Source organism: Oncorhynchus masou, unplaced genomic scaffold (assembly GCF_036934945.1).
Source record: "Oncorhynchus masou masou isolate Uvic2021 unplaced genomic scaffold, UVic_Omas_1.1 unplaced_scaffold_2___fragment_2___debris, whole genome shotgun sequence".
Taxonomy (NCBI): Eukaryota; Metazoa; Chordata; class Actinopteri; order Salmoniformes; family Salmonidae; genus Oncorhynchus; species Oncorhynchus masou.
In genome coordinates, this window is record NW_027016544.1 from 93,214 (window position 1) to 213,088 (window position 119,875).

The 119,875-nt window shown below is 41.7% G+C and overlaps 4 protein-coding genes across 7 annotated transcripts; all 4 read right to left on the reverse strand.

Annotated features, from left to right (window-relative positions):
- Window positions 1–4,178: 4,178 nt before the first annotated feature.
- LOC135538711 (ADP-ribosyl cyclase/cyclic ADP-ribose hydrolase 1-like) lies at window positions 4,179–28,100 on the reverse strand. Its single transcript, XM_064964618.1, has 8 exons — window positions 27,720–28,100; window positions 27,301–27,430; window positions 27,031–27,166; window positions 21,775–21,857; window positions 21,073–21,146; window positions 15,590–15,676; window positions 15,212–15,295; window positions 4,179–7,924 (listed from the first exon to the last, which is right to left on the reverse strand). The coding sequence occupies exons 1-8, from the start codon at window positions 27,941–27,943 to the stop codon at window positions 7,867–7,869; spliced, it is 876 nt and encodes a 291-aa protein (XP_064820690.1). The 5' UTR covers window positions 27,944–28,100; the 3' UTR covers window positions 4,179–7,866.
- An 11,265-nt stretch (window positions 28,101–39,365) lies between these two features.
- Window positions 39,366–54,423, reverse strand: LOC135538707 (ADP-ribosyl cyclase/cyclic ADP-ribose hydrolase 1). The gene is made up of 10 exons (XM_064964612.1): window positions 54,214–54,423; window positions 52,779–52,909; window positions 52,547–52,670; window positions 44,462–44,588; window positions 44,095–44,233; window positions 43,482–43,564; window positions 43,230–43,303; window positions 43,046–43,138; window positions 40,865–40,951; window positions 39,366–39,725 (listed from the first exon to the last, which is right to left on the reverse strand). The coding sequence occupies exons 2-10, from the start codon at window positions 52,831–52,833 to the stop codon at window positions 39,629–39,631; spliced, it is 879 nt and encodes a 292-aa protein (XP_064820684.1). The 5' UTR covers window positions 52,834–52,909; window positions 54,214–54,423; the 3' UTR covers window positions 39,366–39,628.
- A 1,975-nt stretch (window positions 54,424–56,398) lies between these two features.
- LOC135538705 (E3 ubiquitin/ISG15 ligase TRIM25-like) lies at window positions 56,399–60,666 on the reverse strand. 2 transcript variants are annotated; one of them, XM_064964608.1, is made up of 10 exons: window positions 60,040–60,666; window positions 59,825–59,920; window positions 59,131–59,364; window positions 58,886–59,045; window positions 58,565–58,611; window positions 58,236–58,475; window positions 57,969–58,109; window positions 57,413–57,661; window positions 57,152–57,256; window positions 56,399–56,941 (listed from the first exon to the last, which is right to left on the reverse strand). In XM_064964608.1, the coding sequence occupies exons 1-10, from the start codon at window positions 60,625–60,627 to the stop codon at window positions 56,930–56,932; spliced, it is 1,872 nt and encodes a 623-aa protein (XP_064820680.1). In that variant the 5' UTR covers window positions 60,628–60,666; the 3' UTR covers window positions 56,399–56,929. The 2 variants fall into 2 exon arrangements, with proteins under 2 accessions (XP_064820680.1, XP_064820681.1); XM_064964609.1 differs by having other exon boundaries at window positions 56,400–56,941; window positions 57,413–57,634.
- Window positions 60,667–69,579: 8,913 nt separating this feature from the next.
- LOC135538708 (eukaryotic translation initiation factor 4 gamma 3-like) lies at window positions 69,580–90,652 on the reverse strand. Of its 3 annotated transcripts, none has more exons than XM_064964615.1 (17): window positions 89,748–90,652; window positions 89,397–89,489; window positions 88,990–89,223; window positions 88,675–88,824; window positions 86,577–86,813; window positions 86,281–86,385; window positions 85,801–86,052; window positions 85,303–85,398; window positions 82,994–83,218; window positions 80,187–80,298; window positions 79,926–79,949; window positions 78,512–78,561; window positions 78,134–78,364; window positions 73,288–73,413; window positions 72,792–73,028; window positions 72,602–72,706; window positions 69,580–72,450 (listed from the first exon to the last, which is right to left on the reverse strand). In XM_064964615.1, exons 1-17 carry the CDS (start codon window positions 89,781–89,783, stop codon window positions 72,415–72,417), a joined length of 2,349 nt encoding a protein of 782 aa, XP_064820687.1. In that variant the 5' UTR covers window positions 89,784–90,652; the 3' UTR covers window positions 69,580–72,414. The 3 variants fall into 3 exon arrangements, with proteins under 3 accessions (XP_064820687.1, XP_064820686.1, XP_064820685.1); XM_064964614.1 differs by having other exon boundaries at window positions 78,134–78,367; window positions 89,397–89,486; window positions 89,748–90,651; XM_064964613.1 differs by having other exon boundaries at window positions 78,134–78,367; window positions 89,748–90,651.
- Between the last annotated feature and the right edge of the window lie 29,223 nt (window positions 90,653–119,875).

The following is a 119,875-nucleotide window of genomic DNA, read 5'->3' on the forward strand; positions in this document are numbered from 1 at the left end:
CTCAAAGAAGGGTTTTTAACTATAAAGTGCTTTTTTTGAGCTTTCCTAGCTGTGCAGTTGAGGAACTAGAGCAAGCACACTTGACGTTGTTTTGTTTGGTGGGCATCATTTGAAGCTTGTTCTATTGCCGACATGAGCTAGCTAAGTTTTAAAATAAGATCCTATAGTGTTAGGCTTTCACAAGGCAATGCAGAGAAACAGATCATCATTTTGGTGGACATAGAAAGTGGTTCTGCGGCAAATTGTGTTACAATAGGCAAACGTCTCATTCTGTTCAGAACAACCCACGGTATAACGCCATGTCATCTTGTAACTGAACATCAAACACAGTGATCATAAACATTGACACCGTATATGACATGAGTTTTATGAAATGTATTATAATCCTCATTGAATACATTGAGTCCTCTTAATTTACAGCATTTCCCTCATTTCCTTCACTGAGTCAACAAAAAAATAGCAAAAGTACCCCAATTAGAGGGAGGGACGGGGGCAACTTCTTGTCACTTGTCACTTGTCATCTGTCATTTTCAACCCGTATACGGGTACAAGTGTAAAGGGATACACCAATAGTTCATTCCACTGGTTGTTAGATTGCAATAGGTGGACAAAAAGTCAACATTTTATAGCTAGAATCCTTCATTGCTACATACGTTTTTGGAATTATAAATGAATGATATACTGCATACCCATTGATTCTTGAAGAATGTAGCCTATAAATTCCTATTGAGTTTAGTTGAACTGTTCCACCCCATCAGAACCCAAAATATAAGCTTGTTTTACTACAATGTTTGTAAACAATGTAAATGTATAGCCTCAAAACATGGTTAAAACTAGGGTCAGTCCTTGCATCCATAGCCGTCTATGAATTTGAGAGTGGTTACCGATATCCACCGCCTCTGTTTTTTACCAAAACAGAGGCGGTGTTACACTTTGTTATTATTTCAATTAAGGATTATAGCTTTAAAGGATGCAATCTTATCAGTTTGAAATCATGACATCTGGTCTTAATGGGCTTATTGTAGAGGAATACCTCCAGCATGCGAAAAACCCAGAGGACAAACAGGATGCATTCAGTGCAGCCTCAGTCTCACCATGTAACTTACAACATCCCTGTGTCATCACTGTGTTAACTCTCCATCCAGAGATTATATACATACTATATGTGTCTCCTGATGGACTGATCAGTGAAGAGGACAAAGAGTTAAGCAGGATAGCGATGGCATACATGGTCAACTTCGCACGCACTGGGTGTAATCTTTCATTACCTTTCATGGCTTTTTTGCCCATTCCATAAGAGTATCATGAGATATTTCTTAAATGTCTCTTTCTCTCAGGTCTCCCAATGGGCTGGGGTTGGTGGAGTGGACTCCCCTTTGACCACACCGAGAGTTAACTGAACTTGGGACTGAAGCAGAACAGGTCCCACTTCCTGAATGTAGTCCTGCCCCAGAAACTCTCAATCCACCAGACAGCCAATGAGGAGCTCTAAATCTCTGGGCTTTGCCATATATGGACCCTTCAATTAACACATGATCAACAATTAATTTGGTAACACTTTGGCTACAGTACATTCTGAAATCCATTGGAATATTGAATACATTATGTTGTATGAACATGCTTTTTAAATACTGTGGCTGGAAATGTATGTTGTACAATGGATTAATAAAGATGTAAATTACACTCCTGGTAAATGATGTTGAATAAATGTGTTATGACGGTTGCTATGATTGATACTGCAACACTCATATAAGTGTTGCATTTTAAGGCCCCCTGGTGTTGACACTGAAGAGTTCACTTCCGTTAATAAAAGTCTTCTCCAGTATTTGTTCATTTACAAAACACACAAATATGTAGGTAAGACAGGATAACTCCACACAGGCAGAAAGCACCATTAAAACCAGCGGAGTGAGAAAGACATTCCAAACACCCACGTCTAGTGCATTTTAGGAAAGCAGATTCATACATAAAGCAAACAGTAGGCTACAAATCTCGTGAACACAAAAGTGCTTCTCCACTTGCACCTTTTGATGGTTCAAATTTCTGTCGCTACAAAATAAAGTGGATTCAGATTATGATAACTTCTTATGGGTTGAGAAATACATTTCAGATTGCCAGCTACATAACTAACCAATAAAACCCCAATAGAAATAAATCATCAACATTGCAGGTCCACTTTAGAATATGTTAGCTGTATTAGCTGTAACATGGCGAAATATAACCCCCATATTCCATTTACAAAAGGTATAGCATTGACAAAGTTTGATATGACTGACACATTTAATTCACAAGGTTATTTATGTAATTTAAATAGGCTGTCCATTTGTAGGGTAATACAAACCCTAGTTAAATTTTCAACCTCATTTTTGTTATCTCCAGTACTGTACCAGAGTCTACATATGTGAAAACATTTTCTATGACATTTAAAAACATTTTTTTTTAACTAGGCAAGTCAGTTAAGAACAAATTCTTATTTACAATAACAGCCTAGGAACAGTAGGTTAACTGCCTTGTTCAGGGGTAGAATGACAGATTCTTACCATGTCAGCTCGGGGATTTGATCTATCAACCTTTCGGTTACGAGCCCAACGCTCTAGCCACTAGGCTACCTAAGAAGAAAGGTCCTAAAAATTGCTTGTCTGTTACACCAGGGTAAGATTAAAAGTACACTGAAAGAAAGAAATGTTCTTAAATGGTTCTTCCTCAGCTCTTAAGGTTCCTTGGAGAATGCTTGCCCGACAAAGAACATTTGGGTTAAGTATGGGATAATTGACGTGACCTCTACGGTTCTTCAGAATTCAAAAAGGTATTTAAGCCTGCAGATGTGTCCCTTACATAGCACACAGAAAATTGACCAGTGTTAACTAGTGTTGATTTTCCAGTGTAACATTTCTAGTGTTGATTCAAGAGTTAAATTAATCATGAAAAGTGTTAAATTAACATAGAAAAGAACCCCAGTGTTGGTGTTAATAACCAGAGTTGAAACAAAATCACACCCATCATTATCATATTTCCTAGCATTCTCTATTGCAGGTAGATTTTTTTAATTTTCTTGTAACAACCTCTATGTTTTTTCATTTACATTGATCGATTAATTAATCTTTTGCTACTCAAATATAAATAATATTTTTTTTCTAAACTATTCCAGTCTGTTACTTGGAATTTGGTTGTTCCACTTTACAGTAGATGTAAAAGGTAGTCTCATATCTTAGTCTTTCCAAACCTGGCAGTCAATCTGAATGCAGGTTGAAGGTGAATGATAAAAAAAGGTTGGATATTTCCACTGGAATCCAATAGGAATTAAATATCACTTTGCAAGCCAGCATAATGTGAGGCCTAATGTGGCCTGTAAACTATGCGTTTCAGACCACTGAATTAGGGTAAAACTAGGCTCTCAAAAAAGGCACTATGAAATACGTATTGTCTTAAAGAATAAAACATGTATTTAACATATTGACTTTGGACAGTGGTCACCTACCTTTTCTGAGTCAAGAACACTTTGAGTCAAAATGCAAGCTGAGATCTACCGCTCAGATTTTTTTGAACATGACTTAAAAAACATAAGCCTATGCAACATTAACCTATTAAAAATAGTATTGGAGCAATGAGGTTTGTGCAATATATATATTTTTTTAATCAGAAGAGTGAAAATAACTAATAATTCTCCCTTCAGTGTTGGGGTAGCTACACTAAAATAGTTTACCAAGTTGCCAATTGCTTTGCACTGGAAGAAAATAAGCTACACTTATAGCTTACTTAACTAAAGTTATTATGAAAAATGTGTTCACTACATCCAGACTACTATGTGAAAAATTCTTATATCTGAAATGGCCCAATACATTATCAATACATAATACATTACCAATACATTATTTTTATATTTCAACATTTTATGTAGGATATTTGATCACACCGGTAATAGATCAGTTGTAAATTTTTGAATAAGTATTTTACCCCCCCTTTCTCCCCAATTTCGTCCTATCCAAGTACGATCTTCTCATAGCTGCAACTACCAAAAAGGCTCGGGAGAGGCGACGGTCGAGTCATGCGTCCTCCAAAACATGACCAGCCTCATGCACAAATTCATGCTGTTACTCCTACAAACAGAGAAAGTGAAATATTCCTCAATATTAAAAAAGACCCAAGCCGCTAATAATAACGACGCAAGCCTGTCGATACACTTTCCTACTCATTTATTACAGCTGCAGTGCTGGTTGTAGCACGAGTGGAAGTAAGAAGAACAAGCATTTTATAGCTTATATAGCCAAAGTGTTGAATAAAAAGTGTTGACAGTGGGGAGTGAGAACTTAAACATGAACTACAGTAGTTTACCTACATGAAAGTCAGAAGTTTACATACACCAATTACATTTAAACTCAGTTTTTCACAATTCCTGACATTTAATCCTACTAAAAAATTCCCTGTCTTAGGTCAGTTAGGATCACAAATGTATTTTAAGAATGTGAAATGTCAGAATAATAGAGAATTATTTATTTGAGCTTTTTATTTCTTTCCTCACATTCACAGTGGGTCAGAAGTTTACATACACTCAATTAGGATTTGGTAGCATTGCCTTTAAATTGTTTAACTTGGGTCAAACTTTTCAGGTAGTCTTCCAAAAGCTTCCCACAATAAGTTGGGTGAATTTTGGCCCATTCCTCCTGACAGAGCTGCTGTAACTGAGTCAGGTTTGTAGGCCTCCTTGCTCGCACACACTTTTTCTGTTCTGCCCACAAATTTTTCATAGGATTGAGGTCAGGGCGTTGTGATGGCCACTCCAATACCTTGACTTTGTTGTCCTTAAGCCATTTGTCACAACTTTGGAAATATGCTTGGGGTCATTGTCCATTTGGAAGACCCATTTGCGACCAAGCATTAACTTAACTGATTAACATTAACTGATGTCTTGAGATGTTGCTTCAATATATCCACATCATTTTCCAGCCTCATGATGCCATCTATTTTGTGAAGTGCACCAGTCCCCCCTGCAGCAAAGCACCCCCACAACATGATGCTGCCACCCATGTGTTACTCGGTTGGGATGGTGTTCTTTGGCTTGCAAGCCTCCCCCTTTCACCTCCAAACATAACGATGGTCATTATGGCTAACATTTAAATTTTAGTTCATCAGACCAGAGAACATTTCTCCAAAAAGTACGATATTTGTCCCCATGTGCAGTTGCAAGCCGTAGTCTAGCGTTTTATGGCGGTTTTGGAGCAGTGGCTTCTTCCTTGCTGAGCGGCCTTTCAGGTTATGTCGATATAGGACTCGTTTTACTGTGGATATAGATACTTTTGTACCTGTTTCCTCCAGCATCTTCATAAGGTCCCTTGCTGTTGTTCTGGGATTGATTTGCACTTTTCACACCAAATTACGCTCATCTCTAGGAGACAGAACCCATCTCCTTCCTGAGCGGTATGACGGCTGCGTGGTCCCATGGTGTATATACTTGCGTACTATTGTTTGTACAGATGAGCATAGTACCTTCAGGCATTAGGAAATTGCTCCCAAGGATGAAGCAGACTTGTGGAGGTCTACAATAAAAAAAGGTCTTGGCTGATATCTTTTGATTTTCCCATGATGTCAAGCAAAGAGGCACTGAGTATGAAGGTTGGCCTTGAAATACATCCACAGGTACACCTCCAATTGACTCAAATGATGTCAATTAGCCTATCAGAAGCTTCTAAAGCCATAACATAATTTTCTGGAATTTTCCAAGCTGTTTAAAGGCACATTCAACTTATTGTATGTACACTTCTGACACACTGGAATTGTGATACAGTGAATTATAAGTGAAATAATATGTCTGTAAAGAATTGGTGGAAAAATCACTTGTGTCATGCACAAAGTAGATGTCCTAACCGACTGCCAAAACTATAGATTGTTAACAAGAAATTTGTGGAGTGGTTGAAAAACGAGTTTTAAAATGACTCCAACCTGCTGTATTCGATGACAGTCTCTCTCTAGTCATGGTTTTAAAAGTTTTGAAATCTCAGTATCAACTTCGCTGTAGTATTTATTATTATTATTATAATTTTTTTTTTACACCTGCTATGAGAAATCCGATTGGCCAGCGTTAGGCTTATAGTGCACTTCATTTGCTCTCTGGGCCCGCCGGGAAGGGGGATTTGTACCTTTGGACACATTAAATGGTGATAAATTGGAACACTGCCTACCCGGCACACTTGGGATTTTTTTTTAAATGTGAAAGGCACCTTCGGAAATATGCAAATAAGGCTTAAAAACCTACAGCAGGGCTTTTAAATTCTGGTCTTGGAGTGCCGAAACATTTTTGGATTTTAATTTCTGTATGGTTCTTCAAAGAACCATCCCATGAAAATGGTTCCCCTATGGTATCGCTCTCAAGAACCATATTTGGTTCCAACTTGCACCTTTATTTTTTAATGTGTAAGAAAAACTGTGATTTTCAAAACCTGCAATGAGGGTGTTTTCTTTCTCTCCGCGTCACCACAAATCTCATCAACAATACATTTTTGATGTTTCATTGTGCTGGAGATAATGAAAATTAGGTTGCTAAAGGGTGCAATTGTCATTTAAGATAAAAGGAGGTACTATGGAAATGATTCAATTGCAGTGGTGGGCCGTCAGGGCCAGCAAGGCCTTCTCTGCTGGCCTAAACATCATCAGAATATATATATTGTTTTAAATATATTTTCCCACAAATATGTATTAAATTATTCCCCAGAGTAAGAGTTACACTCTTCATTTCATAGCGTTCCTCTTGGTTGCACTGCTTCCAGCCCCAGGTTGAGATTTGGAGGGCTGGTCTTTATGTTAGATATTTTATCATATTCAGCCGTCATGTGTTGCCAGGGGTCTAAAATCTGCCCTCAGGCCTTCAGAAACAACAGTGCGGGCGCTTGTAGCTTAAAGTGAATGGAAATTAAAATTTAGTGTCAACCAATCAGCTTTAGAGTTGGCTATTGTACACCTGCTGGCTGGCTCCAGTGTTGCACAGGAGCCAGCTAGCAGGCGTAGTGCCTGCACGTCTTTTGATTGGATTACCAATATTGAGAGGCAGGTCCTATATGGGCAGGTCTCAGAACTAGGAAACTGAAATTGATCAACGAATTACTACTAAGCTGTTTTTTCAACCCACAATGGCGGAAGGGGAAGATATCGATTTGGTCGAGGATATAATTATAACGCCATTCTCAAGACAAACTTTTCAAGAAAAGTTAGACATTGTCAGGAGAGGTAGACGCCGACGCTACAAAGCCGACGCTACAAAGACAGGCTCTGAGAAGCACTGCAAACTGTACTGCTGGGAATGCCTATTATTTGCAAGTGATTGATTTGGTGTTTAGGAGCCACACTGGCTTTGCAAACCTGAGTTGTCTAACCAAGGCAGCAACGAGACACCAAAGTACGGCTGGGCACTTACAAACAATGGTGCTTTTTAAAACTTTTGGGGACACCCGAGTGGATCTACAGCTCAACGAACAAGCGCGCAGGGCAACGAAGCTGCACAATGAAAAGGTATTGTACTCTTCCCCTGCAATTCTCTGAATAAAAATGTCAATTTCAAGGTGACGCAACGCCTGGTTATACTGCGTTTCTGTCTAAATGTATAGTGTCTAGAGCCATGGCATCATAATGATGGTAATAAGAGGTGGATTAATTCGGGTGGGACTGTGTAGGACGTCACTGAAGGCCCAGGCCCCAGAACCACGGCACGCTACTGTTCAATTGTAAGAACTTCTGTAAAGAATGGAAGCTATGCCGATCAGGGTAGGCCCGGGTCTGCTTGATGACAGCTCAAATATTAGTTCATGGTTCCATGATGGAATAATATCCATTTATACTCTTGACGACCACGTCTTGTTCACTGCTGATTGGACAATATTACCAGCAGGCGCCACAAGCTGTGTCTGGGTGGGAAATGCAGTCCTGGATCTTAGACCTAAGGAGAGTGAGAGGTGTCTTTAATGTTGCTTCTCATCAGCATACATAAACACACACGTATGCACACACACAGAAAATGCTCCAGTGTTAACAAAAACTAAATTAACACTGAGTCTGTGGACCCCTATAGACAACGGAACAGTGTTAAATGAACACACTGCTTAGTGTAAAGTCGTATTCAAATAATTCCAAGAGTGCTTTGCATTTAAGTAATTTGTAGAGTTACCACCCATGGCTGCTTCATTCATCCATTTTCTGTCCTATGGAGTTCACCAAGTGAGACCTAAAGAAATATGTTTTCATCTTTTACATTTTTTTTTAATGATCACCATACGGCTTGATTTTGAGAGCCTAGTTTTCCTCTAATACAGGGGCCTGAAACTCATACACATCACTTTGTGGTAAAAAGGATGACCTTAAAGGGTATAACTATAGTAACAAGTGTTTGTACACCTTTAGGAACAAATCAAAACCTTTTTTTCTTGAGTAATATAATGGTTTTCTGGCCTGGAAGTTTTGTTGTACTGTCTTGCAAGGTGATGTGTAACTCCTGTTGGAATCCAACCAGTGTGGGGATATCCAACTTTGGAAATATTTTATCACCCGCAACCTGTATTCAGAATGACTACCAGGATTGGGAAAACTAAGCTATGAGTACCTAAAGCACCTAAACTACACAGAACAAAAATATAAACGCAACATGTAAAGTGTTGGTGCCATGTTTCATGAGCTGAAAACTAATTTTCCAGATGCACAAAAAGCGTATTTCTCTCAATTGTTTTGCACAGATTTGTTTACATCACTGTTAGTGAGCATTTCTCCTTTGCCAGGGAAATCCATTGACCTGACAGGTGTGGAATATCAAGAAGCTGATCAAACAAAATATCATTACACATTACACTGGGGACAATAAAAGGCCACTCTAAATGTGCAGTTTTGTCACAACACATGGCTACAGATGTCAGAAGTTGAGGGAGCGTGCAATTGGCATGCTGACTGCAGGAATGTCCACCAGAGCTGTTGCTAAAGAAATACATGCTAATTTCTCTACCATAAGCCGCCTTCAACGTCGTTTTAGAGAATTTGGCAGTACATCCAACCAGGCTCACAACCGCAGACCACATGTATGGCTTCGTGTGGGCGAGCAGTTTGCTGATGTCAATGTTGTGAACAGAGTGTCCCGTGGTGGCTGTGGGGTTATGGTATGGGCAGGCATAAGCTTCAGACAATGAACACAATTGCATTTTATTGACGGCAATTTGAATGCAGAGGTACTGTGACGAGATCCTGAAGCCCATTGTCTGGCCATTCATCCACTGCCATCACCATGTTTCAGCATGATAATGCACGTCCCCATGTCGCAAGGATCAGTACACAACTCCTGGAAGCAGAAAATGTCCCAGATCTTCAATGGCCTGCGTACTCACCATACATGTAACCCATTTGCACAGCCGTTGAAGAGGAATAAGCCACAATCAACATTCTGATCAACTCTATGGGAAGGAGATGTGTTGCACTGCTTGGAGTACTTTGTGGTCACACCAGATACTGACTGGTTTTCCCAATTCATGCCCCTACCTTTGTTTAAGGTATCTGTGAACAACAGGTGCATATCTGTATTCCCAGTCATGTGAAATCCATAGATTTGTAACGGTTTTCTTTAGTTGAAGGAGAGGTGGACCAAAACGCAGCGTGGTGGTTATTCATGGTACTTTAATAAAGACTCTACACATGAACAGACTAACAAAACAATAAACGTGAAAACCTAAAACAGTCCTATCTGGTGCAGGTACAAAGACAGGAACAATCACCCACAAACACACAGTGAAACCCAGGCTACCTAAGTATGATTCTCAATCAGAGACAACTAATGACACCTGCCTCTGATTGAGAACCATACTCGGCCGAAACATAGAAATACCCAAATCATAGAAAAACAAACATAGACTGCCCACCCCAACTCACACCCTGACCATACTAAATAATGACAAAACAAAGGAAATAAAGGTCAGAACGTGACAAGATTATGGCCTAAAGAATGTATTTCAATTGACTGATTTTCTTATATGAACTGTAACTCAATAAAATCTTGGAAATTGTTGCATGTTGCACTTATATTTCTGTTCAGTATAGAACGACTATTTCAGTAACCGGTGCAATAAATACAAGAAACATATTGGATTCGTTTAGAAAATGTTAGTAATTTGGTTCAAGTTGATGTGTATGAGTTTCAGGCCCTTGAATTAGGGTAAAACTAGGACTTCAAAATAAGGCCTTATGAAATACTCATGTACGTACACCCATAAAAAAATAAACTACCGGAAATCTGAAATCAGAATGTTTCAGATTAAAATAACGTACTAACAATATGTGTTATTAAATGTACTAACTATAAGCTTCTGCTGCTCTGTACTACAATTGTGCAGATTCTAGTTTCTATATTAACAGTATTGCAAACAATTTTGGTTCCTAATGTTAACAAAACCTGTCTGTGTCATGTTTTTTGTTTAATGCTTTATTATACATAACTCCACATTTGGTGACTTATTTTTTTAAATATGGTATTGTAGTCCGTTTTAATTTAGAAATTACCAATGATCCATGTTTCAGATTAAATCATTTATTACCAATTATTATAAACAAGGCTAACCCTCTTTTGCCCTATGCATCATTTCTAAATATATGCCTAAATAACATACCCCACATTAAAAAATGTTCCTGAACTATGTGGTACCTACAGAGAACAAGCATCTATGAAACTACAACTGTAGCGTCAAGACATTATGTGGATATTCCTGAGTAAATTCAACAGGAGATTAACCCTAGCAAAAAATACTCTGAAACAGTATTTTGACCATCCCCAGGCAGGCTTGGGTAGAACAGGTTAAGGTATTTGTCCTTGTGTTTGTTCCCTGTAAACAAAACTCAGAGGTTATACTGCACCAAGAGCCCCAGCGTCAAGCCTTCTTGTGGGCAAACTCATTTATAATGTCTTTAAAGTTTCATTTTCTAGCTAACTGGTTTTCAATTGAAAGGATGGCAAGGCTGTTCAACCTGTCTTGGCACTTTGTAGAGCTTTATAAGTTTCAGCTTACTGAAGGCACGTTCACCTCAAGCAACTGTTACAGGTCATTGTACAAAAGATTCACAGTACAACGCACACCTCTCCAAAAATCCTCTGTAGCTGCATCTTGTGGATGGCATTTAGGAGCTTTACAGGAGAAGGACCATCTGAAAAAGTAGCACCATATCCTCTTTAGATGTCGCACTTGTTTCTCAATTTGTGGCAAGATAAACAAATGTGGTTTTCGGTCATTTTCCTAAATGTAAGTATTAGTGGAAACTCCTCGCATATAGCTGCAATCGTGTGCAATCGTGTCCAAATGACTGATTATATTTCCAGAGCCACATAAAACATTGTGTTGCGAAATCCAGTGTCTGACTTCTTTTCATTTGCTATGTCATCTTCAGTCTCATCAGGGAAACGTTTTCTTTTTTTCTGTTGGCTCCTCTGTTCACTGTGAAACTGAGTAGTTCCACCCATTTCATTTGCCACCATGGAGGCTTCTGCCAGAGGAGTGTCCCATTGTTTACGTAGAGCCTCTATTTCTTCCTGTAGTGCCTTAATGTGAGCTGATTCAGTGTCCAGAGAAATACTTCCTGACTGAAGAATTAGGCTTCTATTCTCAATAAACCCAGAAAGTAAGCAAGAAGATTGCCTTGAAAGACATGAAGTAGCTTTTCAGACCTTTTGCCTCAGATTTGGCTTCGTTTGTCAGGCTGCAGGTAGCAAGAAGCATGTCTAGGGGCCTTGATGATAGAAGGTAAATGAGTTGCCACTGGTTGGACAGCAGCAATATGCGCGCACCACTGTGTGTCTGAAAGGCAGTTCAGACAGCAGACAGTCTTTTCCTTGAGAATGGCCCATCGCTCTGGGCTGGAACTGAACAGATTGTAAAGACGATTCACACAGCCAAAAAAGGTTCATACTACTGGGCACGGCTGAGCTGCATGTACACCCACAAGATTAATAGTATGGGAGGCACATGGTGAGTATGGGAGGCACATGGTGAGTATGGGAGGTACAAGGTGAGTATGGGAGGCACAAGGTGAGTATGTGTCCAGTGGATTCTTTTGCAGTATGTGTGCTTGAACTCCCTTCACTTCCCCTGACATATTTGCACCATTATAATAGCCTTGACCGTGGCAATCTGCGGTGTCAATACCATGCTCTTCCAATGCACTCAAAATCATTTCAGAAATTTCACTGCCTGTCTTTCTAGCAGTCCTTAAATTCAATAGAATGTTCAATTATTTCCCATTCAACTGATCCTTGGACTTTTAGATTTGTGTACATATCTCACCAATAATACATTTTGGTCAGTATGGGAAATGTTTGGAGTTGCTTCACATTTCATCGAGGAATAGATTGCATCTTCTCTTTCATAAAGTATTGTATTCAAAAACCCTTTGACCACATATTCCTATGAACTTGTTTTGGCTCTCAGCGCTGAGGTAAAGAGTCAGTCGTGCTCCTTTCTTTTTGTCCCTGACTTTCTGTAAGTGCTCATGTAATAGCGGGTCATAATTTGATAACAGTTCAAGTAAGCCGAGGCAATGTCCAGTATGCACATCATCAAGATTGCTTGTTCAATCTCTTCTATCACAACAATAGCCCCGGAATGGCTGATTCCTAGATGCTAAGTAGTGTCACATCCAAATTCCTTTCTAGAAGTGCTCTGTTTTTATACATTTCTGACTGAATTTGTTTCTGCCGCTGACTGTCTATACATGTAGGTGTTGTAATGGTATGCGGCAGATTTTTCCATTTCCAGTAACAGTTCTTGTGATACACACCATCCTTATGCTCTAGTAGTGTGTCATACATTCTCCACCATTTCACGGATGATATCTTATAGCCATCCTTACTATTCAGAGAACTGGGTGATGGTTTACTTTGCTCATGAGAAAAAAAGAACACATGAAATGCAATATGCCTTTACACTCTTACTATAAATAAGCCAGTCTCTCTGCACCCTTTCTCTTCCGTTTGCTGACTTACTGTACATTAAATAACTGGGGGATCTTCCTCACTTTGAATCTGTCCATACATATATTTCCCTTATTACTTGCTGGTTCAATCTCTTCAGTCAATCCTTCACTGGCACTACTGCTACTCTGTAACTCCTCTTCCTCCTCCCTGCTCTCCTCTGCATCAGAGTCTGTCTGACAGCTTTCTGCTGAGATCCTGCCTACCTGGGGTCCTGTAGGCACTAGGAAGTGAGTAAACAAAGGGAGTTTTAGGTTGAATGTTCACTCCTACAAAAGGTTAGCATCCTAAAAATCAACTACTGAAAGAAAAAACATTTTAATAGTATTCATATCAAATAGAGTAAGTATTTAATTGTGTCCAAGTCTACAGTGGTAGTAGTATCTACCGTATGGCTAGGTAGGCTACATATTAGGTTTTAATTTGAGCAAATATTGGGGAATACAGTTAAATAATAGCTAAATAATAGCTAATTAGCTAGCCGTTAGTGGTAGCTCATCATCCTCATGTTAATAATTATTGCTCTGACCGAGCCGAAATGAGTACATGGTAGGCAGCTGCCTGTAGCTAGCAAGCTATCTAGCTAGCTACTGTACACTACTGTTCAAAAGTTTGGGGTCACTTAGAAATGTCCTTGTTTTTGAAAGAAAAGCAAATTGTTTGTCCATTAAAATAACATCAAGCTAGCCCTATTTGGTAAAAGACCAAGTCCATATTATGGAAGAGACAGCTCAAATAAGCAAAGACAAACGACAGTCCATCTTTAATTTAAGACATGAAGGTCAGTCAATATGGAAAATGTAAAGACCTTTGAAAGTTTCTTCAAGTGCAGTCACAAAAACCATCAAGCGCTATGATGAATGGCTCTCATGAGGACCGTCACAGGAATGGAAGACCCAGAGTTACCTCTGCTGCAGAGGACACGTTCATTAGAGTTACCAGCCTCAGGAAAAGCAGCCCAAATAAATGCTTTACAGAGTTTAAGTAACAGACACATCTCAACATCAACTGTTCAGAGGAGACTGAATCAGGCCTTCATGGTCGAATTGCTGCAAAGAAACCACTACTAAAGGACAACAATAATAATAAGATACTTGCAAGGGCAAAGAACCATGAGCAATGGACATTAGACCGGTGGAAAATTGTCCTTGGTCTGTAGTCCAAATTGGAGATTATTGGTTCCAACCGCTGTGTCTTTGTGAGATGCAGTGTGGGTGAACGGATGATCTCCGCATGTGTATTTCCCACCGTAACGCATGGAGGAGGAGGTGTTATGGTGTGGGGGTGCTTTTCTGGTGACACTGTCAGTGATTTATTTAGAATTCAAGGCACACTTAACCAGCATGGCTACCACAGCATTCTGCAGTGATACGCCATCTCATCAGGCTTGGGCTTAGTGGGACTATGATTTGTTTTTCAACAGGACAATGACCCAACACACCTTCAGGCTGTGTAAGGGATATTTGACCAAGAAGGAGAGGGATGGAGTGCTGCATTAGATGACCTGGCCTTCACAATCCCCCGACCTCAACCAAATTGAGATGTTTTGGGATGAGTCGGACTGCAGAGTGAAGGACAAGCAGCCAACAAGTGCTCAGCATATGTGGGAACTCCTTCAAGACTGTTGGAAAAGCATTCCAGGTGAAGCTGGTTGAGAGAATGCCAAGAGTGTGCAAAGCTGCCATCAAGCCAAAGGGTGGCTATTTGAAGAATCTAAAGTCTAAAATATATTTTGATTTGTTTAACAATTTTTTGGTTACTACATGATTCCATGTGTTATTTCATAGTTTTGATGTCTTTACTATTATTCTATATTGTAGAAAATAGTAAAAATAAAGAAAAACCCTTGAATGAGGAGGTCTTTTAAAACTTACGACCGGTAGTGTATGGTATTTTGTAAAAAAATAATAATAATTACAATAACATAGGATAGAAAATGGATGAATGCAACAACCATGTCTCTGTCACTAACACATACAGCCATGGGTGTTAACTACAATTTATTCGAAAGGCACTCTATGGAATATCTGAATAAGGCGTTACACTAATCAGTGTGTTCATTTAACACTGTTACAGTGTATATATGGGTCCACAGACAATACTTTCAGTGTTGATTTAACACTCTGTGTTCATTTCACATTTTTTAACACTGGAGAAATTTCTGTGTACACACTCACACAATATCAGACGGATTTGTTGTAATCAATAGAGTTATATTGTAACCTCCTCACTTACTCAGGAACCACCTTGCAATTATACTTGAGTTTTGGCTCTATCTCTTTCTGTAGGTCTTGTAAGGAGGGATCATCACAGGTTGTCCTTTAGCAGAGAAAGACATGAAACAATTATAATATGTCATAATATCCCATGAAACATAAAGCCTACATATATCCTATATATAAACAGACATTTGTTCTACTCTCTTTACATAATCCCATACTAGGCACAATGCAGGTGTAGTGATTATGAAATACATACAAATCAACTATGACAGACACACACACACACACACACACACACACACACACACACACACACACACACACACACACACACACACACACACACACACACACACACACACACGTCAGTTTGTCTGGACAAAAAGCTTACCCCTTATTCTCCTTGGTCACCAGGACAACACTCAGGCTCTTCACTTTGGCAGCTTTGAACCTTTTCACCTCGATGGTGGCAAAAATACTTCACATAAAAGACAAACATAGAAATGTGTAAAGATCAGAATTGACATGAAATCAATCAACTACGCAGGTGCACTATTGCTTAAGCAAACAAAAATATAACAGTCTACTAATAACATGCGTAGTGTTGTGGCAATAGAGGGGTTCTACATTTTGGTGGAAATGGCAGCTGTGGTAAAATGATGTTTTGGCTTGGTTGTCTGTGAGTAGGGCTGTTAGGGTGACGGTATTCCTGCTCCACAGGTTCACAAGCCATGAAGGCAGTCAAATTCCACGTGACCGTTTAATCATGGTGTTTAAGCTTCTCCAAGCTCTGATGCTGCTGATGGTCATTAGTAGCCTACCAAACGTGCTTTACAGCGGGTTACAGCATAACTGGCATACATATGCAGCGCGTGAGTTTCAAGTTTGGGCAAGATCGTTTTCACCATAAAAAATGCACCTTTATAATAAAAGCGTTACATGCATAATTTGCAGTCACTTTTGAGAATGGTGTTTTCGTGCTAATGGAACATTCGCGCTTATAGCCTACTGCCGTGTGTGTGCATTGCTGTGCTTATACTGTGCTATAAATAGCATAATAGTTCATCAACATTTTTAGCTAAACGTGATGATCTGTTGCGACATTACTTAAAACATGTTTTTTGATGCCAGTGGTTGTATTAATTTGGGATCTATCGAATCCCACAACTGTCCCAGACTATGTTTGGAATATTTATTTCTCACACAGAATAGAATAGGATAACTTTTGTACCATGGGCGATAGTAGATTGACATAGGCTAGTGCTTTTGCTGTTCTTTAGGCCTACTCATCCTGCTGGCTGGCGAAAAGTAAATGTGAACAGTTCTTCCAATATCTTCAATACGTGCCTCGGAATAGGATAAGGACTCGCGCAATTGCGTCCCCGATGTGTCTGTCTTCACTTGTCGCCTGTGAGAATGACCTGATCAAGTGACGGAGAGTCATGTGAGTGCGAGATACTTTGGTGCGCCCAGCCGGGAGAAGGGAATTATAATTATTATATTCAGCCGAATGGCACAACGGCCACCGTCCGCAAAAGGCATGATTTAACGGCCACACAAAGGGGATGCCGCAGGGAAATTCAAGACATTATCAAGCGCTTGTCAAATTGTGAATGAGAGACTGATGAAGTACATTAAAAAACTAAGCAAAAGCCTTTCATGCAACTTTTTTCAAATCATCATTAGTCTCATCTGTAGATGTAGTTTCTGTAGATGGGGCCAGAGGGGATGGCTGCCGTTTCATGGGTTCTTAACCAACCGTACAATTTTTTTTTTTTTTTTTTTTTTGTAACTTATCTTGTACATAATGTTCCTGCTACTGGCTCTTATGACCGAAAAGAGCTTCTGGAAATCAGAACAACGATTACTCACCTTGAACTGGATGAAGAATTTCTCTTTAATGAGTTGGACGAGAGGGATTTACTCCAGACACCCGAACAGGCCCTCATCCCCATCATTCGCAGGAGTAAAAGACAGAAGAGGTATCACGGAAAGAGATCGAGGTGCCTTGTGAGGATCCGCAGACGATCTGCCTTTGCCATCCGTACTATTGGCCAACGTACAATCATTGGATAATAAATTGGACAAACTAAAAGCACGTATATCCTACCAATGGGACATTAAAAATTGTAATATTGTCAGACTTCCGTCGAAGCCGGTCCCGCTCCTTGTTTCGGGCGGCGTTCGGCGTCACTGGTCTTCTAGCCATTGCCGATCCACCTTTCATTTTCCATTTGTTTTGTCTTGTTTTCCTGCACACATGGTTTGCTTTCCCTCATTACTCGTCTTGCATATAAACCTCTGTTTCCCCACATGTCTGTGTGTGGAATTGTTATGTGTAAATGTATGTGTACTCCAGGCTGGTTTGCGCCGGGTTATTGTAAACTGTGTGTGTTTAGTTTTCTGAGTGCCGTGTATTGTTCGCCTCAATCAAGGGCTCCGTTTGCTACGCATTTCTGCTCTCCTAGCCTGACTTCCCTGCAGCCAGATACACACTCCTTTACAAATATCTTATGTTTCACCGAGTCGTGGCTAAACGAAGACATGAATAACATACAGCTGGCGGGTTATACACTGTATCGACAGGATAGAACAGCAGCATCTGGTAAGACAAGGGGTGGCGGGCCTATGTATATTTGTAAACAACATTTGGTGCACAATATCTAAGGAAGTCTTGAGGTTTTGCTCGCCTGAGGTAGAGTATCTCATGATAAGCTGGAGACCACAGTATCTACCTAGAGAGGTTTCATCTGTATTTTTCGTAGCTGTCTACATACCACCACAGACCAAGGCTGGCACTAAAACCGCACTCAATGAGCTGTATACCGCCATGAGCAAACAGGAAAATGTGCATCCAGAGGTGGCGCTCCGAGTGGCCGGGGACTTTAATGCAGGGAAACTTAAATCTGTTTTACCTACTTTCTACCAGCATGTTAAATGTGCAAACTCTAGACCACTTTTACTCCACACACAGAGACGCGTACAAAGCTCTCCCTCGCCCTCCATTTGGCAAATCTGACCCCAATTCTATCCTCCTGATTCCTGCTTACAAGCAGAAATTAAAGCAGACAGCACCCATGACTCAGTAAATAAAGAAGTGGCCAGATGAAGCAGATCCTAAGCTATAGAACTATTTTGCTAGCACAGACTGGAACATGTTCCGGGATTCCTCTGATGGCATTGAAGAGTACACCACATCAGTCACTGGCTTCATCAATAAGTGCATCGATGACGTCGTCGCCACAGTGATTGTACGTACATACCCCAACCAGAAGCCATGGATTACAGGCAACATCTGCACTGAGCTAAAGGCTAGAGCTGCCTCTTTCAAGGTGCGGGACTCTAACCCGGAAGCTTATAAGAAATCCAGCTATGCCCTCTGACAAACCATCAAACAGGCAAAGCATCAATACAGGACTAAGATCGAATCGTACTACACCGGCTCCGACGTTCGTTGGATGTGGCAGGGCTTGCAAACTATTACAGACTACAAAGGGAAGCACAGCCGAGAGCTGCCCAGTGACACAAGCCTACCAGACGAGCTAAATTACTTCCATGCTCGCTGCGAGGCAAGTAACACTGAAGCATGCATGAGAGCATCAGCTGTTCTGGATGACTGTGTGATCACGCTCTCCGTAGCCGATGTGAGTAGGTCAACATTCACAAGACGCAGGGCCAGATGGATTACCAGGACATGTACTGCGAGCACGCGCTGATCAACTGGCAAGTGTCTTCACTGACATTTTCAACCTCTCCCTGTCTGAGTCTGTAATACCAACATGTGTCAAGCAGACCACCATAGTTCCTGTGCCCAAGAACACTAAGGTAACCTGCCTAAATGACTACCGACCATGAAGTGGTTTGAAAGGCTGGTCATGCCTCACATCAACACCATTATCCCAGAAACCCTAAACCCACTCCAATTTGCATACCGCCCCAACAGATCCACAGATGATGCAATCTCTATTGCACTCCACACTGCCATTTCAAACCTGGACAAAAGGAACACCTAGGTGAGAATGCTATTCACGGACTAGAGCTCAGCATTCAACACCATAGTGCCATCAGAGCTCATCACTAAGCTAAGGACCCAGGAACTAAACACCTCCCTCTGCAACTGAATCCTGGACTTCCTTACAGGCTGTCCCCAGGTGGTAGGTAGGTAACAACACATCCGCCACGCTGATCCTACACACGGGGGGGCCCTCAGGGGTGCATGCTCAGTCCCCTCCTGTACACCCTGTTCACTCATGACTGCACTGCCAGGCACAACTACAACACCATCATTAAATTTGCCGATGACACAACAGTGGTAGGTCTGATCACCGACAACAATGAGACAGCATATAGGGAGGAGGTCAGAGACCTGGCAGTGTGGTGCCAGGACAACAACCTCTCCCTCAACGTGATCAAGTCTAAGGAGATGATTGTGGACTACAGGAAAAGGAGGACCGAGCATGCCCCCATTCTCATCAATGGGGCTGTAGTGGAGCAGGTTGAGAGCTTCAAGTTTTTTGGTGTCCATATCAGGCACACCAAGACAGTCATGAAGCGGGCATGACAAAACCTATTCCCCCTCAGGAGACTGAAAAGATTTGGCATGGGTCCTCAGATCCTCAAAATGTTCTTCAGCTGCACCATCGAGAGCATTCTGACTGGTTGCATCACTGCCTGGTATGGCAACTGCTCGGCCTCCGACCGCAAGGCACTATAGAGGGTAGTGTGTTCAGCCCAGTACGTCACTGGGGCCAAGCTTCCTGCCATCCAGGACCTCTATACCAGGTGGTGTCAGAGGAAGGCCCTAAAAATTGTTAAAGACTCCAGCCACCCTAGTCATAGACTGTTCTCTCTGCTACCTGCACGGCAAGCGGTACCGGAGCGCCAAGTTTAGGTCCAAGAGGCTTCTAAACAGCTTCTACCCCCAAGCCATAAGACAACTGAACATCTATTCAAATGGCTACCCAGACTATTTGCATTACGCCCCCCCCCCCTTCTTACGCTGCTGCTACTCTCTGTTATTATCAATGCATAAGTCACTTTAATTACTCTATATATTACCTCAATTACCCTGACTAACCGGTGCCCCTGCACATTGACTCTGTACCGGTTCCCCTTGTATATAGCCACTGTATTGTTATTTTACTGCTGCAGTGAAATTATTTGTTACTTTTATATTTTTGAAATTGTATTTTTCTTAAAACTGCATTGTTGGTTAAGGGCTGTAAGTAAGCATTTCACTGTAAGGTACACCTGTTGTATTCGGTGCATGTGACAAATACAATTTGATTTGATCATGCAGCCTTAAAATGTATTAAAAATGTAAACATATAACCCAAAGTTTGTATCACAGCTAAAGTTACATAAATACCTCTAAATTAAGCATATATGAGTACCTTTTTTTTTGTTAACCGCTCAAAAAACATTAACCGGATGTACGCACTCCCTCAAATACTTTGGAAAAAATATCCTTTCTATTTTATTCAGCTATGTTCAATTGTATTCTTCATACTATAAAATAATGCCACGAAATTCTAAACAAGTTATTTGCTTGACTATCACCGGCTGCCAAATTGTCATGACCGCCACAGCCCTATCTGTGAGTATTTGTATTTTTCCAGAGCAGAGAATATCACTACACTAATCAGTTGAAATAACACATTCCAGTGCACAGTGAAATTTGATAAGACTATCACATTTTTATGCTGAGGTGTTATTATTGGAGACGGGTCAGGCCAAACACATAAATGTGTCTCAAATGACACCCTATTCCCTATATAGTACACTACTTTTAGCCCATACAGTAGGTCTTTGGTCAAAAGTTGTTCACTTTATAGAGAATAGGTTGACATTTAGGACCCAGTCATTGCACTTTACCTGGTGGGGCTGAAAGGAGTGGCAATAGATCCATTCAGCATGGCTGTGACATCACCACAAGCGGCATCTGCAAACTAACAGGGAAAGACTAATACAATGTCCATACAAGGGAAGTAACACCCACAGTGAAGGAAAATAACACTTGAATTGCAAAATCAGTTTGAAACAACAAGCTTAGATTTCCAGCGAAATTCCAGTGAATCCTACTCATTTTTAACAGGTCACTCACTCCCACTGCTGACCCATATTCTGCACCCCTCATAACTCACAGATTTAGAAAAACAACGAATTCTCCCCCACACCTACACTAATCTATTCAGACATTATATTGTGAACTTCACTGTCTATGAATAGAAAATTCAACACAAACATGTGTTGTGCTGTCCTGAATTCCAAAGTGTAACTGCATGAAAGTGTGTAGCCTATATCCCATCGCCATGTAGGACATTGTCCAATCAGGGGAGAGCTAAGAAATGTGTTTCCATGGAGACAGACACAAAGGCCAATTGATGAACAGTTAGACAGTGAAACCCTTTCCTCTGCTCCCCATCACAATCACAGACTAAATTTGGATTGGTTTGTGGCTATCTAATTCATATCAGTATATTTTGATCCATGCATTTTGTATTCATGGCTGGTAGGTGTAAGATTTCAAAGCACCTTGGCCATAGCTGGCTCACTAACAATCTGAAAAGAACTTACTGCTGCTGAGGCCCGATTCCAGAATGAACGAACTGTGTTGTTGACACAGTCTGTCCAGCCTGGGCACCCTGTGGTGAACGTTTCTGAGGAAAGAAACAGACAGACAGACAGACAGACAGACAGACAGACAGACAGACAGACAGACAGAGACAAACAGAGACACACACACACAAGGAAGGAATGATGCAGGCGTTCCAAGGAAACGTTTTCTGACAGCACAAATTTCAAGAAACTTCATAATTGTTTGCTTGTTTCTCCATACTGTATTTACATAATGTAATGACGGAAGCAAACTGGATCATCCTAGGCTGTTCCATCACAATAGCCTTTGGCCAGAGGACCTGCTGAGGCCCTCTGGCTCTGACCCACATGTCATGAGCTATACTGTACTTTATCATGGTCGGATGTATAGTAAGGGCCCGTCCCAAATGGCACCATAAAAGTAGTACACTATAAACACTCCCCTTCGCATGTATTTGGACAGTGAAGCTAACATTTTCTCTCTATTCCGAACCATTTTAGAATTCAGATACAATGTTTCATATGAGACAAGAATACAGAATGTCACCAAATATTTGAAGGTATATTCATACATTTATTTTATTGTGAGTAAGAATATAATTTGTTTCTGAACACTTCCATGGTAATGTGGATGCTACCATGATTATGGATAATCATGAATGAATTGTGAATAACAATGAGTGAGAAAGTTACAGATGAACAAAGATCATACCCCCCCAAGAAATGCTAACTTCCCCTGTTATTGGTAATGGCGAGAGGTTAGCATGTTTTGTTGTAGCTTCTGTAACTTTCTCAACAATCATAATTCATGATTCATTCATAATCATGGTATTATCAGGATACATTTAGAAGTGGTCAAAAATATCTGATCTACACACTTAAGAGGAATATTACTCCATTTATCATCCCCCACTCAGTTCATAATGGGCAAAACATAACCCAAAACACAACCAAAACAAACTGCAAATGCATTCAACGAGTTTGTAGAGTCACAAGCTTGATGGAGTCATTGCGTGGAATATATGGGACCAAATATGAAACTTTTGACTACTTTAATATCCTAAGGGAATTTGCCCAAATACTCATGACTTCTACAAATGAGGGGCCCAGGTAAAACATAAATGTATGAAAATACCCTCAAATAAAAGGTAACATTCTGTACTTTCACCTCATATGAAACATTTAATCTCAAATCCAAAAAGCTGTAGCATAGAGCCCAATTTAAAATGTTTGCTTCACTGTCCAAATACATACAGAGGGGAGTGGAGCTCTGCACTATATATGGAAGAGATTGCCATTTGGGATGCATTCTAAAAACAACCAGTACATTAGTGGTTTATACTGTACATGTATGGTCTATTAGCTGTCATTTTTTAGATTAGACATAGATCTGACATAGCACACTGTACTTGATGTTTATGGCTATCACTGTGTTATGTGGGTGTGACACCTACTCCAGTTGCCTGCTGCACTGCTGCTTGGATTCCACCTGGCGATCTGATCACCATCTGCCCTGGCCTGTCTCCCCCTGTCTGGTACATGTACCCCCACCACTCCCCCCCCCTCTCTCCCGAGCTTTCGCTCGCCTCCAGCACACACGCACTGTTGGGGCGAGTGACTCTGAACTTACAATGGCTAGCCCCAAGTCGTTATACATTATATTTTTTTCTTGTGCATTTTGCTATTTGCGTCATGACTCCTGCATGCTTTGTTGACTATTAACCCTTCTTGTTTACCCAACCTTGGGACAGACTATGTTTGTTCCCACAATCGGGACTCTGACTCTCTATTGGTTACACAGACTTTTGGTCTCCCATCCTATTCTAACCACCTCTCGCATGCTTTTATTCATGTTACCTGATTAAATTGCTGATCATGTTGCCATCTAATGCACATTCAAATGTCATAAATCAACACTGTAGAGATCTCCCTGTCCTCTGCCGTGCCTTGATTGTATTCTTGCTGTTTATATCTGGAAATGTGCATGTACACCCTGGGCCATCTACTGTTGCTAGCCCCAATTCTGACTTGTGCTCTGATATCTGCTTCACTGATTTCTGCTCTCGTAAGAGCCTGGGTTTTCTTCACGTTAACACTAGAAGCTCATTACCTAAAATGGATAAAATGTTTTGAATACTTATGTTAACCTTTCTGGTTATAACTTTTTTTGGCAAGACAGATCTTCTAAATTTGGATGAATGGCAATCTTTACCAACGATCACCTTCAGTGCTAGGTTGTCTCCACCAAGTCTGTCCCCAAACAATTTGATTTGCTGCTTTTAAGCATTAAACTTTCAAATTGCTCTTTGTTGACTGTTGCTGGGTGATATTGTCCTCCATCAGCACCGGCCTGGCCCCTTATACTAAGTCTGAATTTGTCCTGCTAGGTGACCTAAACTGGGACATGCTTAACCACATGACCAAATCCTAAAGCAATGGGACTCCCTAAATCTCTCTCAGATTATTACCAATCCCACAAGGTATGACTCCAAACACCCAGAAAAGGCTACTCTCCTTGATGTTATCCTCACAAATTATCCTGATAGGTATCAGACTGATGGTTTCTGTAATGACCTAAGTGATCACTATATCACAGCCTGGGTTCATAATGGCTGCTCAGTGAAACGACCTGTCCTGATTTGTCGTAGACACTTGCTAAATAAATTTAATGAGAAAGCCTTCCTTCAAGAACTGGCCTCTGTAAAATGGTATAGAATCAGCTTGGTCCCCTCTGTCGTAGACGCTTGTACCTCCTTTAAAAAAATATTTTCAATGGTATTGTTAACAAACATGCCCCATAAAGAAAATTAGAATTAAAAACAGGTTCAGCCCCTGGTTTGACCATGATCTTGCAGAGTTACTCCACCTCAAGAATTGCATTTGGCTGGCAAAAGGCTCGGCACACACATACTCAGGCTGACTGACTCTCATTCAGGCAAATGAGAAATAATTGCACTCGGGCTATCCGGAAAGCCAAAGTTAATTACTTTAAGGAGCAGTTCTCTCTCTGTGGGTCTACCCCAATAAGTTATGGAAAACAGTTAAAGACCTGGAGAATAAACCCTCCTCCTCAAAGCTGCCCATGTCCCTTAATGTTGATGATCTGGTTGTTACTGACAAGAAGCACATGGCTGAGCTCTTTAATCACCACTTCATTAAGTCAGGATTCCTATCTGACTCAGCCATGCCTCCTTGCCCGTACAACATTTCCTCATCTCTCACCCCTTCTAATGTGACTAGCCCCGACACTCCTCCCTCTTTTTCGCCTGCCCTGCTACAAAGTTTCTCCCTGCAGGTGGTCACTGAGTCCGAGGTACTAAAGGAGCTCCTTAAACTTGAGCACAAAAAAACATCTGGCTCAGATGATTTAGACCCTTTCCTCTTTAAAGTTGCTACCCCTATCATTGCCAAGCCTGTCTCTCCTCTCTGGGGAGGTTCCCATTGCTTGGAAGGCAGCCACGGTTCGTCCTTTCTGGTTTAAAAGGGGAGATCAAGCTAATCCTAGGCCTATTTCTATGTTGCCCTGTTGATTAAAAGTGTTGGAAAAACTTGTCAAAAATCAACTGACTGGCTTTCTTGATGTCTATAGTATTCTCTCTGGTATACAATCTGGTTTCCACTCAGGTTATGGATGTGTCACTGCAACCTTAAAGATCCTCAATAATGTCACCCTTGCCCTTGATTCTAAGCAATGTTGTGCTGCAATTTTTATTGATTTGGCCAAAGCTTTTGATACGTTAGATCATTCCATTCTTGTGGCCCGGCTAAGGAGTATTGGTGTCTCTGAGGGGTCTTTAGCCTAGTTTGCTAACTACCTCTCTCAAAGAGTGCAGTTTATAAAGTCAGAACATCTGCTGTCTCAGCCACTGCCTGTCACCAAGGGAGTACCCCAAGGCTCAATCCTAGGCCCCACACTCTTCTCAATTTACATCAACAATATAGATCAGGCAGTAGGAATCTCTATCATCCATTTATATGGAGATGATACAGTCTTATACTCAGCTGGCCCCTCCCTGGATTTTGTGTTAAATGCTTTACAACAAAGCTTTCTTAGTGTCCAACAAGCTTTCTCTGCCCTTAACCTTGTTCTGAACACCTCCAAAACAAAGGTCATGTGGTTTGGTAAGAAGAACGCCCCTCTCCCCACAGGTGTGATTACTACCTCTGAGGGTTTAGAGTTACAAGTACTCATATGAGTACTTGGGAGTATGGCTAGATGGTACACTGCCCTTCTCTCAGCACATATCAAAGCTGCAGGCTAAAGTTAAATCTAGACTTGGTTTCCTCTATCGTAATCACTCCTCTTTCACCACAGCTGCCAAACTAACCCTGATTGAGATGACCATCCTACCCATGCTAGATTATGGAGACGTAATTTATAGATAAGCAGGTAAGGGTGCTCTCGAGCAGCTAGATGTTCTTTACCATTCGGCCATCAGATTTGCCACCTATGCGCCTTACAGGATACATCACTGCACTCTATACTCCTCTGTAAACTGGTCATCTCTGTATACCCGTCGCAAGACTCATTTGTTGATGCTTATTTATAAAACCCTTTTAGGCCTCACTCCCCCCTGTCCGACATATCTACTACAGCCCTCATCCTCTGCTTACAACACCCATTCTGCCAGTCACATTCTGTTAAAGGTTCCCAAAGCACACACATCCCTGGGTCGCTCATCTTTTCAGTTCACTGCAGCTAGCGACTGGAACGAGCTGCAACAAACACTCAAATTGGACAGTTTCATCTCAATCTCTTCATCTAAAGACTCAATCATGGACACTCTCACTGACAATTATGGCTGCTTTGCATGATATACTGTTGTCTCTACCTTCTTGCCGTTTGTGCTGTTGTCTGTGCCCAATAATGTTCGTATTATGTTTTGTGCTGCTACCATGTGCTGCTGCCAGGTTGTGTTGCTACCATGTTGTTGTCATATGTTGTGTTACTACCATGCTGTATGTGTTGCAGCCTTGCTCTGTGGTTGTCTTAGGTCTATCTTTATGTAGTGTTCTCTCTGTTGTCGTATGTGTGTTTTATTTATTATTATTATTATATTATTATTATTTTTTATCCCAGCCCCAGTCCCCGTAGGCCTTTAGCCTTTTGGTAGGCCGTCATTGTAAATCAGAATTTGTTCTTAACTGACTTGCCTAGTTAAATAAAGGTTAAATAAAAAATAAAATGAATGGAAATGTACAGACTGATGGTGTGTAGCTCCATTTGAGTCTTACCATTGCTCTCCTCCTTGCCACACCAGGTCAGTCCATTCATGATGAAGCCGACTAGTGTGTCCTCGAGGGTCAAGAAGCAATCTCGCTTCTCTGTGAAGTCATGCACTATTTTCTTTGTTTTGCTCCAAAACAACATCTGGTGGTGCAATGAAATGGAAATGTTAAAAAAAAAATATATATATATATATATATTTACTTGCAGCTGTCAATAAAACAAAACATATGAATATATTTGAGTGGTGTATGAGAGAGCGTGTGTGGGTATCTCACCCTGTTACAGACAGGATCCTGGATCACAGTATGGATAAGGGGGTCATAGGCCTCCATCGGTACATTACATGGGTCCCTCCCCACGAATGCTTGCTGAAATGCACTCCATATCTTTTGACAGTTGTTTGCACTGGAACAATCACAGGAATTATCAAGAATAGTATTGAACAAGCTAGCCACCCTGTTGTTACAAGGCAAATCCACAACCACCTGTGCCATAAAACAATGCAGGTTCACATACAGACAGGGAGGCTACATCATAAATACAATTGCGTCTACATGTAATTATATTCAACTATGGCAATGGCAATGGAATAAGCTGCTGCAAAAATGAGTTAACCTGAAGTTTGAGTTACTTTTAACAATAAGCTAAAAATGTAAATGATATGTGCAAAATAAATCTAATAAAAGCGTCTCACCTTGAAGATTTGTTGTTCTGTATAAATGCTTCACATTTGTCAATAATCGTTTTTTTTAGGCTTTCACTCGATGGGCTGTAACTAGACAGTACGTGACTGTGCACTACTCCCAGAGAAATAGCGAGGATAACGACAAGTGAAAGTACTGCACAGAGACCCATGATTAGCCAGAGGCGAGTCCTTCGCTTTTTCCTTGCAAAACGGTGCGATCCTTCATGCTCCATGGCTACTCCTTGTTAAGACTGTGAAATCGGCGCTCAAATGTGGTTTGTTTTTGTTTGTGTTGTGCCAGTGGTATAGCCTATTGCCTTCAACACCGTCGGTGCTCTGAGTTCTATTTTCGGAGTTGGCCTTGGGGACAGTATGCTACGACGTTACCACGCGAATACCTCTACTGCGACGCACCGTACTGCATCTCAGTGATTGAGGCGTCACCACAGACGCCCTGGATCAAATCCAAGCTGTATCACAACCCGCCGCACAATCGACCCAGCGTCGTCCAGGTTTGGCCGGTGTAGGCCGTCATTGTAAATGATAATTTGTTCTTAACTGACTTGCCTAGCTAAATAAATAAAATAAAAATGTGAAATAGCCTAGCCTACAATTTGACTGTGGTATAGTTAGCTTTATATTAAAGATTCATACTTTTCTCGTACCTCTTAAAAACTACAGTGGTGTACTTAAGAAAAATACTTTGAAGTACTACTTCGGTCGTTTTGGGGGGGTATCTGTAATTAACAACTTTTACTTTTACTCCTCTACATTACTAAAGAAAACATGTACTTTTTAATTTCATACAATTTCATACATTTTCCCTGACACAGAGTACTAATTTCTATCTAGTCATTTTCTATTTAGGTATCTTTACTTTTACTCAAGTCTGACAATTGAGTACTTTTCCCCACCGTTGTTAAACGGAACGTGCATGATAGAAATGACATTCTGAATCAGCCGATGATGGAGAACAAGTTACAACCCTTGCTTTGCCATTCGGTGACTGCCATACATTTGTTTTCAGTATGGATATTGGTTTGATATTCGGTGTTTGCTCGTAAATACCTATTTGATGGAAGGAAGGTCCTAGCATGATTAGAGATATATATCTAGAATCAGATGACAATAGAGAGCGAGGTAAAGCCTTCGTTTTCTTTGTTTCTTTTTGTTTTCAAAAAGTGACTTTACCTTGGTTTCAATTGTGGGATAATATGCACTTGAAGCCAAGGGACTGTCTTAAAAGTGCATTCAGCAGAATGATCCAATGTTGACCTAAATGACTAATGATGATAAATACAATCCACCTGTGTGTAATCAAGTCTCCGTATAAATGCACCTGCACTGTGTTAACAGAACATGTGTTTTTGTCTTAATTAAATTATATAGAGATCTTCAACCAATTTAGTTTTTTTTTACCCACAACAATTACATTAAAACGTGATGTTGTTAATTTCTTATGGTTTTATGTAAAACTACAAGGTCAAAAAACAGAAATAGCCAATGATCTTTCTCACACCTTTCTTACACAATCTATAATAACTTACTAACATGAGCTCGAGAGCTAAAATCACTTGTAGCAAAGTCACTGATTCATGATACACACATTAGAATTCCCATTTTAAAGTTCCCTGATCATAAATTAATATTTCCGTCATAATCATAATTTTAATAGCGTCCGATCCACACGTGCTAGAGATCTACAGATACGTGCTGTGTGTTTCCTGACCTCTATTATCAAAGCTATTTACTTTCAAAAAATCCTTCCCTTTGATTTTCTACAAATATTTATCATATTATATATATATATATATATATATATATATATATATACAGTGCCTTGCGAAAGTATTCGGCCCCCTTGAACTTTGCGACCTTTTGCCACATTTCAGGCTTCAAACATAAAGATATAAAATTATTGTATTTTTTTGTGAAGAATCAACAACAAGTGGAACACTTGGAACGACATTTATTGGATATTTCAAACTTTTTTAACCTGTTGAAACTCTGGGGGCGTTATATCATTTTTGGATAAAAAGACGTTCCCGTTTTAAGCGCAATATTTTGTCACAAAAAGATGCTCGACTATGCATATAATTGGTAGCTTTCGAAAGAAAACAGAACTGTGTCCAGAACTGCAAATATATTTTCTGTGCATGCCCTAGAACGTGAGCTTCAGGCAAAACCAAGATGAGACGGCATCCAGGAAATGAGCAGGATTTTTGAGGCTCTGTTTTCCATTGTCTCCTTATATGGCTGTGAATGCGAGAGGAGTAAGTCTGCCCTTTCTGTCGTTTCCCCAAGGTGTCTGCAGCATTGTGACGTATTTGTAGGCATATCATTGGAAGATTGACCATAAGAGACCACATTTACCAGGTGTCCTGCGCCGAAATTGGTGCGCAAAAGTCAGCTGCAAGTATTTTTCCACAGAATTCAGAGGAGAATGCAGGCTTCCACGAACGATATATCAATGAAGAGATATGTGAAAAAACACCTTGAGGATTGATTCCAAACAACGTTTGCCATGTTTCGGTCGATATAATGGAGTTAATTCGGAAAAAGTTTGACGTTGTAGGTGACTGAATTTTCGGTTCGTTTCGGTAGCCAAATGTGATGTACAAAACGGAACGATTTCTCCTACACACAGACGCTTTCAGGAAAAACTGCGCATTTGGTATGTAACTGAGAGTCTCCTCATTGAAAACATCCGAAGCTCTTCAAAGGTAAATGATTTTATTTATTTGGTTATCTGGTTTTTGTGAAAATGTTGCGTGCTAAATGCTACTCAAAATGCTAAGCTAGCTTAGCATACTCTTACACAAATTAGTCAATTGCTATGGTTCAAAAGCATATTTTGAAAATCTGAGATGACAGTGTTGTTAAGAAAAGGCTAAGCTTGAGAGCAGGTGCATTATTTTCATTTTATTTGCGATTTTCAGAAATCGTTAACGTTGCGTTATGCTAATGAGCCTGAGGCTTTAGTCACGATCCCGGATCCGGGATGGGGAGTTTCAACAGGTTAACAATTCAAAAACTGAAAAATTGAGCGTGCAAAATTATTCAGCCCCTTTTACTTTCAGTGCAGCAATCTCTCTCCAGAAGTTCAGTGAGGATCTCTGAATGATCCAATGTTGACCTAAATGACTAATGATGATAAATACAATCCACCTGTGTGTAATCAAGTCTCCGTATAAATGCACCTGCACTGTGATAGTCTCAGAGGTCCGTTAAAAGTGCAGAGAGCATCATGAAGAACAAGGAACACACCAGGCAGGTCCGAGATACTGTTGTGAAGAAGTTTAAAGCCGGATTTGGATACAAAAAGATTTCCCAAGCTTTAAACATCCCAAGGAGCACTGTGCAAGCGATAATATTGAAATGGAAGGAGTATCAGACCACTGCAAATCTACCAAGACCTGGCCGTCCCTCTAAACTTTCAGCTCATACAAGGAGAAGACTGATCAGAGATGCAGCCAAGATGCCCATGATCACTCTGGATGAACTGCAGAGATCTACAGTTGAGGTGGGAGACTGTCCATAGGACAACAATCAGTCGTATATTGCACAAATCTGGCCTTTATGGAAGAGTGGCAAGAAGAAAGCCATTTCTTAAAGATATCCATAAAAAGTGTTGTTTAAAGTTTGCCACACCCCACCTGGGAGACACACCAAACATGTGGAAGAAGGTGCTCTGGTCAGATGAAACCAAAATTGAACTTTTTGCCAACAATGCAAAGCGTTATGTTTGGCGTAAAAGCAACACAGCTCATCACTCTGAACACACCATACCCACTGTCAAACATGGTGGTGGCAGCATCATGGTTTGGGCCTGCTTTTCTTCAGCAGGGACAGGGAAGATGGTTAAAATTGATGGGAAGATGGATGGAGCCAAATACAGGACCATTCTGGAAGAAAACCTGATGGAGTCTGCAAAAGACCTGAGACTGGGACGGAGATTTGTCTTCCAGCAAGACAATGATCCAAAACATAAAGCAAAATCTACAATGGAATGGTTCAAAAATAAACATATCCAGGTGTTAGAATGGCCAAGTCAAAGTCCAGACCTGAATCCAATCGAGAATCTGTGGAAAGAACTGAAAACTGCTGTTCACAAATGCTCTCCATCCAACCTCACTGAGCTCGAGCTGTTTTGCAAGGAGGAATGGGAAAAAAATTCAGTGTCTCGATGTGCAAAACTGATAGAGACATACCCCAAGCGACTTACAGCTGTAATCGCAGCAAAAGGTGGCGCTACAAAGTATTAACTTAAGGGGGCTGAATAATTTTGCACGCCCAATTTTTCAGTTTTTGAATTGTTTAAAAAGTTTGAAATATCCAATAAATGTCGTTCCACTTCATGATTGTGTCCCACTTGTTGTTGATTCTTCACAAAAAAATACAATAATTTTATATCTTTATGTTTGAAGCCTGAAATGTGGCAAAAGGTCGCAAAGTTCAAGGGGGCCGAATACTTTCGCAAGGCACTGTATATATATATATATATATATATATATATATATATATATATATACATATGGGGGGCAAATATATTCACGTACAGTTCAAGCTTCCAGTCCAATTGACATATACATCTAAAATCACTAGATTTGAGGTCACTTACCTCCCTCCTCCATAGTACACCCATTAGAATTGCCATTTTTCATTTGAATGATTCTACATGAATATCTAAAACCACATAGGGTAATGTCACTGATGGCACGTTCATGATAGGTTGGAAACACAGTTTTACGTCACAGTGATCCTTTTTTCACTATTTCTTGCACAGACTGCAATTGAATAATACTGTACTAATAAAAATATTATAATTTTTACTTACAAACAATGTTAGTTTGAATGTGTCTACAGTAATTATTTTATGAGTAATGAACAAAGAATTGTATCAATTCTTTTTTTGCATCAATTATGCCTCTATTATCTCTTTTTGGAACAGTCAATAAAAAAATGTAAGTTTATTGAGAGTTAGAAAATGCCCATAAAATATTTTTTCAATTACACAGTGAGGAAGTGTTAAATCTATATAAAAAAAAATCTTAACAGTGAATTTAAATAATTATTTACACTTTAATATATCATTAACATTCTTGCTCCAATGAATATGCACATACAATGATTACATTTATGGGGCGGGTTTAAGTCAATCCTTCAGGGGGAGGGGTTAATAAGTATTTGCCCCAGTGAAGAATGACAATAACACAAGAGTTGTGTCACACCCTGATCTGTTTCAACGGTCTTTGTGATTGTCTCCACCCCCCTTCAGGTGTCGCCCATCAATATAAATATTTAATGTGCAATTTAAAGTTTAATAAACATATGCACAGGTTGTACAACCTTGTCTCTATAGGCTACCTTTGAATTGTCTAATTATCCATTAAGTCATCGTTTACCGAATTGTGCGGTGAGACCCCTGAGGGGGACGGGGGCGGTAACGGAACCAGATTGTAACACCTACAATAGCAAATCAACTTGATTCTTGATCACAATTAAAGCTGGTACTTTCTTTATCTTAATGCTTGAGTCGCCAGTTGTGGCTCTCGACAACATAATTGGTGGCTCCAATTATGTTGTCCTGGGTGACCCTATCGATGAGAATCTCACTCAGCAGGTGATCTTCCAGCTCTCTTCCCTTCCTCTCTCTCAATTAGCATACCTTGAAACCTGTGAGCTAACTTGTAGGCTAAGTCATCGAAGTCAATGGAGTCAATGTGAAAAGGGTATATTTATAAATGAAGCACGAATAACACTTTTACAGAAAATATATTTTTCAGTAATGGAACGTTTGTAGTGCGAAGTGTGCATGAGTACTATTTCTCAAAACGTGACAGTTCTATTCAGATGTGTTTGTGTGTATGTTTGTGATTTGAAAGACAACTTTGGCAGCATTACACACTTTCAAATCTAATTCTAGTATATTCTACAGAATTAGAGACACATCTCTGGCGATATCAGTTCAATTCTGTTTCCGACAACAGCAGCAACCTATCCTTAATGTGTAGGTCTATAGAAAACACATTTGAAGGCCAACATTGTGGAAAAAACATTGTGGAAAAAACACCAATCATGTACCTATATTCAACCTTAGAATCATAATATCCTTAGAATACTTCAAAAACCACATTTATTTTGTATTTCAACAGAAATTAGGCCACCCTTGTTATGTCATCATTGATATGGTTTTGACATTATATTATAGGCTTATGAATGAGAATAATCTATTTTTAGTGGCCAAAACAGGTTTTAGTTGCATAGGGCAGATAGAGTGGAATAAGGAGCTAATTACTTATTAAAGGAATGATTACATTTATTTTGTATTTTATTTATTTAAATTTTATTTAACTAGGCAAGTCAGTTAAGAAAAAAATCTTATTTACAATGACGGCCTACTACGGCCAAACCCTAACAACGCTGGGCCAATTGTGCGCCGCCCCATGGGACTCCCAATCACGGCCGGTTGTGATACAGCCTGGAATCGAACCAGGGTCTGTAGTGATGCCTCTAGTACTAAGATGCAGTGCCTTAGAACGCAGTGCCATTCGGGAGCCCATTATGGGTCCATATTGGGAATGAGTCTAAATTAGTCAGTACAATGGGACAAGCACCTCTTCTCTTATGAGAAGTAGGCATATCATGTTAAGCTATCTTCAATGAATAGAGAGTCAAGACACCTGTTTAAAGCCCCTTCCGAAAGACAGCATCCTCCAGAGGACAATGTCAGAACCTATTCCCTAATGTAGATCAGAAAGGATTTGATTGTACGGTGAAACTTCCACCTAGCCTATCAGAGGACAAGTTGGAGCTATTGACATATTGATTACACCTGTCAAATCCACTCAGATCTCCACACTCTAAAAATAAAAGGTTCTTAGAGTATCTTTTAGGGGTTCTTCAAATTGAAACTGTAGGGGAACAAATATAAGTTTTTCGAAGAACCCTTTAAAATGATTCTTCAAAGAACCCCTTTTAATGGATCCTCAAAGAACCTTTTGAAGAACCTTTTGGAGTGCATTTTTTAACTACCCCCCACCCCTTTTATTATTATTATTAATAATAATACTATGCATATAAATAACAACAATAACACAATATTTTAGTTGTCAGTGTTTATGATTTTAGTGGCAAAGCAGAATAAAAACATCTAAATATGAGGCAAACTCCCAGCAGAGCCCCAAGTCCAATGGGTATATCCTCTGTCGTGTTGATGTTAATGTGTTGATGTTCTCCTTATCCATAGCCATAATGATTTTGCAGTGTATGGTGATCGAACAGGTTTCCTGTTATATTCATCAGAGGTGTAGGGAGGGTGAAGTCTGTGAATCCCAAAAAATAGCAATTATACAATGTTTAATAAACCAGTATTCATACCTTGGTTTTTGTGGTGAATGTGAATTTAAAAAACTGTTTCAATAATGGTTGTCATACACGTATCTTGTCCATAATGTAGAGGCCCATGGGATTTTCATTGAAGAGGAAGGGGAGGAGGATGGTACATTTGATCTGCATAACATACCAATACCAATTGACATACCTTTGTATGCCTCCTCGTCTATATACCTGCAGACACAGACACAAAAGTGAGCAGTTCAGTCATCTGCACCTAATACAGCTAGCCTGACCTCTTTGTTGATTGATAACCATTGAATTGTGTCCATTTTCACAAATATGAAAAGGTAGATGGTATCATCATGAAACAATATCAATTTAGATCAAACAAGGGACAAACCTTACCTTAAATGTAGGAGATAAAAAAACAAAAAATGAAGTTAACTGCCTGCACCTGCTGTCCATTCATATTCAAATCCAAATGTTTCAGTTCGGCAAGAAAGGTAGGCTCCTGCAAGAAACCTCACCAACTAAGGAGGTTCCAAGATGAACTCCACCTCCTATGAGGTTCTTGGAAGAACCTTTTGTGGTTAATTTCAGAGCCAAGAACCCTGGGGTTCTTCAAAGAACTTTGAGGATCTTAGAAAGAACCCTCGTTGAACCCCGAATTTTGCATAAGGCATAGGGTCGATTTGGGATTGCGCCGTGCACCACTTCCAAGACCCAGTTCACTACATGCTGAGGCACTACACCATTTGGGGTGAAGGGATTGAATGTTGCAGAGTGGTAATAAAGTGACATTAAATTATGAAGTGATAGTATTCAAATGTAGAAAGAAGTGGAAGGTGCGCAACCAATGTGAGTCAAGGTGCAACTGAAACTTTTTACCATAACTGAAAGGAAAGGGTTAACGCCGCTCACCATTATATTTGTTTTTACTTTATTTAAACAACCTCTAAAAGCAGGGGTTGGAACCAAAATTATTTTTCAAACTTTTAGTTCTGAACAGAAGCACTCATTTTTTCGTTCGGTTGCCACTGTTCCAACCAGCAAGATAAAGTTCTGAACCAATTCGAAACAAAACAAAGTACTGGCTTATATCGTTCATTTCTTTTCCTTTTTAACCTTTCAAATCAACCATTTTTTTTTATTTTTAGCTAATTAAATTAGGATACTTAACCAATCAGTGCAGATAGAGTAGGCAAGATATTTGTTTACATGCACAATGGACAGACAAGTGTAGCCTATGGCGCCAGATGCAACTGAAATTTTGCGGGTGGGGAGAGAGTGAGAGAGGGTTGAGGAGAAGTCTTGAAGCACTAGGCATCTTGTTATGACATGCATTATCGGAATTAGGTCCACAGAATTATAGTGCATTTGGATAGTATTAAGACCGCTTCACTTTTTACACATTTTGTATTGTTACAGCCTTATTCTAAAATTGATTAAATCATTTTCCCCCTCATCAATCAACACACAATAACACAATCCCTGCCGCTGAAAAACATCCCCACAGCATGATTCTGCCACCACCATGCTTCACCGTAGGGATGGTTCCAGGTTTCCTCCAGACATGACGCTTGGCATTCAGGAAAAAGAGTTCAATCTTGGTTTTATCAGACCAGATAATCTTGTTTTTCATGGTCTGAGAGTCTTTAGGTGCCATTCGGCAAACTCGAAGGGGGCTGTCATGTGCCTTTTACTGAGGAGTGGCTTCCATCTGGCCACTCTACCATAAAGGCCTGATTGGTGGAGTGCTGCAGAGATGGTTGTCCTTCTGGAAGGTTCTCCCATCTCCACAGAGGAACTCTAGAGCTCTGTCAGAATGACAATTGGGTTCTTGGTCACCTGCCTGACCAAGGCCCTTCTCCCCCGATTGCTCAGTTTGGCCGGCAAGCATTAGGAAGAGTCTCTGTGGTTCCAAACTTCTTCCATTTAAGAATGATGGAGGCCACCGTGTTCTTGGCAACCTTCAATGCTGCAGAAAGTTTTTGGTACCCTTCCCCAAATCTGTGCCTCGACACAGTCCTGTCTCGGAGCTCTACGGATAATTCCTTCGACCTCATGACTTGTTTTTTCCTCTGACATGCACTGTCAACTGTAGGACCTTGTATAGACAAGTGTGTGCCTTCCAAATAATGTCCAATCAATTTAATTTACCACAGGTGGACTCCAATCAAGTTGTAGAAACATCTCAAGGATGATCAATGGAAACAGGATGCACCTGATCTCAATTTCGAGTCTCATAGCAAAGGGTCTGAATACTTATGTAAATAAGGTATTTCTGTTTTTATTGTAATAAATGTGTAAAAATTTCAAAAAACCTGTTCTCTCTTCGTCATAATGGGGTATTGTGGGTAGATTGCTGAGGATAAAATAAAAAAATAAATTAGAATATGGCTAACAAAATGTGGAAAAAGTCAAGGGGTCTGGATACTTTCTGAAGGCACTGTATAATAATGAATATGATCAAATCCATATCAATGATAACACAACAAGGGAGGCCTAATTTCTGTTGCAGATTTTCTGAAATTGAAATGCAAAATTATTGTGGTTCTTGAAGTATTCTTAGGATATTATGATTCTACGGTTATTAGGTTGAATATAGGTACACGATTGATGATTTTTTTCCACAATGTCTTTTTCCACAATGTTGGCCTTCAAATGTGTTTTCTATAGACCCACACAGTAATTGTCGGATTGTCGGAAACAGATTTGAACTTAAATCGCCAAAGATGTCTAATTCTGTAGCATATACTAGAAGAATATTTCAAAGTATGTAATACAGCCAAATTTGTCTATCTAATCTCAAACTTGAGCGGAATAGAACTATTACGTTTTGAGAAATAGTACTCATGCAAGAGGCGCATCTCCACACTTCGCACTAGAAACTTTTTCCATGACTAAAAACATATTTTTTCTATATCAATCTATCAAATTGACTCCACTGTTCGACTACTTAGCCTAAACGTTAGCTCACAGGTTTCAGGGTATGTCAATGGGAGAGAAGAAGGGAAGAAGGCAGGAGCAGCAGCGTGCCGCGTGAGGTGCGCATTGACAGGGTCACCAGCTACAACTCAGGAGCCGCCAATGAATTACCTCGTAACCCTGCACATCGACTCGGTACTGGTAGTACTTGTATATAGCCAAGTTATCGTTACTCATTATCGTTACTCATTATTGTATTTATTATAACTTTTATTCTGACATGTTTTACTTTTCTATAATTTCTCTATTTTCTTTCTCTCTGCATTATTGGTAAGGGAAGAGGTCCCTGAACCAATAGTTGATTGTATTAACGAAAGTAATATGGGGTGGAAGCTATTGGAGTTTTAAGGAAGAATGTTGTATTTAAAGCCCATTTGCATTCATAGAAAATAACCAAAATCATAAAATACTAACTAATTGCCGTAGATTGTACAGAGGACGCCCCTGAATCAATAACAGTTGGCAGTATTCAGGCCAAAAAGATCATCAAGGACATCAACCACCCGAGCCATGGCCTGTTCACCCCGTTATCATCCAGAAGGCGAGGTCAGTACAGGTACAACAAAGCTGGCTTCTATATCAAGGCCATCACACTGTTAAATAGCCATCACTAGCCGGCTTCCACCAAGTACCCTGACCTTATTTTTTTACGAAACTGAACAGCAAAAACAAGGGGTGTACCTTGTTCGCTATCGTCAGCTGATTTAGAATATGATATTTCGATCATCTTGGCATGTTCCTCGAAGAGGTATTGACAAGAAGTCTGAATCTTTAATATTAAGCTAGTGGTGTGTATTCATGGATGCCAAGGGAAGCCAGGCTTCCCCCAAAAATGTTTCAATAATTTAAAAAAAATCATATGTCTCTCTGTTTCATAAAAACAACACCCCTCTCTGTATGTGAAGCCCATCTATCTGATGCTGTCTGGTCAAAAATAGTATGACATTGTTGACACCTGTAGCATTGAATGCAAGGGAAGCCAGCAGCATTTGGCATTCCTTGATAAAAAAAACGTGTAATAGCCAATCAGCGTTGACCTAAACCAGAGAGTAAGAGGAAGCGAGAGGCCAAACTCGGCGGAAAATCTTTCTGTCTGTCCCTCGTTTATCAACCAACCGTACAATCTAATCCGACTGTAAAATAGCCTTGTGGTCATTTTCACGCAAAGATGTATATTTATTCAATGTGAATATGATCGTTTGGTGTGCACAAATCCCAAGTCTGCTCTGAGCTGGGTGTACACAGTTTCAGGTGAACAAGTGGTGCTGGTTTTGGAATACATGATAAAATAGAACTTGATTGTCAAAGTACATAGACTAATAACTGGGTTTGATAAGTAAACAAGATTAGGGACCAATCAGAGAGCAGGGTTATGATGATGTCATTATGAAAGGACCAATCACAGAGCAGAGTTTTGTCATTATCACATAAATATAATTCATCTGTCTTTTTTTCAGTTAAAATTAACAGACATAGTAAACAAACAGCAAGATGTGTGCATATCTAAAGACAACTTGGAGAGAGTATAATGCATTGAAAAGTGACACATAGCCTACTATGGGGATAATATTTTTAGGGTGGATGTAACCCATCTATAGATGTAGCCTCTGTCGGTGCAGTAGGCTGTTAGCACAGGGCAGGCAGGAGAACTGTTGAGGGTTCTGGATGCACTGGAGGATCATCAGAGTTCTGTGAGGAGACATGAAGTTTCAAAATAAAAATGTGCACTCTACCGTGTTTAGGGTTCTGTTCACTTTCCCAAAATTCCCAAGTTTTCCAAAAACTCTGTTAAGGCGCGGGAGCCTGTCGATCCCGCAGAGGCATGGGAGCATGGCGACCTAAAGCACTGGAGAGAGCATACGTGACATTACCCCCACCCCGGCGCGCGGCTCTAGCCGCAGGACGCCAACCACAGGGACGATCCCAGGGATCAGGAGCGGACCGGTCGCATCTTCTGAGGCTCAAGAAACCTGATGAACCGGCTGAGGCGTGAGAGCCAGATGAGCCGGCTGAGGCCTCACTGGTTGCCTTGGTCGAGGCACGGGAACCTGTTCACCGAGCTGAGGCATGGGAGCCTATCGAACCCGCTGAGGCATAGGAGTCTATCAAACCCGCTGAGGCATCACAGCCTGGTCGATCCCACTGAAATATGGAAACCGTCGAGCCAGCAAAGGCAGGGGAACCCGTGGAACCCGCCGAGTTATGGGAATCCTACAAACCAGCTGAAGCCTCCCAGGTAACGCTTGTTCTGACTCCCGGACCAGACATCACCTCCAACACAAAAAAACTATCTGATGCTTCCCTTTGGTGAGGCGTCATTCTGTGACGTGTGCGCTGGGAGTCGGAAAGCAAGTTCAGTGAGTGAACAATTTAATAAATGAACGAAACATAATACCAAACAAGAACCACAAACAACGCACAGACACGAAACAGAAACAGAAACAACGACACCTGGGGAAAGAGCCAAAGGGAGTGACATATATAGGGCAGGTAATCAGGGAGGTGATGGAGTCCAGGTGAGTGTCATTATGTGCTGATGCGCGTAACGATGGTGACAGGTGTGTCCATAATGAGCAGCCTGGTGACCTAGTGGTAGTCTGGACGTTTTAAAATTGCTTTGGTGTTGGTAGCTTTTACGGTTTTGGCGCTAGAGGTTCCAGCAGATGGCAAATAATAATAATAGTAAGTATGAACAGTTTTGCTTTCAGCAAGCATACTTAATAAGCAGGAATACTCAGGATTTATGGAAAACTAGAATGTTACCGAAATGTTCAAAAAAAATTGTGTTTTAGTGAAGGAGGAAGTGATGTATAGGTGATGTGACTTACAGGTCACTGTCTGTGCAGGTCCAGCGGAACCCTCTGGTCTGTAGGACATTGATCAAATCCACAATGGAGCCCTGAGTGCAGGATTCTCTAAAGGAAGAGAGAACGAGGATACATAAAGCACATAACATACAGTATTTCTAAAGGTTGGTGTATTGTAGACAAACCGTTTGTATCTGATGCAACTTGACAATAACATAATTTGCATGACATTTGCATAGATAAACTTATTTTGTGTTGATATTGAAAGATATGCCCAGTTCGTAACTTGGGTGTTTATCTAGGGTTCGTTCCAAATGGCACCCTATTCCCAATGTGGTGCATTACTCTTTACCAGGGCCCAACGGGCTCTATGTTTTTTTTTTCACCTTTATTTAACCAGGTAGGCTAGTTGAGAACAAGTTCTCATTTGCAACTGCGACCTGGCCAAGATAAAACATAGCAGTGTGAACAGACAACACAGAGTTACACATGGAGTAAACAATTAACAAGTCAATAACACAGTAGAAAAAAAGGGGAGTCTATATACATTGTGTGCAAAAGGCATGAGGAGGTAGGCGAATAATTACAATATTGCAGATTAACACTGGAGTGATAAATGATCAGATGGTCATGTACAGGTGGAGATATTGGTGTGCAAAAGAGCAGAAAAGTAAATAAATAAAAACAGTATGGGGATGAGGTAGGTGAAAATGGGTGGGCTATTTACCAGTAGACTATGTACAGCTGCAGCGATCGGTTAGCTGCTCAGATAGCAGATGTTTGAAGTTGGTGAGGGAGATAAAAGTCTCCAACTTCAGGGATTTTTGCAATTCGTTCTAGTCACAGGCAGCAGAGTACTGGAACGAAAGGCGGCCAAATGAGGTGTTGGCTTTAGGGATGATCAGTGAGATACACCTGCTGGAGCGCGTGCTACGGATGGGTGTTGCCATCGTGACCAGTGAACTGAGATAAGGTGGAGCTTTACCTAGCATGGACTTGTAGATGACCTGGAGCCAGTGGGTCTGGCGACAAATATGTAGCGAGGGCCAGCCGACTAGAGCATACAAGTCGCAGTGGTGGGTGGTATAAGGTGCTTTAGTGACAAAATGGATGGAACTGTGGTAAACTGCATGCAGTTTGCTGAGTAGAGTGTTGGAAGCAATTTTGTAGATGACATCGCCGAAGTCGAGGATCGGTAGGATAGTCAGATTTACTAGGGTAAGTTTGGCGGCGTGAGTAAAGGAGGCTTTGTTGCGGAGTAGAAAGCCGACTCTTGATTTGATTGTCGATTGGAGATGTTTGATATGAGTCTGGAAGGAGAGTTTACAGTCTAGCCAGACACCTAGGTACTTATAGATGTCCACATATTCAAGGTCGGAACCATCCAGGGTGGTGATGCTCGTCGGGCATGCGGGTGCAGGCAGCGATCGGTTGAAAAGCATGCATTTGGTTTTACTAGCGTTTAAGAGCAGTTGGAGGCCACGGAAGGAGTGTTGTATGGCATTGAAGCTCGTTTGGAGGTTAGATAGCACAGTGTCCAAGGACGGGCCGGAAGTATATAGAATGGTGTCGTCTGCGTAGAGGTGGATCAGGGAATCGCCCGCAGCAAGAGCAACATCATTGATATATACAGAGAAAAGAGTCGGCCCGAGAATTGAACCCTGTGGCACCCCCATAGAGACTGCCAGAGGACTGGACAGCATGCCCTCCGATTTGACACACTGAACTCTGTCTGCAAAGTAATTGGTGAACCAGGCAAGGCAGTCATCCGAAAAACTGAGGCTACTGAGTCTGCCGATAAGAATATGGTGATTGACAGAGTCGAAAGCCTTGGCAAGGTCGATGAAGACGGCTGCACAGTACTGTCTTTTATCGATGGCGGTTATGATATCGTTTAGTACCTTGAGTGTGGCTGAGGTGCACCTGTGACCGGCTCGGAAACCAGATTGCACAGCGGAGAAGGTACGGTGTGATTCGAGATGGTCAGTGACCTGTTTGTTGACTTGGCTTTCGAAGACCTTAGATAGGCAGGGCAGGATGGATATAGGTCTGTAACAGTTTGGGTCCAGGGTGTCTCCCCCTTCGAAGAGGGGGATGACTGCGGCAGCTTTCCAATCCTTGGGGATCTCAGACGATATGAAAGAGAGGTTGAACAGGCTGGTAATAGAGTGCTATTTGGGACGCATTCCCAGTCATTCTCACATGAAGGGTCCCTCCAGGTTGGCCACCACCTTGATGTTGACATGATCCACCATTCTGGGGTTCAGGCTGTCCAGCTCCACACCCCCAAACATGCTAGAACCAGATGAAAAGGACCAGAGTGAAACAATCACTACCCCAATTAGACCAATATGCACTGTAGGTGGCTGTCACATCTTCGCCTTACCTTTTCCTGTTGAAAGCATTCTCTATGGATCCATTGAGCAGCACTGTGATGTTGCCACATGCCGCTGCAGCAAACTGGCAAACATACAGAGATGAGGCCATCATAGCTAGACATAGTCCACAATATACAGTAGACATGTCATGCAGTCACCCAGTATCTCAAAATCACAAGGCATATCCCTACCACAAAAATATTGCTGTGAGATTAGTGGCATTCATGTCATTTAGGCTACCATTTTGTGAGTGAGCTTACGTTTTGTGAGGCTTGTCTCCACAAGGAATAGACAGGATGGTGAACACATGTTGACCAATCTGGGCAAGAGTTGAAATCAAAGCCTAACAAAGAGAAACACATGAAGGAGCTTCATAAGAGAGAGACAGCCATTTTTTGACATTGAAAAACCACCACAGAGACAAAGTCAATGACATCCGCTGTGAAGATTACATTATCCTTCAAAAAAAAAAGCAAAGTCATTCTCCTTGTTTGATTCGTGTGCAGAGCGGGGGGGACTCTCCGGTGCAACATTGGAAGAGTTTACCACAGAGATGGGGGTGTAACACATGGTGTTGTGATACAGCTGCACTACATAACACCCTATGTGTGCGATATCCCCCACTCTGTCTAAACTTCCTGTAAGCACTGACCCAAACATTACATATCTGTGGTCAACCACAGAGCCCCAGCCTGCCATATTGTGACCTCTCTCCAAATCAGGGGCTTTGGAGAGAACAACTGTTCCTTCAGTTCTTTTGGGAACAATGTGAAGAGGGGAATCATAAGTCTCTCTCTCTCTCTCTCTCTCTCTCTCTCTCTCTCTCTCTCTCTCTCTCTCTCTCTCTCTCTCTCAGATCATGATGAATCCTACCTCTGTCTTTCTCTTCCTGTCCGCACCAGATGAGGTCATTGAACATGTATCCCACCAGCGTGTCCTCCAGGGTCCAGAAACGACGGGTTACAGCTGCATAGCTGTGTATCAGCTCCCTGGTCTTACTCCAGAACAGCAACTACAAAAACCGCAAGGGCAACAAGCACAAACCAGATACTAGTTATCAGAGGAATCATACAGTAGATACTCAAGAAATTAAAGATACTCAAAAACACAACACAGTCAGTTACATCCTCAGAGGATTCAGGGCCCGTACTCATAAATTGTCACATGGTAGGAATGCTGATCTAGGATCAGGTCCCACCTGTCTCGGATAAGAATCCAGAGCTGCCATGGTGATACTCACCTTACCACATGTCAGAGTCTGTGGTGTGGCATGGAACATCCTTTTGTAGTCCTTAACCTTCACATTACAGCGAGACTTCCTCATTACAGCCTCCTCAAACTCCTTCCAGATCTCCTCACAGTCATAGCTACAGTAACACACACAGCACTTTTACCTACAGTACCAGTCAAAAGTTTGGACACACCTACTCATTCCCGGGTTTTCCTTTATTTGTACTATTTTCTACATTGTAGAATAATAGCGAAGACATCAAAACTATGAAATAACACATATGGAATCATGTTCCATGAAATAACACTTATGGAATTATGTAGTAACCAAAAAAGTGTTAAACAAATCAAAATATATTTAATATTTGAGAGTCTTCAAAGTAGCCACCCTTTGCCTTGATGACAACTTTGCACACTCTTGGAATTCTCTCAACCAGCTTCATGAGGTAATCACCTGGAATGCATTTCAATTAACAGATCTGCCTTGTTAAAAGTTAATTTGTGGAATTTATTTCCTTTTTAAGTTGTGTTGTGACAAGTTAGGGGTGGTATACAGAATATAGCCCTATTTGGTAAAATACCAAGTTCACATCAATCATTACTTAAGACATGAAGGTCAGTCAAGCCATAAAATTCCAGGATCTTTAAAGTTTCTTCAAGTGCAGTCACAAAAAACATCAAGCTCAATGATGAAACTGACTCGCATGAGGACCGCCACAGGTAAGGAAGACCCAGAGTTACCTCTGCTGCAGAGGATAAGTTCATTTGAGTTAACTGCACCTTAGATTGCAGCCCAAATAAATGCTTCACAGAGTTCAAGTAACAGACACCTCTCAACATCAACTGTTCAGAGGAGACTGCATCAATCAGGCCCTCGTGGTCGAATTGCTGCAAAGAAACCACTGCTAAAGGATGCCAATAATAAGAAGAGACTTGCTTGGGCCAAGAAATACGAGCAATGGACATTAGACCGGTGGAAATCTGTCCTTCGGTCTGATGAGTCCAAATTTTAGATTTTTGGTTCCAACTGACTTGTCTTTCTGAGACACGGAGTAGGTGAACAAATGATCTCTGCATGTGAGGTTCCCATCGTGAAGCATGGAATAGGAAGTGTGATGGTGTGGAGGTTCTTTGCTGGTGACACTGTTAAAGCACACAGTATTCTGCAGTGATATGCGATCCCATCTGGTTGGCGCTTAGTGGGACTATCATTTGTTTTTCAACAGGACATTGACTCAACATACCTCCAGGCTGTGTAAGGGCTAATTGACCAAGAAGGATTGCTGCATCAGATGACCTGACCTCCACAATCACCTGACCTCAACCCAATTGAGAAGGTTTGGGATGAGTTGGACCGCAGAGTGAAGGAAAAGCAGCCAACAAGTGCTCAGCATATGTGGGAACTCCTTCAAGACTATTGGGAAAGCATTCCAGGTGAAGCTGGTTGAGAAGAATCTAGGTGAAGCTGGTACTTTGAAGAATCTAAAATGGATTTGTTTGGATACTACATGATTCCATATGTGTTTTTATAGTTTTGATGTCTTCAATATTATTCTACAATGTAGAAAATAGTACAAATAAAGAAAACCCTTGAATGTGTAGGTGTGTCCAAACTTTTGACTGGTACTGTATATCTAATCATAGATAACATTTAAAAAAATATGTCATGTTGAGAGCATGTTGCATATAATGAAATAAGATCCCTTACAAAAAAAACACACGAAATTCACGTAATCACATGATCTCATGTGACTTTAATGTGACAACATGTCACAACATGATCTCATGTGAAATAAATGGACAACATGGGGATGCAAAAAACATGTGATGACATGAAACTACACATGACATTAAATTCGACACATTTTGCCATTGCTTATGACATGTTCATATGCTATCTGGGGTGACCCCGACCTCCAGCGTCCCCCTATCCAATTATACAGGTACAGCAATCCCTGGTTGTGATGGACAAAGTGGAAGAATTTGTGTTGTTGCAATAAAAAACATTTTTTTTCAATATTGATTTAAATAATAATGTGATTGAGGTAGGGGAGAGAAAAAAACATGAGATATTTATAAACGGCTCCCATTCTGCATGGAGAGCGCTCAGCTCTGTTTTTTAAGCAGTGCGCCCATGATATGCTCTTATCTATTCAGTTGGGGGGGGGGTCTAGAGTCGGACACGAGCTCTGCTGTACTATAAGGCAGCCCCCCACACCTCTCTGATTCAGACATATTTCATTTGAATACATTCAGTTGTACAACTGACTAACCTGTCAATATACAGTCATAACACTGTCGTGACACATATTTAGGCCTGTTGTGACATGTATTATTTTAAGGCTGGTCATGACACCTACATAAGAGTGTTAAAACCCACAAAGCCTCCCACGATAGTTATTTTATGTCTGGTTATGACACCTACATAAGAGTGTCAAATCCCACAAGACCTACCACACAAGGCGAAGCATTGCAGATTACACCATAGCCTACTTGAAAACTTCATGTGTATGTTATATAACATTTTCTGAAATGTACCATATTAAATTATTGTAATTGTGCACACATTGATGTCAGACATGTACCTACTGTACCCCAATGCTCTGTTGCTGATGACTGGGATGAATGCAGGAGCAAATTTCAGGAGCAGGACAAGACACTATCTTTGAGTGATGACTGACATATGGCCATGCTTGTGATAGGCCTATCTGGCTTATATGATTATGGTGGTCATAATTCTTCTTGACAGAATCAAAAAGTGTTGTTTTTTTTGTCCAAGTAAAACAACACACGGTGGTCATAATACTTCATGACAGTGTCATAAAGTGTATTTTCTCCAAGTTATTTAAGCAATAAGGTCCAAAGGCGCGCATGCACACACACAGTCCAACTCCCAGAGAAAGGGAGTATAATGTGGGATTAACTGTCACAGGAAGTCGTGCAGAGCCCAAAGCTTTATGATGCACTACCAATTACACTGCCTCCTTTAAACTTTTATGATCGAAGACATCGGTTACCTCTGTTTTCACGCCCTGATTAGATTTATGATTCAAGGAAATGGATGGATCGCAGTGTCCAAAAGGGTGCTTGATGTAGCAGTGTTGTAATTCTTCATTAAGTCTCACGCATTATGTTGCTAACCCATCACTCTCTAACAGGAGGGAGTGCATTCATCTTAGCTGTGACATATTCGTTCTCAACAAGTACAGAGACATCACTTACGCTTCTCCAATACAGCCCTCTCTCTCTGCCTGTGAGGCTATTATTATTTTTATTTTTTACCTTTATTTAACCAGCCAAGTGAGTTAAGAACAAATTCTTATTTTCAATGACGGCCTAGGAACAGTGGGTTAACTGCCTGTTCAGGGGCAGAACGACAGATGTACCTTGTCAGCTCGGGGTTTTGAACTTGCAACCTTTCGGTTACTAGTCCAATGCTCTAACCACTAGGCTACCCTGCCGCTATGACAGACATGGTGGGCCACTAAAACTAGTTTTTCATCCACTCCACAAATTTATTTTGGCAATTTTGGCAAGTTGGTTAGGACATCTACTTACAGAAGTAATTATTCCAAAAATTGTTCACAGACGGATTATTTCACTTATAATTCACTGTCTCACAATTCCAGTGGGTCCTCAGTTTACATACACTAAATTGACTGTGCCTTTAAACAGCTTGGAACATTCCAGAAAAGGATGTCATGGCTTTAGAAGCTTCTGATAGGCTAATTGACATCATTTGAGTCAATTGGAGGTGTACCTGTTTTTCAAGGCCTACCTTCAAACTCAGTTTCTCTTTGCTTGACATCATGGTAAAATCAAAAGAAATCAGCCAAACCTCAGAAAAAAAATTGTAGACTTCCACAAGTCTGGTTCATCCTTGGGAGCAATTTTCAAGGAAGGTACCATGTTCATCTGTACAAACAATTGTAGGCAAGTATAAACACCATGGGACCACGCAGCCGTCATACCACTCAGGAAGGAGACACGTTCTGTCTCCTAGAGATGAACGTACTTTGGTGCAAAAGGTGCAACTCAATCCCAGAACAACAGCAAAGGACCTTGTGAGGATGCTGGAGGAAACAGGTACAAAAGTATCTATATCTGTTACACCCGTTGTTGGAATGAGACCAAGGTGCAGCGTGGTTGGTGAACATCTTACTTTTATTTAAAATGAACACCAAAAAAAATACAAAAATGAACGTAAAGTTCTGCAGGCTATAGAGCAACTAACAAACTCAAGATCCCACAACTGAAGGGGGGAAAGGGCTGCCTAAGTATGATCCCCAATCAGAGACAACGATAAACAGCTGCCTCTGATTGGGATCCATACGAGGCCAACAAAGAAATAGAAACATAGATTTGCCCACCCAAGTGTCACACCCTGACCATAGTTTGCTTTGTATGTTTCTATGTTTTGGTTGGTCAGGGTGTGATCTGAGTGGGCATTCTGTGTTGGATGTCTTGTTTGTCTAATTCTATGTCTGGCCTGATATGGTTCTCAATCAGAGGCAGGTGTTAGTTATTGTCTCTGATTGGGAACCATATTTAGGTAGCCTGGGATTCACTGTGTGTTTGTGGGTGATTGTTCCTGTCTCTGTGTCTACACCAGATAGGACTGTTTAGGTTTTCGTTCATTTATTGTTTTGTTAGTTATTTCATGTCTAGTTCCTTTATTAAAGAACATTAATAACCACCACGCTGCATTTTGGTCTGCTTCTCTTTCACCAGAGGAAAACCCTTACACCAAGTCACACCCTGACCTAACCAAATAGAGAATAACAAAGGCTCTCTAAGGTCAGGCGTGACAATATCAACAGTAAAACGAGTCCAATATTGACATAACCTGAAAGGCCGCTCAGCAAGGAAGAAGCCACTGCTCCAAAACCGCCATGAAAAGCCAGACTATGGTTTGCAACTGCACATGGGGACAAAGACAGTACTTCTTGGGAAAATATCCTCTGGTCTGATGAAGCAAAAATAGAACTGTTTGGCCATAATGACCACGTTATGTTTGGAGGAAAAAGAGGGAGGCTTGCGAACCGAAGAACATCATCCCAACAGGGAAGCACGGGGTTGGCAGCATCATGTTGTGGGGGTGCTTTGCTGCAGGAGGGACTGGTGCACTTCACAAAATAGATGGCATCATGAGGCAGGAAAATTATGTGGATATATTGAAGCAACATCTCAAGACTTCAGTCAGGAAGTTAAAGCTTGGTCGCAAGTGGGTCTTCCAAATGAACAATGACCCCAAACATAATTCCAAAGTTGTGGCAAAATGACTTAAGGACAACAAAGTCAAGGTATTGGAGTGCCCATCACAAAGCCCTGACCTCAATCCTATAGAACATTTGTGGGCAGAACTGAAAAAGCGTGTGCGAGCAAGAAGGCCTACAAATTTGACTCAGTTACACCAGCTCTGTCAGAAGGAACGGGCCAAAATTCATCCAACTTATCGTGGGAAGCTTGTGGAAGGCTACACAAAACATTTGACCCAGGTTAAACAATTTAAAGGCAATGCTACCAAATACTAATTGGGTGTATGTGAACTTCTGACCCACTGGGAATGTGTTGAAAGAAATAAAAGCTGAAATAAATCATTCTCTCTGCTATTATTCTGACATTTCACATTCTCAAAATAAAGTGATGATCTTAACTGACCTAAGACAGGGAATTTTTTACATGGCCACTGATGTGATTGATTTGCGGTATAATTACATCGGAGTGAAAGGTAGCGAGATGACATGTCCTTTTAACAAATTGACGTCTGGTTTCACATGAGGTTATTGTCATTCATTGTACATTTGTACGTATTGCGCAATTCTTTTAGCTACTTTAACCATGTTTTCAGACTTGCTTCAAAGTTTGCCTGCTTTGATAGAGTCATAAGAGTAAAAATTAACCACCATAACTCCGTACCGAAACAGGAAGTACTTTAAAGGCTCATTGATAGAGGTTGGCGAAAACCCACACGCGAAGGATGTATTGACTGTGACTGTGAACCCCATTTCTTACTCAGTAATGGAGGTACAGTGAAACTTTTATGTTTTATGAGCACTTGCATTGCACCGTTGTGATCATTCCAATGAAAATACTGAAGCAGTTTGCACTCAGCGTTCATGACACAGGCAAACACACATACACACACACACACACAGAGTGCCTGGACACAGCCTGTAGCTGTGTGATATTGGCCATATACCACAAACCCCCAAGGTGCCATAATGCTATTATAAAATGGTTACGAATGTAATTAGAGCAGTAAAAATACATGTTTTGTCATACCCGTGGTATACGGTCTGATATACCATGGCTTGTCAGCCAATCAGCATTCAGGGCTCGAACCACCCAGTTTATACCACAGCATTATTGAATACTCGTTTCTGATTGGTTAAAAGGGAATTCTAGAATGGACATTAAAACCAGATAACTGGAAAGTTCGAAAATATATCGGGGCACCTTGCAATCATGACGCAATAAGCGGCTACACATGCAGACCGTACATGCTACAAAGTTACAGAATGCTAAACCAACAACCACAAAAAAACGGAATAAGATACATTGTAAATGCAGGTCCTACGAGGAACAAACTTTGCTCGGAGACTTTCATTGATTTGTTTTTGCAGAGACATATTTTTTGGGGGAGCGTTTGATGACTTAACGTGGTGAGTGATGAACAAGAATGTATCTGGTCCCTACTGTTGCAGTCATGACGCAAGTGGCGCTATGCTGTGAAGTACTTCTATGTTTCTAGTTTAACCAGCTGTTATCAGCAACTGATATTTTTTAATTTGATTGTCATATAGGCAGGTTTGCTAGCAACAAACAATTGTTCAAATTCCTAGCCTAGTGTTGGAAAAACAATGTGATCTCCTCATTATGAAGTGTTGAGTGTTCTGACGAGAAGGAAAACTTTTCTACCTATGCCAGGCAAAATCAGCCATTATCAGCTCATTGTTATGGATGTACCCAAATGAATCAGAAAACAGAAACAGAAAACAGCTACTTTGCTGTTACTCTACCTGCAAAGGGTGTGACTGTGTTAGCCGTAGCTAGCTGGCTAGCAAACAAGCAAGGGATAAGAACATTGCCATGGAACATAAAAAACGAATGGCTGGGTCGCGTCCATAAATATCGAACTAAACGAACGAATGACTGGGTCCAAAAGATGAGAAAGTATGAATTCACTTATAAAGATGAAAATATCAACAACAACAAAAAAGTATTTCTACTGGTAAAGTAAATGTGTGCTTTCATATTGTTTTCTTTATTTATTTCTCTCTCTCTCGGAAGACCTGAGCCCTAGGACCATGCCTCAGGACAACCTGGCATGATGACTCCTTGCTGTCCCCAGTCCACCTGGCCGTGCTGCTGCTCCAGTTTCAACTGTTCTGCCTGCGGCTATGGAACACTGACCTGTTCACCGGACGTGCTACCTGTCCCAGACCTGCTGTTTTCAACTCTCTAGAGACAGCAGGAGAGGTAGAGACACTCTTAATGATCGGCTATGAAAAGCCAACTGACATTTACTCCTGAGGTGCTGACTTGTTGCACCCTCAACAACTACTGTGATTATTATTATTTGTCCATGCTGGTCATTTATGAACATTTGAACATCTTGGCCATGTTCTGTTATAATCTCCACCCGGCACAGCCAGAAGAGGACTGGCCAGCCCTCACAGCCTGGTTCCTCTCTAGGTTTCTTCCTAGGTTTTGGCCTTTCTAGGGAGTTTTCCCTAGCCACCGTGCTTCTACACCTGCATTGCTTGCTGTTTGGGGTTTTAGGCTGGGTTTCTGTACAGCACTTTGCGATATCAGCTGATGTAAGAAGGGCTATATAAATACATTTGATTTGATTTTTCTTTGGCAACTGTAATCAATTGTATTTTACTGTTAGCCTGCAATACTTTATTATAAAAGGTGGCTATTTTGCCTATGTTCTACAAACACTTTTTCACATGTGAAATCAGGTTATTTTCCACATGTGAAATCATGTGGTTTTCCGTAAGGGATTCTATGTTAGAAATACATTTGATTTGTCAAGACACTAAGTCGGTCAAACTGCCTACTTTTTCATGTCTTACCCACACTTTACCTGGAATTAGGGCAAACTAGTGTTATGTAGCTGTAACATCGACCAATCACAATGTGTTTCAGGTTAGGCGTCGTCCCCATCCCAGCTGTCAAACCATCAGTGCAAAACAGGACAATGACAAACCCTGGTGAAAGAAATAACACAAGTACAATACCTCTTTGAATGTATTCATCAATGTCTATAAAGGTATTCTTTCACTCAGGTTATGGAGGTACTATTGAAAATAACTCACATAATATGAGCATGTGGAATATGCTAGAGGTCGACGAAGACTTCTGAAAGGTCATGGTGTTCAGAGCTCATGGATGGAGCTCTCCAAGGTAAGCCCCAGACCCCTCTTACTTTCAGAGTTAGGCCCTGTCACTGTCAATAGAGAAAGAAATAGTGAGTGAGAGTAACGAAGTGTGTGTATGTGTGTGCACGTGCTTGGTGACATCAATTGACATCAAGAGTGTGAAGTCAATGAAGAGACCAAATCAAATCAAACTTTATTTGAGACATGCCCTGAATACAACAAGTGTAGACTTTACCATGAAATGCTTACTTACAAGCCCTTAACCAACAGTGCAGTTCAAGAAGAAGAAAATATTTACCAAGTAGGCTAAAATAAAAAGTAATAATAAAAAGTAACACAATAAGAATAACGAGGCTATATACAGGGGGCACCGGTACCGAGTCAGTGTGCAGGGGTACAGGCTAGTTGAGGTAATCTGCACATGTAGGTGGGGGCGAAGTGACTATGCATAGGTAACTAACAAACAGCGAATAGCAGCAGTGTACAAGAGGGGGGACACTCATTGTAATTTCATGCTCTCTCTCTCTCTCTCTCTCTCTCTCTCTCTCTCTCTCTCTCTCTCTCTCTCTCTGTGTGTGTGGGTGGTTGCATGCTTGGTGACCTCAAGTGTGAGGTAAAAGAAGAGACAACCCATGTGTTATCCCAAATGTGACTCTAATTATAATTTCACGCTATACTACTAGGAAGCACATTTGTGCAATGGGGGAGAGGTCAACCACTAGAAGTTTGCAGAAAGACATACCAACAGGCCATACATAGTGTCAGGTTAACATTTTTTGGTAGGTAGTGTAGGATTCTGGTCAGTGTGTGTAATAGTGATGAGTTGGTGTTGGTAGGGTATGTCGGAGGGTAGGACTTTAGTTAGAGATAGAGTTTATGAGTTGGGTTAGTAGAGTAACAGTGTTTACAAGTGGCTGGCAGAGCTCCTTGCGTCTCTCACTAGTCTCAAGAGAACACACACTGGGTTTGTTGCCTGTTAAATCTAATCAGCTAAGGGAATGTGGCTGTCTCTTCCCACTGTCTTTGTGTCCTGTCATAAAGGTGGTTGCCTTTCAGCTGTTTACAGTAGATGTAAGGGTAAACAGTCCATCAAGCACACACACTCAAAATAAGGCAGGCATTACTGATGAATGATATTTTTTGTTTTGGTCATTTTTTTGTTAAAAGCCAATCATCCATTTTCTTATCACTCATGAAGTAAAGTACAGTTCAACTCACCAACTCAACACAAATACCTTACCTACGATTAGAATCAATCAACAGGAAACAATAACATGGTAATACATCAGTAATCATGTCAAACATATTCAATAGAAACACTCAGTCCAAAAACAAATACATAAAAACCAGCCAAAGACCAAGAAGTGCTTACCACTGCATAAGAAGGGACACGAACATTGATGAGTTGATGAACAGTTAGCTCCACAACATCTGGATGTCCGTACGAGTGGTGTTAATTTCCCTCCCTGCACAGTAGCAGTGTCCTGGGGTTGTGCAGTGGACATTACCCTCCTCCCTTGGCAACTAAGAAACCTGAGGGGCTGGGCTCCCAAGACAGACACAGCCCTATCCCAACCCATAGAGCTGGTCTGAGGGAATAAACTAGGCCTTTTCTTGCCACAGACAGATGGCCCGCATGACTCTCATTACAACCGTCTCCACACAGAGGGCAGGAAAAGGACTCTGGGGAAGGACACTTACCATATGCAGGGACAGGGGCGAGCACACATATATCATATGAATACATAAAGATAAGATTTTTTAATTTACTTATATTTATTTTAAAGCTGGAAAAGGGGTGGATTGCCAATCAACATACGGTGTGTGCAGTATCACTTAGTGGCCAGGAGATGGTGTTAATTGTCTTGTTTTTATGCAAGTTATGGTTTCAATCCCCATCCCAGCCTTGTACTCTGTTTCAATCATACAGTCGTGGCCAAAAGTTTTGAGAATGACACAAAAATGAGTTTTCACAAAGTCTGCTACCTCAGTTTGTATGATGGAAATTTGCATACACTCCAGAATGTTATGAAGAGTGATCAGATGAATTGCAATTAATTGCCGTGCAAATGAACTGAATCCCCAAATAACATTTCCACTGCATTTCAGCCTTACCACAAAAGGACCAGATGACATCATGTCAGTGATTCTCTCGTTAACACATGTTTGAGTGTTGACGAGGACAAGGCTGGAGATCACTCTGTCATGTTGATTGAGTTCGAATAACAGACTTGAAGCTTCAAAAGGAGGGTGGTGCTTGGAATCATTGTTCTTCCTCTGCCAAACATGGTTACCTGCAAGGAAACGCGTGCCATCATCATTGCTTTGCACAAAAGGGCTTCACAGGCAAGGATATTGCTGCCAGTAAGATTGCACCTAAATCAACCATTTTTCGGATCATCAAGAAGTTCAAGGAGAGCGGTTCAATTGTTGTGAAGAAGGCTTCAGGGTGCCCAAGAAAGTCCAGCAAGCGCCAGGACCACCTGCTGGGATGGCAGGGTAACTTAGTGGTTAGAGTGTTGGACTAGTAACCGGAAGGTTGCAAGTTCAAACCCCCGAGCTGACAAGGTACAAATCTGTCGTTCTGCCCCTGAACAGGCAGTTAACCTAGGCTGTCATTGAAAATAAGAATTTGTTCTTAACTGACTTGCCTAGTTAAATAAAGGTAAAATAAATTGCAGGATCAGGGAACCACCAGTACAGAGCTTGCTCAGGAATGGCAGCAGGCAGGTGTGAGTGTATCTGCACACAGTGAGGCAAAGACTTTTGGAGGATGGCCTGGTGTCAAGAAGGGCAGCAAAGAAGCCACTTCTTTCCAGGAAAAACATCAAGGACAGACTGATGTTCTGCAAAAGGTACAGGGATTGGACTGCTGAGGACTGGGGTAAAGTCATTTCCTTTGATGAATCCCCTTTCCGATTGTTTGGGGCATCCGGAAAAAAGCTTGTCCGGAGAAGACAAGGTGAGTGCTACCATCAGTCCTATGTCATGCCAACAGTAAAGCATCCTGAGACCATTCATGTGTGGGGTTGCTTCTTAGCCAAGGGAGTGGGCTCACTCACAATTTTGCCTAAGAACACAGCTATGAATAAAGAATGGTACTTACACATCCTCCGAGAGCAGCTTCTCCCAACCATCCAGGAACAGTTTGGTGACAAACAATGCCTTTTCCAGCATGATGGAGCACCTTGCCATAAGGCAAAAGAAAAACATTGATATTTTGGGTCCATGGCCAGGAAACTCCCCAGACCTTAATCTCATTGAGAACTTGTGGACAATCCTCAATAGGCGGGTGGACAAACAAAAACCCACAAATTCTGACAAACTCCAAGCATTGCTTATGCAAGAATGGGCTGCCATCAGTCAGGATGTGGCCCAGAAGTTAATTGACAGCATGCCAGGGCGGATTGCAGAGGTCTTGAAAAAGAAGGGTCAACACTGCAAATATTGACTCTTTGCATCAACTTCATGTAATTGTCAATAAAAGCCTTTGACACTTATGTAATGCTTGTAATTATACTTCAGTATTCCATAGTAATATCTCACAAAAATATTTAAAGACACTGACGCAGCAAACTTTGTGAAAATTAATATTTGTGTCATTCTCAAAACATTTGGCCACGACTGTACACTACCAGGAAGTTGATCCTTCCATCACATACAGTATAATAAAAATTGCATGATTATAATTATAATTTGTAGATTATAACCCCTCTCCTCTCCCCGAGAACTCTTCCCCCGTGTTATTGCTGTAAAATAGACTGTTGTTTCTCTTAGCCAATTTACCTGGTCAAATGAACACATATTTTAATGTCTGTTTCATGCAAATCATTATTTCTGCTGATATCTTGGTAAACCAGGTTACACAGAACTCTGATATAGAACTACAGACACTTTCGGGTAATATACATATTGTAGGGAATACATGTTTAATTTCAGTTTAATTGTATATATCAACAGCAGATAGTCTTACATTATCATATTTAATTTCACAAATAAATATATCCAATACATGTCTTCACTCTTATAACATATTGATGTGTGTGTGTGTGTGTTTCCATCTTGTCCTGTGCACATGTTCTCCCCTGCTACAGATGAAGCTAGAGACCAGAAAACATACATACAGAGAGAAACATTACATCACTCTTGTCATCACGCAATACAATAATCAGTATTGAAGGACTGCAATTCCTACAATTGATGCATAGAAACTGTACTATGGCTTGCTGTTTTTTTGCAAGAAAAATAGGCAAGCAAACAACATTTTTTAATGTAGATGTTAAACGTGGTTGAGGGATTACTGGTCATACCTTTCGGAGGTCCAGCACATCCTGCAGCATATAGCGGATTCTGGGGGAGGTTGTCCTATTCTTCACAATCTTCACAATCGCGTTGTAGTACTGATCCATTCTGGGCTGCGGAAGTATAGACAGGCCAAGTGAATGTAGTTGACGGATTTGTAGACCTGAATCTATTGGATTGATCTATCCAATCATTTGGAATTAAAATGCACTGTACTGTACTCATAGAAATATAACAGATCACATGAATAAATCAATACAGTGCTGTACCCTGGCCTTCTCTGAGCCCTTGTCGATGGTGGGGAGCATTATGCACAGACACTCCAGAGAGTTATCGTCGCCGTCCTTTGCAAGCTTTACGAGGCAATCGTGCATAATGGCTTCTGTAAGTATCTTCAACTGGAACAACTCGCAAATGAATCTGATGTTGCCTAGAGACCGTCTGCACCACATGGCCTTGGCCTCCTCCTCCAATCGCTGGCTGACCTCCCCCTGGAAGGTTTGGACAAGCTTCACAAGCTGCATCAGAGTTTTTTTATGCACTTTATGGGAATTTAATTGGGAATAACACAATTTATTTCCACTGCAATGAGCAAGGAGCAAGTTCCGATGTCATATACTGTATGTCAAATATGTGTTCAGTGTGTTCTGTCTATGGAGTAACCAAGAAACATTTGTTTTAATGACACACATATTGTAGTGAAATCAGGGCTAGGAACTAGCAACTGTCAATCCAACCCCTTAGTTGTTAAACCAAGAGATCCAGACCTCTTTCCAAGGTCACAAGATGTCAGTTTAAGCTACTCCCTAAAATATGTTATTGTACCTTGGTGGTGGTGTCCAGCTCCTTCTGCTTTCCTCCAAAGAGCTCAGATGTATTATTCTGAAACTCAAACTGGCATCGATTCAGAAGTAATTTACGGAAATTCAAAGTCACTCCCGGATTACATGACGTTGGCACTTTGAGCTGAAGAGTAAAAAGGATGTTACAAAAGTCAAAATGCCTGTGAATCAATGTTTTAAGTGGTCCTCACATTTGGCAAACAAGAGCTAAGACAACAGGAGACGGGCACAAACACAGTTGCAGACATACCCACATTAGGCAGCGGCACAAGTTGGCGTAGACCGCAGAGCAGGCAGGGTGTGCAATGGCCCTCTCATATATGAGGTCAATGATGCCCTTCAGCTTGGCTTCTGTGTCAATGGTGAGCTCAGTCACTACCACCATCAACTCCCTGAAGTTCTTAGGAGTCAGCCTGTCCAGGATGTGAGACATAGGGACAAACAGCTTCTGCATCTGTGGATCTTCAGCTTGCATGGTTTCCTTCAAGCCCTTTAGGAGAGATATGGGTGACATGGCAAAATATCACTGGCAATATTCCATTTAGAAGGTACTACAACACAACTACAGTAGGCACTTACCAGGTTCTGTTCTACTGAATCCTCACTGACAAGATTGCCAGTTATATCTAGACCAGATCCAAAGATTAGAGAGAGAGAGAGAGATATAAGTAGAGAGAGACAGAGAGCAGAAAAATAAATACATCAATGTTGAGCCGCTGGTAGTGTCCTAGTGGAGACTGTAGACAATGTACATTTTCACTGTCTGAGCTTTGCTACCTATAGAATATACTGTACACATCCTCAGCTGTCTAGAAGAAGACATAAGGAAAAAGAGAATGGAATTATCTTCTACACAGAACAATCCATTAATCGACACATTGAGTCATATTTAATAAGTACCTGCTTTAGAGACCTTCCCCAGTTCCTCTGAGCAGACATCCTCTAGTTTTTCTTTCAGTGTAGAGGTGGACATCTTAATTGTCTGAAAATATACTTCATGACCAACAGGAATCCTAGGTATGTCTTCAAATCCAAGGGGGGTGAATAGAGACTTGCAGCTCTAGATTCAAACAGAAATAAAAGAGAGATGCAGGATGGTAGATATATTTCTAACATGGTTCTGAGAGTTACTAATGCTGCAGTACCTGGAGGAAATGGATGTGATCCTCTGTCTGTGTCAGCAGTATAATGTTGGCATCAATCTTCCTCAGTTCAACATTGTCCTTCTCCAGGGTATCTAGAAGTCCTTCAGTCTCGCTCACTATATCCCTCTCCTTAGCTTTGATCATCTCTCTCACCTCAGAGCGTCTTCTCTCAATGAAGCGGATCAGCTCAGTGAAGGTCCTCTCACTGTCCACCACAGCTTCCTGTGCAGAGCACTGATAGGGAATTCAGAAAGTAGAAATGTAATTGAAGCCGCCAACGTAATGTACTTGTTTACAACCTACATTGTTGCGGTTCACAACATACCTGGTTGTAAGTTTGAATAATTCCTGAAAACATTCTGTAGTTTTATTTTAGCATTGAAAATATGGCTCTACTTGAGCTCCATGAACCAGTTGCCCACAGTGAGAAACAGGTTGAGTGACCAATTTCTCTGCTAATCTAACTACAGGAGAGCCATCCGGAAATGAGCCAAGAAATGCCCCTGACATGTTTACCGACAACAGCCTGTGCGGACGAACAGTTAATTAAACGCTTTGACTAGTACATGAGAATTCATTACATGATTTTCTGTTGATATCCTGACACACGGCAGCCACCCTCTGCTTTTAGACGTTTCTCTTTGCAATGTGTTTTGTCCTTTAATGCTTCCATATTTTCCAGATCAAAACTTACCTTGACAGAACCCATCATGTTTTGCAGGTCCAGCATCACATTTTCCCTCTTCTTGATTTTCTGCTGACATTCCCTTTGTACCTTCCTCACCTGTTCCTGTGAATATACATATTAAACCCTATTTGATAGTGTTAATGCTGTGACGACAACAACAACAACAACAACAACAACAAGATTACACTGAAAGACAAAAGCTTTCTGGCAGTTGGGCATACCTGTTTCTTTGCCCTTTCAGCAGGAGCTACAACAGTTTCATGACCTCTGTGTTGATCTATAGCACACTGATAACAAATGCATTGTTGATCAGTGCAGCAGTAGACCTCCAACAGTTTGCCATGGTGAGGGCAGATCCTCTCCTTTAGTTGCGTGGAGGCTTTACACAGACTATGTTTCTTCAACGCTGTTGACTCATAGTGGAGCTGAATGTGAGTCTCGCAGTACGAGGCCAGACACACCAAACAGGACTTCACTGCTCTGTGTTGTTTACCAGTACAGATGTCACATGGCACATCTCCAGGTCCAGCATACGGCAGAGAAGGGGAATCTTCTTGTCCTGTTTTCTTCAGTTTCCCCACTAGTTCAGTTAGCATGTTGTTTCTGCTCAGGACAGGCCTTGGGGTAAAGGTCTGTCTGCATTGAGGGCAGCTGTAGATAAGCTTTTGATCATCCTGATCCCAGTGACCCTTAATACAAACTTTACAGTAGCTGTGTCCACATGGAATAGTCACCGGATCGTTCAGTAAATCCAGACAGATTGAGCAACTAAACTCATCCAGGGACACTGAAATACAGGCCTCTGCCATGGTCACTGTCCTTAAAAACACTGAGAATAGTCACATTCAGTTTCACTTCTCTGAAACAGTTCTTCTTCACAACGAACAGGCAGGTGCATACATCGCCACCTACTGTACTAGAGTGTGAGTTCAGTCACAACCTATCTTTTATTTATTTAACTAGGCAAGTCAGTTTCTTATTTACAATGACGGCCTTCCCCGGCAAAACCCTAACCCAGACGATACTGGGTCAATTGCCCACCGCCCTATGGGACTCCCAATCATGGCCAGTTGTGATACAGCCTGGAATCGAACCAGGTTCTGTAGTGATGCCTCTAGCACTGAGATGCAGTGTCTTAGACCGCTGCGTCACTCGGGAGCTCTTTGTAACTATACCATTATATTCTCTTAACTAACCCTACATTTCTAATAAAAAAAATTCCCAACAAACCTCATCACTCCCATCATCCCCACACAAAATACCAGCCACTCCCCATGTCCGTCCAACCTCTCTTTATATATATTTTTATTTAACCTTTATTTAACCTCTCTGACTCTTTCAAACAACATCTCACTTTCTACGTCATACATTTCAAAAAATAATAATACATGTTCAACCGTTTCCTCTATCATTACACATTCCAGTACCATGATTCCATCAATTTCAAAGATGAATTAAATCTCGTAAACCCTAATCTCACCTACACAACATCAATTCCTCCCTTTCATCTCCATTATATGACACTATACCCCGTACAGATTTCCTTGTACTGTTTGCCCATTCTACTTTCATCTCATTGTCTATGCCAGCAATCTAACCCATTTTTTAGAATCAATGTTTTAATTTCGCTTCTACCCAACTGCACCTGTATATCCACAATATTATTTTTCACTGGTCGTGTTGCTATTATATCCACTATATCATTTCCATACACTCCTGTATGAGCCCTAATCCAACAGAACTGGATTTCAATACCAATTCCAATAACCCCAACAACAGCAGCATTATTTATAATCCTAAATTCTCATGTTCTGACTTTATAGATCTTAAACTACATCAAATTGATGCAGTCCCAACATATTATTACTCTTCTTGGTTGCACCACCTCTATCCATGGCAATCCAACAATTATCACAACCACTTCTGTTGCATAGACAGATAACTCATTTTAGTCTCTTCCATTAATTAAAGTCAGGAATTAATACACCTGCTCCTGTGGGATCCTTTGAACCATCTGTATACACTGCAAGACAATAATAATACAACTGATTACTAATATATTGATCCAGTACTGTTCCTACATTATCTTCTTCACACCACTGTTTCCTTTCTTCAATCAGGCTAAGATCAACATGGGGTATTGAATAAAACCACGGTGGCACATTTCTGAAAGTTTTTCAATGAGTCAGTGGGAGATCGGCCTTTACCTGCAAGTGTAGAACATAGTTGGATAGAGGGTACACCTTTGCCATTATGGCTTCTGTGACAGCATGGGCAGCAACACTGAGGCTTATCTCCATGTTAAAGTAGTACATTTCTTTGTCTTCTATTTCTATTAGTTGATTGACACTCGCTAAACAAACTGAAAGGGTGCATACTGCCACCTGGATTGGGTTGTTTGAACAGGCATTAAGTCAAGGTTGGTCATTCACTGCCACTTTCATTTTTGGAACGTTTGCTCATAGGCTGATCTGGATGTTATTTTGTTATTTTCTGTGTGATCCTTCCTTAACCTAGGGTTTCCCAAACTTGGTCCTGGGGCCCCACTTGGGTCACATTTTGGTTTTTGCCCTAGCAGTACACAGCTGGTTCAAATAACCCTGCCTTAACCCATGTCAAGTGTTAACAGTGTTTGGCCACCAAGTGCTAAAAGTCAGTATCTAAATAACGTGTGTGAAATGCTAGATGGTGTACTTGATGTAAACAGAGAGGTCTACTTTCTTTTGGACCTGAATATTGAATGGTTTTCATCAAGCAGTCCACTCAAGAGGTAGCTTCTCACTGTAACCAGTGCCTGTAATCTAGTTCAGGTTATTAATTAACCTACCCCCCCTTGGGTTGTGCCGTGGCGGAGATCTTTGTGGGCTATACTCAGCCTTGTCTCAGGATGGTAAGTTGCTGGTTGAAGATATCCCTCTAGTGGTGTGGGGGCTGTGCTTTGGCAAAGTGGGTGGGGTTATATCCTTCCTGTTTGGCCCTGTCCTCGGATGGGGCCACAGTGTCTCCTGACCCCTCCTGTCTCTGCCTCCAGTATTTATGCTGCAGTAGTTTATGTGTCGGGGGGCTAGGGTCAGTTTGTTATATCTGGAGTACTTCTCCTGTCCTATTCGGTGTCCTGTGTGAATTTAAGTGTGCTTTCTCTAATTCTCTCTTTCTTTCTCTCTCTCGGAGGACCATGCCTCAGGACTACCTGACATGATGACTCCTTGCTGTCCCCAGTCCACCTGGCCGTGCTGCTGCTCCAGTTTCAACTGTTCTGCCTTATTATTATTGGACCATGCTGGTCATTTATGAACATTTGAACACCTTGGCCATGTTCTGTTATAATCTCCACCGGCACAGCCAGAAGAGGACTGGCCACCCCACATAGCCTGGTTCCTCTTTAGGTTTCTTCCTAGGTTTTGGCCTTTCTAGAGAGTTTTTCCTAGCCACCGTGCTTCTACACCTGCATTGCTTGCTGTTTGGGGTTTTAGGCTGGGTTTCTGTACAGCACTTTGAGATATCAACTGATGTACGAAGGGCTATATAAATACATTTGATTTGATTTGATACCAGGGTGTTTACAAACACTACAGGAACAAGATCATCCACATGTATAGGTCACATTTTTACAAATACTGTAGAACTCTGTTCTAAAGCTGTACCCATATCCATTGGATGCAGTGATCACAATATAGTGGCTATATCTAGGAGAACCAAGGTTCCAACAGCTGGGCCTAAAAGAGTGTACAAGAGATCGTATAAAGTATGTTGCTGTGACCCTTATGTAGATGATGTAAAACATATTTGTTGATCTGATGTGATCAATAAGGAGCATCCAGGCGCTGCATTTCATAAATTTATGAAATAGCTTCTTCCAATTATTGATAAACATGCACCTGTTAAAATACTGTAAGGCTCCATGGATCGATGAGGAATTGAAAAACGGTATGGTTGAAAGAGATGGGGCAAAAGGAGTGGCTAATAAGTCTGGCTGCACATCTGACTAGCTGACATTGTAAATTGAGAAATTATGTGACAGAGCTATTTATCTAATAGAATTCAGAGGGTTTTCTTTAATGGAAGCTTATCTAAATGTCAAGCATGTTGTGTACCCAGGGCAGTTGTCTAGGCCCTCTACTTTTTTATATTTTTACCAATGACATGCCACATCTCTAAAATTAAGAGAATTGTATTTGGTACAAATCATTCCCTAATCTTTATTTTATTTGTGATACAGCCTGGATTCGAACCAGGGCGTCTGTAGTGATGCCTCTAGCACAGAGATGCAGTGCCATAGACCGCTGCGCCACTTGGGAGACCTCAGCTGAATCTGATAATTGTCATGACTTTCCAGTCCTGAGATGGAGATCGGGGGTGCCGGCTAGGCAACAATATTTACATTTTTGATAATGTGGAAATGTTCAGTGGATACTAGAAGAAACCTCATGTCGAATTCATTTTTGATGTTGTGACATCATGAAAGACGGTAGAACCAGATGTAGACTGTGCCTCTGTCTACAGTTCTCAATTATGAGGTTTGCATCTGAATGTTGTTTAAAATGAATGACTAAGTATCTTAACACCTTTTAAAAGATAGAAATGTGATTTAAGTCTTCTAAATGAGAAAATGGTTTTTCATGTCAAGTTTACCAAGTCAGTAACCACACCCACCTGAGCACAGAGATTATGCAAAATGTAATGGAACACCCTTTTCCCCCAAGTGTTTAAAAGGACGTGCTGAAGAATTAACATATTAGACCAGTTACGTGCAGCGCCAGCTGAATACATTACAAATGGTAGAGAAATCTACCACTCTATAGACCAAGCAGACTAAAGCGTGAGCCGGTTGTTGCAAAATTGATTAAAACTACAACTCTAAAAACTAAAACTACAAGACCAGAGAACGTGAGGACGCTGGTCCCCACTTTGAAAAGGTTGCCACTCTATAGACCAAGCAGGCTGAGATGTAAGCCGAATGTTGCATAATGGTTTTAAACTCTGAAGCTATCGATCACTACAGAAGAAGCCAATCCTAGATGTCGCGTTAATAGTCTGCAGCTGGAAACGTACGTAGCCTAGGATGAGAACACCGACAACCTCTGAAGCATTCTAACGAGATCAACTCTGAGAACTACTGTACAGGGTAAGTCGAAGTATCTATTCTTAACACCACCATGACCAGGAGCTCTACCTAAGGACATGGTGAACTCCGGTGGCCGAACCAGAGTCGTACACTCAACATCTCTGTGACCAAAGGATTTGGACGATCAAGGACAGCTCAATCGTAAATACATAAATTGCATACTCTTTTTCCAAATGAGCGGTTATTAGAGTGGTTCAGAATTTGTATTTCGTGAGCGTAGCTTCCCAACGTCCAATAGAGTAACTCCTTTGTCTCCCTTCCTCCCCTCTCTGAATTCGCCACTGTGTTATAACCAAACTGTCCTGCTTTGTTAGACTTCTAGGGACTATTTACTGTGTAATGATATTGTGTGTTTGTGTATTCTGTAATTGTTTAATTAGTTAGTAAATAAATAATTGAGCCAACTTGTGTATTGCTGATTCATCAATAAAGTAGGGTTCATGCAGACGAGAAGAAATTAGGACGTTCAGAATGACTGATGAGGTAAGAATATATTAATAAGTGACTGTAATCGATAAGATATGAAAATATCTGAACAGAGTTAAATTAGGAATATAGTAACTCTTCAAACAACATTTTCCCGTGGTGCCCCGACTTCTTAGTTAATTAATGTTACATTAGTTTAATCACATAATAATAATAATTACAAAGAGAATTGATTTGATATAAGTCTTCACATTAATGAATAGTCACGTCACGACATAATGAATGGTTTGGATGTTGAACAAGTTGAGGAGACTAAATTACTTTGTGTTACCTTAGATTGTAAACTGTCATGGTCAAAACATATAGATTCAATGGTTGTAAAGATGGGGAAAGGTATGTCTGTAATAAAGACATGTTCTGCTTTTTTGACATCACACTCCACAAAGCAAGTCCTGCAGGTCCTTTTGTCTTAATCTTGATTATTGTCCAATCATGTGGTCATGTAGTTAAGCTGCAGCTAGCCCAGAACAGAGAGGCACGTCTTGCTCTTAATTGTAATCAGAGGGCTAATATAAATACTATGCTTGCCAGTCCCTCTTGGCTAAGAGTTGAGGAGAGACTGACTACATCATTTCTTTTTATAAGAAAAAAAGTGTGTTGAAAATTTCAAATTGCTTCCGGAGTGAACTTACGCACAGCTCTGACACACTTACACTACCAGACATGCCACCAGGGGTCTTTTCATAGTCCCCAAATCCAGAACAAATTCAAGAAAGCGTACAGTATTATTATATAGAGATATTATTGCATGGATCTCCTTTCCATCTCATTTGCTAAAATGAACAGCAAACCTGGTTTAAAAAAACAGATAAAGCAACACCTCACGGCACAACACCTCGACCTATTTGATCTAGATATTTTGTGTGTATGTATTGACATGTAGGTTGTGTGTGCCATTTTTAAATGTATAGATCTGTCCTTGAACTGTTCATGTCCTGGGGCCGGATTCACGAAACATTACTTACGAAAAAACTTAAGAAAGAAAATAAGAAGTTCATAAGATACAGTTGAATTCGGAAGTTTACATACAGCTTAGCCAAATACATTTAAACTCAGTTCTTCACAATTTCTGACATTTAATCTAAGTAAAAATTCCCTGTCTTAGGTCAGTTAGGATCACCACTTTATTTTAAGAATGTGAAATGTTAGAATAATAGTAGAGATTTATTTCAGATTATATTTTTCTCATCACATTCCCAGGGGGTCAGAGGTTTGCATACACTCACACTCAATTAGTATTTGGTAGCATTGCCTTTAAATTGTTTAACTTGGGGCAAACGTTTCGGGTAGCCTTTCACAAGCTTCCCACAATAAGTTGAGTGAATTTTGGACCATTCCTCCTGACAGAGCTGATGTAACTGAGTCAGGTTTGTAGGCCTCCTTGCTCACACATGCTTTTTCAGTTCTCCCCACACATTTTCTATAGGCTTGAGGTCAGGGCTTTGTGATGGCCACTCTAATACCTTTACTTTGTTGTCCTTAATCGATGTTGCCACAACTTTGGAAGTATGCTTGGGGTCATTGTCCATTTGGAAGACCCATTTGCGACCAAGCATTAACTGATGTCTTTAGATGTTGCTTCAATATATCCACATAATTTTCCACCTCATGATGCCATCTATTTTGTGAAGTGCACCAGTCCCTCCTGCAGCAAAGCACCCCCACAACATAATGCTTCCACCCCCGTGCTTCACGGTTGGGATGGTGTTCTTCAGCTTGCAAGCGTCCCCCTTTTTCCTCCCAAAATAATGATAGTCATTAGGGCCAAACAGTTATATTTTTGTTTCATCAGACCAGAGGACATTTCTCCAAAAAGTACGATCTTTGTCCCCATGTGCAGTTGCAAACCGTAGTCTGGCATTCTATGGTGGTTTTGGAGCAGTGGCTTCTTCCTTGCTGAGCGGCCTTTCAGGTTATGTCAATATAGGACTTGTTTTACTGTTGATATACATACTTTTGTACCCGTTTCCTCCAGCATCTTCACAAGGTCCTTTGCTGTTGTTCTGAGATTGATTTGCACTTTTCGCACCCAAGTACATTCATCTCTAGGAGACAAAACGTGTCTCCTTCCTGAGCAGTATGAGGCTGCGTTGTCCCATGGTGTTTATACTTGCGTACTAAATCAAATCAAATTTTATTTGTCACATACACATGGTTAGCAGATGTTAATGCAAGTGTAGCGAAATGCTTGTGCTTCTAGTTCCGACAATGCAGTAATAACCAACGAGTAATCTAACTAACAATTCCAAAATTACTACCTTATACACACACAAGTGTAAAGTTGTAAAGAATATGTACATACAGATAAATGAATGAGTGATGGTACAGAGTGGCATAGGCAAGATGCAGTATCGAGTACAGTATATACAAATGAGACGAGTATGTAAACAAATTGTTTGTACAGATGAACATGGTACCTTCAGGCATTTGGAAATGATTTCCAAGGATGAACCATACTTGTGGAGGTCTACAACTTTTTTCTGAGGTCTTAGCTGATTTCTTTTGATTTTCCCATGATGTCAAGCAAAGAGAAGCACTGAGTTCGAAGGTATGCTTTGAAATACATCCACAGGTACACCTCCAATTGACTTAAATGATGTCAATTAGCCTATCAGGAGCTTCTAAAGCCATGACATAATTTTCTGGAATTTTTCAAGCTGTTGAAAGGCACAGTAAATTTAGTGTATGTAAACAACTTAAACTTTAAAGTTAAATAAACTGTAAACAATTGTTGGTAAACATTTCTTGTGTCATGCAGAAAGTAGATTTCCTAACTGACTTGCCAATACTATAGTTTGTGGTTGAAAAACCAGTTTTAATGACTCCATCCTAAGTGTAAGCAAACTTCGCACTTCAACTGTAGTTTGTGAATGTAATTCCTCAAACTGTTCTTAGAAATGTGTAGTTTTCTTAGGAACTTCGTAAATATCTACTTATGTGGCATTGACATTAGTGACGTGCTTGAAACCAATAAATACGCCTATGTGACAGGGATGATAGGATTTGGCCCACTATAATAAAGTGTTGATATTTCAATTTTATTAAATGTATTTTTTTGCTTTATGTCTCGAATAAAATGTTTTAGTTGGCTCGCGAACCCTTCACACACAAACAAAAAAAACATTTTTCACACATAGCTACTGTACATCAAAACCAAAAATGTGTAACCAAGGAAAGCGCAATAAAAACTTCAGTAAACAAGAGCTTGAAGTGATGGTGGAGGAAATAGCAGCCAGGAAATGGTTGCTGTTGGGGAGACTTGATAACTGCAGATTCACTGCAGAGACCAAAAAGAGAGGATGGGCGAGAGTGGCCGAGTCAGTCTCTGCCATCAGGGGTATGGCAAGGGACAGTGATGCAGTAAAAAAGAAGTGTTCCGACATCAAGTCGATTGCTAAGAAGAAGGGAGCTGAGATCATTCATGTGGACCAGCTGGAGGAGAAGGTGTCATCCATCATAGAGATGGTGGTAAAGGGACTGCGCGACCGTTAAATTCATTAGCTACGTTAGCTAGCTGTAAAGACATTATAGCCAACATAGCTAACGTTAACATCGTTACAAAAGTAACCATTCGTCTCAAGACAAGGGTTTAGCTGTCCTAACGTTAAGTACATTTCAAATAAGACATCCTAAAGCATTATTTTCAATAATACCATTTCTTCTGATCTTTTTTCTTAGGAAGAAACTTAGGTAAAACTTTAAGAACATTTCTAACAACTTTATTGAGGAATAGCAACTTTGCTTAACTTTCTTCTTAAATCCAAAAATAAGGGGGAAAAAATGCCAGTTAAGAATTGTATTCTTAAAGTTTTGTTAATCCGGCCTCTGGACCCCAGGGAGAGGAGCTGCGGCTTTCACCACAGATAATGGGGATACTAATAAGATACAACAAATACCATAGGAAGTCCCACACAATTGACTAGTCCATGCTAAAACAAACTTTGGGGGCAAGTTTGCCCTCTATCCAATTCTACTGTGTAGAGGTGTTGCCAAAATATTAAAGGGAAATACTACTGTTTTATCAGATGGTCTTACATGGCAAGTCATTTTTAAAGGATGGAACTAGAACGTTCATTCTGGAACTGATGCCTGTAATTAATCTGTATAAACATTAATGTCACCCCTGGAAATGACTAGTCACAGTATCCACTATGTTTATATCATCAGGTACTTTATTTGTAAGCATATTACAACAAAAGCTAGGTTTCCACTCAATTGGCAACAGATTTTCATGCAAATGTTCTAATATTTGCATTTTCCCACCAGAGATGTGTCCATCAAATTGACTTGTAGGTGATGACATAGTGCACATAAATACAACTTTTGCAGTTAAATTCCTGCATGTACCAAATGAAAAATACAAGTAAAATGGGTTTCCATTGCATTTTAAACTCTACTGATGGTTTTGCAACAAAATATGTTGTGTTATAGAGCGAATGTGCCCACTCTGGTATCTACTGTAGCCAACCGCTCGAAGATACAGTGGGGGTATAGCATACATGAGATTATTATTTGCCAAAAAGAGATATTTTATATGTCAAAAAGCAGCCAAGCATTGATCATGTCAGAATAAGACCCTGGATGTTGATTGGAAAGGAGCATCAAGTTCATCACCTCGCACTTTCACCTCCCTGAAGTTAATAAACTTCAATGCTTTCCCGAGTCATAGTGGGAGGACCAGACAGCATGTCATGTTGTGACTCCAAGTTTACTTCGATATGATGGTTAGTCCCCCATGATGAAACCGAGAAGGGGACTGTGGATCGGTCTCCATCCATTTGTCCATGTGAACGTTAGTCACACACGATCTCAGACACCACTGGTCCAATTTCGACAAAACTTGGGTGAATAATGCGTCCTTCGATAGAGATCCAGCAGTTACAAAATTACACCGATTGGCCCAAGGCAGAAGCTATAATAATTAACTGAAATGTGGAAGAGGCGAAATGAGAGGGATAACTGGGCACAAAATGTGTCTTCTCCTGCAGGTGGTGTTTTTTCTTTGGCCAATGACAGAGTACAGGGAGTGGATTAGCTAAAGCGACGGCAGCGGTCAACAACCAGGGCTGCCTGCTGGCCCGGCAACATCTGCCAAGCTCACCGGGCCAGTTAATCAAGCTTTCATTTAGCAAGACCTGATGAGAAGTTTGATATGTGCCCAAGCCAACCACACAAAGGCACGATGGATTCATTTTCCCAGGTTGACACAGACATGCTCAGGAAAGTGATATCACAACTTAAGCCATGAGCTGGCCTGGCAACATCTGCCTTCTCGATCCTATTTCCACCACCTTCAAAATAGTTTTTTAATTGCACATCTAAAGTACAATCTATTGTTAATCAATTTTTTTCATTTTTGAAAAAAATCCATATCTGGTTTTCGTGCCCACCACAGCACAGAGACAGCCTTAGTTAAAGTGGTAAATTATCTTAGAGCCAACACAGATGCCAATCACCTCTGTGCTTGTACTCTTATATTTAAGTGCATAAGTGAATTTCTTGCATAGCAGTCAGTGCAAACTTGTAGCATATTCAAGGTTTAAAAAGCTTTCTAAAGTTTGTAATTTCCACTTTAAAATGTCAGACTTGATTTGCCCTAACGTAAAATGCAGCAACCCCAACAAAAAACATCCACTATAATCCACATTTACTGTTGCTGCAGGATTATCTTCCCGCTATAACAAACTGCCTCAAATTAAGATCCTACATTTTTATTTATTTAACCTTTATTTAACTAGGCAAGTCAGTTAAGAACACATTCTTATTTAGAATGACGGCCTACCCCGGCCAAACTCTAACCCGGACGACGCTGGGCCAATTGTGCGCACTGCCCTATGGAACAACCAATCACGGCCAGTTGTGAAACGCCTAGAATCGAACCAGTGTCTGTAGTAACTCATTTAGCACTGAGATGCAGTGCCTGAGACCGCTGCGACCCTCGGGAGTTATATCTGTACTTTACTTGCATAAAAAGGTTGAATTGAAACCTGGTAACCCACAAGAAACATGCATTTCAATGCAAAACGGCAAGGACAAAGATACCAGTCGCTCATTCCAACAGAGTAGGAGTGTACCACAGGCTATGTTCAGTTCTTGTGATTGGACTCTATACACTACCGTTCAAAAGTTTGGGGTCACTTAAAAATGTCCTTGTTTTTGAAAGAAAAGCAATTTTTTTGTCCATTAAAATAACATCAAATTGATCAGAAATACAGTAAAGACATTGTTAATATTGTAAATTACTATTGTAGCTGGAAACGGCTGATTTTGTATGGAATTTCTTCATAGGCATACAGAGGCCCATTATCAGCAACCATCACTCCTGTGTTCCATTGGCACGTTGTGTTAGCTAATCCAAGTTCATAATTTTAAAAGGCTAATTGATCATTAGAAAACACTTTTGCAATTACGTTAGCACAGCTGAAAACTGTGGTGCTGATTAAAGAAGCAATAAAACTGGCCTTCTTTAGACTAGTTGAGTATCTGGAGCATCAGCATTTGTGGCTTCGATTACAGGCTCAAAATGGCCAGAAACAAAGAACTCTCTTCTGAAACTAGCCAGTCTATTCTTGTTCTGAGAAATAAAGGATATTCCATGCGAGAAATTGCTAAGAAACTGAAGATCTTGTACAACGCTGTGTTCTACTCCCTTCACAGAACAGTGAAAACTGGCTCTAACCAGAATATAAAGAGGAGTGGGAGGCCCCGGTGCACAACTGAGCAAGAGGACAAGTACATTAGAGTGTCTAGTTTGAGAAACAGGCGCCTCACAAGTCCTCAACTGGCAGCTTCAACAAATAGTACCCGCAAAACACCAGTCTCAACATCAACAGAGAAGAGGCAACTCAGGGATGCTGGCCTTCTAGGCAGAGTTGCAATGAAAAAGCCATATCTCAGACTGGCCAATAAAAAGAAAACAGATTAAGATGGGCAAAAGAACACAGACACAGGACAGAGGAATTGTAAAAACACATGGTCCTGGTCTTCAATGGTCTTCCTTTTGGCCCTTGTACAAATGGAGCTGGAGAGAGAAAGTGGAATTGTGTGAAACATTACATCAGACTTGAACAAGAATCTAATATCAGTGCTTTAAGATTAGAGAATAGGTGAGAGGGAGGGGGAGAAATAGAGAGAGAGAGTAGTAGTGGAGGTTGCGGGGTAGCTGGTCATACCGTTCTGCGGTCCAGCACATCTTGAAGCATATAGCGGATTCTGGGGGAGGTCCTCCTCCTCTCCTGTATCAGATTAATCTGTGTGTAGTGTTCATCCATTCTGGGCTGTGGAAGTATAGACCGGCGAAGTGAATGCTATTGCCTTACAAACAACAGACGCACATCAATAAATCCATACAGACAGACAGACCTGGTTCTCCTCAGAGTCCAAGTCTTTGCCGATGGTGAAGAGTATTGTGCACAGACCCTCTAGCGAATCATCATCTCCATCCTTTATTAGCTTTACAATGCAGTAGTCTATGAGGCCCTCGGTCATCATCTTCAACTTGAACAAATGGCAGATGAATGTGATGTTGCCTAGCAACTCCCGCTGCCCCTCTGCCTTAGCCTCCTCCAGCTCCTCCCTCAGTCGCTGACGGTCCTCCTCCTGGAAGAAAATCAGGATGTCTGTTTTGTACAAATAGCCAGCCTTGTACTAATACAAATTGCATTGGACTAAACAAGGTACAAGTGTTACAATGATCAGTTGAACGGAATACTTTAAATGTAATATCAATGTAAAGTTAAGCGAAACTGAATCAATTACAATTGTTTATAAAAGAATAAGACATTATGAAGAGAAATAAAGTTGATGTAATGTGGATTTTGACATCTCAAAGATGAAATGTTGCTGTATGAGGTGCTACCTCAGTGGTGGTGTCGAGTTCCCTCTGCTTTTCTTTTAAGATCTTACTATTATCCTTCTCAAAGCCCTTCTGGCATTGGTTCAGCAGCAGCTTGCGGAAATTTACTGTAACTCCAGGTATTTTGAGCTGAAAGGGTAGGATATGTAGGAGACAAAAACTCATTAACGGGTTATCCGAGTATGGAGCGAGAGAGACAGAGAGTTAGATTTGAATTAGTTCGGATTAGATTCTGAACATTGACCACTATTACATTACTGTATTGGATACTTATTTGGTAGATATAAATCAAATCAAATTTTATTTGTCACATACACATGGTTAGCAGATGTTAATGCGAGTGTAGCGAAATGCTTGTGCTTCCAGTTCCGACAATGCAGTAATAACCAACAAGTAATCTAACTAACAATTCCAAAACTAATATCTTATACACAGTGTAAGGGGATAAAGAATATGTACATAAAGATATGAATGAGTGATGGTGCAGAGCAGCATAGGCAAGATACAGTAGATGGCATCGAGTACAGTGTATACATATGAGATGAGTATGTAAACAAAGTGGCATAGTTAAAGTGGCTAGTGATACATGTATTACATAAGGATGCAGTAGATGATAGAGTACAGTATATACGTATACATATGAGATGAATAATGTAGGGTATGTAAACATTATATTAGGTAGCATTGTTTAAAGTGGCTAGTGATATATTTTACATCCTTTCCTATCAATTCCCATTATTGAAGTGGCTGGAGTTGAGTCAGTGTGTTGGCAGCAGCCACTCAATGTTAGTGGTTGCTGTTTAACAGTCTGATGGCCTTGAGATAGAAGCTGTTTTTCAGTCTCTCGGTCCCAGCTTTGATGCACCTGTACTGACCTCGCCTTCTGGATGATAGCGGGGTGAACAGGCAGTGGCTTGGGTGGGTGTTGTCCTTAATGATCTTTATGGCCTTCCTGTAACATCGAGTGGTGTAGGTGTCCTGGAGGGCAGGAAGTTTGCCCCCGGTGATACGTTGTGCAGACCTCACTACCCTCTGGAGAGCCTTACGGTTGTGGGCGGAGCAGTTGCCGTACCAGGCGGTGATACAGCCCGCCAGGATGCTCTCGATTGTGCATCTGTAGAAGTTTGTGAGTGTTTTTGGTGACAAGCCGAATTTCTTCAGCCTCCTGAGGTTGAAGAGGCGCTGCTGCGCCTTCTTCGCGATGCTGTCTGTGTTAGTGGACCAATTTAGTTTGTCTGTGATGTGTACGCCGAGGAACTTAAAACTTACTACCCTCTCCACTACTGTTCCATCGATGTGGATAGGGGGGTGTTCCCTCTGCTGTTTCCTGAAGTCCACAATCATCTCGTTAGTTTTGTTGACGTTGAGTGTGAGGTTATTGTCCTGACACCACACTCCGAGGGCCCTCACCTCCTCCCTGTAGGCCGTCTCGTCGTTGTTGGTAATCAAGCCTACCACTGTTGTGTCGTCCGCAAACTTGATGATTGAGTTGGAGGCGTGCGTTGCCGCGCAGTCGTGGGTGAACAGGGAGTACAGGAGAGGGCTCAGAACGCACCCTTGTGGGGCCCCAGTGTTGAGGATCAGCGGGGTGGAGATGTTGTTGCCTACCCTCACCACCTGGGGGCGGCCCGTCAGGAAGTCCAGTACCCAGTTGCACAGGGCGGGGTCGAGACCCAGGGTCTCGAGCTTGATGACGAGCTTGGAGGGTACTATGGTGTTGAATGCCGAGCTGTAGTCGATGAACAGCATTCTCACATAGGTATTCCTCTTGTCCAGATGGGTTAGGGCAGTGTGCAGTGTCGTTGAGATTGCGTCGTCTGTGGACCTATTTGGGCGGTAAGCAAATTGGAGTGAGTCTAGGGTGTCAGGTAGGGTGGAGGTGATATGGTCCTTGACTAGTCTCTCAAAGCACTTCATGATGACGGAAGTGAGTGCTACGGGGCGGTAGTCGTTTAGCTCAGTTACCTTAGCTTTCTTGGGAACAGGAACAATGGTGGCCCTCTTGAAGCATGTAGGAACAGCAGACTGGTATAGGGATTGATTGAATATGTCCGTAAACACACCAGCCAGCTGGTCTGCGCATGCTCTGAGGGCGCGGCTGGGGATGCCGTCTGGGCCTGCAGCCTTGCGAGGGTTAACACGTTTAAATGTTTTATTCACCTCGGCTGCAGTGAAGGAGAGACCGCATGTTTCCGTTGCAGGCCGTGTCAGTGGCACTGTATTGTCCTCAAAGCGGGCAAAAAGTTATTTAGTCTGCCTGGGAGCAAGACATCCTGGTCCGTGACTGGGCTGGATTTCTTCTTGTAGTCCGTGATTGACTGTAGACCCTGCCACATACCTCGTGTCTGAGCCGTTGAATTGAGATTCTACTTTGTCCCTATACTGACGCTTAGCTTGTTTGATAGCCTTACGGAGGGAATAGCTGCACTGTTTGTATTCAGTCATGTTACCAGTCACCTTGCTCTGATTAAAAGCAGTGGTTCGCGCTTTCAGTTTCACGCGAATGCTGCCATCAATCCACGGTTTCTGGTTAGGGAATGTTTTAATCGTTGCTATGGGAACGACATCTTCAACGCACGTTCTAATGAACTCACACACCGAATCAGCGTATTCGTCAATGTTGTTGCCTGACGCAATACGAAACATGTCCCAGTCCACGTGATGGAAGCAGTCTTGGAGTGTGGAATCAGCTTGGTCGGACCAGCGTTGGACAGACCTCAGCGTGGGAGCTTCTTGTTTTAGTTTTTGTCTGTAGGCAGGGATCAGCAAAATGGAGTCGTGGTCAGCTTTTCCGAAAGGGGGGCGGGGCAGTGCCTTATATGCGTCGCGGAAGTTAGAATAACAGTGATCCAAGGTTTTGCCAGCCCTGGTGGCGCAATCGATATGCTGATACATTTTAGGGAGTCTTGTTTTCAGATTAGCCTTGTTAAAATCCCCAGCAACAATGAATGCAGCCTCAGGATGTGTGGATTCCAGTTTGCAAAGAGTCAAATAAAGTTCGTTCAGAGCCATCGATGTGTCTGCTTGGGGGGGAATATATACGGCTGTGATTATAATCGAAGAGAATTCTCTTGGTAGATAATGCGGTCTACATTTGATTGTGAGGAATTCTAAATCAGGTGAACAGAAGGATTTGAGTTCCTGTATGTTTCTGTGATCACACCACGTCTCGTTAGCCATAAGGCATACGCCCCCACCACTCTTCTTACCAGAAAGGTGTTTGTTTCTGTCGGCGCGATGTGTGGAGAAACCCGCTGGCTGCACCGCATCCGAGAGCGTCTCTCCAGTGAGCCATGTTTCCGTGAAGCAAAGAACGTTACAGTCTCTGATGTCCCTCTGGAATGCTACCCTTGCTCTGATTTCATCAACCTTGTTGTCAAGAGACTGGACATTGGCGAGAAGAATGCTAGGAAGTGGAGCACGATGTGCCCGTCTCCGTAGTCTGACCAGTAGACCGCCTCGTTTCCCTCTTTTAAGAAGTTGTTTTTTCGGTCGCCGGCTGGGATCCATTCCGTTGTTCTGGTTGAAAGGCAGAACACAGGATCCGCTTCGCGAAAGTCATATTCTTGGTCGTACTGATGGTGAGTTGATGCTGATCTTATATTCAGTAGTTCTTCTCGACTGTATGTAATGAAACCTAAGATGACTTGGGGTACTAATGTATGAAATAACACGTAAAAAAAAAAAAAACTGCATAGTTTACTAGGAACGCGAAGCGAGGCGGCCATCTCTGTCGGCGCCGGAAGACAGTCACTAGTGAAGGTCTACACCCCTTGCACACAGTCTTCACATTTTTGCTGCCTTCAAATAACAGAAGGGTTTAAAATCTGGATTTCTTCCTACAGATCTACACAAACTACTTCACATTTTCAAAATGAAAGACAAATTAATAAAAAGTGTAATGTGAAGAAATATTGATTGCGTATGTCTTCACACCGCAGAGTTAGCCCAATACTTGGTGGAAGCACCTTTTGCAGCCATTACAGCTGTGAATCATTTTGAATAAGATTCTACAAACATTACATCATTCTTAGGGCATTGTTTTTAGTCAAAATTGCTTAAGCTCAGTAAATTTGGTTGAGAATCATTGATGGACAGCAATATTCAAACCTTGTCTATATATTTTTCACGCAGATTTAAGTCAGGGGGTTGATACTGTACCACTCAGAAACACTCAATACCTATTGGAAAGCCATTGGTGTGTTTTTTTGCATTAAAATGTGCTTAACTGTCCCACTAAAAGGGAACTTTATCCCATGGTTAAGTTTGTAGAAGACTATGGCGGGTTTTCCTTAAACCTTTCAAATGCATTTTGATCTTGACAAACTCCCCAGTTGCTGCCGGTGACAAGCACACCCATAACATGTTGCCACCACAATACTTGAAAATGTTGACTCCAATGCTTCCCACAGTTGTGTCATGTTGGCTGGATGTCCATTGGGTGGTGGACTATTCTCAATACACAGGAAACAGTTGAGCGTGAAAAACCCAGCAGTGTTGCAGTTCTTGACACATTCAAACCGGTGCGCCTGGCACCTACTACCATATCCCGTTCAAAAGCATTTACATTTTTTGTCTCACATACACATTCACATCTCAATTGTCTCGAGGCTTAAAAATCCTTCCCTCTCCTTCATCTACACTGATTGAAGTGGATTTAACAAGTACATCAATAACGGATTGTAGCTTTTACCAGGTCAGTCTGTCATGGAAAAAGTGTTCCTAATGTTTTGTACACTCAGTGTATGTTGCCCTAAGAGCTGATAAAATTGTATTAAAAATAATAAACAGCTGTTGGTGACAGGCAAACACAATACACACATGGAGACTTGTACAGATGCATACGTACCCCCTTGAGTTGGTTGCACACCTTTGCATAGACCTCAGCGCTGGTAGGGTTTAAGATGGCCCGCTCATATATAGAGTCAATGATGCCCTTGAGTTTGTCCTCTGTGTCAATGGTGAATGCACTCACTACCTTCATTGACTGATGGAAGTTCTTGGGAGTCAGGCTGGTCAGGATGTTATCCATTTGTTCATACATTTCCTCTGTCTTCACTGTCTCTAGGTCCACAAGGTCCTGCTTCAAGTAATAAGTTAAGGGGGCAGAAGAGGGAGTAAGCAGAGTTAAATAATAAAGGGGCAGCATCACCAACAGATATTATCTCCATCGATATTCAACCAGGAGCGTATTACACATGTACATATTAATCTGACCCGATCTTACCAAGTCCTTTTCTTCCACTGCCTGTCTGCTAGTGCTAAGAGAACTGATAGCTGAGAGGGAGAAGAGAGAGAAAGAAAGAGAGAGAGGAAATGAAAACAAGAAGAAACTGGAGGTTGTATGTCCTGTATGTTAGGTCCTTTATGCCAGTAATTGTGCTGTGATGATACTACCCAACTAGCACATTTGGTTCCTTGGAAGTTGTGGGAACGTACGTTTTTGGTTTCCCATTAGTTCTGGAAACGAAGTCATAAGTTTCCTGACTGGTAAAACTGAACGTTTTTTAAATTCTCCACACTTCTCCCAAAGTATTGAATGGAAGTGAAAACGTAGCCTGTTCAGGGAACTTACATACATTTTTCAAGGAGGTTCTGAGAGCGTTTTACTATGTTTCCCTGAAAGTTTTCCTGGGAGGTGGTATTAACATACTGAGAACTAAAATTATAGGTCATTAAATAACTTTCTGAGAATGTTTCAACACTGCTAATTTAATTTAACTGATTTTAATTCCAAGCACAGATAGGACACATGGACATTATTTTGCTTAAGCTTTAATCATGCAAACACATTCTTCAAGGAATACCTAGGATAGGATAAAGTAATCCTTCTCACCCCGCCCCCCTTAAATGATTTAGATGCACTATTGTAAAGTGGCTGTTCCACTGGATGTCAGAAGGTGAATTCACCAATTTGTAAGTCGCTCTGGATAAGAGCGTCTGCTAAATGACTTAAATGTAAATGTAATGTTAATTGTGGCATGCCGTCAGTGAGACTTGAACCTATGATCTTGGAATTTGTCCCCAGTGCCACCACGACGGAGCTATCACGCCATGTTTTTTTTACTCACAAAAAACTGTTCATTTTAGTCTATTTAAACAGACCACATTTCAAAGGGAACAAGCACTCATCAAAATCAGGTGTGGCCAATTAGTGGGTGCGGCCAACACACATGAACACACTTAACAAGATAGGAAATATATGTTTTTAAGTACAATTCTTAGAAACTTTTTTAAATGTTACTAATGTTTTCTTGTGTTTTTTTTAATAGAAAGTTTTCTTAATGTTCCGAGAACATGACTTTCAATAGAACATTGAGGAAACCTGTAGAAAACTTTATCATGAAGTACTGAAATTCCCACAGAAAAACGTTGTTTCTTAAAACATTCTCTGAACAATTTGAGAACATCATTTGAAATAGAACTATGAGGAAACCTGTAGGAAATGTTAAGATGAAGTACTGAAATTCTCACCAAAGAAACATATGGTTTTCAGAACATTATGTGCTAGTTGGGTAATCTGCACCATTCCCAGAACGTGGTGGGAAGGTTGTATGCAAACTAACCATAGGAAAACCACACTCTCACCAAGATCTAAGAAACATATGGTTCTCAGAACGTTGTGCTAGCTGGGTACTTACTGTATGGTCCCAGACTTTCTTCAACTGTTGAAAGAAGTAGAGAAAAAAAAGTGTTAATGTATGAAGGAATTAGGCTTGTGCACAGAAATAGTAGGCCTTGGGTTGCAAAAATCCCAGTAATTTAACCAATATTCCCAGGTTGGAAGATTCCCTGTATAAGGAAGGAATAAGCAGGGAATCTAAATTCCTCTAACCAGGATTTCTGGAGAATCTGGGCATGTTGGGAAAAATACTGGAATTTTGCAGACCTAAAATAAGCACCTGATTTAGAAAACTCCACAAATTGCAACTTGGAGGAATCTTCAAATTGCTGTTGCATTTCAGAGGCACATGTCCTCACTTCTTCAAAAGCCTCAGTGATGCTGGGCAATTTCTACAAACAGACAAGGAAACATGCAGGACATCAGATATACCACAAACCCATTTCAGAAAAACTTATTAATACACCGCAACATGGTAAAAGTCAACATAAGGTGTTCATATAAATAGTTATATGTAGTGAGCAGAGATAGAAGTTTGCTATATTATTTTTTAAATATATATTTATAATACGTTTTCAAAAAAGTTCAGCAAAAACAGATCAAAACAATGAACTAAAGGTTCACAAGATATTAATTAATCAATTAATCCTGGTTTGTGAATGATGTCAATTTCTCCCAGTTACTTTCGAATAAAGGATTTTGGAGTCTTAAGGTATATGTATGTCAAGCTTTCCATATTAAAGATATCTTGGATTATCATTTTGCGGCTTCTACTTCATACCAGTTCCTGGTAATGGCTTTTTTACTTGGAGCATGGTGCCTTTAACAAGTATTTGTGACTGCCCATCACATTCTCTAGGGCACAAAAAAATGGTTGTGGTTGGCATCTACATAGCGGGTATAATGAAACAAAATGTATCAAAAGAAAGAGCTGCCAGCATGGCTGTTGTATAGTTAGCTGTTGACTTTTGATTCTAGGTGTGATAAAAAAACGACTTGTTTCTCCAAAAGAATTCTCAATGTTCTTGAGTTTGGAGAAGTACAGTGCATTCGGAAAGTATTCAGACCCCTTTCCTTTTCTACATTTTGTTACATTATAGCCGTATTCTAAAATGGATTAAATGAATAAAAAAATCTTCAATCTACACACAATACCCCATAATGACAAGGCAAAAACAGGTCTCAATTTTTCTTAGCAAATATTCAGACCCTTTGCTATGAGAGTCGAAATTGAGCTCCGGTGCATCCTGTTTCCATTGATCAACCTTGACGTTTGTAAAACTTCATTAGGGTCCACCTTTGGTGAAATCAATTGATTGGACACCTGTCTATATAAAGGTCCCACAGTTGACTGTGCGTGTCAGAGAAAAAACCAAGCCATGAGGTCAAAGGAAATATTCATAAAGCTCAGAGACAGGATTGTGTCGGGGGAAGAATACAAAAAGAAATTCTGCAGCATTGAAGGTCCCCAAGAACACAGTGGCCTTCATCGTTCTTAAATGGAAGAAGTTAGGAACCACCAAGACTCTTCCTAGAGCTGGCCGCCTGGCCAAACTGAACAATCGGGAGAGAAGGGCCTTGGTCAGGGAGGTGACCAAGAACCCGATGGTCACTGACAGAGCTCCAGAGTTACTCTGTGGAGATGAGAGCATTCCAGAAGGACAACCATCTCTGCACCAATCAGGCCTTTATGGTAGAGTGGCCAGACTGAAGCCACTTCTCAGTAAAAGGCACAATAGCCCACTTGGAGTTTGTCAAAAGGCACCTAAAGGACTCTCAGACCATGTGAAAATGGATTCTCAGAGGCAGGGACTGGGAGACTAGTCAGAACCGAGGGAAAGATTAACAGAGCAAAGTACAGAGATCCTTGATGAAGAGCGCTCAGGACCTCAGACTGGGGTGAAGGTTCACCTTCCAACAGGACAACAACCCTAAGCACACAGCCAAGACAACGCATGAGTGGCTTCGGGACATGAACCTGATCTAACATCAAAGGAGAGACCTGACAATAGCTGTGCAGTGACGCTCCCCATCCAGCCTGACAGAGCTTGAGAGGGTCTTTAGAGAAGAGAAGAATGGGAGAAACTCCCCAAATACAGGTGTGCCAAGCTTGTAGCATCATACCCAAGAAGACTCGAGTCCGTAATCGCTGCTACAGGTGCCTCAACAAAGTACTGAGTAATGGGTCTGAATAGTTATGTAAATGTGATCTGTTTTTTAAGTTTAATACATTTGCAAAAATGCCTAAAAACCTGTTTTTGCTTTGTCATTATGGGGTATTGTGTGTAGATCGATGAGGGAAAAAACAGTAATCAATTTTAGTGTAAGGCTGTAAATGTAACATAATGTGGAAAGTCAAGGGGTCTGAATACTTTCTGAAATGCACTGTATGTTGGGTACTGCATATATTGTCCCAGTCTTCCTCTGAGATGTCTATTCAGTTCCTTTTCCCATTTTGCTTTTAATATAACGAGTTGAGTCTATCAGGCCATGACACAGTGAAGAGGTTGTCTTTGACATTGCCTGTTTATATGCATTTCGAATCACATGGGTAGTCATATGTGGTATGAAAGAAGGCTGTCATTTTTTTCTCTTTTTCAAAATAGTCCATTAACTGTAAGTATCTGAAGAAATCTTGGTTTTCCATCCCATATTTCTCCTTGGAATGAAAACAGAGTTCTCCATCCTCTACAATGGCACACAAAACGCTGTCATGCCGCTCTCAGCACATTCCTTAAATGTTTTATCGTGGACACCTGGTTTAAATTTTGAATCAAACGCAAACCATTTCAACATTCTGATTTCCTTTTCCAGGTTGTGTTTTACAATCCAAAACAAGAGGTCTCGTGTAAATGATGATATAGGGTTAAGTATTCCTGTATTCCCAAATGGGTCTTTATCCCCAGTTGAAGTTGTCTATAGTATAAGTGCTGAATGTTATTGACTGACCAATACAGAGAAAATAAATACCTTTGTTCAAAACTGATCCAAACATTTCCCCTTATAAATGTCAGTGTTCAAACTTTACACACTTCAAATGTGCTTGTAAACATCTGTAGCACTTTATTCGAGCGCTATTGATTTTACCTGTAGGAAATGGGGGTAGACCTCTATGTGTGGAAGCTGTCTACCCTCTGTTTCGGTTCTCTTCAGCTCATCAAGCTCCTGCTCCAGTGTTTGTAGGAGTCCCTCAGCCTCACTCACCATCTCCTTCTCTTTAGCTTGGATCACCTCTCTCACCTCTGAGCACCTTGTCTCAATCAGCTTGGTGAAGAACCTCTCACTGTCCTCCATTGTAGCCTGTGATAAGCACTATCAAAAGACAGAGAGAGAAAGAGGCATCTTGTTGAGACATTTGGCTCAGAAACTTTGGTAAGCATTGTCTGCGTCCCGAATACTCAGCACTTCCCCCCCCAAAGTATTGACTTGCATACTCCCCGTCATGATTGATGGGCTGCGGGGGATAGCTGACGTTTTACGGGTTCCTGACAAATACTGCTAATTTGTGTTTTTTTATGTTGATCTTAACTTTTTGTTACATAATGTCTCCGCCATAATGTCCTATGATCGAAAACGGCTTCTGGACATCAGAGCATCGGTCACTAACCTCAATTTGGATGAAGATTTCTACTTCAACGAGTCAGCAGCTCTAGACGTTCTTCTTACTTTGTACCAGGCCCTAATCCCTGGGATTTGAAAGAGGAAGCAGCGGCTAAAAAGAGACAGGCGGGGCGGCATGCTAATGAGATTACGTCGGTGAACAAATAGACTGCCATTTCCCTCTGTTCTGATGGCGAATTTGCAGTCACTGGAGAACAAACTGGATGAACTCCGTTCGAGACTATCCTTTCAACGAGACCTAAAGAACTGTAATATCCTATGTTTCTCGGAGTCTTGGCTGAACAAGGTCATGGATAAGAGATATCTCGTGGGTTTCTCCATGCATCATCTAGACAGGACGGCAGCCTCGGGTAAGACTAGGGGATGGGGGTGTGTCTCTTTGTTAATAGCAGCTGGTGCGTGATCTCTATTGTTTAGCAAGTCTCTAGTTTTTGCTCCTCTAAGTTGTATACCTCACAGCTGTCTATTTACCACCACAAACCAATGCTGGCACGAAGACTGCACTCAACAAGCTGTATAGAGCAATAAGCAAACAAAAAAATGCACTTCCAGAAGCAGCGCTTCTTGTGGTCAGTGATTTTTGTATTTATTATTGGTACTTTTTACCCCCTTTTCTCCCCAATTTCGTATCATCAAATTGGTAGTTACAGTCTTGTCCCATCGCTGCAACACCCGTACGGACTCAGGATAGGCGACGGTCGAGAGCCATGCGTCCTCCGAAATACGACCCCGCCAAGCCACACTGCTTCTTGACACACTGCTCCCTTAACCTGGAAGCCAGCCACACCAATGTGTTGGAGGAAACACCGTACATCTGGCGACCGAAGTCAGTTTGCACGCGCCCTGCCACTACAAGGAGTCGCTAGAGAGCGATGGGACAAGGACATCCCATCCGGCCAAACCCTCCCCTATCCCAGATGGCGCTGGGCCAATTGTGCGGTGCCTCATGGGTCCCCCGGTCGCGGATGGTGATTTTAATGCAGGGAAACTGAAATCCGTTCCAGCTCACTTTTATCAGCATTTCACCTGTGCAACTAGAGGTGACAAAAAACATCTTTGATCACCTTTACTCCACACACACAAATAAAGCTCTCCCTCACCCTCCATTTAGCAAAACTGATCATAACTGCATCCTCCTGATTCCTGCTTACAAGCGAAAACGCAAAAAGGAAGTACCAGTGATGTGCTCAATACGGTAGTGGTCCGATGAAGTGGATGCTAAGCTACAGGACTGTTTTGCTAGCACACACTGGAATATGTTCCGGGATTTATCTGATAACATTGAGGTGTTTACCACATCGGTCACCAGCCTGACAGCACTTGAGTGGATCTGCAGAGAAGAATGGGAGAAACTCCCCACATACAGGTGTGCCAAGCTTGTAGCATGATACCCAAGAAGACTTCAGGCTGCAATCGCTTCCAAAGGTGCTTCAACTGAGTAAAGTACTGAGTAAAGGGTTTGATATTTCCAGTTTACTTTTTTATAAATTACCAAAAATGTTGTTTTTTTAAACAGTTTTTGCTTTGTCATTATAGGGTATATAGGAACAGGTTTAGGCTTAGCTAAAATGCTACAGTTGTCAACAATAGACTCATCGTGCAGCCCAATCAGCCACGCAAAATGGTCTTGAGTGCCTACAAATCTGCCCAATTACATGATTCACTTTCCATACAACCACTTCTGTGGATCCTCCCACTTCTGTTGACACGACCACTTTCAGACACACTACATGTGTGCAGTTATCCAGGACTCCATCAGTCAGCTAATGTCGCACCTTTAGAGACTCCACTTCCTGTCTCAGTTTCTGTAGTTCCTCCTCTCTCTCCTGGATTATCTGTTGGCATGTCTTCAACTGCACATTCACCTTTTTCTGTGGACAAACATACAGATAGTTGTAATTGACATCACACAATGGATCAAAGCACATCCCTTTCTGATAGATATAGTACCAGTCACACACCTACTCATTCCAGTGTTTTTCTTAATTTTGACTATTTTCTAAAATGTAGAATAATAGTGAAGACATCAAAACTATGAAATAACATACATGGAATCATGTAGTAACCAAAAAAAGAAGTGTTAAACAAATCAAAATATATTTTATATTTGAGAATCTTCAAAGTAGCCACCCTTTGCCTTGATGATAGCTTTCTACACTTTTGGCATTCTCTCAACCAGCTTCACGAGGTAGTCATGAATGCATTTCAATTAACAGCCTGCCACATATCTATGTACCTCTTATACTAAGCCTATAATGGTATCCCATCCACACCTTTTTGGTAGCCCCCCAAGCAGCAGCTGAGTCTTCAGCTTTCAGCTTATCATCATGATGAGGACATGTGTTCTCCTGTAGTGATATAGATGTGCTGATCAGCTTCTGATTCTTCATGGCTAATGACTTATAGTGAGGACGCAAAACAGGTTCTGTGTCTCCAGGTCCCGTGTGTTTCTCAGCATCATTGTCAGCTTGCAGCCCGGTCTTCTCCATCTTTTCCACCAACTCACCAAGCTGGGCCGTTTCTTTCTGGAGAGAAAAATACACACACAACAGAAACATTACATCACTCATCTAAAACATTACATTTTTGGCAATGCAATAATCTGTCATATTATAGAATTGATAGAACTGTAATTCCTACAATTGATGCATTAAAACTACATAAGATAGGTTTAATAGCATAGAACAAGAAAATGAAACAACTAAGAGGGTAGATATGGGTGTTTGAAGAGGTAGAAAAATAAATGGCCATACCTTTCGGAGGTCCAGCACATCCTGCAGCATGCTTGTGATTCTGGGGGAGGTTGTCCTATTCTTCATAATCTTCACAATCATGTTGTAGTACTGATCCATTCTGGGCTGTGGAAGTATAGACAGGCCAAGTGAATGTAGTTGACGGATTTATAGATCTGAATCTATTGGATTGATCAATGCCAAAATGTAGAATAAAAATGCCATTAATTTTGCTGTCATGGATAAAAAATAAAATGTTTTTATTTCGTTCAAAAACAGACAGACGGACGGATGGATGGACAGACAAAATTCTGTACCCTGGCCTTCTTAAAGTCCAAGTCCTTGCCAATGGTGTAGAGTAATGTGCAGAGACCCTCCAGAGAGTTATCATCTTGGTTCTTCAGCAGCTGTATGATGACGTCGTGCATGACGTGCTCAGTCAGCATCTTCAACTTGAACAACTCACACATTAACTTGATATTGCCTAGCGACTGCCTCCGCTCCTCAGTCTTGGCCTCCTCCAGCTCCTCCCACACTCGCTGGCGCTCCTCCTCCTGGAACGAATAAGGAAAGTTAACAAGTTAAACTGTACAAATTGTTACTAGTTTGTTTGTTATCTATGTTCCAATTATCAATTGAAGGGAATAGCACCACAATATACACTGCTCAAAAAAATTAAGGGGACACTAAAATAACACATCCTAGATCTGAATGATTGAAATATTCGTATTAAATACTTTTTTCTTTACATAGGTGAATGTGCTGACAACAAAATCACACAAAAATTATCAATGGAAATCAAATTTATCAACCCATGGAGGTCTGGATTTGGAGTCACTCAAAATTAAAGTGGAAAACCAGGCTACAGGCTGATCCAACTTTGATGTAATGTCCTTAAAACAAGTCAAAATGAGGCTCAGTAGCGTGTGTGGCCTCCACATGCCTGTATGACCTCCCTACAACGCCTGGGCATGCTCCTGATGAGGTGGCGGATGGTCTCCTGAGGGATCTCCTCCCAGACCTGGACTAAAGCATCCGCCAAGTCCTGGACAGTCTGTGGTGCAATGTGGCGTTGGTGGATGGAGCGAGACATGATGTCCCAGATGTGCTCAATTGGATTCAGGTCTGGGGAACGGGCGGGCCAGTCCATAGCATCAATGCCTTCCTCTTGCAGGAACTGCTGACACACTCCAGCCACATGAGGTCTAGCATTGTCTTGCATTAGGAGGAACCCAGGGCCAACCGCACCAGCATATGGTCTCACAAGGGGTCTGAGGCTCTCATCTCGGTACCTAATGGCAGTCAGGCTACCTCTGGCGAGCACATGGAGAGCTGTGCGGCCCCCCAAAGAAATGCCACCCCACACCATGACTGACCCACCGCCAAACCGGTCATGCTGGAGGATGTTGCAGGCAGCAGAACGTTCTCCACGGCGTCTCCAGACTGTCACGTCTGTCACATGTGCTCAGTGTGAACCTGCTTTCATCTGCGAAGAGCACAGGGCGCCAGTGGCGAATTTGCCAATCTTGGTATTCTCTGACAAATGCCAAACGTCCTGCACAGTGTTGGGCTGTAAGCACAACCCCCACCTGTGGACGTCGGACCCTCATACCACCCTCATGAAGTCTGTTTCTGACCGTTTGAGCAGACACATGCACATTTGTGTCCTGCTGGAGGTCATTTTGCAGGGCTCTGGCAGTGCTCCTCCTTGCACAAAGGCGGAGGTAGCGGTCCTGCTGCTGGGTTGTTTCCCTCCTACGGCCTCCTCCACGTCTCCTGATGTACTGGCTTGTCTCCTAGTAGCGCATCCATGCTCTGGACGCTACGCTGACAGACACAGCAAACCTTAGTGTATGTAAAACCTTCTTGCCACAGCTCGCATTGATGGTCCATCCTGGACGAGCTGCACTACCTGAGCCACTTGTTGGATTGTAGACTGTCTCATGCTACCACTAGTGTGAAAGCACCGCCAGCATTCAAAAGTGACCAAAACATCAGCCAGGAAGCATAGGAACTGAGAAGTGGTCTGTGGTTATCACCTGCAGAACCACTCCTTTATTGGGGGTGTCTTGCAAATTGCCTATAATTTCCACCTGTTGTCTATTCCATTTGCACAACAGCATGTGAAATGTATTGTCAATCAGTGTTGCTTCCTAAGTGGACAGTTTGATTTCACAGAAGTGTGATTGACTTGGAGTTACATTGTGTTGTTTAGGTGTTCCCTTTGTTTTTTTGAGCAGTGTATTACCAATGCACATTTAGGGCAACATAATCAATCGCACATCAAAGCATTAAAATCATACAGAGGAATGAATATAATTTAGATCAGATTAGAATATTTTAAAAATATGTTTCAAAATGTTGGTCTATAATGTAGTCTATAATATAGTGTGCCTGAAGGGATGGATGTGCTACCTTGGTGATGGCATCCACCATCTCCTGTTTTTGCCGGAAGATTTCGCAACTGTTTCTCGCCATGTTCTCAAAGTTTGCTTGGACTCGGTTCAGAAACAGCGTGCGGAAATTTACTGTCACTCCTGGTTTGGCAGCGGTGGGTACTCTAAGCTGAGGAGGAAGATATGCAGAAGGGAGAAAAAACGCAGGTTAAAAGCACAATATGTATGATTTCCTGCGGTTCTTGGTGTGTGGTCACTGGCATTTGACAAAAAATAGCAATCACCTCTGAGAAAGAGACAAAATAAAAACAGACGGAGAATTGTATAGACTTACCCCCATGAGGCAGTGGCAGATGTTTGCAAAGGTCGCAGACCTGGTAGGATGTGCCAGGGCCCTCTCATATATGAGGTGAATGATGCCCTTCAGTCTGGCCTCTGTGTTAATGGTGAACTCAGTAATTGCCAACATCGATTGCTGGAAGTTGTTTTGATTTACCCTATCCAGGATGTAATCCATTTGAGCATACAGGTCCTGTGTCTTCTCTGGCTCTGGATCCTGAAACTCCTTCTTCAAGTTATAAATTGGGGGACAGGTGAGGCAGTGACCGACATCAAAGTTAAAGAGGGTAAGGAGGTCAGAGAAACAATTAGAGGGCAGTGTGATATCACCAACAATTTAAATCAGGAGGGAATCATTGAACACACATGTACCTACTGTGTACATATAAACTCTGGACTTACCAAGTTCTGTTTTTCCACAGCCTGTCCACTGGAAGAGGGAGCTGGTGACTGGGTTTCTTGTTTGCATGTCTTCTTGGTCCCACTCATCTTCTTCTGTGGACAAACACGCACTGGTATTGAGGCAATACTACCGTGGTATTACAACAAACACTCTTCCTGAATGTTACATTGTGATAGATAGAAATGTTTCTTTGCCTTCTCTGGTAGATGGGAGGGGCCTGTGTAATTCACTGAACTCACATGACATGTATAAAGTACAATGTACACGTAGGCTCATTTCAAACTGTGAAACATTCAATGATACTCCATGTAGTTTAGTCACTGCAGACAGGAAAACGTTATTATCCATACCTTTTTCTTGTTAACCATGGGCTGATTTCTCAGCATATGTTTGCTGAGTATTTCCTCAGTATATGACTATGTTTCCAGATCCAGTGTCATCCGTTTGCAATCCAGTCTTCTTCCTTTTTTCAATTTCATCAAATTTGGTGTTTGTGTTTAGTACAGGTATTGGGGTGTAGGTCTCTCTGCACTGGAAGCATATCTGGTATGGTTACTTTGGTCATCCTGATCCCAGTTACCAATACATAATTTGCAATAACTCTGTACACAGGGAATTCTCACTGGATTCAGTAAACCCACAGATTAGACAATTTAATTTTTTCTGATTCAAAATATCAAGTTTGAGCCACAGTAGTTGAGTCACTGCAGGTTACTAACGTGCGATATTTCCGGTGCAGTCTTAATAAAACACGTCACTGTACTGCTACAGCGCAGTTGTTAGTTTTGTTTCTTGTACTGCTAGCGTACCAAAATATAGACCACGGTCTGTACTTTCCAACGTCAGCAAATGACTCCTAGTGGTAAGAACAAACAACGAGGTGGGCGGAGCCAAACACGAGCTAGCGAGCCTATTGGCGCGTTCTAGTATATATTTGCTTATTTCCGTTAGTAAACGACTTTGAAGTGAACGTGTATAATAACTCAATTCGCACTTGCACTCCTAAAGAACGAAATTTTAGAAACGTTGGCAACGTTTCTAAAAAAAAATTCTAAAGAAAACATTGTCTATTCTGTTTGTAACATATTTTAGTTTTGGAAATAGTGAAAAAAGGAGGAACCCGTACACAGTTCCTGATAGTATCACTGCTCTTTATTCAGCATTTCGCTACACTCGCAATAACATCGGATAACCATGTATATTTGTCCGATTTGAGTTTACGTATCCGCCTCACGGCCTTCGTCATAGCGTTTGTGAGGTTCTTCTTCGTCTTCTATGAGGTTTAACGGTGGTTGGCATCCAATTTGTTGCATTACCGCCACCTACTAGACTGGAGTACAACTCCATTACATTTAATGTATTCCTACGTCATGCCATCATCAGGAAAAGATGGGACATCACCACTTAACACACCCTGTAACTCTTCTGCTGTCAAGTCTCGCACACCCAAATACCGCTATGCAGCTGCCACCACAACCTCAATTTTCGGAGACTTCCGATCCATCCCTACAGTACAATTAATAACCATTGCTATAAATGCTAAAGATCCCATTTTACTGAAACGTATGTCACCTTTTGGCCTATCCCTCTGTACTGCTTTATCTCTACTACTCTCACCACTCCTCCCCCTTAACCCATCTTCCTCTACTTTCTTCAATGCCTCAGTATATGACAACTTCTGCACTACTGTAACCCTGGAAACGGCAACCTGCTTCTCTCGCACAGGACATTTCTGATCCCCAGCTCCATAGGCACCCCTACAATTAACACATTCCACTACTTTCCCCAATACTACACATTCCATTGTCTCATGCCCTTCTGCACATTTCTCACACCTTGGACCCTCCTTCATACACACTGCTGCCACATACCCATAAGCTTGACACCTGTAACATTTTAATGTATTCGGAACATACGCTCATAACTTATATATCCTGACTTCACTTTGTCAGGGAAAGGCTCAACTTCAAAACTCAAAAGAACAGACAAAGAATCTTCTGTTTCCCAACTCTCGCCACCCTGTCCACGTTGCATCAAATGACGAGCATCACATACACCGGAAATCTTTGCCCTCAGCTAGGCAACTTTTATATCTACTGCCACCCTGGTTAACACTCCTTTCATTGGTGCCCTTTTCTTGAGAACAAAACAATTCACTTTTCTTACCCCCATTCATTTTACTTTGAGCGCATTCTTCCTCTGCCCAACAGAAACACAAACAATTATCACTAGACCACTTCTAGTTACCCTCACCGATTCCACATGACCCAACACTTTTTTCACCCACTGTGAAACCACAAATGGATCAGCCAAAAGGCAAGAGTCCACTTTTTCCATAAACTTCACTCCTACTGTCAGACTCTTCTTCATCCTGATCCTCAGTGCATACCTCGGTCTAACTTTACTGCAAATACCACCTCCGATACTTCACCTTAATTCACTTCCCTTTCTCACCCTGTCTTCAGCTCCCTCTGCGTACACCTTCTATAATTCTTCTTTGACAAACCATCTGTTTTTCCATCATTTTTATCCGACTCAAGCTTACCCGCTTCTTCCCACTCTCTCTTAGGGCTCTTCTACACCTACATTGATTGCTGTTTGGGGTTTTAGGCTGGGTTTCTGTACAGCACTTTGAGATATCAGCTGATGTACGAAGTGCTATATAAATAAATTTGATTTGATTTGATCTTCTCCCTCTCTTTTTCCCTCTACTCCTCCTCTGTTTTCCAAGTACATGTCTTCTTATGATAATACTGCTGCTCCATTCCTGACACCCATCTTGTTCTTGCTTTCTCTTAGGGACTCCATTTTCCCTTTCTTTCACGACACGTCATGACCCTCAACTCAATACTATCTCCTTTTGTAAGTTTTTTAAATTAGCACCGTTATGTAGACCTAGCCCCACCCACATCCGTTCCACGCATCGAATGACATTACTCAATGACATGGATCCCAATCTCAAATTCACTATTGAAGTGACACGAACCATGTTCATTACCTTGATATGTGGACTGAGAAATCGACTAGAACCCTGTTTACAACTCTGTATAGAAAAGTAACGGATAGAAACACTCTATTACATGGGGACAGCTTCCACCCTGACTTAAAAGAAGCCAGTTTTTCAGACTGCACAATACAGAATATTTCACTCCACAGAGGACTATCTAGAAAAAGCAGCGGAGATAGGCAATAGGTTTCTAAGAAGAGGCTATTCTCCACAACCGCCCCGTAGCAGCTAAACGACTACCGCCCCGTAGCACTCATTTCCGTCATCATGAAGTGCTTTGAGAGACTAGTCAAGGACCATATCACCTCCACCCTACCTGACACCCTAGACCCACTCCAATTTGCTTACCGCCCAAATAGGTCCACAGACGATGCAATCTCAACCACACTGCACACTGCCCTAACCCATCTGGACAAGAGGAATACCTATGTGAGAATGCTGTTCATCGACTACAGCTTGGCATTCAACACCATAGTACCCTCCAAGCTTGTCATCAAGCTCGAGACCCTGGGTCTCGACCCCGCCCTGTGCAACTGGGTACTGGACTTCCTGACGGGCCGCCCCCAGGTGGTGAGGGTAGGTAACAACATCTCCTCCCCGCTGATCCTCAACACTGGGGCCCCACAAGGGTGCGTTCTGAGCCCTCTCCTGTACTCCCTGTTCACCCACGACTGCGTGGCCACGCACGCCTCCAACTCAATCATCAAGTTTGCGGACGACACAACAGTGGTAGGCTTGATTACCAACAACAACGAGACGGCCTACAGGGAGGAGGTGAGGGCCCTCGGAGTGTGGTGTCAGGAAAATAACCTCACACTCAACGTCAACAAAACTAAGGAGATGATTGTGGACTTCAGGAAACAGCAGAGGGAACACCCCCTTATCCACATCGATGGAACAGTAGTGGAGAGAGTAGCAAGTTTTAAGTTCCTCGGCATACACATCACAGACAAACTGAATTGGTCCACTCACACAGACAGCATCGTGAAGAAGGCACAGCAGCGCCTCTTCAACCTCAGGAGGCTGAAGAAATTCGGCTTGTCACCAAAAGCACTCACAACCTTCTACAGATGCACAATCGAGAGCATCCTGGCGGGCTGTATCACCGCCTGGTACGGCAACTGCTCTGCCCTCAACCGTAAGGCTCTCCAGAGGGTAGTGAGGTCTGCACAACGCATCACCGGGGGCAAACTACCTGCCCTCCAGGACACCTACACCACCCAATGTTACAGGAAGGCCATAAAGATCATCAAGGACATCAACCACCCGAGCCACTGCCTGTTCACCCCGCTATCATCCAGAAGGCGAGGTCAGTACAGGTGCATCAAAGCTGGGACCGAGAGACTGAAAAACAGCTTCTATCTCAAGGCCATCAGACTGTTAAACAGCCACCACTAACATTGAGTGGCTGCTGCCAACACACTGACACTGACTCAACTCCAGCCACTTTAATAATGGGAATTGATGGGAAATGATGTAAATATATCACTAGCCACTTTAAACAATGCTACCTTATATAATGTTACTTACCCTACATTATTCATCTCATATGCATACGTATATACTGTACTCTATATCATCGACTGCATCCTTATGTAATACATGTATCACTAGCCACTTTAACTATGCCACTTTGTTTACATACTCATCTCATATGTATATACTGTACTCGATACCATCTACTGTATCTTGCCTATGCTGCTCTGTACCATCACTCATTCATATATCCTTATGTACATATTCTTTATCCCCTTACACTGTGTATAAGACAGTAGTTTAGGAATTGTTAGTTAGATTACTTGTTGGTTATTACTGCATTGTCGGAACTAGAAGCACAAGCATTTCGCTACACTCGCATTAACATCTGCTAACCATGTGTATGTGACAAATAAAATTTGATTTGATTTGATTTGATGAAGCTCTTAATTTGGCATTGGGGAAAACACGAGATGAACTGCTACAAAAAGACCCACTAGTGCTAACGAACAGTCTGTAATGTTCACAACCACATATACTTTGAACTCGCGGAAAGTGGGAGATGCTGTCAAGAAACACTCGCATGTTTTATCATCGGACCCAGCTTTGCAGGCTGAATTGAAGAATCCACCACTTATTGTATATAGGAGAGGTCACAATGTACGCAATAAATTGGTCCATGCCAACTGCCAGCCACAAAAGAAAATCAGCCAGGCTCTTTTAAGCCCTCTTCCGAATGTTAGCTATAAAGGCAGAGGTTCTGCACAGTGCAACAATATGATGAAGTGTGAATATTTCTGCCATCCACATACAGGAAAACGTTTCCAAATAAATTACATTATTACGTGTTACACCATCCATGTTATCTACATTATTAAATGTCCATGTGGGCTGTGCTATGTACAGTTGAAGTTGGAAGTTTACATACACTTAGGTTGGAGTCATTAAAACTTGTTTTTGAACCACTCCACAAATTTCTTGTTCACAAACTATAGTCTTGGCAAGTCGGTTAAGACTTTGTGCATGACACAAGTAATTTTTACACCAATTGTTTACAGACAGATTATTTCACTTAAAAATCACTGCATCACAATTCCAGTGGGTCAGAAGTTTACATACACTAAGTTGACTGTGCCTTTAAACAGCTTGGAAAATTCCAGAAAAGGATGTCATGGCTTTAGAAGCTCCTGATAGGCTAATTGACCTCATTTGAGTCAATTGGAGGTGTACCTGTGGATGTATTTCAAGGCCCACCTTCAAACTCAGTGCCTCTTTGCTTGACATCATGAGAAAATCAAAAGAAATCAGCCAAGACCTCAGAATTTTTTTGTGGACCTCCTCAAGTCTGGTTCATCCTTGGGAGCAATTTCCAAACGCCTGCAGCTACCACGTTCATCTATACAAACAATAGTTTGCAAGTATAAACACAACGGGACTCAGGAAGGAGACTCGTTCTGTCTCCTAGAGATTAGTGTACTTTGGTGCGAAAAGTGCAAATCAATCCCAGAACAACAGCAAAGGACCTTGTGAAGATGCTGGAGGAAACCGCTACAAATGTTTCTATATCCACAGTAAAACGAGTCCTATATCGACATAACCTGAAAGGCCGCTCAGCAAGGAAGAAGCCACTGCTCAAAAACCGCAATAAAAAAGCCAGACTACGGTTTGAAACTGCACATGGGGACAAAGCTCGTACTTTTCTTAAAAATGTCCTCTGGTCTGATGAAACAAAAATAGAACTGTTTGGCCCTAATGACCATCGTTATGTTTAGAGGAAAAAGGGGGAGCCTTGCAAGCCGAAGAAAATCATCCCAACCTTGACGCACGGGGGTGGCAGCATCATGTTGTGGGGGTGCTTTGCTGCAGGAAGGACTGGTGCACTTCACAAAATAGATGGCTGCATGAGGGGAAAAAAATATGTGGATATATTGAAGCAACATATCAAGCCATCAGTCAGGAAGTTAAAGCTTGGTCGCAAATGAGTCTTCAAAATGAACAATGACCCCAAGCATACTTCCAAAGTTGTGGAGAAATGGCTTAAGGACAACAAAGTCAAGGTAATGGAGTGGCCATCACACTGTGGGCAGAACTAAAAAAGTGTGTGTGTGAGCAAGGAGGCCTACAAACCTGACTCAGTTACTCCAGCTTTGTCAGAAGGAATGGTCCAAAATTCACCCAACTTATTGTGGGAAGCTTGTGGAAGGCTACCCGAAACATTTGACCCAAGTTAAACCATTTTAAGGCAATGCTACCATATACTAATTGAGTGTATGTACACTTTTGACATACTGGGAATGTGATGAAAGAAATAAAAGCTGAAATAAATCATTCTCTCTACTATTATTCTGACATTTCACATTCTTAAAATAAATTGGTGATCCTAACTGACCTAAGACAGGGAATTTTTACTACGATTAAATGTCAGGAATAGTGAAAACTGAGTTTAAATGTATTTGGCTAAGGTGTATGTAAACTTCCAACTTCAACTGTAGGTAAAACCTTTCGTTCTCTCAAACAGAGAATCAGTGAACATAAGTTAAATTAGGAGAAACGAGAGGGATTATCCAGTCGCAGTACATTTTAAAACTTCTTTTGGATTGGTGTCCCTTCCATGGGACGGTTGCGCTAACATAGGCTAATGCGATTAGCATGAGGATGTAAAGTAAGAAAATTTCTCTGGACATAGACATATCTGATATTGTCAGAAAGCTTAAATTCTTGTTAATCTAACTGCACTGTCCAATTTACAGTAGCTATTATAGTGAAAGAATATCATGCGATTGTTTGAGGAGCGTGCACAATTTTTAACATGAAAAGTTATTAATAAACATTAGGCACATTTGGGCAGTCTTGATACAAAATTTTGAAGAGAAAAGCAATGGTTCATTGGATCAGTCTAAAACTTTGCCCATACACTGATGCCATCTAGTGGCCAAAATCTAAATTGCATATGGGCTGGAATAATACATTATGGCATTTCTCCTGCATTTTAAAGATAATGATACAAAAAAATACAAAAGAATGGTTGTTTTCTCTTTGTATTTTCTTTTACCAGATCTATTGTGTTATATTTACTACATCCCTTTCAGATTTCCATAAACTTAAGTGTTTCCATTCAAATGGTACCAAGAATATGCATATTCCTACTTCAGTGCCTGAGCTACAGGCAGTTAGATTTGGGTATGTCATTTTACGGCGAAATTGAAAAATATCAAATCAAATCAAATCAAATTTATTTATAAATTTAATTTATATATGTGCATCATAAACTTTAGGATCCCTCTAAGATGGCGGCTAGGATTTTATTATGAGAAGACACCACACTGTAGTCGAGTGTCGCCACACTCTCCACTATCACCTCAACCTGGCTCCATCTCTCTCTCTCTTAATTTTTAGACAGATGACCAAGACAATTAAATGTCAAGAGAGATGACTTATGCAAGTAGTGTAATGGGTGCGACCACGCTCTCCACAATCCACCCCTGCACAATAAATGCTTGTGCTGACTGCTTTCAGCTACAGCTACTGCAGTCGGAGAAGGCGTAAAAAGCGAAAGAGCTACCCACTTGGCACAAACTGGTTAAATCAGCGTTGTTTCTAAGTAATTTGTCAACGTATTGTGACGTGGAATCTAGTGAAAATTACATTGGATTTGAAAAACGTTATCGACCTAAACAGTTTTTTTGAAGTGGAAACTTCAACCAAATCAAATCAAATCAAATGTATTTATATAGCCCTTCATACATCAGCTGATATCTCAAAGTGCTATACAGAAACCCAGCCTAAAACCCCAAACAGCAAGCAATGCAGGTGTAGAAGCACGGTGGTTAGGAAAAACTCCCAAGAAAGGCCAAAACCTAGGAAGAAACCTAGAGAGGAACCAGGCTATGTGGGGTGGCCAGTCCTCTTCTGGCTGTGCCGGGTAGAGATTATAACAGAACATGGCCAAGATGTTCAAATGTTCATAAATGACCAGCATGGTCGAATAATAATAAGGCAGAACAGTTGAAACTGGAGCAGCAGCACGGCCAGGTGGACTGGGGACAGCAAGGAGTCATCATGTCAGGTAGTCCTGGGGCATGGTCCTAGGGCTCAGGTCCTCCGAGAGAGAGAAAGAAAGGGAATTAGAGAAAGCATATGTGGGGTGGCCAGTCCTTTTCCGGCCGTGCCGGGTGGAGATTATAACAGAACATGGCCAAGTTGTTCAAATGTTCATAAATGACCAGCATGGTCGAATAATAATAAGGCAGAACAGTTGAAACTGGAGCAGCAGCACAGCCAGGTGGACTGGGGACAGCAAGGAGTCATCATGTCAGGTAGTCCTGGGGCATGGTCCTAGGGCTCAGGTCCTCCGAAAGAGAGAAGAGAATTAGAGAAAGCACACTTAGATTCACACAGGACACCGAATTGGACAGGAGAAGTACTCCAGATATAACAAACTGACCCCAGCCCCCCGACACATAAACTACTGCAGCATAAATACTGGAGGCTGAGACAGGAGTGGTCAGGAGACACTGTGGCCCCATCCAAGGACACCCCCGGACAGGGCCAAACAGGAAGGATATAACCCCACCCACTTTGCCAAAGCACAGCCCCCACACCACTAGAGGGATATCTTCAACCACCAACTTACCATCCTGAGACAAAGCTGAGTATAGCCCGCAAAGATCTCCGCCATGGCACAACCCAAGGGGGGGCGCCAACCCAGACAGGATGACCACATAGGGGCTAATCCTTCTGAGGATCAATGTCCTAAAACATTACATTTCTATTTTTACATTTCGTGGCATAGAGAAAGTTAAGATATCAGACAGGTGAGGTGATATAATTAATACGCTGAGCAAAAGATAACTTTTTGGGATTTTCACCCTCCAGACATTAATTCCTAAAGGTCTTTAATGGTGAAATGCCTATATGTAACGGTTTTCTTCTGGTGAAAGAGAGGCGGACCAAAATGCAGCGTGGTTAGTTTTGTACATCTTTAATAAAGATGAAAATACAACAATCTACAATACAAGAAACGTGAAAAAACCAAACCAGTCCTATCTGGTGCCACAAACACAAAGACAGGAACAATCACCCACAAAACTCAACCCAAAACAGGCTACCTAAATATGGTTCCCAATCAGAGACAATGACTAACACCTGCCTCTGATTGAGAACCATATTCGGCCAAACATAGAAATAGACAAACCAGACACACAACATAGAATGCCCACCCAGCTCACATCCTGACCAACACTAAAACAAGGAAAACACACAAAAACGATGGTCAGAACGTGACACTATGTATGTTATGTTGTAAATTTCAACATGAATTATGCCCCTGTTTCAGATTTTTCTGATGTTTTTCTTGAGTTGTACCCAATGATTTATGAAAACTTGCTTGGTAGGTCGATGTCCACATTGTGGTTTTACTGACGTGTTTAATACGTTTTATGTAGACACTTTATTAGAATATTTATGAAATGCATATTGTTATATTTGGTAGCACTTATTTTTTTCCCTTTGACTCCAACCCCATTCGATGCGTGGAACGGAAGTGGGTGGGGCTAGGTCCACATAAGGGTGCTAATTTAAAACACTCACAAAAGCTCTGAAGGCAGTGAGGCAGATACGTAAAGCTTATTAAAGAGCAGTGATACTATCAAGAGCAGTGTACAGGTTCCTTCTTTTTTTCTAATTTTATTGAACTGTTACCATGCACCAGCAAATAGATAGCTCAGTTGTGCAAGTGCCTTTTGAGTTTTGGAAACAGAAAACTGTATTGAGATCAAATCTTTCAACAATAAGAAAATTAACAAATTTAAATTTAATCTGTCTCAATGTTCCTTCTGTGGCTCTGCTGTTGGTTTAGTTTCTTAGACAGGCATGGGCTCAATAGCATGTCAAATGTATTCACAAATGCGTAATTCGCTATCCACAAACAAACACCTTTTCATTTTATTTATAAGTCAATATATCGCAATATAATTTTTTATAACTGCAGATATTCAGGTCATTTCCAAGGGTCTTAAGTAAAATGACTGCCATAAAGACCGAGTTATCACACGTAGAAAGCGATTTGTAGTCATGGAAAAAAAAGTGGATCACATAAAAGTTTCCCAATCGGTGACGTCACTCGCTCTGAGACCTTGAAGTAGTTGTTTCCCTTACCTTTTGCATGCCTCTGGAGAAATGGTTAGAAGCCTCAGGAATACTTATGTCTCCTTGATGCTCATCGTCTGTGCAACATGAGACAGCGGATGGATTACAATCACTTACAATGTATGACATACAGTATCCTTCACATTTAGTGGTGCTATCACACTGGCCAGCTAATTCAACTATTTGGTTGATGAACGGGTGTACACCGCAATAGTGTTGCAAATATAGAGTAATCTAGGGCTAGGGTTATTTACATTGGTTAACATATTATGGTTACCATAATATAATTTCTGCAGCCTTGAAAGGCAGGCATCAACATGGCCGAACGAGAGGCTGCCAGCGATTTATAGAAATCGCTTTCTATGGTTACGAGCCTTTTTTCTACGACTACAAATTGCTTTCACACATGATAACTTTTTTCTATGTGTGAGAACTTTGTCTTTTTCTTGTTAAATGTTTGCGCATATCTCTCCTACAGTGGCTTGCGAAAGTATTCACCCCCTTGGCATTTTTCCTATTATGTTGCCTTACAACCTGGAATTAACACGGATTTTTGGAGGGTTTGTATCATTCGATTTACACAACATGCCTACCACTTTGAATATGAAAAATATTTTTTATTGTGACACAAACAAGAAATAAGACAAACAGAACACTTGAGCGTGCATAACTATTCACAACCCCAAAGTCAATACTTTGTAGAGACACCTTTGCAGCAATTACAGCTGCAAATCTGAAATGCAAAAGGTCCTCTACTCCGACAATTAATCCACAGATAAAAGGGTCAACCGAGTTTGCTTCTAGTAATCTCTCCCCCTTCAGGCTTCATCTTTTTTTGGACATTATATGGCAGTTGGCAACCAACCTTAAGGTGGAAACAGGAGACAAAGGGCTGTGAGATATAGGTTTAATCCTAGACACATGAAAATGGGCTGCATATGGAGGGTAGGTGGCAACAGAAGATGGGAAAGGTTTGATAAAATGGGGGAAATTTGGGGGACTCCACCCGGAGGGGCAGATCTCGGAACCCGGAGCACAGGCTGGCCGATGAACCAATGAGTGTGCAGAATGCCTTCCAGAACCGGGATGAGAACTGAGGCCCCCGGTCAGAGACCATGTCCACTTGGAGTCCATGGATCCAGAAGACGTGCTGCACCATGAGCTGGGCCTTCTCTTTCGAAGAGGGTAGCTTGGGAAGAGGAATGAAATGGGAAGCTTTGGGAACCGATCTGCTACTGTCAGGATAGCGGCGTTTCCTCAGATGGGAGAGACCCGTGAAAAAGTCCAGGGATATATGAGACCAGGGACGATGAGGGACAGGCAGTGGTTGAAGGAGACTAGCCAGAGCTAGCCGGGGAGTCTTGTTCTGCACACAGGTAATACTGGCGGCAATGAACGTCCGGCACCATGGTAGGCCACCAAAAGCATTGCCGCACAAAGGTCAGGGCCCAACGGATGCCCAGGTGGCAGGTAACCCTGGAGGAGTGGGCCCACTCCAGGACTGAAGTGGTGGACAGCGTCAGGCACAAACATCCAGATATCTGGGAATGCTGCGCCTCATGGACCTGCTTCCCTATTCCCCAGCTGAGTGCCATCGCCAGGCACGAGGTGGAAAGGATGGTCTCGGGTGTGTAGCCACGGTGCTATAGCGGCGTGACAATGTGAAACCGGTTGAAAAGCAGGGCCCATCTAACTTGCCAGGAATTGAGACGCTTGGCAGGAATTGAGACGCTTTAATGCAGGGAAACTTAAATCCATTTTTACCAAATTTCTAACAGCATGTTAAATGTGTAACTAGAGGGGGGGGGGACTCTGGACCACCTCTCCACGTACAGAGGCGCATACAAAGCTATTTAGAATTTTAGAGCTCTGCCATTTCACCGGATGTTGGCCTGGTGGGACGGTAGCATCCCACCTACCCCAGAGAGGTTAGCATGATCAAGACAAAGGAGATGATTGTGGACTACAGGAAAAAGATGACTGAGCACACCCCCATTCTCATCGACGGGGCTGAAGTGGAGCATGTTGAGAGCTTTGAGTTCCTTGGTGACCATATCACCAACAAATTAACACGGTCCAAACACACCAAGACAATTGTGAAGAGGGCATGACAAAACCTATTCCCCCACAGAAGACTGAAAATATTTGGCATGGTTCCTCAGATCCTCAAAAGGTTCTACAGCTGCACCATCGAGAGCATCCTGAGCCCCAAGTCTAGGTCCAATAGGCTTCTAAACAGCTTCTATAAGACCCCTGAACACCTAATCAAATGGCTACCCAGACTATTTACAATTCCCCCCCCTTTACACCGCTGCTACTCTCTGTTGTTATCATCTATGCATAGTCACTGTAATAACTCTACCTATCCGGTTCCCCCGCACATTGACTCTGTACCAGTATTCCCCCGTATATAGTCTCACTATTGTTATTTTACTGCTGCTCTTTAATTACTTGTTACTTTTATTTCTTATTCTTAGCAGTATTTTTCTTTAAACTGCATTGTTGGTTAGGGGCCCATAAGTAAGCATTTCACTGTACGGTGTACACCTGTTGTAGTCGGCGTTTGTGACTAATACAATTTGATTTGATTTGACAGCCCCCACTCCAACATCCAAAGCATGGATGGCCACTCCACCACAAACTGACAGGACGGGTGAGGATGAACCAAAATGGGAGCCAGGTGAGGTCCCAAATCCCAGCTGGGGACCACGTACTTTGAAGAGGTGAGTGCAGACAGGGGGGAATCCAGGGTGCTGTAACCAATGATAAAGCCATAAGTTGGCAAATCCCAGGATACTTTGCAGCTAAACTCTGGATGTAGGCTGGGGCCAATCCACCACACACTCTCACCTTCCTGGGATCCATCTGTACATTCCTTGCAGTGTTGATGTAAACAAGAAAGGGGATGGTGTAGTGATGAAATTCGTATTTCTCCACTTTCACAAAAAGCTGGTTCTCCAGGAGGTGCTGGAGGACCTGTCGGACGTGGAGCACGTGTTCTTGGGCTGAGTTGGAGAAAACAAGGATGTCGTCGAGGTAGACAAATACGAACCGGTTCAACATGTCGCGGAGAACCTCACTATCCAGGGTAGCGGTTGTTCACCGTGATGTCATTGAGGCTCCGGTAGTCGATGAACGGGCGCAGGGTTTTGTCCTTCTCCACAAAGAAGAACCCTGCACCAGCGGGGGACCAGATGGATGCATACACCCTGCACCCTGCAGCCTCGATGTAGGTCTCCATAGCATTGGTCTCCGGACCCGACAGAGAGTACAGTCGTCCCCGGGGCCGTGTGGTGCCTGGAAGAAAGTTGATCCCACAATCATAGGGTCGGTGCGGAGGGAGTGAAGTGGCCCGGGCCTTACTGAAAACCTCCTGGAGTTCCTGGTACTCCGCGGGAATGGCAGAGATGCCCGAGGGACCTTCTGAGCCCACAGGAAGACATCCCGGGGCAGGCTGCTCTGACTTCAGATATTCGTAGTGACTGCTGGCCGTGTTGAAGGCAGTCGTCCCATATCTGACTTTAGGCAATGGGCATGGCAGAAGGGGCTCCAGCCCATGATGGCATCAGCAGTCCAGTCTATGAGGGGATTGTGTCGCTGGAGCCAAGAGACGTACATGTTCGGCTGGAAACAGTCTAGCTCTGCCTAATTGCATCGGGTCGGGAAGAGGTGAATCCGCAGACTTCGGAGACTCTCGGGGGAACTTGGGTAGCCTCGGAAGTGAGGTGTAATCTTTGGGCGGGCTAGTGGAATCGGACCTTCTCTTCTTCCTATGTTCCCGTAGACGCCCATCAATTCAGATGTTCAAGGCAATGAGCGATTTGAAATCCGTCGGTAGTTCCCAGGCTGTCTGTGGGTCCTTCACATCCTCCGATAATCCGTGCAGGAATGTGTTGAACTACTATTCCAGGTTCCAGGCACTCTCAGCTGCCAATGTATCGAAATCCACCGCATAGTCTGCCACACCCTGGGAGTTGGAGCTGGAGTAACTTCCGGGCAGCCTCTCTCCCGTACAATGGAGAATCGAAACCTTCTTCACCTCCGCCTTGAACTCCTCCAGACTGAAGCATACGGCCGACTGTTTTTCCCACACAGCCGTAGCCCAGGAAGGAGGAGGGCTGCAGCTCGATGATGAGAGAACACTGCGAGAAATGCCTAACAGATTCCCGACTCTCCAGTAAAGCGTTCCGGGGGAGATAAGCGGGGTTCTCAGGAAACCGAGGTGGCCGAGGGAGGCCGCGCTTCTAGCCGGGTTACCATTGTGGTAGGCTGCTTGACAGACGACCCATGGAATTGCTCCAGAAATGTGTTCAATGTGCATTCATGGCAATCGGCCAAGGTCTGGAACCCTTCCATTAGACCAAGAAGCAACTCCTCGTGCCTTCTAATGGTGGCTCCTCAAGAGGAGACAGCATTGCGGATCTGGTCCGAGTCTGCTGGGTCCGTCATGGCCAGTTCGTACTGTCAAGGTTTCAGGAGAGACAGTTTTGCAGAGATCAGTCATCCAGAGCAGAGGCTGAAAGGTACAGAATTGAAGGCAGGCTCAGGGTCAAGGCAGGTAGAGGTCAGTAATCAAGGGAGAAATGACAAGGTATAGAACGACAGACAGGCTCGTGTGTCAGGGCAGGCAGAATGGTCAAAACCAGCTAAACTAGAAAACAGGAACTATAGAAAAGACAGCAGCAAGGGGAAAATGCTGTTAGGATTGACTAAACAAAATGAACTGGCAACAGACAAACAGAGAACACAGGTATAAATACATGGGGGATAATGGGGAAGATGGGCGACACCTGGAGGGGTGGAGACAAAGACAGGTGAAACAGATCATGGTGTGACACATATAGAGAGGGTGCGGATAGTTTCTCGAGTTCTAGGCCACAACGAGCATCCTATCCCACCAAAAATGTATTAATAAATGTCTGTTGGTCGATATCCAGATCTGCACAGCGTCCTATCCTGGAACGCAGCCGGTCTCAGACTCTGCTTGGCGACGTCACCGATGGCACCACCATTGATGTACGAGAGGGAGACACACTGCAGGAAAACTTGTCAGAGCTAAAGCTCCTAGATCTGCATTCTACCAATGCCTCTCTCGGTCCTTTGCTCTCAGATCATCACTCAGCTTCACAGCCCCAGTTCATTGCCAGCACAGCCGCCCACTTCCTCACTCAAATTCACTGGTAAGATTTCTAGTCCCGCAGTCACTGGTCCAGTGCAAACAGGCAAGGCAAGGCAAGGCCACAGAGAAACATTCTCTGCTCAACTCCCCCCAGCCAAATGCAAAACACAGGGCTTTTAAAGGAAATGACAGCCAATCCCCAGCTACCTGTCTGATTAGCTAACGTGCGGCATGTGCATCTGATCACACCAGCCCCGCCACCCACTTATCCACTTGTCAGATTCGCATGACAATTAAGTTGGCATATGCTATGCAGTGTATGATTCAATGCTCTCTACTCTCTTGCACAAATTTTGACGCTTCTCCATGTGATTCTACCTTGAGGTTTATTGACTACAACACTGTCTTGTATATCCTGTGTATGCATTTGTATTTGTCATGCCTGCTGCCCTACCGAAAGAAACACTAACTTCCTAGCAGGTTGAGTTTCATCATGCTCGGAATAACGTTTCAGCACTTCAGTGGTGCTTTTACTGTCAATAATCCCGTTGAACCAATAGTGGTGGTTTATCCAGCTAGGCCCACTACTAGTACAGTTTTGTCACAGTTCTTGTAGCAGACAGTGGGCATGTTCATTTTGCATGGCCCGGTGCCCACGGTGAGTGGAGATTTCATTTATGGACCAATGGAATGGTCTAAAATGTGCAAATTCCTCCCACCCAGGGCAACGGACGAGTCGATTATTGTTATCATCATGTATATAGGGTGGTACCTGGTCACTAGCTAGCTGTTTTGAGTCCTTGCTGATTTTGCCAGTGAATCAGTACTGGGAAGACCTTATACTGCAGCATGCTTGTTGTTGGCACTAACATTAGCAAGCTAGCTAGGTTATGTCTAAAATGTTTGACATTGATCCATTTCTATTTAGAACAATTTTGTTAACACTTCGCAAATTATTCATAATAGAAAAGGAGAAATAGGAGCCTACACGTAGCAATGTTCCTTAGGTTTTATGTCATTCCCATGTGGCTTGTTAGACTAAGACTTTTCTGTCATTTCAATTATTAAACAATAGAATGCACAGTACAATGCCGTAAATGTGTTTTACAGCACACGTTAAGAATTTTCTGAAATTTCAACAGTTAAACACTGTAGAATATGGCAGGTAGCTGAGCGGTTAAGACGGCAAAGGTTAAAGAAATCTTCCATTCTTCCCATGAGCAAGACAGTTAACCCATACAACTGCTCCCCGGGTACCGTGGACATCGGTTAAGGCAGCCCCCAGCACTTATCTGATTCAGAGGGGTTAGGTTAAATGCAGAAAACACATTTGGGTCGAATGCATTCCTCTCTGCAGACCCAGCACCAATCCAGATCCGGTTTCCAGCAACAGACCACCAGACAAGGCAGAGGGACCAAACACCAGACTTTCACTCGGAGCGAGCAGTCCACAGGGGAGGGCCACAATTGACCTCCGGTTCTAGGTCTCCCTTGCAGGTCTGCTTGCTCTTCAGGTTGTCCTTCCTGCCATCTGCAGAGCCAGCACCAACCCCTGGTTTGCCAGCCCTGGTATCAGCATGATCTCTAACCCAGGTTATCCCAGTACCAGTCCCAACACCAGCATCAACCCTGGTCACAGCCCAGACCAACTACAACTGCCACCTTCATCCAGCAACTGCCAGCTCAGACCCCACCCCTCCCCCTACCTCACACAAAGACACAAACATACCGTCAACCACTCCACCAGAACAAACCTGACTGACTGACAAATGGACAGACTGATGATTGTTACATGTTATTTGTACAAATGCATTTGTTTGTTGTTTGTTTTTCTTTTGATTTGATTAATTTAAGTTGGCTTGATTATTTATTGGTTTAATTGTTTTGTATTTTTTAAGTTGAATTACATTTGATTAGAAACCTTGCCCAGGAGTGTGAAGGTGAATGGAAAGGCACTGGAGCAATGAACCACCCTTGCTGTCTCTGCCTGGCTGGTTCCCCTGTCGCCACTGGGATTCTCTGCCTCAAACCCTATTACATGGGCTGAGTCACTGGCTTATTGGTGCTCTTCCATGCCATCCCTAGGAGGGGTGCGTCACTTGAGTGGGTTGAGTCAGAGGTGATTTTCCTGTCCAGGTTTTATTAATAAAAAAAATACAATGTTCCTACCACTTTGACATTACAGCATATTTTGGGTTACAAAAAATGACAAATCAATTTTGATCCTCCTCTACAATAAAAATATGAAGAAAACCAAGGTGTCTGAATTATTTTGCTAGGCATTGTAGTCTTGCATATGATGAAAGCATCTAATGTCCTCATAACCAGAGCAGAGCCTTCCTGGAGTGACCTCAAGGGTTGGAGGAAAATTTGAATTTTGTAGAAATTGGAATTCTCATGTGCTTACTTAATATAGGAGTACACTTATTTAATGCCTTAACACATTTTGCCTTTTCTTTCAAATCAAATCAAAGTGTATAAATTACTTAAAAATCATACAATGTGATTTTCTGGATTTTTGTTTTAGATCCTGTCTCTCGCAGTTGAAGTGGACCTATGATAAAAATTACAGACCTCTACATGCTTTGTAAGTAGGAACACCTGCAAAATTGGCAGTGTATCAAATACTTGTTCTCCCCACTGTACATATGAGATGAGTAATGTAGGGTATGTAAACATTATAAGAAGTGGCATTGTTTAAAGTGGCTAGTGATACATTTATTACACAATTTTTTCCATTATTAAAGTAGCTGGAGTTGAGTCAGTATGTTGGCAGCAACCACTCAATGTTAGTTATGGCTGTTTAACAGTCTAATGGCCTTGAGATTGAAAAATAGCTTCTGTCTCTCGGTCCCTGCTTTGATGCACCTGTACTGACCTCGCCTTCTGGATGGTAGCGGGGTGAACAGGCAGTGGCTCGGGTGGTTGTTGTCCTTGATGATCATTATGGCCTTCCTGTGACATTGGGTGGTGTAGGTGTCCTGGAGAGCAGGTAGTTTGCCCCCGGTGATGCGTTGTGCAGACCTCATTACCCGCTGGAGAGCCTTACAGTTTTGGGCGGAGCAGTTGCCGTACCAGGCGGTGATACAACCCGACAGGATGCTCTTGATTGTGCATCTGTAAAGGTTTGTGAGTGTTTTTGGTGACAAGCTGAATTTCTTCAGCCTTCTTCACCACGCTGTCTGTGTGGTTAGACCATTTCAGTTTGTCCGTAATGTGTACGCCGAGGAACTTAAAACTTTCTACCCTCTCCACTACTGTCCTGTCGATGTGGATAGGGGGGTGCTCCCTCTGCTGTTTCCTGAAGTCTACAATCATCTCCTGTGTTTTGTTGACGTTGAGTGTGAGGATATTTTCCTGACACCACACTCCGAGGGCCCTCACCTCCTCCCTGTAGGCCGTCTCGTCGTTGTTGGTAATCAAGCCTACCACTGTAGTGACATCTGCAAACTTGATGATTGAGTTGGAGGCATGCATGGACACGCAGTTGTGGGTGAACAGGGAGTACAGAAGAGGGCGGAGAATGCACCATTGTGGGGCCCCAGTGTTGAGGATCAGCGGGGTGGAGATGTTGTTACCTACCCTCACTACCCTCATTCCGTCGGGAATTCCAGGACACAGTTGCACAGAGCAGGATCGAGACCCAGGGTTTCGAGCTTGATGACGATTTTGGAGGGTACTAGGTACTATGGTGTTAAATGCTAAGCTGTAGTCAATGAACAACATTCTCACGTAGGTATTCCTCTTGTCCAGTGCATTGTGCAGTGTGATTGCGATTGCGTCATCCGTGGTCCTATTGGGGTGGGAAGCAAGTTGGAGTGGGTCTAGGGTATCAGGTAGGGTGGAGGTGATATGGTCCTTGACTAGTCTCTCAAAGCACTTTATGATGACGGAAGTGAGTGCTACGGGGCGGTAGTAATTTTGCTCAGTTACCTTAGCTTTCTTGGGAACAGGAACAATGGTGGCCCTCTTGAAGCATGTGGGGACAGCAGACTGGGATAAGGATTGATTGAATATGTTGTAAACACACCAGCCAGCTGGTCTGCGCATGCTCAGAGGACGCGGCTGGGGATGCCGTCTGGGCCTGTAGCCTTGCGAGTTTAAATGTTTTGCTCACGTCGGCTGCAGAGAAAGAGAGCCCGTTTTGGTAGCTGGCCGTGTGAGTGGCACTGTATTGTCCTGAAAGCGAGCAAAGAAGTTGTTTAGTCTGTCTGGGAACAAGACATCCTGGTCCACGACGGGGCTGGTTTTCCTTTTATAGTCCGTGATTGACTGTAGACCCTGCCACATACATCTCGTGTCTGAGCCGTTGAATTGCGACTCTACTTTGTCTCCATACTGACTCTTAGCTTGTTTCATTGCCTTGCAGAGGGAATGGCTACACTGTTTGTTTGTATTCGGTCATGTTTCCATGTCACCTTGCCCTGATTAAAAGCAGTGGTTCGCGTTTTCAGTTTTGTGCAAATGAGATTCCCGTCTGTGTCAATTCGTTTTGGTGTGATGTAAAGTTTTGCTGTGTTTGAGAACATCATGAGATTTATAATACAATAATAACACAGTATTAAATCTGTAGCAGGAGTTAAACAGGCTTTGTTGGCTTATTTCTGTAGTAGAAACTTTGACTTTGTAGAAAATGAAAATTTGCACTTTAAGTCAACCTCTCCATGTTAGGTATTTAACTCGGATAGAGTTTGGCATTGTCTACAGCTGCCAGAAGGACAATATGTACATATCATGGAAGGGGAAAGGGGCATTTTGTAACAGAGAACCCATCAAAGTGTCTGTTCAAGAAGGTATGTTATACAGCCTTGTCTGTCTGGCTGATCACCTGTGTTGCAGTTCAAATAAAATGCCCTAGGTAGAGCCATTATAATTTATCAAACATGAATAAGACCATAGAAAGAGAGATGTAATATAATAATATATGCCATTCAGCAGACACTTTTATCCAAAGCGACATACAGTAGTGCATCCATACAGCAGGAATCGAACACACGACCCTGGCATGCACCATGCTCTACAAACTGAGCAACACAGGATGTTGTCTGATGACTTACAGTGGTTTAGATATTTATAAGGCTAACATGCTATTGTTTCTACCGTAATAATGCTTGCTAGACCACCCAGGAGGCCGGGCAAGTGCTGTTTTGAGCAGAGTAGCGTGACACTGCCATCACTTATGTTTGACCGGAATGGTCCTGTGTCAGAGGATAGGGAAGCAAAACTCAACACAGATATAGCAAACAATGATCTTTATTAACTACACCATTTCATAAAACAGTGTGCATGCAATGCTAGGCGACCTAGTAAATACCTGTAATCTCTGTAATCCAATCAGAAGTGCTGCAATGAACTGAAGAAGGTGTAAGGCACACAGGCTATTAAATGCATTTTTATTTTATTTATTTTACCTTTATTTAACTAGGCAAGTCAGTTAAGAACAAATTCTTATTTTCAACGCCCTTAAAAGTGACACTACAGACTAGTGAAGTATATGGCTAAGGAGAACTGAACATCCAAGGTTCTACTACTACTTCACTGCAAACCAGGCCTAACCCAATGAAAAGCAATTGTACAAACATGCAAATTCACCGCACACGGTCCCAAAACCCACACCTGATAATAGAGTCATAGAACCCACCCCCGCCACCCTCCACTGAGCTAGACAGTCTGCAATCCCCGTTCTGTTCTACCCACACAACCCATACTGTATTTCTTTTTTAACTACACACTAAAAACATTTAACAAGACTAGGCCAACGAAAGAGGACATAGACATAACATTGACCATTTAAATGTAGCTTTTAAAAACAATTAGCTCTCCCAGCTGACAGGACCCCCTGGGGTCTGGGCATGTGCACCACTTTTGGGAGGGTCAGCATGGCTAGTGGCAGACCGGCAGTGGATACATATCCACACTATACTGAACTGGACAGGAACGACAACCAGGCTATACTCGGATTCAGGTTGATCACCGTAGGTTATACCCTGATTAATTATGTAGAATTGAGGAGTGCACTACACTCACAGTGCGCTCTGTTAACCAACACATACAGCTTAGATAAATAATTTGCATGTCCAAGAGCATGCTACAACATGGAACATGGTCTGTTCCCAAAAGCCGGGGAGATGGTTCGCACTCCTAGCACTATCTTATCTGGATCCCCAAATTCCCCCTCACTACCTGTCTTCGTCGCCGGCTGCCCTACCCAGCAGCGAAGAACAACATCCCCGTTAAATTGAGTGCAATGCAGATAGTAGCAAAGGCTACAAGCCCAATGTTCATCAAAGCACAACTACCCCACCAAGACCTGCCTGTGTTCTCAGCTCTGCCTTATATCAGTTTCTCAGGGTCCCGGGCAGAGTCTTGCAAGCAGGCACGGGTGTGAGAAATGTGTTTTTTAACATCATCCCTTACAAGCTGTCCCACAGCTACACTACACTACCATAGCATCCGCTCGCCAGTCAACATGTGCCTGGTGGCGTGCGGAGCGCCTGATGCCTACTACCACATGAGCTGGGACATGGCTGGAGGAGCTGCCATCATTAGAGAGGCCGGGGGTACCATTATGGACACCTCAGGTGAGTCATATCATAGACATCTGAGGTGAGTCACTATGCACTGCGACTATGATAGTACATATGACTTTCAAAATACAGAAATCATCCCTGTATGATGCATTTTGCATCATATGATGCTACACTTTTGTTTTTTGACGGTTAGGAGAATATTCCATCAACGTTCCACCAAACATACGCAGAACATTGTTGCCATGTTCTCAGAATATAAGATATTAATGTTCTAGACACGCTTCATATGAACGTTGCAAGAACATTCATGTTTTCAGCTTTCTGTGGGTTAGGAAAATGCCTTGTTTCTGTCGCCAAGCAAATCAAGGCCCTGATTGGTGAACCACTGATCCATTCACAGCTCTTTGTCTGTTTTAAGGGCAGACACACAATGCTTTTAACGTACATATTTCACACACTTTGACATATTTAATTTCAATGTGCATGTTCATTTATACAGCCATTATTACTCAACATGTCCTCATGTGATATTTGAACTTCTTGGTTCACGGTACTCTGATGTTCCTGCTACACCACCAGGTATCAGTTAATCTGACTATACTCTCATCATTGATTTGATTGACTTAATTCAGCAATTTAAGTGCTTTCTGCATAGTTGTCTAATGTTGGTGGGGCATATTAACCTGTTTTTAATGATATTTCTGAATCATTTTGACCAATATGTGTATTATGTTGTATTTATATGCTGTGTATATGCAGGGCTGCCTTGTAAATGACATCTAAATCTCAATGGGACTATTGCTTACACAGATCAAGTTGTTTTTGATCAACACACATTGATCAAGGCACTGAATGGTCAATCTGTGGTGTGCATTGGCCGTGCAGCATTTACAGTGATTCAGCCTCTGCAGAAGTCAGGGCATTTATACTTCTTGTGCTTTACGGAGCTGATCAGAGCTGTTGTGAAGGAAGTTGTCAAGGTAAGTGAGTTGGTGTTTACACAGAACCTCCCGCCCTCACCTACCGTCAACCAATCATGCCGATAAGGAGCTATACGGACCCCTTCGCATTGTTACAATATTTGAGAGGTGCACGGTGATGCAGTACGGAGCTCAGTTGGGCCTTTGTGTGCCTCCAGAGGCTTTGCAATTGCATCACCGTCCATACGGTGCCTCCGACCGCAACATTTGTCGGATCAAGCATAACTTGGCTCTTACAAAAGCCGCTGTAATCACTGCCAAAGGGGTTTCTAACATGTATTGACTCAGGGGGTTGAATACTTATGCAACGACCATATTTTCATTATTTAAATTTCTATCAATCTTTTCAAAACCATTTATAGAAATCTTTGACATGAGAGCATTTTGTGTAGATTGTTCCAACTTTGTAACAATAAAATGTGAACAAATTCCAGGGGAATGAATACTTTTGTAAGGCAAAGTAGTTTGAGTTCAAACAATACGTTTTGAAGTACTTTTTGAATTCCTGTTCAGAAGAGTGCAGAAAAAGTTGACAATGTTTGTTTATTCCACATAAGGAGTCAACATGCTTCCTTGAGAGTATATTCTTTAATATCTTAAGAAAATAGACTTCAGTATACTATCAAAAAGTATATCTAACTTACAGTTTGTTTTTTTACAATCACTTACACACTAGAAGTGGAACTTGAGGCACACAGTGAAACCATTAACTCATGTACCTGACCAAGTCTGCAAAACTGCAAGAAACATTATCTGCTTTACACTCAGTTTGCAATTGTAAAACACACTTTTTTGCAAAACACTAAACACAGTTCTCTACATTAGACACATCATTCAAAACTAACAGGTCTTGTCTTTTGTTTTGGAAAACTCTGTCATTCCAAATGCCACACTCATTTACCGATTACCTACACCCAGTGCTCACGTGTGAAAACACTTATAGCTCATTTCTTCACTTAGAAATCAGGGCTTGAGCACAATAAATAGGCTTCAGGTTGGCTTTCTTGGCTTGGACAACAATGGAGGCCAATTTTGGAGAGAGAGTTAGAGGAAGAGGAGTGAGAGTAAGAGGAGTGAGAGTAAGAGGAGTGAGAGTAAGAGGAGGAGGAAGAGGACAAGGAGGACAAGGACAAGCCTATTTATTTATCTTCTACTGTATTTGTTTTGTCTGTTACTGTTCATCCAGGATTCAGGAAAGATATGAGAAAGATATGCATCCCATTTCCCCCCCCCCTTGCATTTCTGTTTATAGTGTAAATATATACAGAATATGCATACGTAATGTATATATTTGTGCACATACATGTACAAACTGCTGAGGACTCCACTGCACATGCAAAAAACACAAGATAGTAGTGTTTTACATTTGCCACATCTGTGTGTAGTTGGCGTGTATAAGAGCTAATCATTTGATGGATTGTCTGTAGAGTTTTGATGCAAAAACAACATTTTGAGTAGAGTTAAAATAGTTTTGAATGAAGTGTTTGGTTTTGCGAGAGATGTGTGACATTTTGCATGTTGTGTGTGTGTTTTGTTGTTTTGTGTGTAGAGTCTAGAGAAAAGGAGCCATAGTTTCAGAAATCATGTGTAGGCAATTGTCAAAAACAGTAAATGCCCAAGAAGTATATTTTCAAAAACGAATGAGCACAAACATTTGCATATTACCCAGCAACTTTTTGCAGCTGAGGTTTTGATTTATAATATGATATTGTTCTTGTCACACCCTGACCTTAGTATTCTTTTGTTTTCCTTGTTAATTTGGTTAGGTCAGGGTGTGACATGGGTGATGTATGTGTTTGTCTTGTCTATGTTTTTTGTATGTTTACGGGGCTTGGTCCATTCTAGGTAAATTGTATGTCTATGGTTGCCTAGATTGGTTCTCAATTAGAGGCAGCTGTCTATCATTGTCTCTGATTGGGAACCATATTTAGGCAGCCGTATTCTGTGGGTATTTTGTGGGTGATTGTCTATGTCTATGTTAGTTGCTTGTGTCAGCACAGTTCTTATTATAGCTTCACAGTCATTATTAGTTTATTGTTTTGTATTCAGTGCTTTCTTTAATTAAAACATCATCATGAACACATACCATGCTGCGCTTTGGTCTACTCCATACGACGATCATGACAGTTCCTCATATTTAGCTTTGTCAAATGTTTTGGTGTTAATTTTCAAACTGAATAATGTACTTTTAATTACAAAATGTATTTAAATGTTAATTTATTACCATAATGTGAACAACTAAAGTGAGAAATACTAATGGTGCACAGTTCTCAAAAGTGTTACTTGGAAATTACTGCCCTGGGGTCAACTGCTTTGTAAATAGCATGTTAATGTTGATTGAGAAAATGCCTTTTTTCAATAAATTTAACCTTTTACATGGCTAATTACAACAGCTGATGTGGTTAATTAGTAGAAGTGTATTTGTAAAAGTATACTGAAAACACAATGTAAATACACTTTTTATTGCAAAGAAAAATACAGAAATTCTAATTCAAATACAATTTTAGTGTAATTGAAAGTATATTTATTTTGCTCTTTATCTAAACAAACTAAGAATATACTTAAATACAAAATAGTTTCCCAATTTAGATATGATTATAAGTGTATTTTAATTGTTAATAAAATACAAATAAAATTGACATTACATGTATTTAAAAATGTTCAATTGAGAGAATTCTAAATATATTAAAATGTGTTAAAGTATGATTTAAGTATATAATTTTTCTGAACATGTGATACAGTATGTAAATTCCTCCAAGACCACTTCAAAACCCATAAAAACAACATGATAAGTAAAATCATTGGTGGTATAGTTTCCTTTGTGGTCCTCAAGGGAAATCTGCAACCTCATACCAATTAACATAGGTTGGCTAGAAGCTCAAAGTTATAAGCTTGTGTCTAAATAGCACCCTAGTCTCCTGATCAAAAGTAATGCTCTAAATAGGGGATAGGGTGCCATTTGGGATGTACCCAAAGGGAGACATGGGATAGCCAAGACTACCATGTTGTGTGTGTAGTGGTATCTGTATTTATGTTGAGTGTTAAGTGATGTGCTGACACGGTTCTAAATTAGAATTGTTCATAGATAGCACTGGTCCTCCCAACTTAAAAAAGTTAGTATCACAATCTCAAATTCAGGAGCAACAGAAAAGCAGATTTAAAAAAAATGGATTTAGATCAAATTAAATGTTATTCTTCACATGCTTTGTAAACAACAGGTGCTTACTTATGGGTCCTTCCCAACAATAAAGAGAGAAAAAATAGAGAAATAATAGAAAAGTAAAAAACATAATAATAAAAGTATTAACCCCTGAGGGGCCCCAGTGTTGAGCATCAGCGTGACGGATGTGTTATTGCCTACCCTCACCAACTGGGGGCGTCCCATCAGGAAGTCCAGGATCCATTTGCAGAGGTAGATGTTTAGTCCCAGGGTCCTTACTTTAGCAAAAATCAAGGAAGGCACTATAGCGTTTAATGAACAACATTCTCTCAGCATTCTGGTTCAGTGTTGCTTGCCTTGAAGCAAGCAAAGAAGGCATTTAGCTCATCTGATAGGCTTGCATTACTGGGTAGCTCTCAGTTGGGTTTCCTTTTGTAATTCGAGAGAGTTTGCAAGCCCCGCCACATCTAAAAAGCAGAGCCGGTGAATTATGATTCAATCTTAGTCCTGCATTGACGCTTTGCCTGTTTGATGATTCGTCAAAGGGCGTAGCGGGATTTCTTATCAGCATCAGGGTAAGTGTCCTGCTCCTTGACAGTGGCAGCTCAAGCCTTTAACTCAGTGGGGATGTCCCCTCTAATCCATGACCTCTGGTTGGGATATGTTCAGTTGAAGTCGGAAGTTTACATACACCTTAGCCAAACACATTGAAACTCCGTTTTTCACAATTCCTGACATTTAATCCTAGTAAAAATGTCCCTGTCTTAGGTCAGTTAGGATCACCACTTTATTTTAAGAATGTGAAATGTCAGAATAATAGTAGAGAGAATGATTTATTTCAGCTTTTTTTTCTTTCATCACAATCCCAGTGGGTCAGAAGTTTACATACACTCAATTAGTATTTGGTAGCATTGCCTTTAAATTGTTTAACTTGGGTCAAACATTTCGGATAGCCTTCCACAAGCTTCCCTCAAGAAGTTGGGTGAATTTTGTCCCATTCCTCTTGACAGAGCTGGTGTAACTGAGTCAGGTTTCTAGGCCTCCTTGATAGCACAAGCTTTTTCAGTTCTGCCCAATTCTATAGGATTGAGGTCAGGGCTTTGTGATAGCCACTTCAATACCTTGACTTTGTTGTCCTTAAGCCATTTTACATTTTGCCACAACTTTGGAAGTATGCTTGGGGTCATTGTCCATTTGGAAGACCCATTTGCGACCAAGCTTCAACTTCCTTGTTGATATCTTGAGATGTTGCTTCAATATATCCACATCATTTTCCTACCTCATGATACCATCTATTTTGTAAAGTGCACCAGTCCCTCCTGCAGCAAAGCCCCCCCCACAACATGATGCTGCCACCCCTGTGCTTCATGGTTGGGATGGTGTTCTTTGGCATGCAAGCCTCCCCCTTTTTCCTCCAAACATAACGATGGTCATTATGGCCAAACAGTTCTATTTTTGTTTCATCAGACCAGAGGAAATTTCTCCAAATAGTACAATATTTGTCCCCATGTGCAGTTGCAAACCATAGTCTGGCTTTTTTATCGCGGTTTTGGAGCTGTGGCTTCGTCCTTGCTGAGCGGCCTTTCAGGTTCTGTCGATATAGGACTCGTTTCACTGTGGATATGTATACTTTGTACATGTTTCCTCTAGCATCTTCACAGGGTCGTTTGCTGTTGTTCTGGGATTGATTTGCACTTTTCGCAACAAAGTACATTCATCTCGAGGTGACAGAATGCGTCTCCTTCCTGAGGGTATGAAGGCTGCATGGTCCCATGGTGTTTATACTTGCATACTATTGTTTGTACAGATGAACATGGTATCTTCAGGCATTTGGAAATTGCTCCCAAGGATGAACCAGACTTGGGAGCAGACTGCGATTTTTTTCTGAGGTCTTGGCTGATTTCTTTTGATTTTCCCATGATGTCAAGCAATGGCACTGAGTTTGATGGTAGGCCTTGAAATACATCCACAGGTACACCTCCAATTGACTCAAATTATGTCAATTAGCCTAAAAGAAGCTTCTAAAGCCATGACATATTTCCAAGCTGTTTAAAGGCATAGTGAACTTAGTGTATGTGAACTTCTGACCCACTGGAATTGTGATACAGTGAATTATAAGTGAAATAATCTGTCTGTAAACAATTGTTGGAAAAATTACTTGCGTCATGCACAAAGTAGATGTCCTAACCGACTTGCCAAAACTATAGTTTTTTAACAAGACATTTGTGGAGTGGTTGGAAAACGAGTTTTAATGACTCCAACCTAAGTATGTGAACTTCACTGTGGGGATGACGTCGTCAATGCACATATTAATGAAGGCAGTGACTGATGTGATATGCAACCTCAATGGCAAAAGATGAGTCCTGGAACATATTCTATTCTGTGCTAGTGAAACAGTCCTGTAGTTTAGCATCCACTTCATTGGACCACTTCTGTATTGCACACGTCAATGGTACATCCTGTTTGAGTTTTTGCTGGTAAGCAGAAATCAGGAAGACAGTTATGGTCAGATTTGTATGCGTGGGAGAGTTTTGTATGCATCTCTGTGTGTGGAGTAAAGGTGATCTAGAGTTTTGTCGTTTCTCGTTGCACAGGTGACATGCAGGTAGAAATGACAACCACTCCACAGATTTCAGTTTTCCTGTATTACAGTTTTTCTCAATTGCTAAAACACAATTTCTGAAACCTTGCTCCATTTCCTGAAAACATTAAACACAAAACCTCATCTTCAAGCAGTATTTACACAACAACTGACTCCTCTTGCAAAATGAAACATTCGCCTCTAAACAGTTTTACTTGTGTTTAAAATCAAACACTGCTCTCAAATCATAAACACGTGATCAAAATTATATACACTCTCAAGCAGTCAGTAAATAATACACCGAAAAATAGAAAACACATTGTTCAAAACATTAAATTCTCAGGGAGAAGTAAATTTTGAATCAACAAAATATTAATATTTTCCTTCGTTGTCTTTGTCACGTTCTGACCTTAGTTCCTTTATTATGTCTTTGTGTTAGGTTGGTCAGGGGGTGAGTTGGGGTGGGTAGTCTATGTTCTTTTTTCTAGGTTGTTATATTTCTATGTGTTTGGCCTAGTATGGTTCTCAATCAGAGGCAGGTGTCGTTCGTCGTCTCTGATTGAGACTCATACTTAGGTAGCCTGTTTTCCCCATTTTGGTTGTGGGTGTTTAATTTCTGTTTAGTGTCTGTTCACCTGGCAGAACTGTTTCGTTTTCGCTTCGTTATTATTTTGTGTAGTGTTCAGTTTGTTCTATTAAAACATGATGAACACTTACCATGCTGCATTTTGGTCCTCCTCTCCTTCCACCAACGAGAAGCGTTACAGTCTTTTGATGAACGAAAACATGTTCTATCATAGTAGCTTAAAATTGATCAGAAATTACTACTCTGCTTTGATCTTTGAAATTTTGTTTTTTTGTTCTTCCTCCTCCTTGTACCCCTATTTTTACAGTACTGTACCCTGCATCTCACAAACTTGTCCTTTGTCTCTGTGATACTGTAATTCTTGTTCTTTGTTGATATGAACCTGCAACCAGTCAAAATCTATTGAGTAGTCAGTACTGTAAATGGAAAGCACAATGTTCAGGGCCATATAATTTGTCCATTGTACAGTATACAGCCTACAATGCACTGTACTACAGTATACAATACTAAAAGGGACAAAAATCAAAGGAGTAAACATGTGATCAATGTGCTTCTTCTTGTCTTTGAGCTGGGTCAGGCCAGAGCACTTTGTCGACATCACAAGCAATATTGTCCCTCCTGAGGCAACGGGGGAAGAAGCCTCTTGTGTGCCGTTTCCAGCCCTGACATGAGTCTTCACCTATCTCACCACAGGCTAAATCCATGGCTTGCAGCAGATTTACTCTGGTGTAGGGTTGTCTATCATACACTTTCCATCTCCAAGAGGAGAAAAACTCCTCAATCGGATTCAGGAAAGGAGAGTATGGAGGGAGGTACAAGTTCATAAACTGCTCATTGATGTTAAACCATTCCCTTACCTGAGCAGCTCGGTGGAAACTGACATTGTTCCACA

Bases quoted from the DNA above. Each gene is read 5' to 3' on its own strand.
- LOC135538705 (XM_064964608.1), bottom strand. From the start codon at position 60,627: ATGGCAGAGGCCTGTATTTCAGTGTCCCTGGATGAGTTTAGTTGCTCA. The intron at 59,921-60,039 runs GTATGCCCAACT...GTATATTCACAG, and splicing joins CTGAAAGGGCAAAGAAACAG to GAACAGGTGAGGAAGGTACA. The intron at 58,110-58,235 runs GTATGTCTGCAA...TTTACTCTTCAG, and splicing joins TGTGCCGCTGCCTAATGTGG to CTCAAAGTGCCAACGTCATG.
- LOC135538711 (XM_064964618.1), bottom strand. From the start codon at position 27,943: ATGGAGCATGAAGGATCGCACCGTTTTGCAAGGAAAAAGCGAAGGACT. The intron at 21,147-21,774 runs GTAAGTTCTTTT...TTTCCCTGTTAG, and splicing joins GGAATCGGGCCTCAGCAGCA to TTTGCAGATGCCGCTTGTGG. The intron at 15,677-21,072 runs GTAAAGTGCAAT...TTTTATGTGAAG, and splicing joins ACTCCTTTCAGCCCCACCAG to TATTTTTGCCACCATCGAGG.
- LOC135538708 (XM_064964613.1), bottom strand. From the start codon at position 89,783: ATGCTGAGAAATCAGCCCATGGTTAACAAGAAAAAG. The intron at 88,825-88,989 runs GTAAGTCTATAC...CTTCCTCCTCAG, and splicing joins TCTGCCACTGCCTCATGGGG to CTTAGAGTACCCACCGCTGC. The intron at 73,414-78,133 runs GTACGTATGCAT...CTACCCTTTCAG, and splicing joins TGTGCAACCAACTCAAGGGG to CTCAAAATACCTGGAGTTAC.
- LOC135538707 (XM_064964612.1), bottom strand. From the start codon at position 52,833: ATGACCTTTCAGAAGTCTTCGTCGACCTCTAGCATATTCCACATGCTC. The intron at 44,234-44,461 runs GTGAGTATCACC...CGGTTTTTGTAG, and splicing joins AGACTCTGACATGTGGTAAG to TTGCTGTTCTGGAGTAAGAC. The intron at 40,952-43,045 runs GTGAGAATGACT...CTCTTCCTTTAG, and splicing joins AACCTGGAGGGACCCTTCAT to AGAATCCTGCACTCAGGGCT.